A 144,179-nucleotide genomic window follows, 5' to 3' on the forward strand; every position below is an offset into this window, starting at 1 on the left:
GAAGAGGGAGAGAGTGGCAGCTTGGCCCATGTTGCATACCTGACAACAACCTGCACTTGTTGTTATGCATGTGCCAGTGGTTGCATAAAATCCTTTGTGCGTGCACAGATTTTTCTTTTAAGTGTTGACAAATAGTATTGATAAGGGCCAATGTGTCACTCATGCTAGGTCATGTGGCCTTCAACACACCCGACAGGTTCGATGGGTTTGGATTATTTATTTTGAATAAAGAAAGTGTTTGCTGGGGTTATTTTCTCTCTCTCTCTCTCTCTCTCTCTCTCTCTCTCTCTCTCTCTCTCTCTCTCCCCCCCCCCATAAAAAAGCCAGATCTGATACTTGGTAATGGTGTCTTACAACTGCTGTATGAGTGGTCTTTGGGTGCACATAAAAAGGTAAAGGTAAAGGGCCCCTGACCATCAGGTCCAGTCGTGTCCGACTCTGGGGTTGCGGCACTCATCTCGCTCTATAGGCCGAGGGAGCCAGCATTTGTCCGCAGACAGCTTCCGGGTCATGTGGCCAGCATGACAAAGCCGCTTCTGGTGAACCAGAGCAGCACACGGAAACACCGTTTACCTTCCCGCTGGAGCGGTCCCTATTTATCTACTTGCACTTTGACGTGTTTTCGAACTGCTAGGTGGGCAGGAGCTGGGACCGAGCAACGGGAGCTCACCCCGTGGCAGGGATTCGAACCGCCGACCTTCTGATCAGCAAGCCCTAGACTCTGTGGTTTACCCCACAGCGTCACCTGGGTGCACATAGATTGTGCTAAAAACACACATGTAATTAATCCTTATAAATAAGATTCGCAGCATATTCCTTTTCCTGGTGTGCTTTTGCTTGGCTCCCATTCCCTGAAGCATTTTGGCACAATTCAGGTTATGCTGATGTTAGTTACTTAGGCCAGGGTTTCCCAAACTTGGGTCTCCAGCTGTTTTCGGACTACAACTCCCATCACCCCTAGCTAGCAAGAGCAGTGGTCAGAGATTATGGGAACTGTAGTCCCATAACAGCTGTGGGCCCGAGACTGAGACAAGCAGAATGGTAGAATCTGCAACCTGGAGATCAGGGGTGGGGGGGGCCCTCAGAGATGGAGGCTCTGCCCCTCATGCCTCACCCTAGGCCACACAGTCCTCTCTGCAGTACAGCACTTAGCACATACTTTTGTAAATCAAGAAAATCTTTAATAAAAAAACTGAATTAAAAAAAACTAGCTCTGCTCCATGCTCTCTTACTTTGGCCTGTCTGAAATACTTTGGCCTGTCTGATAAGACCTTTTGCACCCTTGGGTGGAGGATGGACATGGGTGAGTGTGGGTATGCCTCTGACTTTGGTGCGGCTGAATGCACCTCACTTTTGCCTACAGACCACAGCTCGGCGGTAGCATCTCAAGGTGCGCCTCAGAGACACTCCCTGTCTCAAACCTTGGAGAGCCCTTGCCAGTTTGTGTAGACAACACCGAGCTAGATGAGCCAACCATTTGACTCAGTATCTAGCTGCTTCCTATGTTGCTATGCTTCCTGTGTTGCTATCACAAATCACAATTGGTTTACCTGCACTGAAGGGGGTTGGCCTACATGACCCTTGAGGTCCCTTCCAGCTCTGCAATTCTACGATTCTGTGACTCACCTACCACCGACATGCAACTCCCAGAAGGTTGCATACAAGGGAATGTGGACCCTAGATTGAAAAAGTCCCCCAGCCCAATTTTAGATTATGGTACATGGGGAAAATTATTGTAAGGTTGGTAGTACAATATTGTACTATCAACCTTCCTGTATGCTTGTGAAACATGGACCACTTATAAACACCATCTTCAACTCCTCGAAAGATTCCATCAACGGTGTCTCCAAAAAATTTTACACATCACTTGGGAAGACAAGCAAACTAATGCCAGTATACTGGAAGAAGCAAAGATCACCAGTGTCGAAGCAATGATTCTTCAACATCAACTTCATTGGACTGGTCATGTTGTGCGGATGCCTGATGATCGTCTTCCAAAGCAACTACTCTTTTCTGAACTTTAAAATGGAAAGTGTAATGCTGGTGGTCAACAAAAGGGGTTCAAAGACTCTCTCTAGGCAAATCTAAAAAAAAATGTAGTATAAACACCAACAGCTGGGAAACACTGGTCTGCGAACGCTCCAATTGGAGAACAGGCATGGGCTTGGAAGACGCTTGAACTCAGGAAAAATGTGCTAAGAGGAAGGCACGCTTGGCAAACCCTCCCCATGATCAACTCCTGGCCCGGGAATCTATGTCTCCACTGTGGAAGGACATGTGGATCCAAAATTGGCCTCCACAGTCACTTATGGACTCACTGTTAAAACCATGGAAGACAACCTTACTTGGCTACGAGTGATCGCCAAAGAGAAGACATGAGGAGGAACATACTTGAAATAATGTTCTGCTGAATCTTTTGGAGATGAGTGAGCATGTGATCCTAGACACATTTACCTGGGAGCAAGCCTCACTGAACACAGCAGCCCTTATATCCCAGAACACATGCATCAAACTGTGCTGACGGGTGTCGCTGGCTGTGTGTCATGGGGCTTGTTCACACATGCATTTTCTTCTCTCACTAGTCACAGTACACATCAGCTTGCACATCACAGTAAGCCATAAACCGTGGTTTCCTGTGCATGAGCAATCATGCCCACTTCACTTCTCCCTGCTCCTTTCCCTTCTTGCGCATAATAATAGAAACCTTGAACGGCAGAGTTGGAAGGGACCCCAAGGGTCATCTAGTCCAACCTCTTGTTTCCAGGAAGAAAACAAACCATGGGTGTAAATATGTACAATTTTTTGGCAAAGGGTGTTTTAAGGAGATAACAGAAATCACTGGGTTAAAGCTGACTGAAAGTCCAGAAGTAGCAATATTATCAATTTACGATGGGTTGGAAGGTTCGCAGGCTAGGAAGGACTTGATCACAAATTTATTGACAGAGGCACAAATTAAGATAGCTAGGAAGTGGAAGGGGCAAGCCGAATATAAAATGGAAGGATGGGATAAAGAGGTGTGGGATATAGCTATGAATGATAAATTAACGTAAGATGGGGAATATGCAGGAGAAATGATTTTGAGGAGATATGGAAGGTGTTTGTAGAACTTGTACTGTACTGATAAAACGGAAAAGGGTCAAACCATTGCAAGAGGTGTTGAAATTTTGGGAGGTTGGATAGTTATAATGGAATGGTCTTGGTGGGGGGGTTAATAAAAATAATAATAATAATAGAAAAGAAAACAAACCATGGTCCTTGGCTAGCATCACATATAAACCAGGATTCATAAACCAGGGTTTAGATGCTCCCAGCAAGCCCCAATCTATAGCCATGGTTTGTTTTTTTGACATACTGATTGTGGGACTTTTTTGGGGGGGGGGGTTCAAAACAACTGATGATGTGTGGTTCAGCTAAGCCAAAGTTCGTGATTTGTTTTCTCTCTGTGTGAGTGGGAAGGGGAGTCACAGCCCAGATATGCACATTCATGGTAAACCACTAACTAATGTTTACTGTAATGTACAAACCAGAGCATTGACTATTGATGTGTGGACCAGGTGGCACAAAGTGATGACTACAAGTAGAACATTCATATCCCCTGCTGTCATTTTGGACACGGTATTTTCCCATGAAAGCAGTCCACACATTTCCCTGGACCATCCAATGTTGAATAATTAAGTGATGTACATGCATGTACGAATCGACCCTTGACTTGCCAAGTCTGGACACTAGATTTGGCAGGTGACGAAGGGCAAACGTCTCCTTTCGGCCACTCAGCGTTTTGTATTCTTGTGACTTGCTTAGGTTGCAAAATGAATCAGCGGCCCACGAAGTCCTTCGGAGCATTCAAAACTACTTTGCATCCCTGCCCTTTGAATTTAGGGGCACTCAAATCATAACAGGGCAAGAGGAAGGTGTGTACGGATGGATAACAGCCAACTATTTGATGGGCAATTTCTTGGAGGTGCGTGGAAAAAGCTGCATGTTTTATTGCATACTATTCTTTGATGAATTGCTAGTGTTTGAATGGATTTACATAACCCCCCAGGCAAGGGAAGATTGTGGTACGATGTATACATATATACAACCACCTAAAACTGTTGTTGTAGTACTAACATTATCTTTATAGCAAAGGTTCCTGCCTTGCATTAGTCTTCTGTTATACCTAGCAAACTGGCATGGCTGTCGACTTTTCCCTTTTTTAAAGGGAAATTCCTTTATTCCGAATAGGATTCCTCGCAAGAAAAGTTGACAGCTATGAACTGGTCTCTCCTGTTAATGGCATAAAACATCATATAAGGGGATGGCACTGAGTCATGTTCTTAAAACAACAACACCCATTTAAAGTAGTAGTAGTAGTAGTAGTAGTAGTAGTAGTTGTTGTTGTTATTATTATTATTATTTGTACCTCGCCCATCTGACTCGGTTGCCCCAGCCACTCTGGGCAGCTTCCAACAAATATAGACAGAAGTACTGTTTTGGGGGGACAGGGGGTGGGCAAGTGTGGGGGACTCCTTGGTCCTGAATGGGGTAACTGTGCCACTGAATGACTCGGTGCGCAGCCTGGGAGTCATTTTGGACTTATAGCTGTCCATGGAGGCACAGGTCAATTTTGTGTAAAAAGTTGTGTAGTTTGACATCTGTTTGACATCTGATGGGAGGGTGTTCCACAAGTGGACTCTTTATTACTGCGTTTGCAATTGCTCAATATAAAACCTATTTTGGAAAGAGAAGAAATGAGTACTGAACCACTGATATATCATAAGTGAGCTCTTCATTTACTGCGTTTGCAATTGTTCAAGATAAAACCTATTTGGAAAGAAACTGCTTTTGCCATTTCTATGGACGTTTATTGTTTGCTTTCATCACCAGTTTCCTTGGTGATATTATCTTGTGTCGATTGCAGTAGTACATTGTATCACCACCCTGTTCATTGTTTTATGGCCAGGTAAGCCTGCCAGGGCCCACAGACTGTGGGGAACACTTTGCCCAATGCCCCCTTCAAACCTGGAACTGGCCCGTCCTGTTAGTTTCAGCATCGTGCTGCTGACTGTGCACTGGCTGAACATCTTGGCCTATGCATTTAGCTCACAATACAGGCCTGGCTGGCATATATTGCTAAAGTGAAACCGGTGGCACCCCAACCGCCCTGATCAAATATACATAGGGTGAACTATACTACTCCACACTCTTGTTGTGACAGCCATCTTGCTACTTCTTTGGCTTCATACTTTGGAAGAACGCTCTGATTTATACGGCTCCCACAGGCGGTCTGGGGAGCGCTTTTCACATCGATCTCAGCGCAGTTTCGTGACGCCCTGTAAGCTCAGAAGGGAAAGTTTAGACAGGAGAGCAGAGCCCCATGGTGGCCTGGGATGTCAACTCTGCCTTCTTCTTTTCCAGAGAAACCTTTGGAGGGCCTGGGTCCATCCCCACGGAGCAGAGACCACAGGTGCCCTCGATTTAGGAGGGGCCTCCACCCAAATATCGTTCATCCCTGATGAGACCGGCGACACGACCAACAGCACGCTGCCAGTGCAGCTGTACGGCTATGAGTACAGCGTCTACACGCACAGCTTCCAGTGTTACGGGAGGGATGAAGCAGAGAAAAAACTGCTGGCATTGATACTACAGGTTTGGCCGAGGGAATGCTCTTCTGCTAGGATGGTCTGCTTCTTGAATGCAGAGAAGGGTACAGAGTTCAGTGGTGGAGCAGTTTTGCATGGCTTGTTTGCTATTTTCTCATAACCAAAAGCCTGGGGCAGTGGAGATTCAATCAGCAGTCCTCTTTCTCCCAGAGAGGTCTATTTCAAAAAGTAAAAAGTGGGATGCCCCGAAAGTTGGTTGAACTTTTTTAAGATGGAAAAAAAAAAAGGCGATTGACAATCTAAGTTATGTCAGTCCAAGTTACTGGCCACAGGGGAAGATGGAGAGACAAGAAAACAGGAAATCCAGAGCTGATGTAACAAAAACCCAATGGTTTTTATTAAGCCAAAGCAACTTCAGGAAGGTGGAATTCAGAGAAGCATTGGGGGAGGTTTTTTTTCTACTGCAAAGCTGCCTCCCTTTATGGATGCATGTTGGTAAGGGAAAAATGCAAAACATACAGCCTGTTTTAGTGACGTTGCCTGTAACAATGACTCCTGTCGAAATTATTCCTCCTCTTTAAAACCTTCTTGTTTGTTTGTTGTTTGTCAACTGCCAGAATTCAGGTGATAAATCCAGGATCTATAATCCATGCTATCCTCGGAATTATAAAACTGTTTTAACCATGAAATACTTGTACGGCAGCCTCTGCACGGCATTTCTAAGGCCGGAGAACTACAACCCAGACCAGCTTGTAAATGTCACTGGAAGTGGAGATCCAGCTCTCTGCAGGGAAGCTGTATCCAAGTTATTTGATTTTGCAAGTTGCAGGGAGAAGGAAGACTGTTCGTTTAATGGAGTCTATCAGCCAAAGGTTAAAGGGAACTTTGTGGTATGTTTTATTTGCCTGGTGCTTGTTGTGCTGTTCGTGTGGGTATGTGTGCATGTATGTGTAGTTTTGTGTAGTCAGCATTTCCTTACAATTAGAACCACAACTGTGATGGAAACTGTTCAAGAAATTACAGGATATCGCTTATCTAAATGCCCCCAAATAATCATGTCATGTATGATTAAGAGATAAGTTGAAAAAGAGATAAGTTGAAAAGTTGATTGCTATTATTGGATAAACAGGGGAGGGAACTTAGATAATAATGATTTCCCAGATAAGAACTAAATAAGGAGTTTTCAAGAAAATAAATGTTCATTGGAAGAGGCGTCTTTTAAAGAAATTTCTGGAATAACATGCAGGATAATAGTCTGATTTGTGTTTCCCATGTGCTGCCCTAAAGGAAATTTGGTGAACTATTGTTTAGAATCATGTATCTATACATACACATGTTTGTGTGTTTACAGTTTTTATTCCATTTTGTTTCTGTCATGCTTTTGTTTTTGTAAAATAGTAAATAAATAAGAAAAAAAATTAAAACCACAGTTGAGATCTAACTTTCACCTGCCTTAATCCTTAGGCCTTTTCTGGATTTTACTACACAGTCAATGCTCTGAATTTAACTGGAGAATTTTCACTGGCTGATTTTAATTCAAGCATGTGGACATTATGTTCAGAGAATTGGAATCAGGTCTGTATCAATCTTCTGAACTCGTAGAAGGGAACTGTTGACAAAAATTTACTATACCTGTGCAAAACTAAACACTCTCATTCATTGAAATGCTTAAGGGGAAAAATGACAAGACAAAATTTATTTAGGCTGCATTCCTATGCACATCTTTCCTGTGAATAATTTCCACTATTTACCATGAGACTTACTTCCAAGTAAATATGTATAGAATTGTACTCTCTTGCTTTTCATAAAATTTAGATTCAGAGTCTGAAACTTGACAACAGAACCAAGTTCCTAATGCTGAGAATTATCTAGCCAAATTATCTAGATGCAAGTGTTTAACTGTTGCTGGATCACGCCTTTTATTTTTATCGTTAGAATGGCAAAACAAAAATCTAATATTCCTGCATTGGAGGGGGTTGGACTAGAATGATACTCACTATCCCTTCCAATTCTATGATTCTATTATTCTCATACTCAGTTCTATACGAATTACCAAAACCAAATTGCTATTCTCTAGCAGACGTCTTAGCAAGCAACCTCTAGAAAGATAATATATATCACTTCAAAACAATTTGGCACGATGCTTCCAGGCAGATCTCCACATTCATATTGTTTCCTTGCTGTATTTCTTTCCCTTACAAACTCATAAAAGGTAAAGGGACCCCTGACCGTTAGTCCAGTCGCGGACGACTCTGGGGTTGCGGCGCTCATCTCGCATTACTGGCCGAGGGAGCTGGTGTACAGCTTCTGGGTCATGTGGCCAGCATGACTAAGCCAATTCTGGCGAACCAGCACGGAAACGCCATTTACCTTCCCACCGGAGCGGTCCCTATTTATCTACTTGCACTTTGACGTGCTTTCGAACTGCTAGGTGGGCAGGAGCTGGGACTGAGCAACGGGAGCTCACCCCGTCGCAGGGATTCAAACCGCCGACCTTCTGATCAGCAAGCCCTAGGCTCTGTGGTTTAACCCACAGCACCACCCGCGTCCCTCATATTCAATACAAACTCATATTCACAGCTAATTACAGCAAGAGTCTTGCCTTGGATTTTCAGAGTACCATTTCTTTACCTGCCCTAATGACCTTGATCACAATGGAAGGCCAGAGTAGAAATTTCCCCAACGAAATAAATAAGTATTAACGTTGATTTGGTTTTGAGTAACTGTTTTTGTTTTTCAGCTTCCGTACATGATACCTAAATTTGATGAAATCTACGCAAAATCTTACTGCTTTTCAGCTAACTACATCTATTACCTGCTTATACATGGGTATAAGTTCAGTGCAAAGACGTGGCCACAGATTCGCTTTCAGAAGGAAGTAAGTTTAACTCCCCACCCCCAAATGGTGGAAGTCTTGAAAGCCTTGAAAGATTCAGACTTTGGAAGTCTTGGTGGAAGTCTTAAGGGTGGAAGTATTGAAACAGGAAAACAAAGTTAGGGACTCAGAGCCGTTGTCAATAGATGTTTATTAACCGTTGCAAAAATGAAAAATAAATTTGGAACACAGTTGGCTTTACTGTGAACAGAATTGCTCCAGCCACTACTACTTTGGTGATCACTCGTAGCCGAGTAAGATTATCTTCCATGAGCACGGTCTTAACAGTGAGTCCGTAAGTGACTGTGGAGGCCAATTCTGGATCCACACATCCTTCCACAGTGGCGACATAGGTTCCTGGGTGGGAGTTGATCACGGTAAGGGTTTGCCAAGCATGCCTTCCTCTTAGCACGTTTCTCCCTTTCGTCCTAAGTTTGAGCGTCTTAAAAGTCCACGACAACTTTGGTAAGGTCCCAATTGTTGGTGTATATACTACATTTTTAAAGATTTGCCTTGAGGCAGTCTTTGAACCTCTTTCGTTGCCCACTGGTATTTCGCTTTCCATTCTTAAGTTGGAATAGAGTAGTTGCTTTGGAAGACGATCATCAGGCATCCGCACAACATGACCAGTCCAACGAAGTTGATGTTGAAGAATCATTGCTTCGACACTGGTGATCTTTGCTTCTTCCAGGATGCTGGCATTAGTTCGCCTGTCTTCCCAAGTAAAACTTTTCCGGCCACTAGGAACATACAGTAGGAAGCTGGCTTACAGAGTCTGAGCATCTGTCTACTTATCTTAGGATTGCTTAGACTGACTGGCAGTGACTCTCCAGGATATGAGTCAGGGGTCTCTCCCAGCCCGATTCAGAGATGCTAGGGACTCTCTGCTCTACCACTGAGCTATTATGCTCCTTCAGGACTTTGTCCAATGGCAGATTGAGGTTTTTTGAAGCAGTGGCTAAGGTTTTTTTTCAAGTAGAGGGATTCTTTGACCCTTGGCCAATCCTCCATGGGTTGCACGTCGAAAGGTGCGGTGTGGCATCAGAGCAGGGGAGCCTTGGGGGTGGTCAGTAAATATATCCCTGTGAGTATATTTATGTGTGTATGTGTGTGTATATTAACGGACAAATGGGGGACACCAAAACTTTTGGCATCACCATAGGGATCAGTACTTTTTTCTGGAAGTACTATAAGGTACACAGTGCTGGCACCTGTGGTGCTTGCCGTAAGGACTTCCTGGCGAGTTCTGGCACCGTCTTTCTATTAAAAAAGAAAAAAGAGGAAGAAAGCACTGGTAGGGATCATATGTGAGTAGTCAGTAAATTAAAATTTAATTTTAAAAATTGTCTTTGTTTTTTTAAATTGGGCGGACGGAACAGTGGAGGAGGCTGCACAAAGCCCATGAACCTGTTGCAAAGGAAAACCATGATTTACCAAAACATTTGAAGCGGCTCAATCTGGACTAAAAAGTCTGTTTTTCTTTCTTTTGGAAAGCATCAAATACGTACTGTATGCCCCTGCTAGCCAAGTAATCCCTGGCTCCCTGCATAGAAGATACTGCACATCCCTCGTGCAGAAATACTGCTACGTGTGAAGATCTGATGAAAGAAGCAACACAGTACACAGGAAAAGCAGATCTCCTGGTCTCTGAGGTTTCTTATCTGGAGAGCCTAATTTGCTGTTCCTTTCCTGTGTTTCAGGTCGATAACAGCAGCATAGCCTGGTCGCTAGGCTACATGCTCAGTCTCACCAACATGATTCCAGCAGAGAGCAATAGGATCTTGTCCCCCATGAGCCCCTCCCTGTTTGCTGGGCTGCTTCTCTTTTTCACAGCCGTGGCGTTGCTCTGCCTCATCTTCCTCGTGTACTCGTGTGTGGTGTCGCGCATGCGAAAGAACGCCTGCCATGTCGACCACGTGTTTCCTGTAGAATAAATACGCTCATAACGGAGAGAACAGAACGGTCTCTTATTTGAAAAAAGCAGCATTTGACGGCATAAGGAAAACGGCGGGTGCTTTCGAATTGAGCTATTTTGGTGCGGCAACAAGACGAAACAATGCTTGTCTTTGGTCTCTAGGAAGTACAGGCTGCAAAAAAAGCCCTGAGCAGTAAAGGGTACCTCTAGGATGCATCTGTTGGATAAATTTAAAAATAAGTTCCTAGACTGGAGGTATCCCTCCCAGAAACCCCAAAGAAAATGGTGCAGGCTCCAAGTGAAAAGACAGTCTTTTATTGAAATAAAAAAAAGCATAGGGACAGCCTCAAAAAGGAGGAGGCTGCCAAGAACCCCATCCAAAGCCCTGTTTTTTTATACAATTCCAGATTACACACATTATTTCATTTCACCAATGAAAGGATCACAGCAATCGTAATAGTTGCAATCCAATGACATCGTCCTAAACCAATCAAATCACTGGGCTTTTCAGATCAGCCCTTATCATAATATGTGATTGCATATAACCATTTTTAAGTGTCTTTATTTATTAAGATTCTGGCCGATTTTCCTGTTTATTACATGCCTTTCAATATCCCCTTTCATCGGTCCACAAAACAATTCAAGATTAATCACAATTGCCATGCCCAGCTGATTCTCTTTTCAGGCATACAACGGCCGCCGAAAATTCTGGCAATTTATTCTTTCCAGTGCTCTGGAACGGTACATTCACTATGTATGGCACCTAAAAGCAACTAGCTCTATACTGCAAAAGGCAGGTCTAGGCCCTTTGGGTTCAGCTAGGGCCCAGAGAAAATGGAATCAGAACAATACAGTGAACGCTCGGGTTGCAAACGTGATCCGTGCGGGAGGCGTGTTCGCAACCTGCTGCATCCATAACCCGCAGTGCCGCGTCTGCGCATGCTCGGGTTGCGATTTGCTGCTTCTGTGCATGCGCAAAGCACCAAACCCAGAAGTAACCTGTTGTGGTACTTCCGGGTTCGGCACATTCGTATCCTGCAGCGAACACAACTCGCACTGAGTGCAACCCGAGGTATGACTGTACAAGGAATGCTAATAGAATGGTACCTCTGGTTACGAACTTACCTTAATTCGTTCTGGAGGTCCGTTCTTAACCTGAAACTGTTCTTAACCTAAGGTACCACTTTAGCTAATGGGGCCTCCCGCTGCTGCCGTGCCACCAGCACGCAATTTCTGTTCTCATCCTGAGGTAAAGTTCTTAACCCGAGGTACTACTTCCAGGTTAGCAGAGTTTGTAACCCGAGGTGTTTGTAACCCAAGGTACCACTGTATAATACACCAGTCACTCAAGAACTGTTGGTGATAGACAAATTCTATTCTCACATTTGTAACAACAACAACTTATTTAGACCCCACCCAATCTGGGCGGCTCCCAACAGAATATTATTATTCTGCGGCCTGCCCAGGCCAAACCCATCTCTTTCTATTCCCGTACGTTGTCGCCCACGGAGCGCAACTATGCTCAAATTGACAAAGAGGCATGTGCCTTTCCCTCTGATGCAGATCTGATGTATATATATTGGGGTGGGGGTGGGGTGGGAATTATCCCTCCGTGTGTGGTGCTGTCAGGAGGGGGTCGTGCAAATGCAGCGCGTTGTGCAGAATGGAAATATTTAGGTGCGATGTTCTACCCATGGATGCAGCTTGCAGAGGGGAAATTCGAGAGGGCGAGGGAGCATGGGTCCACTGTGGGGAGCGGAGCGCATTTCTTGCGCACGGGTGCCTGCCTGCATAAGGGATTTGTGCTGCGGAGATGTTGTGGAAAATGCCTATGTGGTTGTGTTGACAGGTGTGCAAAGGAGGGGTGCAGAAGCTAAAGGTATCCGTCTATATGGCCTTTCCAAAGGCCAGGTTGTGCAGTCAGCTGGGGCCTGTAAAAAGCCAAGCCGGGAGCCACCTTAAGTTGAGGCTGCATAGGCCTTGTGGTGTATGTGAATCAGATTCTATTCAGTTGAACCTCTGGTTACAAAGTTGACATTTTTTTAGCAATGCCCCCCTAGTGAGCCTTCTTTTGTTCACTTCTTTTTATTTCTTTTTATTTTGAGGCAGTGCACACCTATCTGAAGAAGTGTGCATGCACATGAAAGCTCATACCAGGAACAAACTCAGTTGGTCTCTAAGGTGCTACTGGAAAGAATTTTTGATTTTCTTTCCAGTCATGTGTTACTCCAGTCAAATCCCACATATGAATGTGGGGAAAGATGATGGTGTGTAGCCTGCACACGAAAGTGTGCATGCACACGAAAGCTCATACCAGGAACAAACTCAGTTGGTCTCTAAGGTGCTACTGGAAAGAATTTTTGATTTTCTTTCCAGTCATGTGTTACTCAAGTCAAATCCCACATATGAATGTGGGGAAAGATGATGGTGTGTAGCCTGGTGTAAATTAATTTGTAGCCTGGGGGGATTACCACAAAGTGGACTGTCCCTGAGAACCGTAGGCTGTTCCCGGGACAGGTGAGGGTGCTGATCCCTTATTTTCAAATCCGAAACTTGACAGCTATGCTAAATCCAGTTTATCTCCCCGCGGAACACAGAATGCTCAGCGCACATGCGCAGTAGGCTTCTCGAGCAAGCGGTATTCCCCATTCCCAACCTGCGCTCGGAGGACTTTCAGCTACGCTCGCGACGCATGCGCGCTCTTCGAGCGATCTGATTCACCCGGCTCTCTCCGAGTCCGCTGCTGCGCATGCGCCTTAGCGGAGGCTTCTTCGCCACTTCCCCTCCGGCCGACTTAGTAAGGAGCGTGGAGGGCAATAGACGCATGAGGTCCTGGCCCGGGACGCCTGCGCAGTACAGAGCAGCGGAAACGGATACGCGAAGCGACCGGAAGTGGCTCTTTCTTTCTCCCCGCGGCCTTCGGCTCGTGAAGCGGCCATCATGGTGAGTGCAGCCTGCTCCGCGTGGCTTTATCTCGAGGGCGACTGGGGTGGGGGCCGGAATGGCCGTCGAGGGGAGCCGCGCGGACTGCCCTTCACGTGAGGCGGGGAAGGCGCCCGGGAGGGAGGAGCGGGAGGCGGGGGGAGGGCCGGGACGGTCCTTCGCTTGAGAGAGGGGGGAGACCGTAGGGCTTCGGAGGGGGGGAATAGGCCAAGGGGGGGAATAAGGGGGACGGAGGGGGGAAGTGCGGTCTTCGGGGGGGGGAATCTGGGGAGGGAAGTGGTGTCGGGGGGGGGGGTGAGTGCGATCTCAGGGAGAGGGAGCCCCGCCGCCAACCACCTCGTGCCACCCAGCCGCCCGCCCGCATGCGAAGAGCCAGGCCCCGCGGAGCATCAGCAGCAGCTGCCGCCTGAAATCCGCTCCTCCGCGCAGCTTTTACAGACTTTTCTTGCCTGGCCTTCAAATCCTTATGCAGAGGCAGCAAGAGATGCTTCTCTTGGCAAGCCATCCTCTCTCTCTCACTCACTCACCCCCTTCCCCCCCCCCCAAAATCACGATTTTCATTTAAAAGAAAGGAACACCCTTCCGCGTATTTCTGTGTATGAATAGCGTAGATGCCACTTCCCGCTCGCTGCTCCTGCAAGGAGCAGAAATACAGCGTCCCGCGAAATACTTGCTTCTTCGGATCGCGTTTCAGAACTCAAGTTCCTCTCCTCGAAGCCTTTGCTAGCTCATCCCATTTCATTTCCACCCATTTACTCTTGTCTGCCCTCTCCCAGTGTATATTGCAAGCACTAAGGGCCCTTCCTTTTCCTTCTTTGCAAAGGGACTGCAATCTAAACAAGTAAAGGGTAAAAATGCCTACCGTAGAAGTGTGGCGAGGGGAATTGTTTTGAAGGGTGAGGGAGGGGTAATGACTTTGTTTTGTCCAAGTCCTCCAATAATTCCCACAGCCCCTGGCTGTTGGTGATCTTACCCAATGGGAAAGGTGGTTAATGATGGAACTCTTGTTACAGGTAAGGGACTGGATGCAGGGGATGGGGTAAGCTCTTCAAGCAAGGGCTTGATCATGGACAGAGGTTCATGATACCTAGATGTAATGATTTAAATATATTCAAATCAAATTTGGACTGAAAATCCTCAAGGGACAGGATAGATGCTGTACTTAAAAACACACACACACACAATTCATTTCAGAAGACCCTAGTGGCAAGGACGAGGAAACCCTGGCAGGACCCACCTATGAAAGTTCTTGACACGGAGGATGGAAAGGATTTAAATATATTTTGTTCTGTGCACTAGTTTTCTTGAGCACTTCAGGAAATCTTGAGTTTTACTGCTTCTTGGGCGTCTTTTTTGTTTTGTTTTTCTGTTCTGTACTAGTGGTATGTCCACAGTTCAAATTGTTCCTAAGTTACATCATTGTAAGTTGTTAAAATAACATTCTGTCTCTTTAAGGTGTTCAAGCGCTATGTTGAGATTGGCCGAGTTGCCTATATTTCCTTTGGACCACATGCGGGCAAGCTGGTAGCGATTGTGGATGTTATTGATCAGAACAGGGTAAGTTTGAATGCTTCCTTGTGTGTCTCTTGATGACTGAGAAGGAACAGAGTCAGTGCCATTATTTTTTTTAATAAACATAAGTCCTTTCAAATACTGGTACTTGAGTGCTGAAGCGACCCAACAATAATAAAATATCCAACCCAAAATATCTAATTGGTTACTAATTCATCCCTTTAACATAGCACTACAGGGGGGAAAAACCAGTTATGTATAGGCTGCATGAAACAAATAAGTCGTTAGAACCTTTCTAAAAGTCTGGAGCATGGTGATTTTTCAGAGGTTGGTGGACAATAAATTCGAAAATTGTGACGTCAGCAGTCAAAAGTCCCTCTTCCTTCAACCTGACAATTTCACTAATTTAAATGGCAGGTAAATGAGGAGTGTCCTCTGTTGTTTTTAATGTACAAGCGTATGGGTTCGTATGGGTGCAGGTGGTCCTTAGTTTGCCTATAAAAAAGCACCATGTAAGTCTTTGAAGATCTCAGGTTTCAAGTTCCTATGACTGGTCCGTGTGTGCTCTGTGACACTGAGCAATTACCTAAGATTTAGGTGGGGTTGTGCTAAAGGTAGACTTGCAGACATTTAACTTTTTCACAAATTACTCTTGTGTAGTCTGCCGTATTCCAGTTGTCTTGTCCAACATGTGCATCTCAATCCCATCCATGCTTACCCAGAAGTCAGTCCCACTATATTCAGTTGGGCTTATTTCCAGGGAAATTGTGTGTCAAATTGCATTCTAAATGGCTAATTAAGCCATTAAAATGTTGCCATAGATGCTTTTCTTTCTGCCACTTGTGTGCAGGTGAGCTACTGAGGTAGCAAGGGAGCTTCTGGGTTTCAAGAAACAGCTGCTTTGTAATAATGGTTGTCGACTGGTGCTGTTTGCCTTTCCCTGTTGAAGTTTCTGTGCTTAGGTTTAGAATCTAAATCGATTCAGGTTTTCTTTTAGACTGGCAAAACTTTATTGTATTTTTCTCCCTGAATCCAAGGATCCCATTGAAAACCTTCTCTTTTCTCTAGGCACTAGTAGATGGTCCCTGCAGTGGTGTCAGGAGGCAAGCTATGCCCTTCAAGTGCATGCAGCTGACTGACTTTGTTCTCAAGTTTCCTCACAGGTCTGTCTCTCTTTTTTGTAATCCAGCATCACTGCCTCTCTAAACTTGGAAAATTGTGGAAATAGCTTGCATTGTTACTGCTGTAGCAAAGTGCATCATACTCACTTAACTGTTTATCATGTTGAGCATTGGCTGAAATCTTTGCTGAACATGTGTGGTTTCATAGGACTTCCCTTCATTTTGGAGGAAGGCTTCACTTTGTATCAGCTTGAAGGGTATCCTGCTATAGTTGGGCTGAAGGTCCTAGTTTGCTAGCTTGTCCCAACCCACTGCATATGTTAAAAATGGGTATCAGCCCTTACTTCACGAACCTTCCCCTTGCCCCCCCCCCCCAAATGGACTGGCATGATAGGGTCATGTCTACTGAAACGATGAGATGGAAAAAAGAAATAGTACCTACCAGAGAGGAATGGCAAACAAAGTTGATGGGCTACACCAAAATGGTAAAGCTGACTGGAAAGCTCAGGAATCAAGAGGACAAAAACTTTTTAAAAGAATGGGGGAAATCTTATAATTTATTTAGGAGACCACTGTAAGCAGATGAAAACATTTGCAGGATTCTAATTTCACTTGTAACAAATACGATGGATAATAGGGATGGATATAAAATATAGATTATGGAGTGATATGCAGTTGTAAATGTTGACAATAGGACCCATGGAGGGAAGTCTGGAGATTCAGAGAAATCTATATGGATATGCATTTGCTATTGTTATAAATTTATATTTGTAAAATCAAATAAAAATGATTTCAGAATGTCTGCTGAAACTATGACATGACATAATCATAGTTGCTAGGGGCTGCCTATATGAAGAACCTGCTGTTTGTGACCACTGTCCTTACAAAGCGAAAGTCTGTTCCATACAGATAATTTTTCAAGCCATGTTAGGATCTGAACTGTTACTTTTTCTAAGCGGCTCTTATGAGAAGTATTTTTGAAGGGCTAGGTGTATGGTTGCTACAAAGCTTTTACTCCTTCCTATTAGGTCAAGAGGCTATCAGCGAAATACAGTGTAGAATGTTTTTCAGTGCATTGAGATTTGTTTGAAAATGAGACTGAGATTTGTTTGAAAATGAGAGCTGGTGTTTTGTTTCAGTAACAAATATTGGTGCTTTTTTCTTAAATTAGTGCTCGTCAAAAGTATGTGAGAGCTGCTTGGGAGAAGGAAAAAATTAACGAGAAGTGGAAAACCACCAGATGGGCACAAAAAATTGAAGCTAGGAAGAAGGTATGTTTTCAAGATGAAGTCTGCAACATTGGGCTGAAATACTGATGCTAAACTAGCCAAATAAGCTGTTGCTTGGGCAACTGAATGATTAGTAGGACGACTTCAGCAGCAAAAGTCCCAGTAGGTCAACATGGTTGCATCTAAATCGACGGTATTCAGTTAAAAAGCCACCTGTCTTATGTGCCTGGCTGCTGGTATGCTAAGTTCATTTAGGAGAGGACCATTACGTGTTGCAATGGATCACTCTATTTCTCTCCCCCCACCTTAAAACCTTAATTGCTTTTTGCTGTGTTCCTGAAGAGCCCTAGAAGTTTTTTTGAAGGGCCAGTAAAAATAGCTATAATTAACACTAAGCAAATCTGCTCTGCATGCTCTTCGAAGTACTGTACCATTCAGAACAGGCAACTGGCGTACCTTGCAGACCTTGGTGGAGCAATTCCCTCTCGCACCTAATCTACCTCACAGTATTAGAAATTCAGATATACTGTATAAGCTAGGCACCAAACAGCTCCTTAAATCAGGGTTACAGTCACCAAAACGGAATGCATAGTTGCCATTTTTGTGCCAGAAGTGTGTTTTTCCATATGGCTTTTTGGTTCCTGAAATTAATTATCATGGTGCAGATAAAATCCAACAGAATTCTGCAAGGTGTGTTGCTATTGTGTGAAAACAGTCAAGATCCAAGGATCCCCAGGCATGCACCTCCAGATGGTGGAGACGTCCTGGCGCCTGGCAATTTTCAAATGCTGCCTCACAGAAGAGATGCGAGGATAAAAAGGAGAAACGAGCAGAACTAAGTACACTACCCTGACCTTGCTAGAGGAAAGGCAGGATATAAATGCAATTAACAAGATAAATAAGAATGCCCAGAAGCTCAATTGGCAGGCATGAGATACGTATTTCGTTGGGTTGAAAACAAGTTTGGAAGTTTGAACAAAACTCAGCCTTATTTAGCAAGATGGTTATATTTCTAACAATTATTTTTTTGTCTGCCCTGGAAAATCTTCCCACAGAAAGCCAAGATGTCAGATTTTGATCGTTACAAGGTCATGAAGGCCAAGAAAATGGTAGGTAAAGGCAAAACTGCTGGTAATCTAGTTTGATATTCCTTTTCCTTTGTGATTTTAATAACTATTTGAACAGAACTGTCCTGCATATCAGTGTGAGCACCTTGTAGTTTCACGTTCTGGGTTTGATTAGACTGCTGCAATTCATTGTATGCAAGGCTGCATCTGAAGAACCCTTGGAAACTGCCGTGGGTCCAAATACAGCTGCTAGCCATGTGTGGATGGAACACAACTGACTGCCTCTAGGGTTATCCCTGCTCCCTTACACTGGGAAGCAGTGCTTTATTTAGATGGCTGCCTTTTCATTCACCTCCCACTTCCCTCTCCATCTTTCCCCCTCGCACCTGAGCCCTCCATGCTGTGCACTCCAAGGAAGGGGTCATTCGAGGCATTGTGGGTGAGGTAGCCCTACCATTTTTGCTGCGACGGTGGCAAAGTCCGTTTAAAGGCTCACTACAGCAGTGCTCCCTTACAAGAGGCGACCTCCCACTTTGACTGTCTACCACCCCTCCCGATCAGCTGCCTGAAGCAGTTGCCTCATCATAGGGCTGTCCCCGACCAGTTCTGTCACTCGCTGTTCACTTTTGCAGTCCTTTCTGCGCAGTCTCTTCAAGCTTAACTTTTGCGAAATGGAAACGGGAATTGTTGACCGTAGCTCAAGCAAAATAACCCCAGTCTGCATTGCAACTCAAACACTTACGAGTAAAGTCAGTTAGATAGGGTGAAAACGTGAGTCCTGCTTACGACTGTGTATAATTTTGTTTCCTTTACAGAGAAACAGAATCATCAAGCACGAAGTGAAGAAGCTGCAAAAGGCTGCCGCTCCTCCCCCCAAAAAAGCATAAATTGTCAGCAAATAAAATTTCATTTTCATGTGCACCTAGTATAGCTGTATGACTGTTTCTTCAACTGCTTTTACCAGATTTTTGATAAAAACTGAATACTAAGATGTGCATAGAATGGCTACCATTCATCTTAAGTGCAGGCAAATTGATACCTGGTGCAGGTAACAGCTAGGCAATAGCCAGTTAAAACTTATCATGTCTCTTGGGTAACTGTTCAAGTTTGTACTTTACATACACTAGTGGCCAAATTTGTGGAAACCTTTTAGAAAAAGTGTTATTTCTGAGGTCTGATGGCTCTTAACACCACTTTTTTGGGGAGTAATACCAAATAATATATCAAATATGTATCAGTGGAAATATAATTTAGTGAAGAATGTAATGCAATAACTTTTATGAAGGACGATTTATTACAACGGCAGTCATAAAGAAGAAACGTGAAACACATAGAAAAAATGAGATATACAGAAATTCTCACCATGTCAGTTAATACTTACCGGTAGTTGGGTAACTTTTAGCTTTAATTACGGCCTTATAATGCCTTTGGAGTGAACCAAGTTTTTTAGTTCTGAAACTAAGATTGAATTATTGCCTCTGTTAATTGGGTTTTATTGCTTGGTTGCTTCTGACCAACAAGTTTTTTGTAGTCAGCTCCATAGGGTTATTTGTTGTGGTGGTTAAGGTCTGGGCTATTCCCAGGCCTTTCCAGCAGTGCAATATGATCTTGAAACCACCTTTTGCACTCAGCAGCAACATGACATGGAGCTGAATCCTGTTGAAATAGAAAGTACTTAATTATGAGTTTGTGGGCATTTCCACAGATCATAACACTAACTGGGTGTTTCACGGTAGGTGTAATGCAAGTAGGATGTAAATCTGATTCTTCTTACATATGCCATCACTACCAAGCAAGGAGATGTTGGTCTCGTCACTCCAAATAAGCACACTGCTCTTTCTAGAATTCTGCAACTTGCCTTGGTGACACTTGACTATGTGCCTGTTGGTGTTAATGTAACTGAACATTAACTGTGAGCAGAGCTGCATAGAACACAGGTTGTATGCGGAAGGTCTCAGGTTCAATTCCAGATAACACTAGGTAGGGCTGCCAGTCTATTACAAATTTTATTTTAAGCATTTCCTACCCAGAGATCAAACTGCCTACACTGGCTAAGATACATTGGAAGTTTCCTTATACCAGGGGTCCCCAAACTAAGGTCCGGGGGCTGGATGCGGCCCAATCGCCTCCTAAATGAGGCCCGTGGATGGTCCAGGAATCAGCGTGTTTTTACATGAGTAGAATGTGTGCTTTTATTTAAAATGCATCTGGGTTATTCATGGGGCCTGCCTGATGTTTTTACACGAGTAGAATCTGTGCTTTTATTTAAAATGCATCTCTGGGTTATTTGTGGGGCATAGAAATTCGTTCATTATTTTTTTTCAAAATATAGTCCAGCCCCCCCACAAGGTCTGAGGGACAGTGGACCCCGGCCCATGGCTGAAAAAGTTTGCTGACCCCTGTCTTATACCAACCTAGGCATGCCTTTCTTTGAATTGTACCTCTTGGCCATTATCGATTAGAAAGTTGAGTTACATTGAGCCTGGGCTCCTGAATCCTTTCAAAGGGGCTTAACCACTTTTTAGTGCCATATTTTGGCTCAAACTGTATACGTTCGTGTTGATATCTTATTTCGATGTGTGTTCATGAGAATACCTTCACTAAGATAAAGCTTGCAGTGGGTTAGAAGTAGATGCCACCTACTGACCTAATCTGCCCAATTTCTCTTATTTCCATATATTTGCATGTGTTCAGTGTGCGCTCTCAGTAAATGGGTGCATCCTCTTTGAGCCCCTCAGCCAGGATGTGACATGATACCCATGTTGGGGATGTGGATCTGTGTTGGCCGATGGAGAGGGAAGAGATGGAGGCAAAGCGAAGTGCAACTTTCTTCCAGCTGGGTTTCTCTTTCAAAAGGTTTTTCGAGAGAAGGAATCAAGTACTCTGTAAGAAGCTTGACCCAAGTTATTTCTCTGTCTTATCCTCTGTTAACGTGGCACTGTGATGCAGGTGTAGCTTGGCTACTAGAGCACAGCATACTGCTTTATTTTTATTTTCTAAAGTTATTTATTTGGTTTTTCAAATTAAAGTTTCGCAATCACAAATCCAACATACATCATAAAAATAAGATTCCAAAGAATCTGGACTTCCCTCCTCCCCTTTGTGGGTCCTATTGTTAGTCATTTCCTCCTGCATCTTTTATAATAATCCAGATCGTTTACATCTCCATTATATCCAAACTTCACCATTAAACTACAAGTGTTCTTCCAATCCTACTAACGATTTTAACTGTTTACAATGATTTTTAAGACAAATTATAAATTTTCCCCATTCCTTATTAAAATTTTGGTCTTCCTGATTTCTGATTCTTCTGGTCATTTTTGCCATTTCGGCATAATCCATCAACTTAATCTGCCATTCTCCTCTGGTTGGGACTTTTATCTTCTTTCCATCCAAAGACGAGACGCAACATACTGTTTTAAAGGGGGCAGGTTGAAGTGTTTCTAATATTTTGAGAAATTACAGTGTATTTTCTGACTTGGGCAGCAATGAGCTACTGAGGCAGCATTTCAGGGAATCATCTGCTTCATGTATGAAAGAGGTACATAACTAGAAGTGGGTCTTCATGAACTTGCTTTGTGCCTCATTTGGTCTGTTTCAGCTGCTGAAAGCAAAAGCTTTCTAGCATCACAAAACTTGGTATAGAAAAAAAAGGGAACTGTTCTCAAGAATGAGCTTGGTTGATGTCATAATGAGTTTGCCTTGTCAAGATACTTTGCTAGGGGCTGTTAGGTGGTGTTCAGATATGAAGCAAATCCATGAAGGGTTTTTGTTCAACGATTTCTCAAAGGCTGGCTTTCATGCAGAAACGATGTGGGAATAAAACAATATTTTCCATATTAATCACCAAAGCCTTTGCCAAGAATTCTTGTTCATTCCTGACATCCTTTTGTATACCGTACCTTGCCTTTTCATATACCTAATTGTAACCCACGATTGTATCAAACAACTCGGGCGAACAATTCTTTGAAAACATTTTTTGTGCTATTGTGCTACCTCAAAGCACTGTCATGCTGAAGTGCTGCCTAGTCTTTTGAGTACTTCCAAGCAATGGAAAATGTGCAGGCCTTTAATGTCCTGCCATCTAAACTTAAGTGGTGATGTTTGAATTTTTAAGAGCTAATGCATGCCTTTTTCTGTGTTCCAGTTACTGAAATGCATAATACCAAGAGATGCTGTAGTGATGATAAAAGGTGAATCTTGCAGTTTTGAGATCCTGAACGTTGTTCCATATATATATGGATATGCTAAACACCAGAACCATGCATTTAGTGTAATTCTTCCAAGAAGTGTTAGAAAAGACTGAGAGGAAATCAGTAATTAACCACCCTTTACAAAGAACACGGGTGGCACTGTGGTCTAAACCACTGAGCCTAGGGCTTGCAGATCGGAAAGTCAGTGGTTCGAATCCCTGTGACGGGGTAAGCTCCAGTTGCTTGGTCCCAGCTCCTGCCAACCTAGCAGTTTGAAAGCACATCAGAGTGCAAGTAGATAAACAGGTACCGCTCCGGCAGGAAGGTAAACGGCGTTTCCGTGCGCTGCTCTGGTTCGCCAGAAGCGGCTTAGTCATGCTGGCCACATGACCCGGAAAAACTGCGGACAAATATCAGCTCCCTTGGCCAGTAAAGTGAGATGAGCGCCGCAACCCCAGAGTTGTTTGCGACTGGACTTAACTGTCAGGGATCCTTTACCTTTACCTTTTACAAACAACAGGGAGCTGAGTAGATATTTGAAGATGGGTATTGTGCCACCTCTGTTCCAGACTAAACGTACCCATTTCCTTCAAGAGCTCCTCAAAAGGCTTGGTTTTCAGACCCTTGATAATTTTTGTTGCCCTCTGCACACGTTCCAGCTTGTCAACATCCTTCTTAAATTGTGGCGCACAGAACCAGGCACAGGACTGCACGTGCCGTCTGACTGATGCAGAATGGAGCAGATATGTTCAAGGGCACATTTCATTTGGGCAAAAGCACTTGGGGGGTCTAGACCAGGGCTTGGGGCTGAGGAGGCAGGACGGTTTGCAACCCGTGTACTTGGGGTTCTTGTTATATTACGACCGCCCCATTCTCCCCTCATCATCAAGTGATAGATTTACATGATCGAAGATTGATGCCACGCACTTCCTCCCTCCATGCACCTTGCCCTGTTGGACTACCGTGTGGGATTGCAGGATTTTAACAGGAATGGAACGGAAAGACCTGTCTGCCACCTGCCAAATGCCCTCCTTGCCTAAAATGCTCCCCACATTTCATTGGGCAATGGTGTGCCTTCTGTGTCGAGCAAAGGAGAGAGAAAAAGAGCGGTCTCTGAGAAAATATGGCTGTGGTTGACGAAGGAGCCTTTTCTCATTGATGGGGGGCAGGGGGCCGAGCATGAATGAATAAATGACCAGCATCCTCATCATGGCAAGGGAGAGACCACCCCTGGCTCTGTTGATGAACCGGAGAAAGAGCAGCTTGCTTTCCTCTTCCCTTCCCTTCCCTTTTTCCTTTTGTGTCGCGCCTGTTAGATTTTTTAAAGCTGTGGGCAGGGACAGTCTTTTAACAGACGCACATCCTTTAGAAACCTTGAGGAGCTTTATAGGTGTTAGAAGAAGGAGAAACAACCTTCCCGCAGCACCTGCAAACGGTTGTCCGCACAAACACATTACACAACAACTGTAGGCAACTATGTGGTCTGTCGCAAGGTGGTGCTGTTTCTCCCTTTTGAAAAGTTCTCTTGGGGAAAACATGATCATGCATTTCCCTTAAAACTGACAGGCGGACACTGCAAATCTGTACCTGTGGGAAATTGTCATTTATCTCAACTTGCCAGTATTTATCCCAATCAAATTATCTCCAGCTTTATTGATGGACAGAACGGGAATTGAGAGCCCGGTGCAGAAAATGGATGTTGATATTAGAAGCGCCGGTTGTTTTTCAATCTGTTCGCAAATAAATATTAAAATAAGGAAATTTAACCGCAGACATTTGTTGTGCGATAAACCAAAATTGTCAACTCTCAGACATCCTGCAGCAGAGATATAGTGCTTGCTATAAGAAATTCAGCTTACGGATGTCCTATTAATTATCATCATTTTTGTTAGGGGCTGTGCATTCTGAGTAATTAAGAAGAATACGAAAACTGTTTTGGCTACAGGGATAAGCAAGCAACGGTCGCAGTGTGGGACAGTTGTTAAAAACTGGGTTTCCCTCTGGGTGTATATATGCTGTTTTACCAAACTGGAGATGGACCCTTTTGCAAGGGAGGTTTGAAAACATATTTTTAAAATGCCACAGCGTTAATGCAGATGCAGCCCATTATTTCCATATTGTGTGTTCTGTGGCTGAAAGTGAATGGCTCGTGGAAGCCTTACGATGCAGCTCGGCGTTAAATAATATTAGTAAGAGATTTTACGGGGGGGGGGGGGACCCAAACTGAAATCAATGGAAAACTGAAGGAGCCAAGTTACAGATTGCTTGCAATATCACCAGATACACAGCATGTTTTAATTAGATAGAAAGAATGGATTTCTGGACCAAAGCTCACAATTTGAAAAAAAAAAGAACTCTTGCAAAATAAGGATAAACCTCTGTGTAAAATGTATATTTTTTTACTAGAATGGGAGACAAAAGACGAGCTTGCAGAGTATATTGATGTTGATTATGTATTTTGTGGTTTTATATTTTGATTTAGTTCTGTGAACCGCCCTTAGACCCCCCCGGGTACAGAGCAGTATATAAATGCAATAAATAATAATAAAGAAGAAGCTTGTTTCCAAGGAGGATGTCACTTCCAAAGAGAGCTTTGGCAATAGGCGAGAATCTTTTTGCGAAAAAATTAACAAACACCCGTATTCTAGAGATTACAGAAACATCTGTGCTAAGGTTACATTCACACCCCCACCCCGAACTGGAGTATTTTTGCATTTCCCAAATACTCATTTTATTCCCTGGTTATGATTATGACTCAGATAAGCATACGGCGGCAGGAAATATGCAACCATCATGCCTTCCAGAAGTATTCACTCGTTCCGACGGCTTAACCCAACTGTGCATACTGAAAAAGCTTCCCACTGCTTTTCTAACCACAAAGCAGCCTTTGCAGAACTCCTGCTGAGATTATTTAAATAAGCGAGGCTTTTCTGAGCTCCCAATAAACGTGAGATTTCCAAATGTCTCTCTGAGCATCACTGTGGAGTTCTGCTAAGATAAATAACCTTGCAAAAAGCTCTTCGAATTCAGATAGAAACAGTGAATCACACTCGGAGGGGTGCTTAGCCCAGGGATCTGAAATCCTCGGGCAACGGGCGCCGTTTTCTCATTGGCAAAAAGAAGAATCTGTACCAATTGGAAACTTAGCATGGACTCTGCTTACCTTTCAATACGTGTGCCAGAGATTCGACAGATCAGCAGCACAGCTCAGCAGAACATCTGGCAAGCCAGATGTTTTGGACTCCAACTCCTATCCAATCCAGCCAATATGGGAGTTGCAGAGCAGCAACATCTGGAGGGGGCAGAGGTTGCTGATCCTTGTATTAAATCTTTGTAATTTCAGCCCCTGTCTTACCTTTGCTGCTTTCGTTCACTATCAAAAAGGTTCGTTCATCCAGCTGTGCCTTATTTACATTGCTCCAGGGACGCGGGTGGCGCTGTGGTCTAAACCACTGAGCCTCTTGGGCTTGCTGATCAGAAGGTGGGCGGTTCAAATCCCCGCGACAGTGTGAGCTCTCGTTACTCTGTCCCAGATCCTGCCAACCCGGCAGTTCGAAAGCACACCAGTGCAAATAGATAAATAGGTACCACTGTGGCGGGAAGGTAAACAGTGTTTCCATGCGCTCTGGTTTCCGTCACAGTGTTCTGTTGCGCCAGAAGCAGTTTAGTCCTGCTGGTCACATGACCTGGAAACCTGTCTGTGGACAAATGCCGGCTCTCTCGGCCTGAAAGCAAGATGAGCGCTGCAACCCCATAGTCGCCTCTGACTGGACTTGGTTAAGGGGTCCTTTACCTTTACATTGGTCCATTAACTTCCTCATCTGGGCTATAGATTTTGTTTCTCTCTCTATTATTATTATTATTATTTCAAAATAAACATTTTGCAAATTTTAAAATATCAGGTGACTTCCCTTCTTCTCTTTCCAGGGTTCATTTTACATATCATAAATCCCTGCATATTTTGCAAAAACTATACCATTCAGTATTCCGTTATTACACCCATCCAAACTTGTTCACACTGTTGAATTTATGTTAATGCTGCTAGCGTTTAGCTGTACACAACTATTTCCCCTATATCCAATAAACGTTTTCCAAACGTATGTTCTTCTTGTTCTCTTATTCTATATGTTAAGTCTGCGAGTTGTGCATGTTCTGTCAACTTAAGTTGCCATTCTTCTTTAATTGGGACCTTGCTCGTTTTCCATTTTTGGGTAGATTTTGTTTCTTTACTTGTTTCATGCCTATTAATTTGTTTTTTGTCATTGTCTGTATTTATGCCGTGTTATGATTGCCTTTTGTGAAACTGTATGTGAAAAGTCCCATATAAATTTTACAAATAAACCAGGAAAGGAAGGGCGAGACCCGAATCGCTGTCCTGCTTGCCCACTTCTAACAAGCTCCACTGAGAAAATAAAATTGCTCCCTCTGAAAGCCAAACACCATATTTTCCCCAAAGCCAGGGTGGCAGAGAAAAGCGTGCATTGATGTTTGAACATGAATGCTGAAGAATTCAGAAAGGTGAGGTGACATTTCTCCTGCTTCTAGATCTCTCAGAACTGCAAGCAACGGTATAGTAAAAGACTTGCATTTTTTTTAAAAAAGGAAATGCAACAACACAAAAATGGGGATGCAGATCAAACCAACCAACCTCCATCTAATTCAGCCTTCAAAAGTTACCATCTATATGCTTCCTCTTGCTTGGAAGTGCACAAACAAGGCATGATGGGCAGGTGGAGATTTCTACTCCTTCCACTTATCCCTACTGCCTGAAAATTTGAGATATACTGCCTCAGGATCTGGAGGTTCTATTCCCATCTATTCCTAATCTCTCACCAATAGATTTTTTTTTAATTAAAAAAAATGATTTTTATTAAGTTTTCAATTTTACATTTCAAAACAAACATTTTACAAACGTTAAAATATCCGATGACTTCCCTTCTTCTCCTTCCATGGTTCATTTTATGTATCATACATTCGTGCATATTTCACTATAGCCATTCAAGCACATGGCCGGGGTACTGATTCCCTGCGATTATTCTGTCATCGGTGGAGAAAAGCAAAGCACATTAGGCTGAGAGAACAGCTCCTGCATCAGCCTTGTCCCCAATGTGTCCTCACCTGCTCCTTCCTCCCCTTGGACTACAGAATAGAGTCATCCGCTGGCCCGCCCAAAATTTGGTGAGAAACCATTGGTCACCCACCGCTGTCTTCCTACACAAATCTATACTGTGGCCGCACACTTATGAAAGGCATTCTTATGCCATGCAATGGATCCAATGCAGTGGATAGACGACTGAAGTGTGTAGAAAGGAGCTCTGTTCCTTTGCATCGCATTCTAGAATTTTCTGGTTGAGATGGGACCCCCAAGGGACATCTAGTTCAACCCTCTGCCGACAAAGTGACAGCTTTGTGCGATTGTGCTTCCTCCAGTGGAAGGGTGGCTTTGCTTTGCAAAGGTACCGTCTCCCTGGATACAAATACATTTCCTGCCCCCCTTTTCCTGGTTAATTCATACACTAGTGGCCAAAATTGCGGAAACCTTTTGGGAAAAGTGTATTTCTGAGATTGGATGGCTCATAACACCACTTTTTTTTCTTTTTTCTTTTTAGTAATACCATAAAATTATATATCAATGGAAATATAATTTAATGAAGAATGTAATGCAACAAAGTTTGTTCAATTATCTGCAGTGCTTTTTTCTTAAAAAAAAAAGTTTTGACTCAAGAAAACCATCATTTTATAGTTCAAATCGGGGGAAATAAATGTAGTAAATGGACAAAAGCACAAAGATTCACAAAATGTTTAGGGGTATGTGTACCCCCAGAAAAAAAGCACTGATTATCTGTATTCTATCAAAAGTTATAGCCAAATAACCAGAAAAAGGAAGAACAACTTGCTTAGGTTGATATGCAGTAGCTTACCGTCATTTGAATGTAGCCAATGAGCACGAGTGTTTATAGAGAGTCAATCAGGTGCCATATGCCATCAAACCTCGGAAATACAAAAGCTCTCTACAATTTTGGCCACTAGTGTACACTTTGCTCTGGTGGAGGGCAGAAATTCAGGGGGTCATGAACCCACATCAATTTCTCCCCGATTCCTTACTACTGTAAAGCAAAATGAATGAATATATATATATATATATATGTGTGTGTGTGTGTGTGTGTGTGTGTATGTATATTCAGCGTGCCCTCAACTTGCTGCCCCACTGATTACAACTGACCCTCATTGATTAAATGATTAAGGCTTCACTTCATTAAACCGGCTAAAGCTCGCAGTCCGTGGCACAAGCGAGGAGAATAATGGAACGGGCACAGAAACGAAACAGGCAGCTCTGTTTTCTGTCTTTCTTTGGTACACCTGGAAAGGTGGCTGCGGCCTGAGACCTCGGGGAGGTGAGGCGGGCAAAGCCAGCCTGTTTTCTGGGTGTTATGTACTGAGTTGAATAGGATTCAGAATGCAGCAGTCTGATTGGTCCTAGAACAATAGGATCCAGAATGCAGCAGTCTGATTGGTCCGCAGGAGCCACCCAATCCGGCTCCAGGTGGAAGTGAATCCGCAACCTGATTGGCATACAGGAGTATCCCGGAATTAGCCAATCACGTGGGGCCCATTGTGTAAATAGTGTATATAAAGCAGATGTTTTGGGGGAATGTCCATTCCAATGGGAGGAAAGAACAAGAGTGCTTTCAGTTTGACTCGCCCGGCTGCACCTGTTTGTCCATTCTGCCTGAGCATCGAGGGGCTGATGGGATTCGTGGTGGACAGGAGGGAGCCGTTTAGTGTAAGAACAGCCCAACATTTCCTCTTTTAAAAAATTCATTTTCACTTTTAACAATTATCATCATGCATAAATCATAATCATTTTACAAATAGGATTCTCAGTATCCCTTAACTTCCCTTCACCCCTCCATGGTTTCCATAGTTATTCTTTTCACACTGCATCCTATCATATTCTCATAACTCAGTTCTCACCATAGTTCTTGCTTCATTGCAAGTGTTTTTAAAAACCTGCCAATGTTTTCAGTTGTTTACAGTATTCTTTCAAGTAACTTATAAAGTTTCCCCATTCTTTATTAAATTTATTGTCCTCTTGATCTCTGATTTTCACAGTCATTTTCACCAATTTGACATAGTCCATCATTTTTACCAGCCATTCTTCTTTTGTAGGTACAGTGGTACCTCGCAAGACGAATGCCTCGCTAGACGAAAAACTCGCTAGACGAAAGGCATTCGCTAACGAAAGGCTGACTAGCAAGACGAAAAATTTTCGCGATTTTTTTCCCTGTCAAACCACTCTTCCCCCGTCCGTGCTTCGCAAGACGAAATTTTCGCTAGACGACAGCACTTGCAGAATAAATTAATTTCGTCTTGCGAGGCACCACTGTAGTTTGTACTCCTTCCATCTTTGGGCAAATAGCTGTTGTAGCATACATAAACAGTCTCTTCTATCTCTTCTATCCTTCGGTATTTCTGGACCTGAAATTCCTAGTAAGAAAGCTTCAGGTTTTTTCACAAAAGTAGTTCAAAACATTTTTTTCAATTCGTTATAAATCATTTCCCAATATACTTTTGTTTTCTTGCACATCCACCACATGTGGTAAACTGTGCCTTCTTTCTCTTCACACTTCCAACACGTGTCTGTAGCAGTTCTATACATTTTTGCTAATTTAGTAGGAGTTAGGTACCAGCGATACATCATTGTCACATAATTTTCTTTCAACATACAACATGCTGTAAATTTTAGATCTTCCCTCCATAGTTTTTCACATGGTGCCAATTGTATATTATGTCCAATATCCCTTGCCCATTGTATCATTACTGATTTCAAACCGCCCAACATTTCCAGTTCCCAGTTTGCATATCGGTGTGCCTAATTTCTACCTGGGAGGTTGGCATGTTTGCAGCAACAGTTTCCAGGGAACATCAACATTGAAAAATCTGTTGCTGGAAAAGATTTGGGGCATGAGAGCTATCCCGCAGAAGCAATGTTACTTTGTATTTGTGTATACTTTGAGGGATGGGTCCCGCCCCCCCTTAAGACTGTGGGTCGATTTTGTTGTGGATTTTATCAACGAAACCTACCCATAGCCTTAAATAATGTTCTTACAAAGTAATGTTATGTGCCACCCCAATTTCTGTGTTGTGTGAGAGTACAGGGGTCCAAGGCAGGGTTGGAAATGAGGCACAACATAGACTGTGGTGTCTTTATGGTATATGGTTTATTTATACATATACACCACCTGAGCTGGAGGGGCTTCCAACATTACACTCCAAGAGGGTGCTGCTTCTCCCATGGCCACAATCCCGGGTTCAAATTGTCAACCCACACGGTGCTCTGACCCCACTTCCGCAGGCCTGCTGGCCCTTGCAAACTGACCACATCCCTCCCAGCTCAGATCAGAAAAATTGCGACCCTAGACACATCTCACCTAACTAACACAGAACTTGGTTGAATTCGAACCCTTTCCCGGATACCAGAATTTAGGGGAGCCTTGAACCCCCACCCCTCCCAAGCTTATAGCAATAATAGAGATAATAGGATAATTATGTCGATGATGAAAATGAACAGAAGCTCGCTAGCAGCAGCTGTAAGAAATCGTGGGCTTGCGGGTATACGAATATTATATGCTTGCATAGCAACCAGAAATGCTGGGAAGCACAACAGAAATAATGAAGTGGCTATATATTGGACACGGCGACTGGAAAACAAAAACAAACAAACGACACTGCCCATAAGATAACTGCACAATGAGATAACTGTTGATCTCCCTGCTTCTTAGCACCCACCCAGGTGGGTGGCAGCAATGCCACCGACACTGGGAACTGCTGCTTTGACCACTGTGCCATACTGCCTCCCTCCTCGACCCACTTCTTCGAGTCCACCTTCCTGCGTTCTGTCCAACCTAGTATTCATTGGCGAACTGTTTGGCCACAGAAGGACGCAGTGTGCTTCTCTACTCTGCGCAAGAGGAGCGCCTGGCCGGCTTCCCCCCAGGGCTCAGGCTTTTAGTGTTTCAAGAGAAATCCGAGAAGGCTTTTATTGTGAAAAGAGCTTCTGCAATGTGAGCAGGCCTCCCCCCTTCCTCTGATCCCCCTCCCACAAGTCTGCCAGTTCTGGCACACTTTGAACACTCAGCAACTAAGTTGGCTGGCTGTTCAGCCAGCATTTTAGTCCTATAGCTCAGAACCATCTTTCCCCCATTTGCACAGGGATCCCTTGAACACCTCTACAAGCCACAGAAGTACCTGGAAAGTTTAGCAAGAGATTCACAGGCTGTATTTTTTTTTAAATCTAACTCCCTCCTCTCTCTCTCTCTCTCTCTCTCTCTCTCTCTCTCTTGGTTGAAAGATGAGTAAGAGGCTCAGGCTGCAAACCAAACTCTCCCAAGAAAGTCTGGCGGCTGGGAAGGCACCTTGAAGTTGTAGCATCTGGTTGCAAAAACCCCAAGAGACAGCGAGAAATGGAGAGAAACCAGAGATATTGACGGCTGATGTTCCAGGCTCTTGGGAAGTTCGACGTATGGGGTCCTCCAGCTGAGCGATGAGAAATTAATGGGCAAACGAAAGAGGCAGGCGAGCCCGGGGTCTTCTGCCGGAGGTGAAGACAGGAGGTGGGAGGAAAAGGAAGAAAACCGTCCGTCTGAGCATGGTAAGAGTTTTGTTTCTAGTAAGTGCAGTCCTAGGAAGTCCACGGCGTTCAGTGTTGCTTACTCCCAAATACAGTGGAACCTCGGTTTAAGAACAGTCCTGTTTACGAATGATTCGGTTTACGAACTCCGCAAAACCGGAAGGAGTGTCCCGGTTTGCAAACTTCACCTCGGTCTAAGAACGGAAGCCGAACGGTGGAAGGGCACCGGCGGTGGGAGGACTCATTAGGGAAAGCGCGCGTCGGTTCAACAATGGTTTCAGTTTAAGAACGGACTTCTGGAAAGGATTAAGTTCGTAAACCGAGGTACCACTGTACGGGATACAGGGCCAGCTCGAGAAATTTTGCTGCCCGAGGCAAATGAGGCACCTGCCACCTCAGGCCATAGAGAGAATCCCACCATCCTGGGAGAGGGATCTTACTGACAATGGGACAGTATACCTGAGGGCAACAGGGGAATTTGGAGGGATGGAGGGCTGTTGCCATTTGCTCAGTGTCTGCCGCCTGAGGCAGCCCCCCCCCCCGACAGCAGGGCCGGCCCCGATAGAGCTGTAGCTTCAGTCTACAAAACGCCTCCACATGAGAGAAATCCTTGAGGGGGACAAATGGATTTGCAAAGGTCTTGTTCCCACGTTACAGTTCTCCACTCTTCAGGGATCTCCCCCTGTCTGAAAAGCAGACTTCCCCAATGCGCCTTCCCCTGCTTCGGTTCCGGTGATGTGGAGCCGACCGCGTGTCTCACGGCATTAACTCCCACCCTGGGGGAACTGTAAGGAAACAAGTTGTGCCTCATCGAAGGCTGACCGATACAAGACGGATGAGTTTTAGGATTTGTGACAGGTGCCATCCTGGCCCCTCGGCCAGCAACTGAGTGGCAAGTAAGCTGAGGGAAAGCAAATAGGGAGCCTGCACAGCAGGCGTCATGTGGGAATGGGGTCTTATTACCCTGGACGGCAACGGAAGCTGTTGTTCAGCTTGGTCTGGACCTTACTTACTTTGGGGGAACGGTGGACTAAACCAGGATGGCCTGTTGAGAAAAGATGTCAGGCCATGGTTATGAACCGCCCTGAGATCTACAGGTATAGCGCGGTATACTAATTTAATAAATGATAGTAATAATAATAATACTGCATGGAATGCGAAAGGTCGGAAATTCCATCTCTGACTTCTACAAGGAAGGCAGAGAAAGACCGCTGTCTGAAACATCAAGAGCTTGAATCAGAAGAATCCTTATTTGCATCAGCCACTAGCCATAGCAATAAAATAAAATAAAACGTACTGAAGATAGAGGTAAAAACCTAACGATAGAAAATACATTTGGGGGATTTACATCAATAATCAAATAATAGAGGTATCTGAAGAAGTGTGCATGCACACGAGAGCTCATACCAAGAACAAACTCAGTTGGTCTCTAAGGTGCTACTGGAAAGAATTTTTTATTTTGTTTCAAATAATAGATGTTATTCTAATCACCCCTGCTAAAAACCTTGCGGTTTTTGCTGTCACCTGATCATCTTGATCTGCTAAAAGAAAGGACATGGTAAGTAGCAATGGTTGAGTGAACCGGCATGGACAGTAATAGAGGGGTAATAACCTCACTCGTCAAGTCTTTATAAAGAGTGCAAGCCAGAAGCACATGAGCCACTGACTCAATACTACCATCTCCACAGGGACATAACCGTTGACCTAGAGAGCTACTGCCCATCGGTGTAGAGGCAGCACTGAGATAAATGGGCCAATAGACACATAGAAATTAATTGTCCTTTCTATTATTGTTGTTGTTGTTGTTCAGTCGTTCAGTCATGTCCGACTCTTCGTGACCCCATGGACCAGAGCACGCCAGGCATGCCTATCCTTCACTGCCTCCCGCAGTTTGGCCAAACTCATGTTAGTAGCTTCGAGAACACTGTCCAACCACCTCGTCCTCTGTCGTCCCCTTCTCCTTGTGCCCTCCATCTTTCCCAACATCAGGGTCTTTTCCAGGGAGTCTTCTCTTCTCATGAGGTGGCCAAAGTACTGGAGCCTCAGCTTCAGGATCTGTCCTTCTAGTGAGCACTCAGGGTCGATTTCCTTGATAATGGATAGGTTTGATCTTTTTGCAGTCCATGGGACTCTCAAGAGTCTCCTCCAGCACCATAATTCAAAAGCATCAATTCTATTATTAGTAGTATTATTATTATTACCACTGATTTATTAATTGCCTTCTAAGCTATCATTTCAAGACAATTTTGTTGGCATCTGTCTTTCTCGAGAGAGACAATGGAGTGCGCCTCTGGGGCTGAAGTCAAACAGCTGCATTACAGCACCAAAGTGCAATCATGGGCAGTTTGTATGGAGGTCCTGGGCTGCCGAGAAGATGCCCCTCCCTCTCAGCCTCGCTGATGTGGTCTAAAGGAAAGCAAAGCAACCTGTTTGGCACCAGCTTGGCTGCAGGAGTTGCCGGAAGGAGGTGTGCGAGACGCCATCCAACCGTCTTAAGGGACTCCAATTCAGATTTGCTGTTGAGCCCTTTCCTCCTCCCGAAGACATCCCGCGAGGCAGCGGAGCTTTCGGGCGAGAGCTTTCCCCCTCCGAGACGATTTACACGTTAAGAGAATTAAAAGCAGTTAAGAACACCACAATAGCAAATGTGTTTTAAAGCAAAACTAAAACCCTAAGAAGGAGGCACCCATTTATCCAGCTGTGAAAGGAACCTGTCTTGTAACTGTTTCTGAAAAGTTCAGCTAAGTGGTTTCCTGTCGTATCTCGACAGGTATGCTATTTCGCGGAACGGTATTATGAACAGATATGGTGGAGAAATAAGCGTCATTCCCCAGAGCTGGGCACATTTTGCATCTGGTATGGCTGGCGTAAATAATATTCTCATATTTGATAGCACCACAGACTAGTATGGACTCCCTGAGCAGACTTGACTTAACTGTTTCCAGAGAGGTAGTCTTCTGTGAGTCTCCTGCAGAAATAATAACGGAATCTTAAAGGTGAATGAATGAATGGATTAGGGTGTAAGCTTTGTGAACCGATGCACGCTTCATCCGATGCATGACATGAAATCTTAATTGGCAAGGTATGACAGGAACTGAACAACAATGAGATGAAAGCATTACAGCCAGTGATAACTGGAACTTAGAAACCGTTTTTTAATAAACAGAGCAGATACAATAGCACTGGTGAGCTGATTTGTGCAACATAACAAAACTCCACTAAGCGTCTTCGAGGGCTTTTGATGCAATGGCAACGACTTATCCCATGAATGTGCACAGTAGTTCATAGGTAAAGGTAAAGGGACCCCTATCCATTAGGTCCAGTCGCGGATGACTCTGGGATTGCGGTGCTCATCTCGCTTTACTGGCCAAGGGAGCTGGCCTACAGCTTCTGGGTCATGTGGCCAGCATGACTAAGCCGCTTCTGGCGAACCAGAGCAGTGCATGAAAATGCCGTTGACCTTCCCGCCAGAGCGGTCCCTATTTATCTACTTGCACTTTAACGTGCTTTCGAACTGCTAGGTTGGCAGGAGCAGGGACCGAGCAACGGGAGCTCACCCCGTTGCGGGGAATCGAACCGCCGACCTTCTGATCGGCAAGCCCTAGGCTCTGTGGTTTAACCCACAGCGCCACCCGCGTCCCACAGTAGTTCATACCATGAGCCAAAAACGAGCCTGCACGCAGAAATGATTAATGGGGTGGCTCATGCTGTGTCATCACTTATGGCGGAGTTTTGTCAAAATTTCAGATTTAGGAGAAGTGGATTGTTCAGGCCCTGTGGCATATATGCACCCGTTGCAAGTTTGTGCTGGAGTCCCCACTTTCCCCCATCCTTAATGCCTGGAAATCCAACCTCGGCACCCAAGGCAACCATGATAGCTGGTGTCTTTGCAAACAGTGCATGTGCTTCCAAGCACCGTGTGAAATGTGGCATCATACGGCTATCCCTGCTTCTCAGTGAATACTTATACAGTACATTTATCTGCATGTCCTCTTTTACGAGCTCAAGCAGCATTCATGGTATGCCCACTCTTGTTTTTTTCCTCCCAACAACCCTGCGAGGTAGGCTAGTCTGAGAAACGGACTGTCCCAAGGCTGGTCAGCGTGCTGGGTTTTGAACCCGCCCAAAACTTGCTCTCTGCCAACACAGGAGGCGGCCCTGTGCCTTTTCCAAGATTCTGCCCATGCGCAAATATTTCCACCCTCCATGCCTGCAGGATGAGTTGATTTTCAGTGTCGAGTGTTGCAATGAAAGCATCAGTTAACCGTCCTTCTCCCTTCCACAAAAGTTCATAAAGATGATTATTTTTAAAGGAAAGATGGAAGTCTCCTTCGGAGAGTATTTGTGACTATTTCCTTAAGCCAACTGGCATTCTCGGCATTACCATGTGAGCTAGTTCCAGTATAGCTTCTAGGAATCCTTGTCCAGGAAGTCAGTTCTTTCCCTCCACACCTACTGGCCAGGATCTCAACTTTCCAAGTACCGTAATCCTCAGCACAACACAGGGTGGCACTCACAGCAAGGGCCCCTACCGATTCCTTACGCTAGATGTTAGCAAGACAGCGAGAAGGGAATTGTTTTAGCAGTAGAGGCTCTTGGAGGACAATAATGCTGAGCCTGTTTCCTCCCCCCTTTTCTCTGAGAGCGCTGTAGTGGTTTCAAAAATATGTGCAAGGTTGCACATTTGAGCACTGATACAGACATGCTGTCTGCATATTAAAGGGAGCCTGGCACTCTTGGATGGAGCCGGCCCAGAGTTGTCAATTGTGCAATGGATGGTTCTTTCTCCTTTGGTTTGTTTTTATTTAATAATTTTTATTTGATTTAACAAGCGTAGATTTATAACAATACCAAATAAATATCCGCATTTAGAGATTTCTCTGAATCTCCAGACTTCCCCCCATCCCCTCCATGGGTCTTATTGTCAACGTTTTCAACTGCATATTATTTCATAATCCATATTTTGTGCCTATTCATATTGTCCATAGTATTTGTTACCTTACAAGTGTTATTAAAATCCTGCTAATGCTTTCATCTACTTACAGTGGTTTCTTAAATATATTATAAAATTTCCCCATTCTTTCTTGAAGTTTTTGTCCTCTTGGTTCCTGAGCTTTCTGGTCAGTTTTGCCATTTCGGCATACTCCCAACTGCTTGGTTTGTCATTCCTCTCTGGTCGGGACCTTGTCTTCTTTCCATCTCTGGGCTAGTAGCATCCGTGTGGCTGTTGTTGCACACATAAAAAGTATTTTCTGCTCCTTCGGGATGTCGGTACCTACAATTCCTAATAAAAAAGCTTCTGGTTGTTGTTTTTTTTTAACCAAAGTTATTTTAAACATTTTCCCCCAATTCATTATATATCATTTCCCAGAATGCTTTTATTACTTTACACGACCACCACATATGATAAAAGGTACCTTCTTTTTCTCTACATTTCCAGCAGGTAGTTGTACTTGCCTTACACATTTTTGCTAACTTAAGGTAAAGGGACCCCTGACCATAAGGTCCAGTCACGGACGACTCTAGGGTTGTGGCGGTCTTCTTGCTTTATTGGCCGAGGGAGCCAGCGTATGGCATCCGGGTTATGTGGCCAGCATGACTAAGCCACTTCTGGCGAACCAGAGCAGCGCACCTATTTATCTACCGGTACTTACACTTTCACATGCTTTCAAACTGCAAGGTTGGCAGGAGCAGGGTCCAAGCAACGGAGCTGACCCCGTCACAGGGATTTGAACTGCCGACCTTCTGATCAGCAAGCCCTAGGCTCTGTGGTTTAACCCACAGTGCCACCCGCGTCCCTTTTGCTAACTTACTAGGAGTCAAATACGAATGGTACATCATTTTCATATAGTTTTCTTTCAGCATGCAACATGCTGACTTTCTCCGTTGCTTAAGGGAGCGACTAACCTAAGTCTTTTCAGGCAAACCTGCGCAACAGCCCTTTAGGCAGCTGGATGTGGTATTTTGGTGCATCTGATCTTTGTAGTACAGTATATATGAGCAAAGTGCTTCATTCATTCATTCATTCATTCATTCATTCATTCATTCATTCTTTCTTTCATTCATTCGTTCTGTATTTGGGTCAACCACCCACCCATTGGGCCACATGGCTGGCAAGAACCACTGCTGAGTGGGGTAGGACTTACCTTGCTCATTCTCGTGGCATTGTGGGTGTTACCTAGAAAGTGGGGTGCCTCTTCCGTCTCTGTGATATCCTCCTACCCATGAGCCTTTCGTTTCCCATAGGATGGTGCTCGCCTTCACTCATTGTCGTTTGTCAGCAGCAGAAAAAAATTTGGCTGCTCAAAATATTCTGTTATGATTGCGATTGCCCACAGTCTCAAATGATAGGGCTGGTTCAGCTCATACTTTGTGCCTGCGGCCGAAAAACCCTTGCTGATGTCATGCGGAAACGGCGGCGGCAGAGATCCCTTGTCTGCCTGCGCACTTGGGCCTTTCTCTCGTGTTTCCGCAGCGGCAGCGACTCCCAATTCAGGTCACTTTAACAAACTGGCAAACCCACAACCCACTTTTTAACCTCTTGAGTGTCTGAAAGAGTGGCTTGTTGACTCATGGGAGCAAGCCAAGCCAAGCCAGGCCAGGGAAGACCACAGAGGAAACCTGCGTTTGCGCGGACTTTGGGATCGTGGCCAATGTACACAGCTGCATTGGAGAGGTGACTCTCCTTTTCATGAGTGGCGATTTTGGGCATATGTGTGTTGGCTTTTTGCTGTTCTTTTCTCTCGACGGCAGCAGAAATGGGGTCTCAGAACAAGTGGAAATTATTTCGCTTTTTTGTTTTTTAAGGGGGGGAAGTCTCCTTTGAGGAAGATTTATTATAGTTGCTTTTTTTCCCCTTTTCATTTTTGTACAAAAAGTAAACTCCAAGCGACTTGCAGGGATCCCCACTCTTAATTCCACTCCTTTCATCTGGCGTTTCTTGGAATCTAAAGAATGCACGTTATGCATTCCTTGGGGAAAAGAAAATGGAGACCATATCTGCTGAGTTGCATGCCTTCAGCGGAACCTGATGCTGTCCCCTGTGAGGAACAAACTAGCACACTGCAGATCTTGAAGAAACTGAAAATCTGTGTTTTGTGGTTTTGTATGCGGTGTGAAAATAGAGGGTTTTTAAAAAATATGTAAAGCATTTTTTTTCCTTCAGCAAAACAAATGATTAAGAAAGGTTTTTGCAAAATCTTAGGAGGCACACGACAGCTTTTGAAGCCGTTGGGAGTCAGAGCTGGTAATCCCATTGAGAAAGAAACATATAAAACAAGACTGTGGTTCCTTCCGTGTGGGATGCTCAGCCTAAAATTGTTTCCGACTTCATTCAGACTCTGCTGATGGAGAATCCAGACAACATGATTGCCAGCTCATTGCATTCTGACTTCTTTCTCAAGGCCTAATTCATGGCAACACCCCCATCTCAGCAAAGAAGCAACTACATTGTCAGTCTGGGTGCAAATAACTGTGGAGTGTTTTCTGGGCTACAGTGCTTTTAAATAACAGCTTCCTTCTCTGGAAGGAATAGTTTCCTCTGCCTGTCCCACCCTCTTGCACCCCACATTTGCTTTTCTCTTTCCTTAGCTAAGTAATTGCGCCAACATTTGACAAGGGACAACTTGGAGCCAGTGGCATAGCGTGGGTTGCCAATGTCCAGGGCCATGGAAGTGGGGAAAGGGATGGAGTATGCATACACATTCAATTGCCTAGTGGCAGTTCTCCTCCTCCTCCGTGCTGAATTCCTAGAATCTCACCAAAGTCTTTTTTATATCTCCTCGCAAAGGCATGAGCTTTCATTGGTTCTACACACCTCTGTTTTTTTACCTTTATAAGTAAAGGAAATTCCTTCAGGGAATTCCCATCTGATGGGCACCAGATCTCTGAGGCACCGGGTAAGTTCTTTCCCATCGCCTCCCACCCATTGGCGTAGCAAGCCCAGATGGTATCCGGTGTGGAAATTTTTTTGGTCACCCCACAGGACCTGGGGCGGTGCCTGCGCGGCACCCCGTACAGCCTACGCATTGCAGGATCTCGCGCAAGCACACTCCATATGGAATGCTGCACATGCACATGGCGGCGGTATGGGCTTCGGCTTGCACGCATGAGCAGCATCCGATACAGACTGCGCATGTGTGGCATCCCTCTTGCGCACTCAGAACGGGATGCCACACATGCGCAGTCTGTACGAATGCTGTGCCCTCGACCACTGTACACCTGGGGGGAGGCAGGGGCCATCTTGTCACCCCTCCCAGAGTGGCACCCGGGGCGGTCCGTCCCCCGCCCCCCTTCCTACGCCACTGCTCCCACCTCAGGATCACCAACAGATTAGAAGCAGTCCTCATTTAAAGGCAAATTTACACTTTCTGAATCCATACACAAAGCAAAACTTGGCCACTCTTCAAAAACCACACTTCCCTAGGTTTTGCAATGCTGTTTTCTAGACAAGTACCGTTAATGTGTATGTAGCACTTGGGAAGACAGGTGAACTAATGCCAGTGTACTGGAAGAAGCAAAGATCACCAGTGTTGAAGCAATGATTCTTCAACATCAACTTCGTTGGACTGGCCATGTTGTTCAGATCACTGATTATCGTCTGCCAAAGCAACTGGAAAGCGCCATGCTGGTGGTCAACAAAAGAGGTTGAAAGACTCTCTCAAGGCAAATCTTTAAAAATGTAGTATAAACACTGACAACTGGGAAACGCTGGTCTGCAAGCGCTCCAGTTGAAGAACAGCCTTTTCCAAAGGTGTCGTGGGCTTTGAAGACACTCAAACTCAGGACGAAAGGGAGAAACGTGCCAAGAGGAAGGCACGCTTGGCAAATCCACACCGTGATCAACTCCTGCCTGGAAACCTACATCCCCACTGTGGAAGGATGTGTGGATCCAGAATTGGCCTCCACAGTCGCTTATGGACTCACTGTTAAGACCGTGTTTATGAAAGACAATCTTACTTGGCTACAAGTGATTGCCAAAGAAGAAGAATATAGTAGGGTAAAATGGGCATCAGTATGCATAAATTAGTGAAAACAGCATGCAAAACAAAACAAAACACAAAAAAACACTTTCTGTCCAAATTGCGTGCAAACGTGTGTATGAGGGGAAATTTGTGCTAAAGTGCTGAATTTTCACGAGGTCTTAAAAAGAACAACCTGCAAATTGATGTGGAAATTTGTGAAACCGGACCTAAGTCTGGAGGAAACCAACAACCGAGAGAAACTGATATTGATGGATTTGCCCAGTCCAGCCCAGCCCCTGCTTCAACCGGATCCTTTTAACTGGAGATGCCGGGAATTGAATCTGGGACGTTCTGCAGGCAACGCTTGCAGTGCTCTGCTCCCTTTCCAAGGGATGTTCCTAACTTCCAGGGGGCAACATGTTGTCCCACCTCTCCTGTATTCACGCCAGCAATCAAAACTGTATGTATGGGTTTGGCACTGGGCTGAATTTCAGCGTTAAAATAAAAATGCCTCTCTCCTTTGTCAGTGTGGAGCTGACGCAGGCAGGCGTTTTAGTGGGGAAATGTTCAGCATGTGCTTGCAGAAGCAAGACAGTTGTGGGTTGTTTTTTCCCTCACAATCTCCTCGCCATCTTCTTCACAACCGCTGAGCCCCTTTAGGCTTTTGATATTGGGTGCCAGAATCAACACAATGTATTTACTTTTAAGATATAATATTTCATTTCTGAAAGGGGAGAAAGAACAGCAGATTGCATTTTGTTGAGGGTGATCAGCCTAGAGAAGAAAGGATTCAAGCCAAAACTCGCCAAAGCCAGAGGATACAAACCAGAAAGCAATATTTTGTGCTTGGAAACTGCAAACTGTTTCCTTTTTTTATAAAATGTTTTTATTAAAAGATTTTCTTGGTTTACAAAATTACATGCCTTGTGTCTTTTTTTCTGGTTGTACAGTACAGTCGTACATTGGAAGTTGAACAGAATCTGTACTGGAAGTCCGTTCGACTTCCAAAACGTTCAGAAACCAAAGCCTGGCTTCTGATTGGCTGCAGGAAGCTCCTGCAGCCAATCGGAAGACCCGTCAGACGTTCGGCTTCCAAAAATAGTCCGCAAACCGGAACAGTCACTTCCGGGTTTGCGGTGTTTGGGAGCCAAAATGTTCGAGAACTAAGCTGTTCGAAAACCAAGGTACGACTGTATTTCTTACAAATCAGTTACATTTGTTGTGAGACCTTAATGTTGAGTACAGTATAAGGTTGGGGAGCTGGAGTCTGTAGCATAAAACAGCAGGCTGGAAACATTTGCTCCTGGTAGATCTGCTAACTAAAGCATAGCTGTTCCAGTAATTTAGGATGACCATGTGCCTTACTTTACAGAGGACAGACTTCTGTTTGAAGGCATCCTCTGTTGGAAGGGATGTTTGCTCCGAGTCTGATTTAAAGATTAAAAAACCCTGTAAGATAAAATATTTTAAAAAAACTGTAAGAAGGGAGACCAGAAGCCTAGATGTTGCTCACCTACTCTGCATAAATAAGTAAATCTGTACCTTCTTTTAAAATTTATTTAAAGTGATGCATTTCCTACCCCCCCCCGGCAAAGCATTAAGTGGCCACCCTACAGTAATTTCTCTGCTGTTCTTTTCTGCGTTTGCAGCCTATATGCAAACACACACACACAAACACACACAAACCAGGAGTCATATATTTATTCTTTTTTTTATCCAATCATCGTAGCATTTAACCAGGACAGGGAGCGATCTTGTCAATCACTGTCTTTGGAAGAGAGAGAGAGAGAGAGAGAGAGAGAGAGAGAGAGAGAGAGAGAGAGAGGGAGGCTCTGGAATGCATCAAGAAGAGGATGTTCGCTGCCTCTGAAGAGATCAGGGCAGGAGCAGACAAGGAAATTAATAGCAGATTTCTGGCATCTCCTCGCAATTTATGTCGGTTCTGTTTTCCGCGATGCGAGACCAAGCTTGCAGCAAAGGTCCTGGATAGAATGTATTATAATAATAAGGAAGGGACTTCGAGGAGGAAGAGGTACAGCTGGAGAAAAGGCAGGGAGCCTCATTTGGAGTCCGTTCAGGTAGCGTTGCTGGATTCAGAGTCCCCTAATGTGGACACTTTGCTTTAATTTTATTCAGGTTCAATGCAGAGACTTCTGTCGTGTCCCTTTGCTCGGCTATTATATTGCTTGGGGGGGGGGTGGGCAGGAAATTCTATCCAGTCTTTCAGCCAGGAGGCTGGGGAGCCCACAAGAAGCTTTGCGATGCGCAAGGACGAGGCTGGGAGTTCGCTGGCTTGCGAAGGCTCAGTTCCTGGAGGCTTGCCGTGGTGTCTGTTTAAAGGTGTTATAGGAAAATCCTTGGGCTCACTTGGATTGCCAAACAAAGACAGCAGCCAAGAATATAGGAGCAAAACAGCAGCCTGTAGGCCTGATCTTTATTCAAAAGACTGTTGCAACAGGACTTCCACCCACCACATGGAAGAAGCAGGAAGAACAAAAGGATGCTCTTACTTTTAAAAGTTTTCCCTTTTACCCACAACACCCTTAGTGAAGCATCATGGATACATCATAGATATGTCACAAACAGGGAGGGAGTTTTTTCTAGCAGAAACCGGCTAATCAGGTTTGCCCCCCACCTATCCCTTGCCCTCCACCTCACACTCATGGAAGTGTAGGTGGGTTCCCACGAGGCAAGACACAGCGATGACATCAAGAACCTATATTCAACTACATAACTGGAAAACAGGGGCAAAGCAATTGCTTATATACATTCCTGAAAGCCTGGGCCACTCCCACTCCCAACGTGATTGGCTGTCTAAACTTCTAAGCTGCGAATCACGACTCAGAGTCTAAGGGCCAATGGCAGAGGCCCAAATCCTGAAATGTTCTGTGATTGGACACCATGTAACAAATCAGAACACAGGAGCTCAGATTCCTTAGTCCAGACTCAAACTCAGGCAAACACAGACCACTGAATACATTAACACCCATCAAGTGATACAATGGAAATATTTACAAATTCCTGGTTTTCCCGATCAGGTAATCACACTTTTTTGTCCTGACCGAGAGCACAGTCCATTCTTGGATAGTCTGCTATTGTCCATGGCACCCATTTGCCACGATGCCAGTGATTATCTCTTGTGCAAGAGGCTGCTATGCACATTCCGGTAACAAGGTGCACGCTCAAAAGATGAGCTTTAAGGATGGCTGTGACATCACATAAAAATCTGCTTTAATCCGGCTTGCCCCCAGAATGGAAGTGAGCCTGTTTGCAATTATCATTTATTTTAACCTGCCTTTCTAGCATTATGCCCCGACAAACCGGCACACAAAGGAAAGAGAAGCAAGTTACAGTCAAAGAATAGTCACAGTCCGGAACAGATGTGCAGATTAGCCTGAGAAGCTGCTCTGGAGAAACAAGCTGGTATGAATTACAGGTCCCCTCCAAGTGTCCCTATTTTCCATGGACCATCCCAGAATTACAGAAGCTGTCCCGGTTTCTGATTTGATCCCGGAATGTCCCGGTTTCCCTTTTTCCTCCCCTCCGTGTCGTGGAGAGCAATTAAAAGTGGTGCAAAAACTGAATCCTGATTGTGCTGAAAATACAATTCCTGCACCAAACGAAGGAAATGGTGTCCAAAGCCCTTCCTATCATTTTGAAGGAAAAAGTCACCAATCCGCATTAAATTCGTTAGTCGCAATGCTTCGGCAGGCAGCAATTTCTTAGGAAAGTCATGGAGTGTTTATTCCTTTATTGTAAATGGAGCCTCACGCTGTCTTTTGAGAAGTAAGTCCCACTGTATTCAATGGAGCTTATTCCCAGGTAACTGGGTAAAGATTGTGCAGCCTTACACTGTGATCATATGCAATTTTACTCAGAACAAAGTCCCACTGAGTTCAACAGAATTTACTCTCTGGTATGTTCCTGATCCTTCTCACAGTTTCCATTATTATTATTATTATCATTATCATTATTATTGACACGGGTGTCGCTGTAGTTTGAACCACTGAGCCTATTGGGCTTGCCGATCAGAAAGTCAGCGGTTTGAATCACTGTGATGGGGTAAGCTCCCGTTGCTCTGTCCCAGCTCCTGCCAACCTAGCAGTTCGAAAGCACACCAGCGCAAGTAGATAAGTAGGTACCGCTGCGGCGGAAAGGTAAATGGTGATTCCAAGCGCTCTGGTTTCCGTCACAGTGCAACCCCATAGTTGCCTTTGACTGGACTTAACTGTCCATCGGTCCTTTACCTTTTTACCTATTATTATTATTGTTGTTGTTGTTGTTATTATTATTATTATTATTATTATTATTATTATTTTCATCAGAGAAATGTAGGAGGATACATCTCTACACTTGTACAGAAATATGAAGCAGGAATCATTCTCCTTAGATTCCTGCTTCCATCTATTCACCTAAGTAATCACAATGTTACAAGATAACAGTCAGGGCTCAGTGGTTTAGACCACAGTGCCACCTGCATCCTTATGCTCAGCATATACCGTATTTTTCGCTCCATAGGACGCTCCAGACCATAGGGCGCAACTCGTTTTTAGAGGAGGAAACAAGAAAAAAATTTTTTTTCTGGTTTTCCTCCTCTAAAATCCATGTGTTTTTTTTTAGAATCAGCTCAAAGTTTTGCAGCTTTTTTTTGCAAAGGGAAAAGCCCTGCTTTTTTGAGAATCAGTTCAGATTTGTGCAGCTTTTGCAAAGGGGGAAAAGCATTGCTTACAAACCAGTAAGCACCAGTACAAACCAGTACAGACCAGTAAGCACCAGCAGGTAATAGGAAGCAAGAGGAAAGCAAACCAGTACAAACCAGTAAGCACCAGTACAAACCAGTACAGACCAGTAAGCACCAGCAGGTAATAGGAAGCAAGAGGAAAGCAAACCAGTACAAACCAGTAAGCACCAGTACAAACCAGTACGCACCAGCAAGTAATAGGAAGCAAGAGGAAACCCAAACAGTACAAACCATTAAGCACCAGTACAAACCAGTACGCACCAGTAAGCACCAGTAGAAACCAGTATGCACCAGCAAGTAATAGGAAGCAAGAGGAAAGCAAACCAGTACAAACCATTAAGCACCAGTACAAACCAGTACGCACCAGTACGCACCAGTAGAAACCAGTACGCACCAGCAAGTAATAGGAAGCAAGAGGAAAGCGAACCAGTACAAACCAGTAAGCTTACTAACTTACGCAAACTTACTAACTTACGCAAACATACTAACTTACACAAACTTACTAACTTACGCAAACATACTAACTTACGCAAACTTACTTATGCAAACATACTAACTTACGCAAACTTACTAACCTACGCAAACTTACTAACTTACGCAAACTTACTAACTTACGCAAACTTACTAACTTACGCAAACATACTAACAAACGCTAACTTACGCAAACTTACTAACTTACGCAAACTTACTAACTTACGCAAACTTACTAACAAACGCTAACTTACACAAACTTACAAACTTACGCAAACATACTAACAAACGCTAACTTACTCAAACTTACTAACTTACGCAAACATACTAACTTACGCAAACTTACTAACTTACGCAAACATACTAACTTACGCAAACTTACAAACTTACGCAAACATACTAACTTACACAAACTTACTAACTTACGCAAACTTACTAACTTGCGCAAACATACTAACAAATGCTAACTTACGCAAACTTACTAACTTACGCAAACGTACTAACTTACGCAAACTTACTAACTTACGCAAACATACTAACAAACGCTAACTTACACAAACTTACAAACTTACGCAAACATACTAACAAACGCTAACTTACTCAAACTTACTAACTTACGCAAACATACTAACTTACACAAACTTACTAACTTACGCAAACATACTAACAAACGCTAACTTACTCAAACTTACTAACTTACGCAAACATACTAACTTACGCAAACTTACAAACTTACGCAAACATACTAACTTACGCAAACTTACTAACTTACGCAAACTTACTAATTTATGCAAACTTACTAACTTACGCAAACATACTCAAACTTACTAACTTACGCAAACTTACTAACTTACGCAAACATACTAACTTACGCAAACGTACAAACTTAGGCAAACATACTAACTTACACAAACTTACTAACTTACGCAAACTTACTAACTTGCGCAAACATACTAACAAGTGCTAACTTACGCAAACTTACTAACTTACGCAAACATACTAACAAACGCTAACTTACGCAAACTTACTAACTTACGCAAACTTACTAACAAACGCAAACTTACTAACAAACGCTAACTTACACAAACTTACAAACTTACGCAAACATACTAACAAACGCTAACTTACTCAAACTTACTAACTTACGCAAACATACTAACTTACGCAAACTTACAAACTTACGCAAACATACCAACTTACGCAAACTTACTAACTTGCGCAAACATACTAACAAATGCTAACTTACGCAAACTTACTAACTTACGCAAACTTACTAACTTACGCAAACGTACTAACTTACGCAAACTTACTAACTTACGCAAACATACTAACAAACGCTAACTTACACAAACTTACAAACTTACGCAAACATACTAACTTACGCAAACATACTAACAAACGCTAACTTATGCAAACTTACTAACTTACGCAAACTTACTAACTTACGCAAACATACTAACAAACGCTAACTTACGCAAACTTACTAACTTACGCAAACTTACTAACTTACGCAAACATACTCAAACTTACTAACTTACGCAAACATACTAACTTACGCAAACGTACAAACTTACGCAAACATACTAACAAGTGCTAACTTACGCAAACTTACTAACTTACGCAAACTTACTAACTTACGCAAACTTACTAACTTACTCAAACTTACCGTAATAGGAAGCAAGAGGAAAGTGAACCAGTACCAACCAGTAAGCACCAGTACAAACCAGTAAGAACCAGTAGGTAATAGGAAGCAAGAAGAAAGCAAATCAGTAAGCACCAGCAAGTAGTAGAAAGCGAGAGGAAAAGTAACAGAAAGCCCCAAATGGCTGAAAAACTCAATTTCCCAGGCTCCTCAGCGCTCGCAAAGGAACTACTGTGCAAGGGGCCTGGACGGGGCAGGAAGGGAGCTAGCTCCCTTATCTCCCTCCCCGATCTCTTGCAATCAGCTGTTGAGCGGGTTCCTTTCAACACTCTCTTTCCCTCTTGTTAGCCTTTAGCTCTTTCTAAAACAGAAAAAGCAGGATCTGCCTTTAGCCCCTGGGCAATTTGGCTCCAGGGACCATGCATTCGCTCCATAAGACGCACAGACATTTCCCCTTACTTTTTAGGAGGGGAAAAGTGCGTCTTATGGAGCAAAAAATACAGTGTATGACATCACAAGATACTATGCTACAGCATTAACCCTTTGCATAGTATTTTGGATGCACCTATTCCGCAAGAAGAGAGGGGGCAGAAGAAGGAGAGGGGGAAAGCATGATAAAATAGTTGACAAAAATAAGAGAAAATATGAAATTGTGTTATGACTGTATATGTAAAAAATGTTGAAACTTAATAAAATATAGTTGGAAAAAAGATGGTAAGTTGCATTCATCACTCTGCCCACTTTTGCCTTTGTGATAAATCCTTCTTTTTATTTTTTAAATTTTATTTATACTTTTCAGATATATACATTTCATTGATTTTACAGTCATTTTGACATTATAAAACTTGACTTCCTTCCCCCTCTTTCTGCGGTTCCTTAAATTTATTTTTAATATCTTCTGCATATCCAAATTAACTTAACTTATTTATTTATCTCCTTTAAATATATACTCTTATGTAGCTGCAAGTTATTACAGTAATTCTGCCAGTGTTTTTTATCTGCCTACAATTTTTCTGTAAATATTCAATAAACCATTTCCATTATTTTATAAAAAGCTTGTTCTCTTGGTTTCTTATGCGTCCGGTAAGTTTCGCCATTTTTGCATATTCCATAAGCTTTTGTATCCATTCTTCCTTTGCTGGGACTTATTCTTTCCAATTTTGGGCAAGTAACATTCTTGCCACTGTAGTTGCATGCATGAATAAATTTCTATACAATTTAGGTAGTTCTATCCCTATAATTCCCAAGAGAAAGACTTCTGGTTTTTTTTTTTTAATAAACATTATTTTAAACATCCTTTTCATTTCATTATATATCATTTCCCAGTAACCTTATTACAAGACCACCACATATGATAAAAAGAACCTTCTTTCTCTTTACATTTCCAACACTTACTTGATTTAGTTTTATACATTTTTGCCAATTTACTCAGATACCATTGAGATATCATTTTCATATACAGTCGTACCTTGGAAGTCGAACAGAATCCGTTCCGGAAGTCCGTTTGACTTCCAAAACATTCGGAAACCCAAGTGCGGCTTCTGATTGGCTGCAGGAAGCTTCTGCAGCCAATCAGAAGCTGCAGAAGCTGCATCAGATGTCCGGGTTCCAAAGAACATTCACAAACTGGAACACTCACTTCCAGGTTTGCGAAGTTCGGGAGCCAAAACATCCAAATACCAAGGCATTCGTGATCCAAGGCACGACTGTAATTTTCTCTTAGACCATAAGCAAGCTGTAAATTTTATATCCCTCTTCCGCAACCGTTCCCGTGTTTCCATGTCTATATTATGAAAAATCCCTCTTTTTCTTATTCAAATTCCGCAGGCCCACAGAACATGGTATCGAATGAGGCTAAAGAAATCTCCTGTGACTGGTTTCTGCTTCTTGCTCGCCTTGTCTGTGGTGGCTCTTACTAGTTTCTCTTCGACATCCCTGAACAGCTACAAGAAGTCCAGTTTCCAATACCTGCCTGGGAACGAGCCTCAAGGGAAAGCTGCCCATCTCAAGCGTTTGTGGGCATCCTCCACTGCCCCCATTGCCTGGCATCAAATCCGCCGGGAATGGCCCAGCCATCAGGGAAGACAAGCTCTGCCAAACCCCAGCTCAGCCAGCAAACAGAAGAGCCAGGCTGGGCGAAATCTTAGGGGTTTAAAATCAAAGCGGCAGGTTAAGAAACACAACGTCGTCGCAGCAAAAAGCTCTGAATGCAGCAGAGAACTCCAGCGCCAAGCCTATCCCTCCAGGACTGGCCATAAAAACGTGAGAGAGTTTGATGTCCCTTTTGCCAGTGAAGATCTGAGCTCCTCTCTTGGCGCAAAGAAAGTGGTGGGTCGGAAACCGCAGAGGGAGTCGGCCGCGTCCTCTCACCCTTTCCGAGATGCGGAGCTTGGAGCTCTTTTATATCCCAAGAATGCGTCCACAGGCCAGCAGACTTCTCCGCAGGAACAATGTAAGTCAGATGCGCAGACAGCTGGAGCCAGGCATCAACGCTCAGGTGTCGTCAAAACCATCACCTCGGGCAGAAAGTCGTTCCGCAGCATGACAGGCATTGGGGAACCGATGGAAAACTCTCGCTCTCAGAACCCAGAACCACCTCCGTTTTGGGCCAGAGATGCAGAGGAGCTTCAGAAATCACAGTGGTGCAAGGAGCCCCAACCCAACGGCTTTTCTGTAAGACGAGAGGGCAGTCTGAGGTTGGGCGAGAATGCCGTACCGTGGTTTACCCTGGACGATGTGGAGAAGATGAAACTCCTTGCCAATGGCACAGTTGTGAGCAAACACCGAATCCCTGCCCACGGGCAAATACTCCGGGTCGTCCTTTCGCCCACCCAAGACGCCATTTCCCACGATGCCAAAAGACTCTGTTCTGAGGGGCTGTGCGGAGTAATCAAAAGGCCCACCGACCTCTATGAGGTTCTGGCTTTCCACTTGGATAGAGTCTTGGGGCTACACCGGAGCCTGCCTGCAGTGGCCAGGAAGTTCGTCAGTCCCCTGCTACCGTACAAATATACCGAAGGTGCCGCCAGACCCATTGTATGGTGGGCCCCTGACATACAACATCTGAATGATCCCGGAAACGACCAGAACTCTTTTGCTCTAGGGTGGCAGCAGTACCAGGAGCTGCTGAAGCAACGCTGTGGCATGGAAGATTCCAGAACATCTCTTGGGAAGGGACGATGTTTGACTGTCCTGCATTCAGAATGGGCCAAACTGGCCCTCTTTGACTTTCTCCTGCAGGTAAACCTGGTGGTGGAGCAACCTTCCTTCCTTCCTTCCTTCCTTCCTTCCTTCCTTCCTTCTTTCCTTCTTTCCTTTTCTGAACAGTGCAACTGCCAAGTCACAATAAGAGGCCGAATGGTGCTCTTTATGAGTACAGCCGTGAATTCATTCACATGTTTTGTAAACTCTCCTTTAAAATTCATTTTTAAGCCTTGGAATACCACGTGTCAATTCTCTACGAGAACACTTCTTGATGCTTCCATGCCAGCGCTCCAAATCACTTAAAATTTGCGCTGCATGGTCTTTAGAATCAATTTGCGACAAATGAACATCTTTAAGTCCACCCAAATCGGTTGCCTTGGCTTGGCTGTTTTGCTCACAAATTTATTGACAGCTGCACGAATTATGATAGCTAGGAAGTGGAAGAGGCAAGCAGAATATAAAATGGCAGAACGGTATAAAGAGGTGTGGGATATACTGGTAGCTATTAATGATAAATTAACACATGACATTAAGGTAAGATGGGGAATAAGCAGAATAAATAATTTTGAGACAGTATGGAGGGTGTTTGTAGAATTTGTACTGTTAATACAGAAAGGGGTCAAACCATCACAAGAGGTGTTGAAATTTTGGGAGGTTGGTTAGTTACAATGGAGTGGTCTTGGTGGTGGGTTGCACATTTTTATTCTTATTTATTTATGATTATTACTTTGTCAAAGAAGAAGAAGAAGAACCAATGGCCTGGCTTAGTATAAGGCATCTTATGATATTCCTATGCCATGCTGGGCAGAGATTTTGATTTAAGTGCACTGACCTGTAGAGATTTGCTCATGCAGAGAACCAAGCCACATTCTCCTGATGGCTTGTGTTCTTTGCAGAGCCGTTCAGAAATCCCACTAAGATGAGAGTGCTTTTCCATTATTAAATGTGAGCACAAGACTTTCCCATAATCTTATTATTTGCAGCTCTCTTAATATATGGCTCTTTCACATGTTTTCCCCAAAGACCAGCTGTGCTCGTTGGAAATCCATCCTAAACTGCAAAGAGAGAGACTATTACTGTTGGTTGTGGGCTTGAAATTTTTTTGTTTTTTTTTTTGGACTTCCGGCGGCTGGCGCAATCATGGATGGTCGTGGGTTGCTTCGGCTGCGAGGCACCCAGTTCATCCCGGGGGTTAGGAGCTCCGCTACCGCATAGCGGGCTCCAGTTGGGGCACGGGAAGAGCGTCCCGTGCCCTGGGCTCCCCGGCTGTGCCCATTGCGCTCCGAACCCTTCCCCCGCACCCCTGTAAAGGGGGAGTGGGGGTGAAGGGACCACGGAGCCGGGCCTTAGGGGAAATGCCCCAACCGGGATGTTTACATGCGGCGGCAAAGTCCGTGATGAGCGTCTCTGTTCTACCTATCATTAAGGAGTTGCTAAGAAACCAGAAGCTGTGAGTAATTGACTGACTCTTTGTATTCCGGGAAAGCTCTGGGATTAAGAGAAGAAAGGCAGCCCGCCTCTCTCCCTTCGGGTGGTGAAAGAAATTAACTCTTTAAGTGACTGCTGCTACAACAATCAATTGAAAGTACTTGGAATTTGAAAGCTGAGTCTGTTGAGATCTCCTTTTGGGGGTTAACTGAGGAAAAAATATCTCCATCTGAAGTTTTGGTCTTTATACTCCGGCATTGGAAGAAATGGCGACGTTTCGGACTTGCGTAGGAAAAAATTCAGACAAAGGAAGGAAAAGACAGGAAATGCAATCTGATACCCACCTCCCCCCGAAGATGCTGGACTTTGCATTTATGCTGGCACTGAAGGACTGGGAGGAGGAGGAAAAGCTTACTGTCTTTCAACTGGAACTGCTTGATCGAAAACTAAGAGCCTTGAGTGCGATTTTAAATGGAAAGAATTTGTTTTCCACAGAGGAGGCTTTTCGAAAGTTTTATTCAATGGAAACAGACTTTTGCAAAGAGTTGGAAGATGTGCTGCAAGGATGGTTTGAGATGGCTGAGCAAATCCGTCTGGAACAGGGGCCGAGTTCAGGGGGTGGCAGTAACCCTGGAACGGAAAGATTTTTAATATCCAGACTTCGAGGTGGCAGCTCGGGGTCGAGGGACATAGAATTAAGATTTCTACAAGAAGAAGAAGTATGGCACAAAGACACGGAGAAACTCAGATTGGAGAGGGCGAACATCTTGGAGCTCGATGCAGGGTTTGTTGTGGTTGCAATCAGGATCTGTGGACACTCAGAAGAATACAATAGGAGATCCGGTTCTGGTGAAAGACAGGAGAAGATAATGGACAAAAGGGGAGTGGGCTGAATCAATTAAAGTATAACATAGATGGTCTGCCATGGTTTCCGAAATCGGAGTGTGAAGTCTGTTAATTATAAGTTTATTTTAAATAAGTAAGGAGATATTGAATCTAAGTTAAAAGCAGCATGATAAATGATAGAAGAAATAAGTCTAGCTGTAAGAATATTTGGTTAAGTTTTAGGTTATAATGCAAAGATTAAGATAAAGGTGTTTTTTCCTTTTTTTTTAAGTAATGCTAAATTTTTATAGAGAAAAGTTGTTAAGGAAATAGTGTATTGTTTTAAAACCGAAGGTGTACAGGCGGGGGAAGTCAAACGTCAAGATTTGGAACTAGAATTTTTTTTTTTAGTAAGGTATACAGATAAGAAGAAGAATCCTGACATTATGTGTATTTGTATTTGTTTTGATATTTGTAGGTGTGGGGGTTGGGTTTGTGTTATTTTGTGAAAATGTCAATAAATTCTGTTTAAAAAAAAAAAAGAAATTTTTTTGTTTTTCTTTTAACACCTTGAGTCGCTGATATAATTCCGATTGCTCTGTGAACAGCTCTCCACAGGAATAAGGGATCATTGCCATGAAAAATCTTCTGGGGGGAAAGAGAGAGAGAGAGAGAGAGAGAGAGAGAGAGAGAGAGAGAGAGAGAGAGAGAGAGAATCGTGTGCTGTGGATGATTTTTTAAAAACGACAACAAAGCAGATGCTATTTTCAGGACTTGATTTGAAATACCTGGCAGTTCTCACAGCCCCAGTTTCCATATGAGATTGTGCTACAGGTGTGTAGCACAGGCGCACACACTCTCCAACAAACTTATCCTCCAAAAACTGCAGCACAAATTTCGTGCCCCAAATTACCCCTTTCTGCTTTTCTCTGTAGCTTTCTGGCTGGGAAAAAGGGGTGCGAGGTTTCGAGCTGAAAAGCAGGCAGAAGGGAAAGAGTTAAGTATCTCCCCCTGACTTCCCACTGTTCAAACCAGCAGCATAACACCGGGAATGCTCTGAAATGCAACTTCTATGTTAACATCTAGTCTGGACCCCAAACCCCATTGAACCTGTCAGGTTTTGTTGAAGTAAACAGGGATGGCCGGGCTATCTAGGCAATTAATATGCAGCAACTGGGGTTTGGCAGGCTCGTTTTTGGCTCATGGTATGAACTACTGTGGGACGCGGGTGGCGCTGTGGGTTAAACCACAGAGCCTAGGGCTTGCCGATCAGAAGGTTGGCAGTTCGAATCCCCCGTGATGGGGTGAGCTCCCGTTGCTCGATCCCAGCTCCTGCCCACCTAGCAGTTCAAAAGCACGTCAAAGTGCAAGTAGATAAATAGGTACCGCTCCGGTGGGAAGGTAAACGGTGTTTCTGTGTGCTGCTCTGGTTCGCTAGAAGCGGCTTTGTCATGCTGGCCACATGACCTGGAAGCTGTACGCCGGCTCCCTCGGCCAGTAACACAAGATGAGTGCTGCAACCCCAGAGTTGGACACGACTGGACCTAACGGTCAGGGGTCCCTTTACCTTTTAAAGGGTTATAGAGATAAAGAGTTGTGTGAAGTGTAGAATGCAAAGGAGAACAAGGTTTTATTATTTGAAGAAGAAAAACCTTACAGAGGCATTGCAAGAGAGATTGGCCACAAGGGTAGATTTACACTCGTGGTTTTTAATGTTAAGGAATGGTTTTGATATTTTTAATATTCTTAATGTGTTATTAAAATATGACATCAGAGGGCGCTGTTGAGCAACCACCAACAGGGAGACAGTGTTTCGACTGGGGGAAGCCAAGGTAAAAAAATACATAGGGAATTGGAAAAATGTTTTAAAGTACTTTCCCCAAAAACTCCAGAGTCCTTTTTGTTGGGGATAATTCAGGCTGAAATTCCCAGGTGTCAGCTTCCTATGTTCCTGAAAGAGCCATAAAATACACATTACCTTCCCCCTGCTCCCCGTCCTGTCCAAACTTAAGAACAATATACAGATCCATGGAGGAAGGGATGCAAGAGCGTTAATTTCAATGCCACCAACTGTGTAATGGTGGCTCTAGGATAATTTTTGGAAGGTGTCAGTATTTTCCCTGGCAACCCCAGAAGGCGAGAAATCTGAACCACCATTAAACGGCTGCCAACTCTCACACTTTCAGATATTCCGCTAACACGCCATCTGCTGAAATGGCGAGACTTATCGGTACAGTGAAAGAGAGAACCAACGGCGCTTTCTCATGTTACGGAATCGCCCGAGAAACCAACGCCTCACTTAAACTGCACAAGTTGGAGCATGCAGTTCAAACCGTGCTCGAGGTGGCTTGCAACATGAAACAAATGCAGAACTGCCGCATCGCAAAAGGAGTCACAAACAATAAAGGAAGCATTTTTTATAATAATAAAATAATGTAACCAAATGGAACTGTTTCTGCATGAGTCGCAACAAAACCTGAAATAAAAATGGAGAAAACCGAGAGCAACGACAGCAACGACCCCCACCCAAGGGTTCCAACTTGAGTAAAATATTGGGGGGGGGGTGGTAGGACGTGCCTAGCGCTGTGGTCAAAACCACTGAGCCTAGGGATTGCCGATCGGAAGGTCGGCGGTTCAAATCCCCGCAACGGGGTGAGCTCCCGTTGCTCGGTCCCTGCTCCTGCCAACCTAGCAGTTCAAAAGCACGTCAAAGTGCAAGTAGACAAATAGGTACCACTCCTGCGGGAAGGTAAACGGCGTTTCTGTGCGCTGCTCTGGTTCACCAGAAGCGGCTTAGTCATACTGGCCACGTGACCTGGAAGCTGTCTGAGGACAAACGCCGGCTCCCTCGGCCTATAGAGCGAGATGAGTGCCGCAACCGCAGAGTCGTCCGCGACTGGACCTAACAGTCAGGGGTACCTTTACCTTTACCTTTACTAGGAAAGCCCAGCCCAGCCCAATCGCAAGATGTGGTACCCACCCACCCTTTGAATGGCAGTGCCCATCAACTTTAGGGGGGAGGCCCCTCAAATACTTTATTGGGGGGCCAAAGGGACCTCAGCCAGTGTGGTGTAGTGGTTGAGAGCAGTGGACTCGTAATCTGGGGAACCGGGTTCGTGTCTCCGCTCCTCCACATGCAGCTGCTGGGTGACCTTGGGCTAGTCACACTTCTTTGAAGTCTCTCAGCCCCAGTCACCTCACAGAGTTTGTTGTGGGGGAGGAAGGGAAAGGAGAATGTGAGCCTCTTTGAGACTCCTTCGGGTAGTGATAAAGCGGGATATCAAATCCAAACTCCTCCTCCTCCTCCTCCTCCTCCTCCTCCTCCTCCTCCTCCTCTTCTTCTTCCCCTAGGAGTTGGCTCCTGACCCCCACCCCACGTAACCCACAAAACAACACCCCCAGCCCAAGAGTCTTTTCAGCAGCCTCCGCTTTTGTAGCTGGAGTCAGTCAGAGACTCCAGATGAGGTCTTCCAGGACTCACAGCCAAGATGATCTGGCCTGTTCAGCAGCCTCCAACATTACCAGACAATTGCTTTTTCAGAATGGGTGGTGGCCGAGCTGCCTCATTCCTACTGGCATTTCTAAGCTGGGCAACGTTTCTTTTTATTGCGGTCCAGGCTTGAACCCAGCTGGGTTGCAAAGGGGGGGGGGAAGGTCCTTAGTAACCCTGGCATGAATTCAACCCAGGGGGAAAGGAAGAACCAGGAGCTCGCTCCAATGCACTCCTGAGTTTTCATTGGCATCGGAAACTTGGCAACTTTGGAATCTGATGCCTTTTTCTGTTGCTGTGTAGGGTGACTGAAATAAGTGGCCCATCTGACAAAGCACGGGCTTCAGTGTGTGATCCTTGTTCTTTCTGTTAGCCAACGTCTTCCATCATCTGACATCGTATATGACACCAGGCCTGGGAAAGGTGGATGTGCTATGCTCTAAACAGCCTGGTAGGCCAACCTCTCACGGTCTGGCGTGCCTCTAGAGCAGGGGTCGGCAAGGTTTACCTCACCTGAGCCAGTTCGCTCCAGCGGAGATCCCTCCATGGGCCGGATCATGCGCATGCCTCCACAATTTCCGGCACCTGCATCCGTGCAGACACAATTTCTGGCGTCTGACGGAAGTGAGTCCCCGCACTGCGGTGGTTTAGCGCAGCATGCAGGGACTTGCCGAGTGGGTGGCTTGGTTTGGAGGCGGCTCATGGGCCGGTTAAATGACCCCCGTGGCCCGCTTGTGGCCCATGGGCCTTAGGTTGCCGACCCCTGCTCTGGAGGTGCCCATCAGCACAGGGTCGGAGCGTGGGTTGCCGGCTCCGGGCAAGTGTTGTGCTTCCCTGGTGGACTGGACAGTGGCCAGTCCTTTCGCCAGCCAGCATCTAATCAAGGGAGTCTCTCCTTGCAAACTAGCCCCAATCTGGGAGCAGGTGGAGAAAAGCGAAGCCAGGAGTGCCGCTATGTTGCCTTGGCCCCCAGTCCTTGCCGTGAGGCCCTCTGGACAATGCATGTGGCTCCAGCAATCCTTTCTCGCCTTCTTCCTCCCTCCTCGGTGGGCTGCGGCAGTGCCCTCCCTCTCGGCCAGCCCAAAGTTGTGTTGTGTGTGGGCATCCCTTCTCAGGCCACGAGGAGGTGCCCTCGTCCCAGCCCAAAAGGCCCGTCCCATTCACTGCTTGCGGCTCCGGCCTCAATTTGGGATCCTGTCCTGGGGCACCTGGGGCCACGGTCCCCCTATGCTACGCCACTGCCAGTCACTGAAGTAAATCATGTAAAGATCAGGCTGTAAGTGTGGAAAGTGCTTGCATGATAATAATAATAATAATAATAATAATAATAATAATAATAATAATAATAATAATGGTATCGTTTATACCCTGTCCATCTGGCTGGGTTTCTCCTGCCACTCTGGGCAGCTTCCAACAAAGATTAAAAATACATTAAAACATCAGTCATTTAAAAACTTCCCTAAACAGGGCTGCCTTCAGATGTCTTCTAAAAGTAAGATAGAAGTTTATCTTTGACATCTGATGGGAGGGCGTTCCACAGGCCGGGCGCCACTACCGAGAAGGCCCTCTGCCTGGTTCCCATTGGCATTCTTGTTTTATAGTTGGGGCTGAATGAGTGACTAATCTGGGCAGTTACTATCGATGGGGAATTTGGTTCCCGGTCCTAGGTTACTCTGCAGTCCACTAGACCACACACTCCCCAAGTAACAAACGACCTGGAGATTGTCCGCCAACAGCCAGCAAATATTTGTCTTCCGTACAAGGAAAGGTCTCTGTCCGACATTACAGATACAGAATTCTAATGCCTCTGAACTCTCCACATCTCTTGCAGGTCCACGACCGCCTGGATCGATACTGCTGTGGCTTTGAGCCAGATCCTTCTGAGCCCTGCGTTCAGGAAATGCTCCACGAGAAGTGCCAAAACCCTGCCGAGCTGGTCTTGGTTCATATCTTGGTATGCCACTTCACTGTGAATTGGGTTTGTTTCTGTTCTAACACTTTTATATATATAAAAAGATTTTTATTCATTTTTTCACAAATAAATCATAATCATATACACATAGGATTCTCTGAATCCCTGGACTTCCCTTCACCCCTCCATGGTTTCCATAGTTATTCTTTTCCAACTGCATCATATAATGTTCCCCATATTTTCTTAACACTCAATTCTCACCATAGTTCTCGTTACATTGCAAGTGTTTTTCTTTTAAAATCCTGCTAATGTTTTTAATTGTTTACAGTGTTCTTTTAAAATATATTTTTAAAAATTGTCCACTAGCACCTTAGAGGCCAACTAAGTTTGTTCTTGGTATAAGCTTTCATGTGCATGCACACTTCTTCAGATACAAAACCTAGAACAAACTTAGTTGGTCTCTAAAGTGCTACTGGACAATTTTTTCATTTTTTAAATATATTTTGACTGCGTCAGACCAACACGGCTACCTACCTGAATCTAGTGTTCTTTTAAGTAACTTTTAAATTTTCACCATTCTTTATTAAATTTATTATCCTCTTGATCTCTGATCTTCCTGGTCATTTTTGCCATTTTGGCTTAGTCCATCATCTTCATCAGCCATTCTACTCTTGTAGGTATTTTATCTTCCTTCCATCTTTGGGCCAATAGCATCCTCACAGCTGCTGTAGCTTACATAAACAATCTTTTCTGTTCCTTTGGTGTTTTTGGACCTAGAATCCCTAATAGAAAAGCTTCTGTTTTTTTCACAAATTATTTTAAACATTATTTTAAACATTTTTTTCAACTCATTGTAAATCATTTCCCGATATGCTTTTTTAATCTTGCACATCTACCACATGTGGTAGAATGTGCCTTCCTTCTCTTTACACTTCCAACATGTATCTGTAGCAGTTCTATACATTTTTGCTAATTTAGTAGGAGTTAGGTACCAGCGATAACTCATCATTTTCATATAATTTTCTTTCAATGCGCAGCATGCTGTATATTTTAAATCCTCCTTCCATAATTTCTCCCATGATGAAAGTTGTATATTATATCCAATATCCTTTGTCCATTGTATCATTACCGAGTTTCTGTTCTAACACTTGGTGATTTGTGGACTAGCCTGGCGATGCATTCTTGCTTCTTACACAACTTCTCCCCTGGCCCTAAATGGCAAAGTAAACATTTTGGATGAAAGAAAATAGAAATGAAAGAAGATGAAGGATTAAGTCTCTTGGGGGAAGCGAGAGACTTCTGTGGCCAAGGACCACTTAGCATTTAGTAATGTAAGCATAATTGCTTTGTGAAGGGTATCACCATACACATAAAAATGTCCATATGGCACCAAGCTGTAGGGCAAACATGCCAACATTTCCCAAAATGTTCTGTAACATATTGTTCACATTCATGCACCCGTGTCCTCAGTTACTGCCAAGTTTACTCTTTTTTCCAGATCCGGAAGAGCAAGCCTTCACACTTAGTATTTATTGACAACGCAGGCAGACCGCGCCATCCAGACACAAAACTGAACTTCAGGCTGCTGCAAGGCATAGATGGGTAAGATGGGCATTGGCAAGTTACCTGTGGAATGTATGTGCTCAATAACATTTCTTCCCCACGGTGCCCAAAATATTGATGATACAACTAGGACAGCCCTGTTCCTTTTGAGCAGGAGATGGTTTAGCGAGTATCATTTAATAAATAATAATAATCTGGAGGTCAGAAATGAGAATCAAGTTGCTTTAATGTTTATAGATGCAGAAAAGGCCTTTGATAATATTTCATGGGCCTTTATGAAGAAAATGATAGAAATTATGAATTTTAGAGAGGCTTTTGGGAAAGGTATTGAGGCAATTTATTCAGAACAACAAGCTATGCTGATTGTGAACAATGGGATCATGGAAAAATGTAAAATAATGAAGGGGACAAGGCAAGGGTGTCCCTGTCACCATTATTATTTATATTAGTATTCGAGACCCTGGCAAAAAAGATATGAGCAGATGATACAATAAAAGGAATAACGGTAGGAAATAAAGCATATAAATTAAAAGCATTTGCAGATGACCTTGTGATTACGGTAGTAGAAGATCCTAAGAACACTTTACCAAAAGTGTTAGAGAGGATCCAGGAATTTGGACAGATAGCAGGTATCAAATTAAATATAAATAAAACTAAGTTCTTGGTGAAAAATATGACAAAACATAAAAAGGATCTACAACAATTTTCTGATTTATGTATATATAAAAAAGTTAAATAGTTGGGGATATGACTAACAGCTAAGAATATTAACTTATTTAAAGATAATTATATAAATATCTGGAAAGAAATAAAGAGAAATTTAGAGATTTGGGGTAGGATGAAATTAATCCTTCAATAAATATCGGGTGGAAAAGAAATAGATCCCAGGGAGCAGAAGTTGGATTGCTTCGTATGCTGCCTTCATGCACTAATACCTTAGCATATGGGATTCTGTCTATAAAAAACACAAATTTTAATTTATTTTTTGTTGTCAGGTTTCCTGAGACAGCTGTGACTGTGCTCAGGTCAGGATGCTTGCAAAACCTGCTTTTGCAATCTCTGTATGTCGATGAGGAATTCTGGGGAAACCAAGGTGGACGTGAAGGAATGAAGCACTGGCTCCAAACCATCGACAGGAGAGGACAGATTCTGCTTAGGTATATTCAGGAGCACAACTTAACAGTCACAAAAGAATCCTCGCTTTAGTCTTTCTTGACAAGGGTGACACGCTCACCTGCAACGAAAAGGAGCTTTTGAGCTTTGTCTGTGAAAATGCCTCTGTGCCCAGATCTGCCAGCAGACACACAGGCCTTTGACTGGCTATGTAACTTCTGTCATATGTGAATTCTGTAAATAAAGCTAATTTTAAAAAAAGAAATGTGTGACAAAATGGGTCTGTTGTATTTATATTTGAGGAATCATGCCACATCACATTTTCTGTTTTGTAGTGTATGGCTCTTCCACATACCACTGCTAAATTGTTTGTGGAAAGGCATTCTCTGGACCCGAAGCCAACCCAATCGTGCTTTCTGACATGCAACAAGATGAAGATGAATATTGCCATCCCTATGAGATGCATCAAGTAGGGTCAGTGGGTCCCACATGAGCATCAGAGGATGCATTTGCATCCCAATGTGCTTTCAAATCCCTTGAATGTAGACATTTCCCTTGCTAGATGGGTGTGAAGCAGAATTACAGGCAATGGGGCACATTTCGTAGAATCATAGAGTTGGAAGGGATACAATGGTCATCTAGTCCAACCCCCTTCAATGCAGGAATCCGGGCTAAATCATCCATGTCAAATGGCCATCCAAACTCTGTTTAAAAAGCTCCAAAGAAGGAGATTCCACCACCTCTTGTGGGAGACCATTCCACTGCCGAACAGCTCTTACCGTCAGAAAGTTTTTCCGAATGTTTAGTCAGAATCTCCTTTCTTGCAACTTGAAGCCATTGGTTCGAGTCCTACCCTCCAGAACAGGAGAAAACAAGCATGCTCCCTCCTCTATGTGACAGCCCTTAAGATATTTGAAGATGGCTATCATGTCTTTTCTCAGTCTCCTCTTTTCCAGGCTAAACACACCCAGCTCCTTCAAGCGCTCCTCATAAGGCTTCATTTCCAGACCCTTGATCATCTTGGTTTCCCTCCTCTGCAGACATTTGTTCTGAGATGTATTTATATGGAAGTATATTTTACTGAAATGCGACCGACGCCTGAGAATCAGAGAGTCTGCGGATGTTGTTGGACTCCAGCTACCATCATCCGTAACCAATGGCTGTTCGCTGTTTGGGCTTGTTAAGACTTGGAGTCTGACAACATCTGGAGGGTCAAAGCTTTCCAATGCCTGATGTTTAAATTTGAGACCAGCCACCCAGCATCTGGCCTGAAAGCAAACTGGTAACCATTGACACGGATAGAGAATATGGAAAGTGTTTTGCGGTGTGCATACATGTATGTGTAGATAAGTAAAATTCCAGATTGGGTATATGTGTTTCTTACCGTTCTTGTAATGAAGTGGGGTAAAGACGGATGCCTTCTTTTTTAAAATGTAAGTTTAGCTGTATTTTTTGTTGGCATCCGCTTGTCTCGACAGCCAATGGAGCGCGCCTTCAGGGGCAAAGTCAAACTGCTGGAGAATCACGGCGCCTGCTGTGGCTGCAGAGACCGGTAACTCGTAAGTGCTGCCTCCTGCGTTGTTTTTGCTGCGTTGGCAGGACCAAAGAAGAAGAAGAAGAGTTTGGATTTGATATCCCGCTTTTCACTACCCGAAGGAGTCTCAAAGCGGCTAACATTCTCCTTTCCCTTCCTCCCCACAACAAACACTCTGTGAGGTGAGTGGGGCTGAGAGACTTCAGAGAAGTGTGACTAGCCCAAGGTCACCCAGCAGCTGCATGTGGAGGAGTGGAGACGAGAACCCGGTTCACCAGATTACGAGTCTACCACTCTTAACCACTACACCACACTGACTCTCCAGGCCCTGGGCTGCCCAGAAAACAAGACTCTTCCACCTCTCAGCTTTGCTGATGAAGGAAAGCAGAGCAAGACATCTGGCTCCAGGTTGGCTGCAGGAGTTGCCGGAAGGAGGCGTACAAGGCACCAGCCAACTGTCTTAGGGACTCCAATCCGGATTTATGACGTGTTTACTCCTTAGCTTTTTCTTCTTCTGAATATATCCCGCAAAGCAGCGAGTATGGATTATTTGTGGTAGTGGTGGTTGTTGTTTAGTCGTGTCCGACTCTTTGTGACCCACAGGTACACAAACACTGCACTTAAAACATTCAGCACAGAGTAATACAATTCTACATATTCATAACCGATATAAATACAATATAATACAAGTAATATATATTAAAAAGAGCACTAGATACGATTGCAAGGAAGTTAAGAGCACGTGCAATAGAAAGCTAATGCATTCATAAAGCTATTATCCAAATCAATGATACATAACTTACTTTTAATGCATTCTGCTGCTGGATTTCACTTCCTAATATGGAATTTTATTTTTTTGCATTGATCTTCCTAATGCTGTTATTTTCACAATCTCTAGTTGGTCCCAGATGTTTTTTATTAATTCTGTCCGGCTGGTTTTGTTTTGTTTTTCCTCAAGTCTTTGTGAGCGATATGTGGTTGTTACAAAACCGGTTCTAGTTTATCTAGCGGAGAGGCAGTTTTTACGCGCTGCAACCAACGAACGCAAGGTGGGATCCAGTTTAGGATATAATTAACTGATTGTCTCTCTTATCAGTTTCCAAAATGTAGTTGCTTTCTGACACCACCAGCACCACCACGTATAGACAAACTCACCTTTCACGTCACATCGAGTTTAACCAGTGATGTGCCATGGTTAGACTGCTGGATTAGGACCTGGGAGACCCGGGTTCAAATTCTCACTCAGCGGACAAGCTTTCCTTGTGGGGAGCTACTTCTCCCCCACCCTCCTCTCTCAAATATTGTGTAGATAACTGTGTTCAGAATTGGGGCTTCTGGGCTACACTGACGAAAAATCGCTTGTTTCTAGAGACTCAGAACCCGGTGCTCTCTAAAGAACAGGGCCCGGAGCTCCCAGGCTGTACTTCTGTGAATAGCCACCTTAACCCACCCAAAATTGCAGGGAACTGGAAGGGGCAACATGAAAGCCTTGTCCTGGTTTGCTCCTCCTTGGAGTCGGGATGAGGAAAAGGAGCAAGGAGAAAAAAGGAAGGGAAAGAAGTGAGAGGCACATGCATGCCGCAGGAGAGCAGAAATAGGGGAAACTGTGTCCTGTATTGAATCAATAAAAGACATAGCATTTTACACTGAAATAAGGGACAATCCTGTATTATAAAAAAGGTAAAAGGCAAAGGATCCCTGGATGGTTAAGTCCAGTCAAAGGCAACTATGTGGTTGCTCATCTCGCTTTCAGGCCGAGGGAGCCGGCGTTTGTCCACAGACAGCTTTCCAGGTAATGTGTCCAGAATGACTAAACTGCGTCTGGCACAACAGGACACCGTGACGGAAACCAGAGCACACGAAAACGCCGTTTACCTTCCCGCCGCAGTGGTACCTATTTATCTACTTGCGCTGGCGTGCTTTCGAACTGCTAGGTTGGCAGGAGCTGGGACAGAGCAACGGGAGCTCACTCCATCGCAGGAATTCGAACCTGCGGCCTTCTGATCGGCAAGCCCAAGAGGCTTAGTGGTTTAGACACAGCGCTCCCCGCGTCCCTAATCCTGTATTATATAGGACGGGTGGCAACCCTAACATAAACATTACCATAGGCAAACTCGCGCCAGGGGCATGTGCCCATCAAGTACCCATCAATGACTCTGGCCGGCAAGCTTTCGCACAACTGGTAAAATCTTTCTAGAAATTCAATTTCTTTCACAATCACATGGCTAGTGGAGCCTTGTTAAAAAAGGGGGGGCGGGGAAAGGCTGGATTTTAGAGATGCCTGAGTAGCGACAGTAAAAATGGACTTGGCAACTCAAACTGATCTGCTTTGGTCACGCTGTTCTGCACTTGAACCCGCTCTCTTTCCGTGCTCCTGGGTGTACCAAATCACATCGGCATCCGGTCAACTCAAACAGATCTCCTCTCGCATCTCCTCTGTCTGCCATCTCCGGATTGAAAGAGCAGGCGATGACAACTTTGAAAAGCCACAATTTTTTTTTGGATTGCACCTTTTTGTAGTATCATTTTTTTAAAATTGCGTTTTCAAAAACGTGTCCCTGCCTTTTTGCCAGCCGCAGCTGGTTGCCACGGAGATGATTAAGATGACTTATCACTGGAGGGAGGCGGAAGAACCTTCACAAAAATAAATATCCTATTTTCATGTAAATCATCTCTGGTCATGATAATGAGACAGGGGAGAAGGTGAGAAAGGGAAAACTTGACACCTGTCAACACTGTCATTGCTGTGGCAAATGACAGCCCATGTTCTCCATTAAGGTGTTGACATTCCATTAAAAGTCCGAAGGCTATTCGGGTGGTGGGTGAATATTACCCCTCCAGCATCAATACCCTATTAAAGAAAGGATTATTAAAGCTCTGACCAAGGTATGATGGATAACAGCAACAACCTGGGGAAAGAAAGACGGAACATCTTACAAGGACAGGAAGTAACACAGAATAATTGCCACACACAGGAAGAACAATTATATCGTTTTGAGTTCCTCACTTGCAGTTTTATAAATCATTAAATGTGTCAACAAGAATAGAAGCTATTAATATTGCATTTTTTTGTATAAGGGATTATGATGATATGATGATGTAACAGAAATTAATAGGATTTTGGAACGCAGAAATAAAGAAAATCATCAAATCTAGCATGCGCCCCCTCTCACTTTATCTAAATTATATAATTCAGTATTTGAACGACTGGTATTAATATTTGTATTATAAATTGGTACTGTTATAACGAGGCTATTATTGGACTGTAATGGAAAACTAATAAAAATTATTATTTAAAAAAAGGTATTTTTTTATTATTAAAAAAATGCCAAAAAAGGAGGGGGAAAGCCAAACCAATTTACCTAGTCATTCTGAGTTCTTTTAACATTTGCTCAACTGCTTCAATTTCTCTGTGAGGAAATTTGACCCTTTGAGAGCAACATCACATTCAAATGACTTCAGGCAATAGAAATAATAAATTTATTCCGGTTTCCTTTCATGCTAGCCTCCCGAGTGTTCATTCAAGCAGAAAAGAAGCTATACAGCCTGGAAGGAAATATTAGTTATTCATTAAAGGGTACTTTATGAGTCAAATCATTAAAGGGCCTGGGAAGTTAAAAGGGTGATTCATTGACCCCCCATCCAACTATTAGTGTATAAACTTAACTCATATCTACATATGCACTCGAAGAAGGATCTACCCAGAAGTAAGTTCGACACTGAGTTTAATGGGACATACTCCCAGGGAGGGGCCTATAGAATTGAAGCCTTAAATGGCAAGGTACTGGAAATAATGTACTGCATCACAATACTTGAGCATCATATTTCCTAATTCTGGGTGTCAAAAAAAGGTTATTTCTGTATGCCACTATTGCAGCCCGTGTTTCGTTAGCCCAAAATGGAAAACGAGCGAGGCCCCAACTAAAGAAGAATGGCAACTTAAACTAATGGAACATGCGCAGCTTGCATATCTAACATATAGAATAAGAGAAAAAGAAGAGCATATGTTTAGAGAAGATTGGAAAATGTTTATTGAATATATGGGGGGAAATTGTGTACATTTGAAAAGGTTGGCAGCATTCACATAAATTCAAAAGTAAGTTTTGATGGATGTAATAATGGAATACTGAATGGCTTAGTTTATGTAAAATATGCAGGGATTTATGATATGCAAAATCAACCATGGAAAGAGAGGAAGGGAAGTCATTGATATTTTAAGGTTGTTTAAATGAATATTCTAAAATGTAAAACCAAAAATTTAATAATAATCATAATCATAATAATTCCCAATTCTGTAAAGCTAATGCCAACATAACATTGTTCTTCCACAAAGGAATACCCATGAAAACTTATTACATGCAGAGGGAAATAAAATCTTATTTCACGCGGGGGGGGGGGGGATAGAAAAAATAATCAGCTCTAAGCACAGATAATGGCTCTCACATCCCAGCTCGAAACCTGACAAGTAAATTCATGTCTCCAAAATTCATCAAAGGAGGTCATTAAAGAGAGAAAAAAGTAAAGAAAAGTTAGCAGTTCAAATATCTGGGCCATTTCACACATGATGTGCATCACTTGATAGCTCATGGTGTTATATCACTCATTTTCTTCAACACTTGAAAAGTTGAAAATTAAGCCCCATTGACAGAAGTGAGCCAGCAGTAAATCACACTGAGAAAGCTGGAGTTAACTCTTTTATTAGCAGAACAGGATCCGCAAAAGAGAGTGAGGCCAAATGAGTGCAGCAACTCAGGCCTTGCCCGCCATGAAGCAGTTACTAGGAATAAAGGTTCCCGCCTCTTCGCGGCTGCCTAAATTGTCTAAGATGGGGTTTACATCACATTGCTTCCCCCCCACCCCCAAAATGCTGGAACTGTAGTTTATTAACAGTGTTGTTAGGATACCCCATTTCCCTGCACAGAGCTACAATTTCCAGAGTTCCCTGAATTGTTAAGAATTGTAACTCTGTGACGGGAATCAAGATCTACTAACACCTCTCAGCACCCTTAAACTACAGTTCTCAGGATTCTTGTTTAATCATCATTTAAAGTGGTATGATATGGCATTTAGTTTTGGTGTGGATCCCTGTTTTGAGGATCTTTCGTACAGGGGATCATTCTTTTCTTTTGAAATAATTTTCATTTGGTTTTAAAAATATAAATTTATAACAATACCAAATGCACATCCATATATAGATTTCTCTCAATCTCGAGACTTCCCACCATCCCTTCCATGGGTCTTATTGTCAACATTTTCACCTGCCTATTATTTCATAACCTTTATTTTGCATCTGTCCATATTATCCAAAGTGTATGTTACATTATGAGTGATATTAAAATCCTGCTAATGTTTTCATCTGCTTACAGTGGTCTCCTAAATGAATTCTTTCTTAAAAAATTTGTCTTCTTGGTTCCTGAGCTTCCTGGTCAGTTTTGCCATTTCGGTGTAATCTAACAGCTTCATTTGCCATCCGTACAGGGGATCATTCAATTATGTGAGAGCTATACTTTTAAAATAAAAAAAAATATTTTAATAATTTTCAGTTATATACATTACAATTATTGAACCAAGTTTTAACATTTTCAATTCTGACTCCCTTCCCCCTCTTTCTGCAGTTCCTTACATTTATTTTCGTCCTTTCCTGCCCACTCCAAATTGCCAAAACTTATTTTTGCAGTTGTCTATTCTCATATATTATCTCATATGCAGTGGTACCTCGGTTTTCAAACGTAATCTGTTCCGGAAGACCATTCGAGTTCCGAAACGTTTGAAAACCGAAAATTCAAAACAGAAAACTCAATACAGAAGCTGCGTTTCCAATTCGACATCCGAGGCATGTTTGAAAACTGAAGCATTTACTTCCGGGTTTATGGTGTTTGAGTTCCGAAACATTCGTCAATGGAGATGTTCGAAACCCGAAGCATCACTGTATATAATTTTGAAACTCCAGGTTTTTACAATAACCCTGCCAATGTCTGGATCTGTTTACAGTCTGTTTGCAAATACTCAACGAACCACTTCCGTTCCTTTCTAAAAAGTTTGTCATCTTGATTTCTTATTCTTCTGGTAAGTTTCGCCAATGTGAGACCCATCCTGTCCGTCTAAGAGAGAGTCAAAGATCCCGAAACCTGCAACGGAAAGAAGCTACGGCCCACAGGGGTCTAATCTGATTTCATTAATCCCAATATAAATATATGGCTTGAAGCAGTTGACAGATGCTAATGGATAAATGAAAGCCCAAAGGGTGTCATTATTTTCCAGCGAACCTTTTCCTCACGGAGGTTTGCCGATTTGATGGCAACTAAAATCAATTTGCACAGATTCCTCTCCGTCGAGCCGTTACGATGGCTGCAGAGGGGGCAGCCCAATAAACGGTTCAGCATCACATCTGAAAAATGAGGATGTGCACATGAGTGGCCCAGCTAATGCACATTCATGTTTGCATGCTTCCATGATGTTACTTAAAACAGTTTATTGCTGAGGCACAAGGTTTCCTTAGCTGTTCAACAGTAAACCTGGATCTGGGAAGCTGGAAAATGCTGTTTCCACCAAACAGCTGGAGAATGATGAAGGGAAGGTTGCGCCCCACAAAGAGGAAATGTGCACATGCATGCTTAACCCGGGACCTGTGCACCACCTTCCCCAAACCCATTCCCCCTCCAAGACCATAGGACCAGGTGCGCAGCCTGGGAGTCATTCCGGACTCACAGCTGTCCATGGAGGCGCAGGTCAATTCTGTGTCCAGGGCAGCCGTCTACAAGCTCCATCTGGTATGCAGGCTGAGACCCTCCCTGCCCACAGACTGTCACACCAGAGTGCTGCATGCTCTAGTTATCTCCCGCTTGGACTACAGCAATGCGCTCTAAGTGGGGCAACCTTTGAAGGTGACCCGGAAACTACAACTAATCCAGAATGCAGCAGCTAGACTGCTGACTGGGAGCGGCTGCCAAGACCATATACCACCGATCCTGAAAGACCTACATTGGCTCCCAGTACGTTTCCGAGCACAATTCAGAGTGTTGGTGCTGACCTTTAAAGCCCTAAATGGCCCCAGCCCAGTATACCTGAAGGAGCGTCTCCACCCCCATCGTTCTGCCTGGACACTGAGGTCCAGTGCTGAGGGCCTTCTGGCAGTTCCCTCACTGTGAGACGCAAAGCTACAGGGAACCAGGCAGAGGGCCTTCTCGGTGGTGGCGCCCACCCTGTGTATTACTAAATGCACCCTGAATATAATATGCTGAATTCCAAGTCTGCTTGTTGTCCCTTTTGTTTGTCGTCGTATTGGGGGTGGGTGGGTATCAAAAAAGGAAATCAGGTTACTCTCATCCACTCCAACTTACAGCACTGAAATGTTGACTTTGGAACGCTGATGCATGCTTATCCTTTCCACTCAATTTCAAACAATATTTCTCATAATTCAGCAACTATCTGAGCACAAAACGGCATGGCATGTTGCTATCAATTGAACGTAAATCTGATTTTGAGCGCTTTTATAAATCTGCTAGTCAAAACTGGAATGTGGTATGCATCACAATACTTGTGTACATGGGACGCGGGTGGCGCTGTGGTCTAAACCACGGAGCCTCTTGGGCTTGCCGATCAGAAGGTCGGCGATTCGAATACGCGTGACAGGATTTGAATCCTGAGCTCCCGTTGCTCTGTCCCAGCTTCTGCCAACATAGCAGTTCAAAAGCACAACAGCGCTAGTAGATAGTACTGCTGCGATGGGAAGGTAAACAGCATTTCCGTGCGCTCTGGTTTCCATCATGGTGTTCTGTTGCGCCAGAAGCGGTTTAGTCATGCTGGCCACATGACCTGGAAAGCTGTCTGTGGACAAACGCCGGCTCCCTCGGCCTGAAAAGCGAGACGAGCGCTGCACCCCATAGTCACCTTTGACTGGACTTAACCGTCCAGGGGTCCTTTACCTTTACCTACCTTTGAAGAAGAAGAAGAAGAAGAGTTTGGATTTGATATCCCGCTTTATCACTACCCGAAGGAGTCTCAAAGCGGTTAACATTCTCCTTTTCCCTCCTCCCCCACAACAAACACTCTGTGAGGTGAGTGGGGCTGAGAGACTTCAAAGAAGTGTGACTAGCCCAAGGTCACCCAGCAGCTGCATGTGGAGGAGCGGGGACGCGAACCCGGTTCCCCAGATTACGAGTCTACCGCTCTTAACCACTACACCAGTACTGGCTCTTTGCTTGTGTAAATGCTTGTTCTCTGTGATGACTTTCCCCACCTTTTTTAATCTCTGTTTTAACATTTAAACAGCTTTCAATTTCAACAAAAAGGGCAAGCACTGTAAGGTGATATAAGGTGTGAAACAGAATGGTAAACCAATTATAATGCACAGTGCTTTTTTCTGGGGGGACAGGACGGGACACAAGAGTACGCATACCCCTAAACATTTTGTGAATCTATGTTTGGCCTCATTGAAGGGCAGTATTTCAATATGAGTAGGGAAATCGGAGTACCCCTAAACATTTTTTTTGGGGGGGAGCACTGATAATGCAAATCAAAACACACACGAGCTTTATCATATAATAACCCTCCAGAAAATTTCAAACATAAATATCCAAGAAAAGAGAAATTGTCTGGATAGGTTTTCAACCATTTAATGAAGAACTCTGGTACCAAATATTTTGCTCTGGGATACAGATTTTTTTGGGGGGGGGAGCATAAAAATAAAACAGTGGAGAATACAAAATAGATTGCCCAGCCAGAGACGCAATTAAATCCCAGTAGAAAGCTGAGCTTAAAATATTCACTACGCAAAAGAGATTTTGAAAGTTACTATGAAGGTACAATGGCTGCCTTCTGTTCCGATTTCATTTTCGTCACCTTCTTGCCTGTAGGCTTATTTCAAGGACCAAGAGAGCTCAGAGACAGCGACGGAAAATAATGCCACGCAGAGAATACGCACGGAACACCATAAAATGGAGACTGAGGCACTAGCATGGTCTTCAAAGTCCTGGTCAACCCCACGAGAAACTGGAGGTCGACGGGACCAGCCTGCTGTATTCAAAAGCCCCTTGGTGGAATCAAATCCCCCACCCCAAACTGACTGGCGATTTACGTGCTGCACAACAGCACATCCGCAAAGGGTCCGAGGAGATTCTTGTTGAAAATGCAACGGATCCACACCAGGTAGTTTGCGAAGGGCTTGATGTTGTCGGAAAAGGTGTGGTTCTGATGGGACAAGATAAAAGGGATGTACGTGTTCTCCCCTTGCTCCTGTATCCACACTTCGTACTTCACTTCCCTTACCTTCAGGTACTTCAGGTTCCAAGGGATCTGCCAGGAGACGGAGAGTTTCGCTTCGCTGGTGCCCTGGACGGAGGTTTGGCACTTGGCATCTCTGACTTTGCCCGGGTAGAGGCCGCCCGTCCCCTTCTGCCTCTTGGGCCCAGGCTTCGTTTTCACCGTTTGCCTGATCGCCTGGATCAGGGAAGCAACGTTGACTTTCGTGTCCTGGTAGATGCGGAAAAGCCACTCGGGGTTGCGGCAGCAGAGGTGCCGCGGAACTTCGCCGCTTTTCACGATACGGTCTTGCTCCGCTTGGTCCAAGTGGGCGATTCCTCCTTGATCCCAAGGCCGGTCCGGATAAGTCACCGTGTTCTCCTTCTCGGTGTTCGTCCAGGCAATGTACTGGAGGTCCATGCCAGGGAGAGTAGACAGTGTTTTGTAAGGCGTGTAATGCTCAGGGTTTATGGCATAAGGGAAGAGTTCCACAACAGTGGCTCCTCTGGGCAGGAAGAGGGACATCGCGAGCTGTGCTCCGTGCATGCTGACCAGCATGGATGCATTGCTGATCAGGCGCACGATATCTGAAAAAGTGTGGTCTTCTATGGAAACGGTGATGGTTTTCATCTGAAATTCCTGGGCCAGCGCCAGAATAAGTTCTGCCTCGTTGACGATTAGCCTGTTGATGGTCCGGCTGAAAACTACAATATATTCTTCGCCGGGCATCCCTTCCGAACTCACGTTCAGCTTCTCCGTCATGAATTTGGTGAACTGTCGGATCTCGTTCCCAGAGACCAGAATGTTAGCCTTGGGCCCCTGGGGCTGGACGAACCCATACTGGTACCAGGTGGTGATTTTGGACAGGCCCACGTACGACTTGGTAAAGCAAAGGAGGCGGCCCAGAGTCTTCAGCTGCTCTTTCAAAAGCGGTTGCTTGGTGCTCAGCAGCTTGTACAGCTCAAAGTGCAAGCCTTCCCCCCAGCCTTCCATGAAAAACAACCGGGCGTCTGGGTCCAAATCTGGGAACTGCTGCATGGTGTAGAAGATCGGGAGGAGATCGTCGTGGAAAACATGCATCAGGTTATCCGGGTTGAATCGATTCACAATCAGGGCCACGTCGGGGACAAACACCGGCTTGGGCATGTATTTGAGCGAGGCGGAAGGCAGCTCTACAAAGTTGAAATACTGTGTGTTGTGGTCGTCCACCGAGGACAGATCAAGGAGGGCAGGCTGGAATCTTCTGGAGCCCAGGTTGGGGAGCATGACGGAGGAGTTGCTGTGGAAGAAGACAAACTCCTCTGCCTCCGTGGAGTAGCAGAGGGATTCGAAACGGCAGATCCGGTCCGTGTGCATCCTCCCAGTGCACACCATCTTGGTGCCATCTTGGACCAAGGCTTGAAGAGCCGCATGGTAGTCGATGCGGACCTGAGAGAGCTCCTGCGTCTGGCGAGTGAGGACCAGCTCCTCTTCCAACACGAAGGCGTGATCTCGCAGCTTGATGTATTTCCACAGCACGGCTGCGAGGAGAGACACCAGCAAGGCATTCAACACAGCTGCTATGTTCATTCTGGACGCAAACCCTAGCAGGCGGGCAGGTGGCAAAGACAGAGGAAGAGGGAGGCATCCTGAGTCCTCTTTAACATTGTGGAATGCGGTCTAAAAATAAGAAGGAGAGACAAAAACCCGGAGAAAAATTAATTATCATCTTGGTAATGTTCCTGTAAAGTTTCTTTTTTTATAAGAAAAGTAAGTTCAAACATTTTTCAGCTTTCATGCAAAGAGGAAGACATGCCGATAGAATTCAAAAATACTTTTCGGAGCAGCTGCACAAAACAGAATCCTCTCTAATTTTAGCAGTGCAAAAATACATGTCACGCCGCAGACGGAGGCACAGATGCTACCAAATGGCTATCAAACAGAAAATGGTTTGCTCAACTAAGTTCATTGTTGGAGGAGTGTATGGGGAGGAAAATACAGTACAGTCGTACTTTGGATCCTGAACGCCTTGGTACTCGGACATTTTGGCTCCCGAACGCCGCAAATCTGGAACTGACCGGTTTGCGAACGTTCTTTGGAACCCGAATGTCTGATGGCGCTTCCGCGTGTTCTGATTGGCTGCAGGAGCTTCCTGCAGCCAATCAGAAGCCGCGTTTGGTTTCTGAACATGTTGGAAGTCAAACGGACTTCTGGAACGGATTCCGTTCAACTTCCAAGGTACGGCTGTATACAATGTTATTCCTCTGGCTCAGACCGGGCAGGACTTTGGGATGTATTCCTTTCTGGAAGAAAGAATAACTGGTAGAAATGTTCTCATCAGGGAGGAGAACAACAACCTAAAAAAAACAAAAACAAATAGCAGCTTGTCTAGAAAGGCTGGGCAAGGTTGGCAACAAGCGGGAAACGGTCAAGAGCCTTTCCATGACAGTATCTAGGCATTGAATTTATTGACATAAAGCTCCGAGGGCCAAGTTAAGCTCTAGTGTGGGGGGGGGGGAAATCAAAACTTTTAAAAAAGTTATCCCTAAGCCAGTCATGATTACATCATTACATGACATGAACATTATTTCTCAACCTACAAGCTTAGAAGACATTTGAGGGCAGCCCTGCTTAGGGAAGTTTTTAATGTTTATGGAGTTATTAATATTCTGTTGGGAGCTGCCCAGAGTGGCTGGGGAAACCCAGCCAAATGGGCGGGGTTCTGCAGTGTTGGATGGCAGATTGAGAGGAGTTCCTTACCAGGGTAGACTGTGTTCGTGTGCCCAAGACACTGACTCTGTAAAGCATATGTGAAATTCGAGCAAGCCAGGGCTGAACTGATATTACCCCTGTTAAGACTTTTCCCGGGAAAATCAGAGGCTTACTATGTCAGGTTCCTACTGGAAGACCGGATAAATGATAGAACATTAGCAGTGGCGAAGTTTCTATCGGTGGTGCCAAGAACTAATGATCTCTCTTCCTAAGTCTGTACATAATGCTTATATAACCTGAAGGCGGGGTGTCAAAACTGTGTACTGTTTTATAATGAATTGTTGGGTCTCTGGACCGTAATAAAGATTTTATCATTATTATTATTATTATTATTATTAATAGTAATAATAATTAGATGGTGGAGAAAAAGAGAAGTGTTCAGTTAAATACTGCACGGCACACTCTCCCGCCCATCTCTTGACTGAAAGAAGGTAATACAATGAGTCTGAAGGATAGTCTTTTCATAAAAGCAGCATGAGCAACTGAATATCTGTATGCGTAACCAGCAAACCTAATAAAGCATGACTGCAATTAACACTCACCAAGCAAACTTAATAGTTTCGAGAAACTGCTACCTCTTTTTGCTATGCAGAAGTGTCGTCAAGGGCAGATTCAGGGTTCAGGACATGTAGGAATGCACACCTGAGCCCACTTTAGCGAAGAAAAAGTAAGAAAGTGGAAACCCACCCCCCACTAAGAGGGAGGAAGGCATACCCTTCAACATTTCTCCGATGAATATAGGGACACAAATAATAATAATAATAAATAATAATAATAATAATAATAATAATAATAATAATAATAATAATAATAATAATAATGTTATTGTTTATACACCACCCATCTGACTGAGTTGCCTCAGCCACACTGGGCAGCTTCCAACATATATAAAAACATAATAAAACATAAAACATTTAAAAGCTTCCCTTTACAGGGCTGCCTTCAGGTGTCATATAAGCCAAAATTCCCCAAATTCCGACCATGAAAAGTTAAACTGCGGCTTAAATTTGCGACCTTACAAAAATGGGCTTTTACGATATCGCTGCTGAAACAGACGTACAGTAAACCGGAACGGGTGTGAGTGCCTGCAGAATTTTAAGGGAGCTGCTTATATTTGGAAATTGTCTTTTTTTCTTTATAAGGTGCGGCTTCTATTTGGGCCAATACGGTAGTTATCTTCTTGGCTTGGGGGGGGGTGTCACATAACTCCATACCCTCCAACATTTCTCCAATGAAAATAGGGGCGCCCTATTCCAGGGGCCGCCAAACTTACCTGGCCTCGGGCCAGTTCCTCCAGCGCCAATCGCGCGGTGGGCCGGAGGGCGGGGGAGTGCGCACCCACACGCTATTTCCGGCGCACTTTCGGGTCGGCAGAGCACCGGAAATAGCTTGTGCATGTGCGCACGGGGATCCGCAGACCCGGAAGTGCGCTGGAAATGACGCTTGCGCATGTGCACAAGGTATTTCCGGCGCTCCGCTGACCCGAAAGTAGGCAGCTGTGCCGGTAACAGCGGGCGGCGGTAGCGGGCCGGAAAACTGAGTCCCTTGGGCCGCATCCAGCCCACGGGCCTTAGTTTGGGGAAGCCTGCCCTATTCCATACCCTCCAACATTTCTCTGATGAAAGCAGGGACGTCCTAAGGAAAAGCAGGACATTCCGGAATCAAATCAGAACCGGGGCGGTTTCTGTACATCCAAGACTGACCCTGGAAAAGAGCAATACTTGTAAAGCTCTGCACTGAGCTAAGCACTAAGGCTTCCTACAAACAGCACCAACCCTCTTACCGGGAGCTAGACGATACACAGGGACATCAAGTCAGAAACTGGGACGGCTTCTGTAAATCTGGGACCGTCCCTGGAAAATAGGGACACTTGGAGGGTCTGGGTAGGAGGAAACTCCGAAGAAGCTTTCTTGCAAGGAAACAAGCTCTGCAGTTTTCCTGCCCTCTCCCAAAGCTCTGTAACAGCTGCAAGAGCAGGAGTTTTGTGTTTCATTTGCAAACCCAAAGTGCCTCTCTCGACTCCTCCTGCAGAGGCAGTCTGAGCATGCTCCACCTGTCAGGTTTCCTATTGCTGCAGCTGGCTCACCTCACTTTACCAGCCTCCCTGAGGTCAGCCTTCCACTCGGGATTATTTGCTGGCGTTCCTGAAAACCCACAAATCATTGAGATTTTGTAAAGCTCGGGGAGGCAGACAGGAAGCTTGTGGTGCTTTTAAGGCAATTAAACATCCAAAGAAAGAGGGCAAGAATACACACACATGAAGAAGACGGGAGGAGAAAAATAGTTTTCAACCATGGGGGAAAAGAGAAGGCGGCTAAATATATTCCCCCCCCCCGTTCCTACCAAACTAGTCCCTCAGCTCTAAAAGCTCCCCTACTTACCACGGCCGGGGATACGGTTCAGTGCCAACAAACTACCGTACCTTTTCTCCAAGCGTGCTATAATCTAAGCGATAGGCTATTTCTTGGCAGAAAATCCATTTTCCTAGGCTGCAATCTCCCGTACGGCTTAGGAGTGAGCTGCTTTGATCCCACACAAGAGTAGCAGAAGATCGCAGCTTTAGATGTGAGATCAGGAAGAAAACCGAAAAAAACGCAGCTCATGGTTTCATCGGTCTAGTTCGGGGTTTCCCAAACTTGGGTCTCCGGCTGTTTTTTTGTATTTTTTTGGACTACAACTCCCATCATTGCTAGGTACCAGGACCAGTGGCCAGGGATGATGGGAGCTGTAATCCAAAAATAAAAATAAAAAAATCCAGAGCATCACTGGATGTTCAGTTCTTACTGGTGGCAAGTGAACAGGCATGATGGTACCGATGGAAAGGAGTTAAGCAAAACATGCGTGAATGCTTCAGCACAAAATCAAATGCTGATTTTAAGAGGAACCTTCAGATACACAGCGTTTAGAACTCTGAGCGTAGTATCCTGATTGGTGATTCAGTGGAACAGGGAGGGCAGCGATGGAGCACGGTCATACGGGGTGGAGCAAGAGGGCAGGGGCGGGCCGCCCCGGGGACGTGTGTGACACTTGTGGTGGGCCGAGCGCTTAAAAAGCCCTTAAAAAAAAACAACAGAAAAGGAAAGCAGCCGCTTGCTTGCTCGGTCGGTGGCTGCTTTCCTTTCCTGTTTTTGTTTTTTTAAGGGCTTTTTTAGTGCTCGTCTGCTGTGCAGCCGAGGGGCGGGCCAGCGAGGAGGGGTGTTGCGTGACGCCCCTCCTCGCTGGCCCGGCCCTTGCCTCTGCAGTGCCGGCCAGATGCACTACTCATGCCCGGAAATTCTGGACATGCGCAGTACATCCGACGTGTGATGTTGCGGCACATGTGTCGTGACGTCCCGCCCCCAGGGGGGTGCGTCTGCGCCGCCACCCCGGGCGGCAAAGAGGCTTCCTCCGCCGCTGCGGTCACATATTTCACGGCAGCAAACTACACCCAGGGGGCAAGGAATTCTTGAAATGGTGAACTCACACCCCCCCCCAAAAAAAAATGTAGAGGGAATGTTCTTTCCTATGTGGTGGACCTGTAAAAGGGTAAAAGAATACTGGGAAATGATCCATAATTAATTGAAAACAATGTTTAAAAGTAAGCCCCCCCCCCAAGCAAACCAGAGGCCTTTCTGTTGGGGATAATTGAGACTGAAAATCCCAGTCTTTGTAAAAAAAAAAAAAAGGTTATTTATGCATACTACTACTGCGGCCTGTGTTTTGTTAGCCCCCAAATGGAAAACGAGCGAGGTCCCAATTAAAGATGACTGGCAACTTAAGTTGACAGAACATGCCCAACTCTCAGGCTTAACATATAGAATAAGAGAACAAGAAGAGCATACGTTTAGAGAAGATTGGAAAACGTTTACTGAATATATGGGAAATGATGGTGTACAGCTGAAAACGCTATCTGAAGAAGTGTGCGTGCACACGAAAGCTCATACCAAGAACAAACTTAGTTGGTCTCTAAGGTGCCACTGGAAGAAAAAAATATTTTTTATTTTGTTTTTACTATGGCAGACCAACACGGCTACCTACCTGTAGCTGAAAACGTTGGCATCATTAAGATAAATTCAACAGTGTAAGTAAGTTTTGATGGATGCAATAATGGAATACCGAATGGTATAGGTTTTGTAAAATATGCAGGGATTTGTGATACGTAAAATGAACCACGAAAAGAAGGGAAATCATTGATATTTTAAGGTTGTTTAAATGAATATTCTAACATGTAAAACAGAAAATTTAATTAAAATTGTAGGGGGGAAAGAACAAACATGAAAAAAGACATACAGTGGTACCCCGCAAGACGAATGCCTCGCACAACGAAAAACTCGCAAAATGAAAGGGTTTTGCGAGTTTTTAGTTGATTTGCAAGACGAATTCGTCTATGGCTGTTTTTCGCAAGACGAATTCGTCTGGCGAGGTACCACTGTAAGCCGGCACCGGACAGCTCGCTGCAGCCTTAAAACGCGGTGCGGCTCCGGTGCTGGTGCCGGTCGGAAGGGGTGCCGTCCGATCGCGCCTGCCATCTTGGGTGGCGGGCGCGGTCAGACGGCGCCCCTTGCGACCGGCGCCCCCGGACTTTTTTCCGCATAGGAACGCATTAATTAAATTTTAATGCGTTCCTATGGGAAATGGTGTCTCGCAAGACGAAATTTCTGCAAGACGAAAAGTATTGCGGAACGAATTAATTTCGTCTTGCGAGGCACCACAGTAATGGGTTAACCAACCTGAAGAAGCAAGCATGGCTGAACACGGCGGGAGTTACTTCGGGGGGGGGGGAGGGGAACGCGCTTGGAGTATTTAAAATTGTAAAACAGAAAATTTAATAAAAATTATATATAAAAAAACAAAATAAAACCCTCCACTACTCTGAATGACAGAGTCCTAGGAAGTCAGGGCCACATGAATTACTCTGAATGCTTTGGTTGTCTCCAAAAAAAACTTTCCTTCTGTTCTAGGAGCTTCTTATGTATATAAGATCTCCCAGAACAGGAAACCATGCCATGCGATGAAATCCTACACATTCATAGCCAAGAGACTCGAACGTACCTGCCAGCACCTGAAGATTCAAAGCAAGTTGATTTTCCGATTCCTCTTCAGGGCCTGAATATCCAGGCAGGCCTCATACTCCTTGCAGTTTGCAGTCCACCGGCTGGACTGTGCTGAAAACCAAACCAAGGGAGATAAATCAGGCACTCGTAATATCTGCATTTTTCCCAATCACATTGCTATACTGTATGCCAAAAGCCCATGTCAGAAGCATTTTGAAATAACGCTACAGTCCTTTAGCGGCTGCTTTTATTTTATTTTTTGTCAGTAACGCACTCAATGGCAAGTGGGATGTGTAATGAAATGCGTTGCAGCAAAAATTAGTATACAGCGAGGCACATTGGGGCAAAATAGATTCCGTACCGCAGCTTCTGATGGGGACTGAGCCGGCGGTGGCTTAACAGGAAAGAGCTCTTGGGATCATAGTGGATTGCTCCGGAAAATGTCAACCCGGCAGCTGTGAGAAAAGGTGAATTCCATGTTTGGGATAACCAGGAAAGGGACCCAAAATAAAATGGCCACTCTCGTGATGTCTACGGTGAATAATTTTGTCTGGGGAGGAGGTAAGTGACCATAAATTTCTAACAGCTCACATCTGCAGTCTGTGCAGCAAAGCAGCTCCCGTCTTTTAAAAAAGACGCAGTCGCTCTGCAAGAAAGCACCAGGGATGATTTATTTATTAGATGGGCCATTAATGAGCTCGACTCACCATTTCTGGGACAGGCTGCGTTTCAAAGCGCAAAACTTTTCCTCTGTACCTGCTTGCATGTGGCAGTAAGGCTCTCACAACTGCTCACTCACTCAGGGACCCTTTTATCAACAGGGGGGTGATCAGGAAGCAAGGCAAGCATGAGCTAAGCTACCAGGTTGCTGCATAACTCCTACGCTACCATATAAATATGCATTTATTATTTTCCTTTCACCCTTCTCCCCAATGGAGTCCAGGATGGCAAACACAAAAAAGTGACGAAACAATGCAGCTAAAATTAAAACATACTGCATTTAATTTTCTGAAAGCCATCGAGAACACGGCACGGGGCAAAGTTGGCCGGGCTGCGGCAAATCTGCGAAATTGCCTCCTGTCTGCCTTGTTTGACGCCGTTAGGGATGTACGAAGGCCATCACTTCCAATTCCACCCAATATGCATCATATGCTGCGCTGTTTCTGTTCCACTGCAGTCAGTCTTCTGCCAATAGCTATGTTATTTGCCTTGCTGTCCGCTGTTGCTATGACATTCCTCCAGTCCATTCACTTCAACGCAAAGAGAGCACAATACAGATGTGCCGGGAAGCGGGCTCAACTGCATATCGCTTGTTGGACTGAAAGCAACAGCGGCAGCAAATAGCAATCTTGAGCCTCGACTGACTTCCATTCGAGACATGGGATGAATAAGCGAAACAAACAGGCCAGCAACTTCCCCTCCTGTTTTCGTCAGACTTCTCCGGCATCCTCGGATGTCCTAGATATGGAGTGGGAATCGTACGGCCAAAAAGGACGTACACCTATTGCGAATTGCAAGCACTAAGGCACTTCAAGTATCTGTTTACATCGTATCCCTTACAACTCACCAGGAACGCCATGTATTTTTCATAACTGACTGATGCTGTATTTCAAACCAGAGATGTAGGTTGTTTTCACGCCAACAGAAGCAAATCCAGATTAGGTACCAAGACATCCTTTGAAGGAACTGCATTTAGTATCTGCATTCAGGGCAGAGCTGCAGTGCGGTGGATACATACAAAGTTGAATCCACATTTGGGCTGCTCCTTCACATCAGATAGTCACAACGTTAAGTCTCTGGTTAGTATGTTGTGATAAGCTTTGGCTCGGTGTGTTGTCCAAACACAGGTTGGTGGCTTAGCTCTCCTAGACAAACCACAAGCCATAATCCATAGGGCAGACCTTGGTCACAGCTCGTAGTTCGTCTGGGAAGAGCTAAACCATGGGCCCAGGTTCAGAGGAAACACTAAGGCAAACCATGGTTTAGATCAACGCAGAAGCAGAAAGAATGGGGAGGAGCCACATGCTTGCACATTCTCTCCTAAACCATGGCTTGGCTTAGCATGGCATAAAAGCAACTTCAATGGGGAGTACGTGCAATGTATTGTACATTAATTGGAGAAACACAAACACCTGCTTAATTCTCCCACTGAAGACAGAAAAAGAAAAAACTCAGATGTGCTAATGTTCTTCTAAGCAGAATACAGGGTGTGATGATTATGGGTTACTCAAACAGCGCTATGCTGTCAGATTTTGAACATTCGTTTCAAAAACAAAGATAGATGTGCCCAGCCATAAAAGTAACTCCCTATTTTTATTAATAACACATAGCCCTCGGGACTGCAATGTAAACTTCAATATTCAAAGCTGTAGAACTACTATGCATTTTTGCCCGGGTTAAGACGAGATCAGCTGTCACCAACAATCTACTTCCCCGGTGAAATATTATGCAACAGAGAGAGCGAGAGAGAGCGTGCAAAGGGAAAGATGCTTCTAAGGATCTTTTGAAAGGGAGATTCAAAATATTTGAAAGCATGATGAGATTGTGAATGTTAACAGAACAGAGAACGAGAGCACTCTGGGACGGTGGTTTAGTCTCAAAGGATAAACAGAGAGGTCCGTATTTGGTCCCTGGGCATGAGGTTTCTCACTCCTACAGCAGAGGATGGAAGGGGAGAGCTTGGGGATTCTGCAATCTCGTGCTTCCACTCCACCACCCAAAAAAAAAATTTGGCACAAGAAGATTGGTCTTCTTCATTCTGCCTGCATAACAGGAAGCTCTCGACTGAAACAGTTCAGCAGTATCCGAAACTGGCACCCCATCTCCGAATACGCCAAAGAAAATGCCTATCACACAAGCAACCATTTTGACCTGGTCAACCTCTCAGACATCTCTCGTGGTGGCCCAGTTTGCACGGCACACTAAGTCAAACCATGGTTTAGTGTGAATGTGCAGGCAGGCAGGCAGGCTCCAGGAGATCCCTTTGCTCCTCCTTGGTCATTCTGCTGCCACACCATGGTAAGCTAAATCATAAAGCAAGGTTTAGATGACTTGCTAGGACAAACCATGGCTTAGCTCAGCAGCAGAATGATTTCAGGAGGAGCAAAGCAGCCGCAATCTTCTCTCCAGGAGCTCATGTGTTCACACTAAGGTATGGTTTGGCTTCAAACAACATGGAAACCATGTTTCTAGACAACATTTGTGGTTCACAACTTTTCCCCACACGTACAACTGGCAGATCACTTCATGGTTTTTCTGTCTGCTATAGCGATTGTACTCGATGCTGTCTTATAATTTCTACTGCTTCTTTTCTTTCTGTTGCTTTTTCTTCCTGTTGCTTTTTCTTGTAGCACAATTTGAATTCCATAGAACAGAAAAATAACAGGTACATCCGTGGTTCGCAAACTTTCCCACACATGTGCCACTTGAAAATGGCTGGCAGGCCACTTTGTCGTTTTTCTGCCTGCCATAGCAATTGCACTCGATGCTGTCTTATAATTTCTACTGCTTCTTTTCTTCCTTATATTGCTTTTTCTCGTAGCATGATGAAAAATGCCAGATGAAATAATAAAATGAAATGAAAAAATGAAAACAAAAATAATACAATACAATTAAAAACAAGTCTGATATTTAACGCGCTTTGTCTGCTGTTCACAGCCATTGCACTGACTGTTCTTCACAGGTACACGACTGAAATGATGCACAGGGATCAGTGGTGGTTTATGGACCACAATTTGGGGACCCCTGGTCAACTTTAAAGAATCTGGCAGAAGCCCCGATTCTAACAGATCCTTCTAATATGACAGCTTTTGCTTCCAAGCTTATACAGTACCTGAAAGAAAACGAATTGTAGTTCAAAATCAGCGGAAAACCCCAGTTTGGAAACACAGTGCTGTACTGTTGAGATACAACTCTTCCTAAGCAGCCCAAAGTAATACAGGATAAAAAAATACACTTCACAGCAACATTATGAAATATTTTCTTATCTCTCACAAGCTTTTTGTTCCATTTATTGTTCATGGCTTTCTGACCTTGGATGGTGAAGAGAGATCAATAAAATCAATGTTAACATCTGTTGTTTAGGCTACTGCATATGATAGTTAATTCTTCTTTTTTTAAAGCAGTTATTTGTATTGGGGATATCCCGCCCCCAGTTGAGTACTTTACAGTGCATCCTTATGCATGCTTACTCAGAAATAAGTCCCATGGATTTCAGAGGGGCTTACTGTCAGGCAAGTGAGATGGGAGGTCTGCAAAATGTAGAGGAGCAATCCATTGGCCATCAGATAACTTACTGTACCCAGATACCCCAATAAATTAGAAAAGGTGAGTGAGCACTCTGCCTCTCTGTCCTGGTCATGAGACACACAAGAAGAAGCCTGAGAGCCTTGCCCTTAATCACATCTCACAATGTCGTCCAAGGTTGTGTTGTATTCTTTGAAAAGAATAGCTTTATAGAGTACAGTAGCTCTGGCATAACTTACTTCTGAACAAGCGCTTGGAAACAAATGCGAATCTCTGGGCCCTTGCAGACTGGTGTTTTGCTTGTGGGTAGGGCTGGTTTTCAACTTTGTGATATATCACCAGCTAAAAATCGCAATATACTGATATATCACAATGTGCGAAATAAGGTTGGAGCTATGGCTGGCTTCACAGTCATCCCCCCCCCCAAAAAAATTTATGTTTTTTTTGGTAACGCACACACATCATGATTCGCAATATAGTGCCAGGTCAAAAATTCTGAAACCAACATTGTGGTATGGACTTCAAACCAATTTTGGACGGTATATCGATCAAAACACAGAGCGAGCTTTCACAGCATCACAGGCTGCAGAGATGTTGCACAGCAAAGACATTAAGGGCTCAATCCTATGTACACTTAACGCAGTGGGACATACTTCTGCGTAGACGCACAGAAGGATGCGCTTTAAGTGATAAACACCCATGCATACCTTATAAGTCTGAGTTGTATGGCGATGCGCTACTGCACATAGGAACCCCACGATCAGGCATACGGACACAAATACTACACCCACCCAAACAGAGGGGCATGCCCAATCTTTGCCAGGCTACGGGCTTCTGACGTTCAGAGGACGCAATGGGGTTTGTTTGTTTTTAGAGGAGGAAAACCCAAGAAGCAGTGCTCCCCAATGGCTAGCTATAGTGCGTATAACTCTTAAGTAGGTATTCGATATAGTTGAGCTCCTATTTGCTCCTTGTCTCCTCCACCTGTAAAATACTGCAATATAGGTAGTTTTTAAGACGCTATCCCGCCCACGCAGTGGCGTAGCAAGGGAGGGGCGATAGGGGCAGGGTGCCCCGGGTTCCAGGGGAGGGGGGGTGACACTCGGCGGCTCCTCCTGCCACTCCCCAAGCCGAGCCCCACCGCCCGGCACCCTGTCCGTGGACGGCTGGGGCAGCTCCACGACCCGCCGCTCGCTCGGTCACCGCGGGAGCAGCAGCAGCGGCCCGGATGGACTAGGCATGCGCGGCATTTCCGCACATGCGCAGTCCGTCCGACGTGCGTCGTGACGTCACTACGCCCCGCCCCAGGGGGGTGCCTCCGCATGGCGTTTGCCTCCCCGGGCGGCCAAGAGGCTTCCTCTGTGCCTCCTCCCCCCCCCCACTAAAAGGACAGGAGGTTACACTCAAGTCAAATTTCAGATCCAACGAAGTACGGAAGGAACCCTGCGGGGGATAAGAGATCCACACTAATATTCCTTCCCCGGTTCAGAAGCAGCACTGGGCCTGCTAACATTTCCTAAATGTCATAAAGCACCATCAAAAACTATCCATCTATCGTTGGCAGCATTAAGATAAATTCAACGGGGTAAATAAGTTTTGATTAATGTAATAACGGAATACCGAATGGTTTGGTTTCTGTAAAACAGGCAGGGATATATGGTATGCCACATGAACCATGAAAAGAGAAGAATGGAAGTCATTGATATTTTAGGGATGTTTAAATGAGTATTCAAAATTGTGAAACAGAAAATTTTATACAAATTATAAAATATAAAGATTAAATAAATCTACCTACCTACCTATTCAGTGTTTTTTTCCTTAACAAATGTTTAGGGGGTACTCTCATTTTCCTACTCATATTGAAACATGAGGCCAAACTTAAGATTCACAAAATGTTTAGGGGTATGCGTACTCCTGCGTGCCCCCAGAAAAAAAGCACTCTATCTTTATCTATCCAGTGCTTTCCCCCCTTAAAAATGTTTAGGGGTACTCTCATTTTCACTCAAGAAAATTACCATTTTATAATTCGAATTGGGAAAAATAAATACAGTAAATGGACAAAAGTATAATGATTCACAAAATGATCAGGGGTATGTGTACCCCTGCGTCCCCCCAGAAAAAAGCACTGTCTGTCTGTCTGTCTGTCTATCCATCCATCCATGCATCCATCTATCTATCTATCACGGAGAAATAAAGCCCTTATCATCAGCCATCTAAAACTTACCCCGATCTCGCACTTGGCCTGATCAATTGGGCATTTCTCCGCTTCGTATGCATACAACCGCGTTCTCTTTAAGAGCCTGTTCCGGAGCATCTCTAGCACCAAAATCTCGCGCGCACTAACACACACACACAAGCACGCGAAATAAATGAATAAATCGGAATATTCTGCCCTCAAATCAGGATCTTGCAGTCAGAACGCCATCGAAACAACGGAGGGTGTCTAAGAGGAGCGGGGGGAGACGATTTCTCTGCGCGTTCTATGGAACGTCCAGAAATGATCAACGTTCCATTCTGGAACTCCGGCGCGCGGGTGGGCATTGATCATGCAAACCATCCATTTGCAGCCTCTGCCACCCTCTACCCCCCAAAATGCCCTGCAGCCCCCTCTACCGGCCAGGTGCCAAACCTCACCCCCTGCCGACGCTGCTGCTGGCGCTGTTTTTCCTTCCTAGGACACTGCAGCAGTCCTTGCGGCGGCGGCTGCTCCTCCTCTCTCTCCCGATTCGGGAGCGCGATGCCGGCTGAGCAATCCGCCTTGGCACCGAATTAGCATCCCCGCCGCCGAGCAGGAGTTTACGGGACGGTTCGCGCCAAGGAGGGAGGAGCGGAAACTTGGAGAGGGAGAGAAAGAAGGAGGGAAGGGAGGAAGGAAGGAGGGAGGGAAGGGAGGAGAGCAGGAGCCTCTAGCCCCGCCCTTTTCGGTGATGGACAGGCCGCTCCTCCCTTGACCATCGCTGGGGGAGGTGACCTGGGGAGGCGGACCGTGGGCTGCCCTTTTTTCTCTTTAATGGTGGGGTGTGGGGGGGGGAGAGTTCTGCCGCAGGCAGGACGGGAGGGAGGAAGCTGGGAAAAGGCTGGATCATTTAAAGCCAGTCGGTTTCTTCTAAGGAAGGGAGTGCGGGGGGAGGGGGAGGGATCTGTTTGCAAGAGGGAATCCTGTCGAGCGCGTGCAGAAGGCAGAGAGTGGGTCAAACGTTGCATGGGGTCCACACGTCTCTTTCTTCCCGGAGTAATGCATGACGCGAGCAGACTTGAGCCAGAACGTCTGGCTTCAGTCGCAGGTTCTTAATCGCAGGGTCGTGGATTCGAGTTCCGCGTTGGGCGAAAATAATAATAATTCCTGCATTGTTCGACTGGATGACCCTTGGGGTCCCCTCCAAGTCTACAATTCTAGCATTTTGTGAAACCCCCACCTTCACCAGGAAGTTCGGGCTACACACCATCATCTTTCCCCACATTCATATGTAGGATTTGACTGGAGTAACACATGACTGGAAAGGATTGCAGTTCCGCAAACATAGGTGTGCACTGCCTCGAAATAAAAAGAAGTGAACAAAAGAAGGCTCACTAGGGGGGCATTGCTAAAAAAAATGTCAACTTTGTAACCAGAGGTTCAACTGAATAGAATCTGAATCACATGCACCACAAGGCCTATGTAACCTCAACTTAAGGTGGCTCCCGGCCTGGCTTTTTACAGGCCCCAGCTGACTGCACAACCTGGCCTTTGGAAAGGCCATATAGACGGATACCTTTAGCTTCTGCACCCCTCCTTTGCACACCTGTCAGCACAACCACATAGGCATTTTCCACAACAGCTCCGCAGCACAAATACCTTATGCAGGCAGGCCCCCATGCTCAAGAAATGCGCTCCGCTCCCCACAGCGGACCCATGCTCCCTCGCCCTCTCGAATTTCGCCTCTGCTCTGCAAGCTGCATCCATGGATAGAACATCACATCTAAATATTTCCATTCTGCACAACGCGCAGCATTTGCACGACCCCCTCCTGACAGCACCACACAAGCAGGGATAATTCCCACACACAGCTTGATGGGCACTTGTGCAACCCTCACCCCAATATATATATATCAGATCTGCATCAGAGGGAATGGCACATGCCTCTTTGTCAATTTGAGCATAGTTGCGCTCCGTGGGCGACAACGTACGGGAATAGAAAGAGATGGGCTTGGCCTGGGCAGGCCGGGTCGTCCTCTTATATACCTGCTGGGATTGACAAGTCATCTGACCCTCACCCTCACCTGATCGGGATTGACAAATCATCTGACCCTCACCCTCACCTGAATCTCATAGCTCTCTGGTAGCTGCCTCTGATCAGTTATCATTTAACTCTTGGGGGAAATAATTAGCATCACACATCATGTGCCTGGAAGTTCCCAAACCAATTAACCAACCAGAAGGATTACTGTTAATAGCACCAGTTTTCCTATAACTTGATATTGAAAATGCAAAAGCATTTTCAGTTTGCTTTCTGTTGCCACACTGGAATGTTTCTTTATTAGTGCTACTTTGTTTTGTATGATTCCTTGCAAATGAAGGAAAACAACTTTTCTGCTTGTATACGTTGATAATATAATTTTGTTACTGAGGACAAACAAGATTGTACAAAAACAACATTGGGTGCAGGCCATGCTGTAGTGTAGTGCTTATGCGACTGTGAATAAAAGGTGGCTGGGCTCATTGTCTCAGGGTTTGGGGAGAAGAGGTGACAAAACTGATTTCCCTTTATTTCCATAACAAGTCCTTGAGTCTGTACTCTGAATGGTGACATCAGGGACCCAGTAGGTGCAGGGCTTGTCAGTCCAACCCCTACACAGTCTCATCAGGGCTGACCTTAAGGCAATTGGAGCAAGTGGGCCAACTTGGGCCCCGCGGGATGCTCCTAAGGGGGCCCCTGCATCAAGGCAATCTAGATGGATTTTATTTATATCTATATGATTTTGCAGACTTTGGGTGTGAACTGGGGCCCTACCAAAAAAAACAACAACCCCAAGTTGCACCCCACTGCTTCAAATTGGGCCCCACTGGGTAGCCCTGAGTCTAATAGTTGCTTGGCCTGAGTTGCCCTGCCCTTGCATGAAGTCTTGGGTTTACAATTTTGCGAGAGGGGAGACTGTGGCACTAGAGAGCGGGCAGGCTGGCAAGGCCCCCCAGATTTAGAGGCCCAGGTTGTCCTGCCCTCACATGAAGTCTTGGGGAGCAGGAGGGCTGGCGAGGCCCCCTAGATATAGAGGCCATAGGCTTCAGCCTACTTAGCCTATACATAAATCTGGCACTGATTAAATCCCAGCCTGTAGTTTCAAGGAATGGCCGGCAGGTGGCAATACAATAAAAAGTAAAGCAAATATTTATTCTTGATCTGCTATTTGTGGACAAACGGATGGATGGATTTCGCTCCTCTCTTTCTGCATGTGCCATTCCCAAAAGGTTCTCTCTTATGGGATAAGGGACCTCTACACCTATAAAGCAGGAGGGGGGGGACACCATAATTTGCAACCGGCTTCTCACCTCTCTCCTCTTGTCAGAACCATCCCAATTCCTTCGGCCCTGACTGGTTTGGCAACACACACTGTTCCCCCTTTTAGGAAAACCCGATTTACGAGTGAGAATGTGTGAGATAGGGGCTAAGTGGGGAAGGGCATCATGAAGGCATTGCTAAATAAACAGAGACATAAGCAACCTTAAATTCCCATTAAACTCCAGTGTGGACAACCCCTCAGAGAAGAACATTGAGTTGCAACCACTCTGGGACAACAAAGTCCCTCACCACTCCTTTTAAGGCAGGCCTCTGGTCTTGTGCCTACTACATAGACCAAACAATATGATGCTTAATGTCCTCCCAGTGCTATTTTTCTAGAGAAAGAGGTGCCAGAACTCACCAGGAACAAATCTAGGGGTGGGTGTGGGGGTTAGAGACCCACCGGAGGAAGGAGAGAAAGCTCTCTACGTCACCCCCATAAAAAAGCCTCCCTTGCCGTCTCCTCCTGTCTCTGCCTGCTTTGCCCCCCCTCCTTCCCCGGACGAGCCATGCGGCTCTTGCTGTCCCTGCGAAGATGATGGGGGCTATTTATTTTGCATTTTTGTTTTTGCAGCTCTTTCTTTTGTTTTTGTGACTGCATAGAACACAGTTCAGCTACTGATGGATTGTGTGACTACAGTACATTGTTTATTGCTTTCATTTTATAGATCAATGGTCTTGTTAGTAAAATTCATGTTAAATTGCTGTTTTAGGGGTTGTTTTTAAAAGTCTGGAATGGATTAATCCATTTTGCATTACTTTCTATGGGAAAGCGCACCTTGGTTTTGGAACGCTTTGGTTTTGGAACGGACTTCCGGAACGGGTTAAGTTTGAGAACCAAGTTACCACTGTATATATAATAGAAAGATGACCAAAGTTTGCCCCTGGTCACGCCAGGGAGGTTCTCTCTCAAGCCGCAGGCTCTCTTGGTCTGTATCCGACCTGACTGAGTGCTGGGAACAGGCCCCATTCGGACCATCCCCAAATCCCTCTGTCCTGATGTTCAAATTTCACCTGGCGAATCTTGTGGGTCAACGTCAGCCTCATAGCAAGGAGGAATTTTGCACATCATTGTTTAATCGAAGAGAACTCCGCCTGCTGTCCCATAACAGTATAAGAATAACTATCAGAGGGGGCTTGCGACATTGTCTCATATTAGCTGATGTTTGTCTGCATAATGAGATCGTCCAAAGGTGATACAATTGTTAAGCATCCTTCCAGCAAATTAATGTCAGGCTTTAACTGCTGAAGTCTTTGGCCCTGATCAGTTGATGCGCATCTGGGGGAAACTAAGTTTTTAATAGCTGTGCATTCCTCCTCCCTGACCTGACTGCACATCCCAGGTTCTTTGATATAATATATTCATGTCGGGATGTAGGCTGCTAATACAGAATAAGGTTGGAAGCAGGGGCGGAGCAAGGGGGCGGGGTGGCGGTCCGCCCCGGGTACTGCCCTGGGGAGGGTGACACTCTGGGGGCGGGCCCCACCCCCGTGATCGACACCGTCCACACATGCGCAGTCCAACCAGGAGGCTGCGCACGTGTCGTGACATCAGGGCGCATGCGTCGTGACGTCAGGGCGTGCGCGCTGGGGAGCGGCGCTCCGCCCCCTGGGGAGGGGTGCCTTGAAGTTTGCTGCCCCGGGCGGCAGAGCGGCTCACTATGCCCCTGGTTGGAAGCCCCCCAAGTGAAATTGCCCTCCTGCATTGACAGGCTATTGCTGGGTGGATTTTTGTGAAAGGTCTGATAATTAGCAAAGCCCATTATTCTAACCATTTCCGGGGAGGGGGGGGGGCTGTGTCTCTATGTTAGCATGTTGCATCAAAACCCCAGTCTTTTCCGTGTTAGTCTTTGAAGTGCAACAAGACATTTTCTCTCCTGCAATTTTTCTAAGAAATGATCAAACAGCTCTAGGTTTCATCAGACAATCGCTTTTAATGATTTCTCACGAGCAGTAAACTGACAGCAGTCCTTCACCCTTACATAACCCTAGAGAAATAGAGGGGGGTATATCCGTGTTGCCCCCCCAGATTGGCACTGACAAGGTACCTAGGCCAGAGACAAGGAATGTGTGGCTCTTAGACTCCAGTTCCTATCATCGGCCAGCATGCCCTATGGTCAGAGATGACGGGGGTTACAGTCCATCAACGTGTTGCTGCATTTTGAAATTCAGATCTTAAAAGTGAGCATTAAGTCACTTCTGAAACAACAGCACTCTTCAAATATCTCAAGGGCTGTCCCATGAAAGATGGAGCAAGCTTGTTTTCTCCTGCTCTGGAAGGCAGGAAGACTCGAACGAATGGCTTCAAGTTGCAAGAAAGGGGATTCCGACTAAACATCAGGAAGAGCTTTCTGGCAGTAAGGTAAAGGTAAAGGACCACTGGACGGTTAAGTCCAGCCAAAGGCGACTATGGGGTGTGGCGCTCATCTCGCTTTCAGGCTGAGGGAGCCAGCGTTTGTCCACAGACAGCTTTCCAGGTCATGGGGCCAGCAGGACTAAACAGCTTCTGGCGCAACGGAACACTGTTTACCTTCCCGCCACAGTGGTACCTATTTATCTACTTGCACTGGCGTGCTTTCTAACTGCTAGGTTGGCAGGAGCTGGGACAGAGCAACGGGAGCTCACCCCATCGTGGGGATTCGAGCTGCCCACCTTCCGATCGGCAAGCCCAAGAGGCTCAGTGGTTTAGACCACAGCATCACCCACGTCCCTGACAGTAAGATCTGTTGGACAGTGGTATAGACTCCCTTGGGAGTCGGGAGGTGGTAGATTCCTTCCTCGGTGGGTTTTAAGCAGAGGTAGGGTGGCCATCTGCCATGGATGCTTTACTTGAGATTCCTTCATTTCACAGGGTTGGACTAGATGACCCTTGGGTCCCTTCCAAATCTAAGGTACTATTATTCTATGATCTGAAGGGTCTTTGGTTCTGGTCTTGTCCTATCCCATGGCTGTGCTTCCTGGCTGCTGTAAAACTTGGTTTTACTCTCTTTTGCTACATCCGTTTTCCTGGCAGGATGGCTGTTTATTCTTGCCCATCCTGCTTAACAGAATCAAGTTCTTAGATTTCCCAGGAGTGTGTTTGGGGTTGTTGAGCTCCAGTATTCTTTTTTTTGCCCTATGTTTTTTTTTTAAAAAATATATATATATATTATTTGGTTTTACAAATTATTATTTCCATTCATAATCAAAAATAAAAACAAATAGACAAACATTTGCCTGAATCTTTTTTGACTTCCCTCCACCACTCCATGGGTTCCATTGCTAATCCCTTTCCCATGCATATTTTAAGTCTCTCCAATTTTTCTTTCCCCAAAGTATCCATAGTTCTTGTTACATTACAAGTGTTATTAAAGAGAAAGGGACCCCTGACTGTTAGCTCTATTCGCAGACGACTCGGGTTGCACCGCTCATCTCGCTTTACTGGCCAAGGGAGCCGGCGTACAGCTTCCAGGTCCTGTAGCCAGCATGACTAAGCCGCTTCTGGCGAACCAGAGCAGCGCACGGAAACAACGTTTACCTTCCCGCTGGAGCGGTACCTATTTATCTACTTGCACTTTGACGTGCTTTCGAACTGCAAGGTTGGCAGGAGCTGGGACCGAGCAACGGGAGCTCACCCCGTCGCGGGGATTCAAACCACCGACCTTCTGATCAGCAAGCCCTAGGCTCTGTGGTTTAACCCACAGTGCCACCCGCGTCCACAAGTGTTATTACAGTCCTGCTAATGAGTTCAATTGTTTACAGTGGTCTCCCAAATACACTATAAATTCCCCCCATTCTTTATTAAAATTTTGATCTCCCTGGTTTCTGATTTTCCCGGTCATTTTCACCATCTCTGCAAACTCCATCAGTTTGGTCTGCCATTCTTCTCTGGTAGGGACTTTGTCGTCCTTCCATCTCTGAAGCATCCTCGCGGCTGTCGCTGAGCTCCAGTATTCAGTGGGACACTCGAATGGTGTGCAGAGTCAGGCCATCCCTATTTGTGGGTTGATTTCAGGACTGTCTAAAAGGGCAGGTGAGGCATCGGCCCAAGGAGAAGCTGGAAGAGTTCAAGTACGGCACTCACCTCGAGCTCATTTTGCGAAGGGGACAGATGGCAGAAGTCGCACAAAAATCCAAACAAAGCCATATATCCATCACCATTTGAGGACTTCAAGATCTGGGAGCGATGACAATGAAGAATCTCCTCTTGTTGACACTAATTCCCCCTCAGCTAGACCAGAGATGATGGATTTGAATATGCACACGATGCTAATGTAGCCTCCTTGTCAGGATTATTCCCTGTCTCCTCCTTACAGCACAGTCTGTAATTGACACAAACGCTGCCGATAATTTATGTAGCGACCAGATTTTCACACTTTCCTGATTCCACACAGTTGCTCATGTTTCAAAAGCCACTCTAGCAAGCTAGCTACTCTGCTTAGCTCATCTGTTACTATCTATCGCAGGATTATGAGCATTTTAGGAGCAGTCTGTTAGTCTCTTTAGCACCTTCCTAGATGATTGACATTAGCAACAACCTCATTTTCCTCCCCCCCTTTGTTACGAAAAACAACAGTGATTAAATAAAATTTAATGCAGTCACCCGAGAAAAAGAATGGATAAACATAGCATTGAAATCATTGCATTGTTTTGCATGATCTTAAGACATGAACGGTCAGTTTAAGGCTCTCCGCAGACATGTTTGCAAAATTGGAGGGAGAAATTTGCTACCTACATCCCTTGCATATAAAAAAAACCACAAGGTTTCATCAAAGGTGTCTCTCCTTATAACACCTTCTGCGAGCCTTCAAAGTCCAGTTAGTTGCTCTGAAATAGCCACGTCCCCGATATTGTTGAACCATGTCTCAAGGGGTAGCTCAGCCTGGGATTTCCAAAATCCTTATTCTTTTGGGTTACAGAATTATCCTTTTTTATAATAATAAAAAGGTGGAATTACATCAGTTTACATCTGTATCTGCTCAAGATATGTATACTGTGATCTTTGTGATCTCTTCTGTGAACCGCCCTGAGACCTCTGGGTATAGGGCAGTATATATATTCTATAAATAAAATAAAATAAAATAAAATAAAAAAGAGTAGCAGATAGTGGAACTATCTTCTGAGCAGGCATGCATAGGCTCACACTGTAAATGTATTATTTTGGCTGTCCTCCGGCTGCATGCACACCCTACATTCGAAGCACATTTAAAGTGCCCAAACCCACAACAAGAATCATGGGAAATGTAGTGTACCCGCTGCACACAGCTACAATTCCCAGCACCTTTAACAAACTACAATTCCCAGGAATCTTGGACAGGTTTGTACTTTAAATAAATGGTATGTTTGGAGTCTCCTTTTCAGGTCCTTTCAGCTTCTGTCCAATATTATTCCAGTGACCAATAACCTACAAACAAGAGGATTAAGAGTTTTATTAATACAGTTGTACCTTGGATCCTGAATGCCTTGCAAGTCGAACGTTTTGGCTCCCAAATGCCACAAAGCCGGAAGTGACTGTTCTGGTTTGCAAACGTTCTTTGGAACTTGGATGTCCAATGTGGCTTATGCGACTTCCAATTGGCTGCAGGAGCTTTCTGCAGCCAATCAGAAGCCATGCCTTGGTTTCCGAACATTTTGAAAGTCGAACGGACTACTGGAACAGATTCCATTTGACTTCCGAGGTACGACTGTACATATATAGGTGCTCAAATTAAAAAGAAAATGTATTGTCTCCCTTGGTTTCCATGAAAGAGCTGTACTGCTTAGCATTTTTTTTTATTCCTTAACCGTGTTTTCCTTTAAAAAAAAAAATTAGGAAGACATACCTATGATATTGTCATAATGAGGAAGGTAGATGGTGTGAAACACTCTTTAAAGTACCAGCTGAGATGCTTTTTATTTTTCAAGAGAACACCTGCAGATTGGGACAGGAGTTAGTGCATGCATATGGAAATCCACTAGGAAAACAACAATTTCTCTTTGATTTCTACATGCACAATAAATAAGCCACTTTAAAAGGGCATACCTCAAGCAGAATCCAACAAAACCTGTACAGGTACTTCCCTAGACATATGGATCTATGAAGAGAAGATGTATCTTTCCCCTGCTAATTTCTTCCAGATGCAAGTATGAAAAGGAGCATTCAAAGCAGATCCACTTTGAAGAGGAACGACCACATAATCCCCACTTGCTTTTGGCTTTCTTATAACTGATCGATAAAAGCTCCTTGCAGCTTGGAGATCCTATGTGGAATCATATCCCATTGACGACAGAAGGGCTGAAACATCAAGCTTTGTGTCAAAATTAAAAAGGCTGTCTCCTCAAAGGATATAAAAGATAAAGGTAAAGGACCCCTGGACAGTTAAGTCCAGTCAAAGGCGACTAGGGGGGTTGCGGTGCTCATCTCGCTTTTCAGGCCGAGGGAGCCGGCGTTTGTCCACAGACAGCTTTTTCCAGGTCATGTGGCCAGCAGGACTAAACTGCTTCTGGCACAACAGAACACCGTGATGGAAACCAGAGTGCACAGAAACGCTGTTTCTCTTCCCGCAGTGGTACCTATTTCTCTACTTGCACTTTGACGTGCTTTCTAACTGCTAGGTTGGCAGGAGCTGGGACAGAGCAATGGGAGCTCACCCCATCGCGGCAATTCGAACTGCCCACCTTCCGATCGGCAAGCCCAAGAGGCTCGGTGGTTTAGACCACAGCGCCACCTGCATCCCAACTCATTGGATATATGAATTGTGAGCTGGTGGGGCACTTTCCACAATTAGAGAGTTACCCTAGTGTAAGTACCCTAGACTGAGTTGTAAAAGATGTACGATGTTAAAAAAGAAAAAGGGGAAAGGATATTACAGTCAAACCTCGGATCCCGAACACCTCCGTTTTGGAACATTTCGGCTCCTGAACGACGAAAACCTGGAAGAAGAAGAAGAAGAAGAAGAAGAAGAAGAAGAAGAAGAAGAAGAAGAAGGGAAAGAGTTTGGATTTGATATCCCGCTTTATCACTACCTGAAGGAGTCTCAAAGCGGCTAACATTCTCCTTTCCCTTCCTCCCCCACAACAAACACTCTGTGAGGTGAGTGGGGCTGAGAGACTTCAAAAGAAGTGTGACTAGCCCAAGGTCACCCAGCAGCTGCATGTGGAGGAGCGGAGATGCGAACCCGGTTCACCAGATTACGAGTCTACCACTGTTAACCACTACCCCACACTGGCTCTCCAGTGTTCAAACGTTTTGCCGAAGCCAAACGTCCAACGCAGCTTCTGCTTGAGTGCGGGAAGCTCTTGCAACCAATCAGAAGCCATGCTTCAGTTGTCGAAAATTTCAGAAGCCGAAATGGCTTCCAGAACAGATTACATTCGGCAACCAAGGTTTGACTGTATTATTATTATTATTATTATTATTATTATTATTATTATTATTCTGTCCATGCACATGGCCCTTGACCAAGAAGGAAAACAGAGGACACTGCTTGAAGGAGATTATAGTCTAGATGTGGAAACAAGAGATACAAGAGGAGAAGAAAATGGGGACAATGACTTTATTCCAGCTTTATTTGGGATCAAGGATTGTTTTCTTTTTCAAAGGATGCAGGTAAGCCAGACCTTAAACACCCCTCATTTTTGTAAATCCTTCTTCATGTCAATGAGCGCTATTTCATTTACCACACCTGCCTGATTATGCTTATAGGGATTAGAGGACTGGGCTCCAAAACTGCCACGCGAGTATCTCTCATGTCCTTGCATTAATGGCAGAAATCACAATGCAATGGATAGGGAAATTATTGTGGGCAATGATGCCCCCTACTGATATCTGAGGAGCTCGAATGTAAATCAGGGATTTAAATGTTGCTCACAAGAAGCTGAAGAACATTAGCACACATTGTTGTTGTTGTTGTTTGTTTTATGGAGAGAATGCTGCTAAGAAGCATTATCCCAAGAAATGCAAGGATATGTTACAGGGCGGGGTGGGGGGGCTGCTATTTTTCCCTTATGGGGTATCCAGGGGCCCATATAGAGTCCTTAAGTGGGTTCCCTATTGGTAGGGGAAAATAACAGAGGCCAACCAGAGTATATTGAGAAGCAAAGCAGCTAGTAAGCCTGATCTTTATTAACTGTTGCAACACGGTCCCCATTCACCACACGCAGGAGGGAGGAGAACCCTGAACAATGGTGTGCAAGCCCTTATACAGACTTTTGAAATTGCCCACCCTTTAGCTCAAGACCAACCCCCAAAACACAATACATACATCACAGAAGGAGGCGGTCTACAGCAGAAATACATCACAGGAGGCAGTCTACAGCAGAAATCCTGTCTGCTAGGATATGTGACAATGGTCACTGATTGCTTTACCTGGGCAGCCTGACCATTCTTTTGTGATGGTAAATACTTTTAGTCAGCGGCGTAGCGAGCCGCTTTGCCGACCGGGGCGGCAAACGTGAAGGCACCCCCCCCTAGCGCGCGCGTGCCCTGACGTCATGACGCGTGCGCAGCCTCCTGGGCGGACTGCGCATGTGTGGACATGCGCAGTCCACTCAAGATGGCGGGCACGATCGGCCAACACCCCTTCCGTGCGGTGCTGCAGCCGTTTAAAAGTTGCCGCGCCGCTGGCGTCGATCGTGGGGTGGGGCCCGCCCCCAGAGTGTCACCCCCCAGGGCGGTACCCAGAATGGACCACCCCCTCACCCCCTTGCTCCGCCCCTGCTTTTACTTCCTGAATCCTGGTCACAGGCTCACCCTATTCATACACAAATACACCCTTAAGACAGGATTTGCAAGCAAAAAGACAAAGGGAGGGCTTTCCCCAATTCCTCCCTCCTTGCAGAGAAATATATTGAGGTCAATTTGGGAGAGTCAAAATGGCTTCAGGATTGTTCTCCTGTACTATTTCAGACACATGGTTTATATACTTATGTATGTGTTTCCCTTGCACATTTATGAACGTTTATTTTATATTTGGGACCTTAGAATTCTTAGAATAGATATATGATTGAGGCTGTGCCTGGGACTTACCTGGGAGTAAGTCCCATTGAACTCAAGGTGGTTTACTACTGTGTGGGATTTTTTAATATAATAATTTTATTAATTTTTCAATTATAATCCAACAATAGCCTCATTATAACAATGCAAATTTAAAATACAATTACTAATACCAATCGTTCAAATACCAAATTATATAGTTTAGATAAAGGGGAAATCTCAGTGCGTCTTATGGTGCGAAGGCTCCCTGTCAAGCAAGTTGCACGCTGCCCCTTCCCTGCTCCGTGAAGCATCTCCTCCGCCTCCCCCCGCCTCCGCTGCATTCAGCGAGAAGCGGAGGGCGGCAGAGGGATGCTGCTGGTTCTTCCTTGCCAACCCTGTTCGCAAAAAACCCGGCTTTCGCGAACGGGGTTGGCAGGGAGCGTGCTGGCGGCGGCGGGGGGGGGGGAGATCAGCCCAGTAGTGATGCTGTAGCGGTGCTACCAGGCTCCCCCTGCATCCCCCATCCCCTTCGCCGGACTGGTCCCTCCACCGCTGCTGCCTCCTCCGCACCCCCTCTAGCGCCCCCCCAGCCTTTTAGAGGAGGAAAACCAGAAAAAAACCATTTTTCCCTTGTTTCCCTCCTCTAAAAACAAGGGGCGCCCTATGGTTCGGTGCGCCCTATGGAGTGAAAAATACGGGTATTTTCGTGCAAATCTCTCCTAATGTGTACATGTATGCGTGCAATTTCCAGAAATAGAATGCATTTCTATATATTACTTTTCACTAATATGTCCCTTTATATGCCCATTTCACTCCAGCATATTCCTTTCTCCCCTGCAAATTAAAAATGCAGAAGTGCATTGCAAGATTTGGAGAAGTGTGAATTTCGAAGGGCGGTTATGCTTTGGTTCCTGTAGCATTTTGGAAATTGCAAATTGAGGAATTTCACCTTTAAATGCGAGCTGAATTTCTCCTCTCCGCCCCCCCACCCTCCACCTGCCCCTGTCTGCACAACTGAGATTAGGGATAGACTAGAGGCTTTCAGAGCAGAGGTCACCGATGCCTTGTGCTTGAGACATTAGCACAAGTTGTTTTAGAAATGAAGAAACATCTACATAACTTTAAAACAATGCGTTTTTCCAATACACATATTTTTGTATGTAAACAAAACATTTTAGGCTCTTTCCAATACAAATTTCGCTAAACCATTATACTCAGAGCGCCACAAGGTCACTGTGCAATGAGACTCATCACAGCTTTTCTTGTTCCCTGCATCTGTAACCATGGCAACACTGGAGATGCCATTTACTTGGAATCGGGAATAGGGGGGGAAAACCAGCACAACGCCTGGTGGGGGTGTCACGTATCGGATATCTTGGGAAACATTTTTAATTACTGTGCTCACTTAATTACGGCTGCCGGTTTTCTCTGGCGATTTGCTTTTCTGTAATTGGAGTGGCTCGTTGGACATTGAAATAAATCAGATACTTCTTTAGCCACGTTTATTCCTAATGGCAGAAATTAAACTCGTTTGAGGATTCATGTGTCCCTTTCAGCACCATTTGCTCTGCAATCATATCCTGAAAGTAAAACCACTAAAGGTTTGGGTTGTTGTTTTTTTACTGTGTCCCTGGAGTGGTTCCATATTCAACAGACCAGTCTTAGTCCCTGTTCCCTTGACCTCAAAGCTGCTTTGCAAGATCCATGTGAAAAGTCACTTTACCCTTCTCATAGATCAGCCTTCACCAACCTGCTCCCATACAAATGTTTTGGGCGACGACTGCCATCTTTCTCTCCTACTTCTTTTGCAGAGCACAGTATCCTCACCAGGGAGAGAGAGGGGGTGTTAACCAGTATGGAGGAGGAGGCATCAGAGCTGGAGTCAAAATAGCAGGAGACAGTCTTGTCTCCACAAACCAGGTACTGCCTTTGTAGATAGGATCAGATGCACCCATCACAGCGGAACATGTGTCTGAGTGCACAGCAGACTCGTAGGGCAAAAGAGTTCCATGGGTGAACCTCCCCCACCTCATCTTTAAATGCTTGGTGGGAAGGGGTATGCCAACTTGTTGGGACAGTTTCCTAGCTTCCATTCAGTTATGGATAGAACTTTGACATTTCAACTTTGGGCTTTCTGTCGAGTAACTTCCATCATAGAGCTTCAGTAGGCTGATGACAACATAGTGTGTGCTTTAAAGGTTAGCACCAATACTTTGAATTGTGCTTGGAAACGTACTGGGAGCTAATGTAGGTCTTTCAGGACCGGTGTTATGTGGTCTCGGCAGCCACTCCCAGTCACCAGTCTAGCTGCCTCATTCTGGATTAATTGTAATTTCTGGGTCACCTTCAAAGGTAGCCCCACGTAGAGCACATTGCAGTAGTCCAAGTGGGAGATAACTAGAGCATGCACCACTCTGGAGAAACAGTCTGCGGCAGGTAGAGTCTCAGCTGGCGTACCAGATGGAGCTGGTAGACAGCTGCCCTGGACACAGAAGTGAAGGTGGGAGGAAGAAGAGAGAGAGATCTGGCCAAAACCTGGGATAGTGCCTGATCCAGACTGGGCCAAGATCCGGTCCAGGAGACCAGGCCACCCTGCATAGTGACACCATTTTCTGTGTTTAGTGTAATGTGTAGCTTGGCCTTGAGTCTGCCTAGCTGGCTGAGGCAGAAAAACCAGGACTAGGGGGCTGGTGGTGTGAGTGGTAAACTGCAAAGAATCCTGGGAACTGTAGTTTGTTAAGGGTGCAGAGAATAGCTCTGTGAAGGGAATAGGAGGTTCTACATTATGGGGTGCTGCAGGGGTCAATCTTATTTCTGGTGCTATTTAATATCTACCTGAAGCCATTGGGAGCGGCAGGGCTTTTTTCAGCCAGAAGTGTTCCGAAATAAACATTATATAAACATTATATATATGTTTAGGGAAGTTTTTAATGTTTTATGTTTTATCGTGTTTTTAATATTCTGTTGGGAACTGCTCAGGTTTCCCCAGCCAGATGGGTGGGATGATAATAATAATAATAATAATAATAATAATAATAATAATAATAATAATAATAATAATAATAATAATAGAACAAGGGAGATGTTCATGGTGAGTTCCAGCACCTCTTTTTTCCTAGAAAAATAGCACTGCGCTCCGTAATGTTGCAAAAGAGATTGGTTGACTTGGCAACTGTATCATCTGAACATGCCCTTGACCCAAAAGAATGGGTGACAACATTTGTCTGAAATTTAAGAGACTTAAATTTGTGCAAAAACATTTCCTTTTGCGTTTGAGAACGATAATCAAAGATTATTGCCTTACAATGGTTTGCTTTCTGTGCTGAGATCAGATCAATGTCCATTAAAATCCTTGTGGATGAAAGAGTGGAAAAAATATTACTCACCAACCGGCTTTGAAGGCCTTGTTATAAATTTAAGGGGAAATAGTCACCTGAACAGTTCCACTCAGATTCTGACAGAGGGCAGTATTTAGTTTATTTTCACCACAAAAAAATTAATATTCCCGAGCTCTTTGACTTAATAGTGCTATTTAGGAACAGAGCGAGAGAGCGAGAGTAACTGAAGCAAAGTTGTTAATCAGGATCAGCGCTTATGAATGTGAGTCATTAATTAAATCGTTATCCACCATGGCCAAAATGTCCTAGGTATTCCAAGGAACAGAGAGCTGCCTTTCCTATTTATTCATTTTTTATAAACAAATAAAAAACCACACACGCAAAAAGAACCAGGAGGTAATTTTAAGGAAAGCTTTGCTTGTACAAAGAACCCATTACTCAGCTGTAAAAAAAAAAATCATTTGTATTAAATGGCAACCTCTAAAGAGCTCGACCCGGTTACAATTTAGTCAATGAGGTTTGGCTTTAAAAGGGCACGGGATAAAACCCAAACCTTCAATCTGCTAGGCAGGCTTACGCCGAGGAAGCAGGAGCAGGAGCTGAGCCCTGGTCTGACGTGGTGGTGGGAGCGTTTGCCAGGGAGATTTTGTCCTTTCCGTTAGTCCAAGAAATGGTCCACACCCGCTAATCCAAGCCCTCCTCTGCGCTATGCACCTAAAGCGGTATTGTAGCACTTTAAAAAGTCGTGGCTTGCCCCAAAGAATCCTGGGAATTCTGCCCCACCCAGAGCTACCCAGAGTTCCCAGAGTCCTCTGGAGAAGAGGGATTTAAATAAATAAATTATATTCTATTAAGGTGATTTCAGTTAAAAGAAATGAAGTGACACAGAAAAGAAGAAGAAGGAAAAGCGAGAGGGAGAAAACCAACTACAACCAAGATACATATAAAAGCGAAAATAGACACACACACACACACACACACACACACACACACACCCAAAAAAGCAATATAAAATATTGGGGAAGAGGGATTGACTGTTAAACCACTCCAGGAATTCTGAGGGGAACAGGGGGTCATAACAGCTCTTAGAGCCCTTAACCAACTACAGTTCCCAGGATCCTTTGCTACAACTGTTTAAACCGATAGTGCTTTCAATGTATTGTGTAGATGGGGCCTTAATGCATGTCCACAAGATGCTCCACAACTGAACCTGCCACCAGTTTTCCCACCTATGGCAGTGCAAAAGAAACCTGGGTTAGACCCAGCCATTGTTAACCTGGGAAACATTTATTCGTTCATCCAATTAACGGTTGTTAATTAGACCCATCACACAAGTGGAAGATCTTCTGCTGAGGAGAACTCATTGGTAGAATCCCCAGCCACTGGGTCCCTGGGAGCAGCTCAGGAGTTGGGCCACAGGGGACGGGATGGAGAAAAAGAACAGCAACACACCTCCAGATTGACAGTTGCAAAACCAATTCCGTAATTATAGGATTAGTGTTGTTTAGTTGGCATCATCTTGGAGACAAAAGGAGGACTGAGTCTTATGGGGGCAGCAGGAAGGAAGGAAGGAAGGAAGAAGGAATTCCCCATGTCCTCAATTAAAGGAAGGAAGGAAGGAAGGAATTAGTTCCCCATGCCTCAATTTAAAGGAAGGAAGGAAGGAGTTTCCCCATCCCTCAATTTAAGGAATGAATTCCCATCCCTCCATTTAAAGGCAGCAGGCAGGCAGGCAGGCAGGCATGTAAGGAAGGAAGGAAGGAAGTTCCCCATCTCTCAATGAAGGAAGGAAGGAAGGAAGGAAGGAAGGAAGGAAGGAAGGAAGGAAGGAAGGAAGGAAGAAGGAAGTTCCCCATTCCACAATTTAAAGAGGAAGGAAGGAAGGAAGGAAGGAAGGAAGGAAGGAAGTTCCCCATTCCACAATTTAAAGGAAGGAAGGAAGGAAGGAAGGAAGGAAGGAAGGAAGGAAGGAAGGAAGTTCCCCATTCCACAATTTAAAGGAAGGAAGGAAGTTCCCCATCCCTCAATTTAAAGGAAGGAAAGAAGGAAGTTCCCCATCCCTGAACAGGAAGGAAGGAAGGAAGGAAGGAAGGAAGGAAGGAAAAGGAAGGTCCACTCTTGGTCAGGCTCTCCTAAGAGTAGATCTGCACTGGAAAACATAACGCAATATTTTCACACCAAACGAGGGTTAAATGACCCGTTCTTGGGTGAGCCGCACTGCCCATCGCTGGGGAATAAATAGCTAAGAATGCTTAAAAGCTGTTTTTTTATACTGATCTTGTTTGGTCAGCTGTTGATCTGCAGTCTGAAATTGACGTTAGAACCAAATCCTTTATTCCCCAGCTGTGAGATGCCACTGAGTGGGGATGAGGTTGCTGCCTGGGGGGGTGGGGGTGAGCGGAGGGGCAGAGAGCTCTTTGCATCATCCGGAAAGTGATATGCCCCCTGGCCATTTCGGAAACATAACTGATGGCCTCCAGAGATTACGTGATCCAGCATTACATAATCAGAGCAATGGAAAAATTGATGCACCATAAAGATCTGAAGGGACAAAGCCAGGAATAAAAGCTTCAGGTGGGGGGTGGCGTGGAAACAGTGTGTGTGTAAGGAAAGTGGCATTGTGGGAGAGAGAGATTGGACAAGGGATGCTAAGAGGAATAGGCACTCTCCCAATCTCTCATTAAGCACCAAGCTAGACCATTAGCATGGGCCCAAACTGCATCCGATTTGTCATCATTGATCATGTTTGCATGATGTCTTCCCATATTTCAGTGGTCAGTGTGGATATATTTTAAACTCTCTCTCTCTCTCTCTCTCTCTCTCTCTCTCTCTCTCTCACACACACACACACACACACACACACACGCACACACGCACACACGCACACAACAGATGGCTGTTCAATATCTAAGCTCCAGCAAAAGTCAATGGAAAAATCGGTGCGCATATGACGGACAGTCGCACTTCCTAAAAAAGGAACCTCTCTCTGATTTCCCATCGTACTTAAAATCCCAAGAGGATTCAGCCTCGCAAGGAAAAGTGACGGAACTGTAAAAGGGGCCGTGCGCGTGGTGATAAGCAAAATATCTCCTCTTCTTTTTCACCCAGGCCCCAAAGCACACAGGAGCCCACTCCGATCCAGAAACTTGCCACTTGGCCTTCATCTCATTGTTTTCAATAGGGACTCTACTTCCAAGTCAGTGCATGTAGGATTCTCACCATAGTCCCTTAATAGAGACTATTCTGCCAAGTTCTTAGGCAGATTATTTCACCCCGTTTTCTGAACGGCTTCAATTTTAATCCAATGCTTTTCACTCTCGAGAGCTTTGCCCCTTGACTTTTACCTGCTCAACGGTGCAGTTCTGTGCATGAATATTCAGAAGTGAGCTCCGCTGAGTTCAATGGGTGCTTCTTCACGCAGTTAAACTACGGAACTCACTGCCACAGGAGACAACTTGGATGGCTTTAAAAGATGAGACAAATTCATGGAGGAGAGAGCTTTCAATGGCTACTAGCCGGGAGAACAGAATTCTGGACGTGATGGGTCAATGGCCTGATCCAGCAGCCTTTTCTTATGTTCTTTTGTGTGGTCAGTGTTTGAGGCTACAATCCTATGCCTGCTTACCTGAGAGCAAGTCCCACTGAACATAATGAGGCTTACCACTGGGTAGATGTGCATGGAAACACACTTTTTATTTGCTGTTTTTTAAGGATTGGAGACCACCTTGAATATTCCTTGAATGAAAGAGAAATCTATGAGCGTTTGCATTTGTCATTATTGCAACATCTCAATTTGTTCTGTAGTCTGCTTGAACGGACTATGTAGCAGCAGACAGAATAATAGCAGGTAAAGGATAGCAATTACTTTTTATTTTGGTGTGTGTGTGTGTGTGTGTGTGTGTGTGTGTGTGTTGAAGGTAAACGTTTGCTCAGCTAGTCATTGATAAGAACAATTTGCTCTTCCTCTCGCAGGTTAACTGGATGGAAGAATTCTGAAAATATCCCTACAAATCCTGACACCACTGTGCCCCTTTAAGCATCTTAAGGTATGGGGGGGCAGAGAGTCCTGCCAAAACTTCAGACAGATTGAGAGAAATCTGACAGCATCACAGCAAATAGTACTCTCAGACTGATCACTGACATGACGCTGGCATCTCTGACAGGCAATGATTATGTTTTTCCTATCCTGCATTCAAAAGAGCCCTTTACAGTACAAAGTACGTCCTTCAGAGCAACAGGCTTTAAAAAAAAACCTGGACGAAGGTTCCTATCCAGCAAGACGGGGAACCTGAGGTCCCCCATATGTTGTTGGACTGCAATTCGTATCAGGACCAGGCGGCTGCACTTCCAATGGTCAGTGTGATGCTAGCTGGAGTCCAACCACATTTGGAGAGTCAGATATTTCCCATCACTGCGACCCTTTCCTTATGAAAAGAGCACACAGGTCTTCTAGCATCACGCAGCAAGAAGGAAGACTCATCTGTAGTGCTAAACTACTTTATTTACAGTCTATATAAAGAGACTCCATCATCACGTCTGTGTTCTCCAAACAAGAGTACAGAACTGCGACACGGCAGAAGTGAAACTAAATTACAATAACAACACTTCAGCGGAAGAGATAAGACAAACTTCCGTTCCCACGCTCCCTCTCAGACACTCATGACACTCATGTGATTTACACTAAACATAACAGTCCAGCTGAAGCAGCAGAGGATAAATAAAAATCCCAACAATAGCCACCTCAGAGATCTCAGAGAACTGTATTTCGTGGATATTTCGCAAACCAGTGTTTAGATTGGCTTGGAATTTTCACAGTACGCTGAGATCCGCACACCCTTTGTCTTGACCAAGAAAATAATAATAATAATAATAATAATAATAATAATAATAATAATAATAATAAGCGACAGATCAAAAACAGGGACGGTCTGTAGTTGGGACCTCTCTTGTCCCAACCAAAGAAGAATGGCAAGTTGACAAAATATGCACAACTCGCAGACTTAACATATAGAATAAGAGAACAAAGAAGAACATACATTTAGAGAAGATTGGAAAACGTTTATTGAATATACGGGAAATATATGGCTGAAAACGCTTGCGACATTCAGATAAATTCAGCAGCGTAAATAAGTTTTGATGGATGCAATAATGGAAAACTGAATGGTTTAGTTTTTGTAAAATATGCAGGGATTTATGATATGCAAAATGAACCAGGGAAAGAGAAGAAGGGACGTCATTGATATCTTTAAGGATGCAAAATGAGTATTTGAAATTGTAAAACTGAATATATATATGAATGAAAGAAAATAGGGGCAGTCGGGAAGTGCCCTGAGTCACATTTGTCAAGAAATGAAGAAAAGATGAAGAGAAGCACTTTCAGCCCACCTCCATGGGTCCCTACACTAGTGGCAAGGCCATCTTAAGCATATCCGGCACCGTGGTGCAAATATCTCTCCGACGCCTGCCCGCCCCCCGTTTCCCAGAGTTGTCAACCTTTTTTGGGGGGAGGGACTTTGGTCCGGCTCATTTACATCGCATGATCCGACGCGCGCTCGGTGCTGCACGCAAGTAAGAAGCGCCCGGATCGCAGCCCAGATGGCCTCCCATGAAACCTCCCTCTAAGCACCCGGTGCCCCTTACCTGCTCCCATTCAGGGAAGTCTGCACCACAGGAGAGCCAGCGAGCAGATCAGGTGGCTTGCCGGCTGTGCCATCCTCGCTCGGCACCGGGATTGCACAGGGCGCTTCCCTGCTCCGCTTGCAGATTCCACAGGGAGGCGCTCAGACAGCGACGCAGCTAGAGAGGGGCGCCCTGTGCCCACCCCTGATTGCGCCCATCAGGCACCCAGGCAGCCCCAGTGGGAGGGGACACGAAGGGGCTTCCCTGAGCCGGATGCAGCATGCTCTGATGGGTGGCTGAGAGGAGAGGAGTGGGCTGCCCCAGAGCGGGGAATGGAGCATGCCCTGATTCTCCTTCCCAGACACTCAACCTATGGCGCCCTCCAAAATCTGGCACCCTGCGCCACTAACGTCCATGGGTAAGAGGCCCCTGACTAGTGGTGTGATCCCTGAAAGTTGAACACTGCTTCAGCTATTGTAAGTATCAAATACACACACACACATTTCTAGAATTATTTTTAAAACCGATTAGCAATAAAAAGTGGATGAGGAAAGGTGTGTTGGCGATACATCATGGGCACCAGCCCATTGGTGTTCTCCACAGCCATCTTTGCTCTGATTCAAGCTGGAATTTTTGCAGAACTGTTTCTTGCAAGTTCACCTCGGGACAGTAAAATTTACGGAACGGGATCAAAGCTCTTTTTGCCAGTCCTTTTTCTCTTCAAATGTTACCTCCTCCCCGATTCTTGCTGGAGTTTGTACTGTTCATCACCCCACCTTGGCCAACCAGTTGGTTAACCATTCAGGGCGAGCCATTGCAAAGGTTCACAAGAAAACTAACACCAATAAAACTCTTTGTTTATGTTATCTAACCCCTGGGCCTGTCATGGGTGGTGTTCTCTGATAAATTGTGTGCACTGCATAAAAGGAATCTCTTTAAAGTTAGCAAATATTTTAATCCCCTGTTGCTAGCGTCCCCCTCTGTCCTTTCCTGACCTAGTGAATTCCAATGTGAGAGCTGTCAGATTCCAGGTTGACTCATTTCAATAACCTGCTCTTACGAGTGCTTGGCTAAGACAAATAGCAGAGATGTTGTGTCACAGTGCAAATAAAAGCCAGGACAAAACAACGAGGTTGTTCAGCTTGAAGCATCACATTCGGAGAAGTTGTTCATAGGTTAAATATTCAGTAGACGCAACAACCAAGACCCAGAGTGTTTTTCTCCCCTCCTTCTTTTTACAAAAAGTCTTCCTCCAAGATGACCTCTCTGGCTGCCAGAGGCCTGCATGATCCAAGCTACCAATCAGTTGGGCATCAGCCACCGTCTTAACAGACCAGATTCCACTCGCTTTAAGTCGTAACTAATGACACAGGAAAAGAACAAAGCGATTCGGTCATAGGCTATGATTCAAAAAGGGGAGGATGTTGAGACTGCAGGCATTGCGAAATGTACTGGGCTGGGAAGAAGAGAGCTGAATTGTTGTAACAACCCACCCGGAGTTATAGTGGTACCTCAGGTTAAGAACTTAATTCGTTCTGGAGGTCTGTTCTTAACCTGAAACTGTTCTTAAGCTGAAGCACCACTTTAGCTAATGGGGCCTCCTGCATCTGCCATGCCGCCACCGCGCAATTTATGTTCTCATCCTGAAGCAAAGTTTTTAACCCGAGGTACTATTTCTGGGTTAGCGTAGTTTGTAACCTGAAGCGTCTGTAACCTGAAGCATCTGTAACCCGGGGTACCACTGTATTTGCTACTTTCCATCCACAGCAGGTAAAGGTACAAAAGGTAAAGGACCCCTGGGCCAGTGTGGTGTAGTGGTTAAGAGCGGCAGACTCGTAATCTGGGGAACCGGGTTCGTGTCTCCGCTCCTCCACATGCAGCTGTTGGATGACCTTGGGCTAGTCACACTTCTCTGAAGTCTTTCAGCCCCACTCACCTCACAGAGTGTTTGTTGTGGGGGAGGAAGGGAAAGGAGAATGTTAGCCGCTTTGAGACTCCTTCAGGTAGTGAAAAGCGGGATATCAAATCCAAACTCTTCTTCTTCTTAAGTCCAGTCGAAGGCGACTATGGGATGCGGCACTCAGTGGCGGAGCGACCTGCTCTGGCACCGGGAGTGGCGGGCATCCAGGGGCATGGTTGGCGCACATCAAAGGGGGTGTGGTGCGTCGCCCGCAGGGTGTGGCAAGTGCTGGGGGTGAGCAGCGCATGTTCCAGAGGTGTGTGGCAAGCAGCGAGCATCCCAGGGGGCAGTGGCGGCCGTGATGTCACCCCCCTGGGATGGCACCTGGGGCGGCCCTCCCCCTGCCCCCACCTTCGTCCACCAGTGGCGGCACTCATCTCGCTTTCAGGCTGAGGGAGCCAGCGTTTGTCCACAGACATCTTTCCAGGTCATGTGGCCAGCATGACTAAACCGCTTCTGGCACAATGGGACAGTGTGATGGAAACCAGAGTGCATGGAAATGCCGTTTACTTTCCTGCCGGAGTGGTACCTATTTATCTACTTGTGCAGGTATGCTTTCAAACTGCTAGGTTGGCAGGAGCTGAGACTGAGCAACGGGAGCTCGCCCTGTTGCAGGGATTCAAACCGCCAACCTTCTGATCGGCAAGCCCAAGAGGCTCGGTGGTTTAGTTCCTGCAGCCAATTGAAAGCCATGGAACCCCTGTCGGACGTTCGGCTTCCAAAAATAGTTCACAAACCGGAACAGTCACTTCCAGATTTGCAGCGTTCGGGAACCAAAACGTTCGAGAACTAAGCTGTTTGAAAACCTAGGTACGTCTGTATTTCCGTTGGAGAAATGTTGGAGGGTATGGAATCGGATGTCCCTATTTTCATCGGAGGCATGTTGGAGGGGACGTAAATTAAAGAAGCAATGAGAAAGGAAGGAAGGCAGTCTACATAAACAGCAAGAGGGGTGGAATAATGGTTATCACCAAGGATTTTATTTATTTTTTAAATGGCTACGTTGGCATTTTTCTAATTATTAAGATGGTGCACTTGGCACATGACACCGAAGGGATTGACTTGGTAATCATCTATAAAGTGCTCGAGTAGCCAGAGCGGACTCCCATGCAGTCATTTTCTCCCTGGACAGAGGGAGAAATAAACTCTCCCTGTATTTATTAGTATTATGAGCTGTCAGGTTAGGAAGATTTATTCCAGAGTCACTGCTAGGCATTGCTTTATCATTTTGCTGCCTCCGCTGGAACAGCACTACAGGCGGAAATATCGAGCCCAGCCAGGCCTGTGAAGCATTTTTAAATTCTAAGTAATGGCAAGCTGGCGCTGTTAAGCTACGTCAGCCTCAGTATTAAGAAAGGGGCGCTCGTGCCTCGCCAAACAAGAGGAGCTGCATCACGGGGGCAAAATAGGAGAGCGATTTGCATGAAATCTACATGCGCTAATCTATGTTTATCAGTCGGAAAAATGTAATTTAGAATTACCGATGACTGAAGAATGGCAGATGAAGTTAATGGACTATGCAGAATTGGACAAGATGACAGGAAGGATTCGAAACTGGCGGGACCAGGAATTCCTGAAGGATTGGACTAAATTTGAGAAATATTTGAAAGACAATTGTAAACAACAAATCACGCTAGTAGGTTTACAAGAGGTTTTGTAAGGTTAATTTTAGGAAATATTACGGAGGTAATTTTGGAGGGAATAATTAATTGTCGTGATAAAAAGTAATCGTGAAGTTGGAAATAACGAGAAGAAATTGGGAAATTTGAAAATCTTGAGAAGTGGTTGATGGGAGTCAAAAATATGTGTAAGAGATGAATATTTAATGGATGTTTAAAAGAATGTATGGAAAATTTAATAAAAATTATTATAAAAAAGAAAAAAGAAAAAAATGTAATTTAAATAGAAATGCCATACATCTCAACTTAGTGGAGAAGACTGTGGTCACATGACTTTTGCGCCCTCTCAGTCTTCTGTCCCAGTGGTAACTGTGGATGGAAAAAATTCCAGCTTCCTCCTGCTTGTCCTTCTTGAACTTTAATTTATTTATTGCGTTTCTATCCTGCCTTTTCTTCTCCAGGGAGTTCAAGGTGGTGTATATAGTTTTATTGTGTTTCAATATATGTTGGAAGCTGCCCAGAGTGGCTGGGGCAACCCAGTGAGATGAGTGAGGTACAAATAATACAGTTGTTGTTGTTGTTGTTGTTGTTGTTGTTGTTGTTGTTGTTGTTAAATAGGACGTCCCTAATTTCACTGGAGAAATGTTGGAGGGTATGTGAGGGCAGCTGTAGTTTGCCCATCACAGAGCTACATTTCCCAGTACCTTAAAAAACTACAGTTCCCATGATTCTTTGAAAAACACCACGTGAGCCCCCAAATGGAAAGAAGCGGAAGTCCCAGCAAGAGAAGAATGGGGGGGGGGGAAACTTATGGAATATGCAGAAATGGCGAAACTTACTGGAAGAATAAGAAATCAAGATAACAAACGTATCCATAAAAGAATAGAAATGGTTTGTTGAATATTTGCAGATAAATTGCAAACAGATAAAACATTGGCAGGATTGTTGTAATAACCTGCAGTTTCAAAAAAAAAATAACAATTAAATGAGCAAATTAAATGAATTTGGATATGCAGAAGGTATTAAAAAATAAATTTAAGGCACTTCAGGAAGAGGGGGAAGGAAGTCAGACTTTGAAATGTTAAAATGATTGTAAAATTAATGAAATGTATAGATTTGAAAAGTTTTGAAAAGTATAAAGAAAAACTTTAAAAAGGAAAAAGTGTAGTGGGTGTGACTTGCCTCTCAGTAAACAGGCATGTGATTTTGTTGCATATCTGGGCTGTGGGTGATCATTTGTCAGCAGCTCCTTCGCTTAAGAATACAAATCTCCTAGTCCCACAGATATCCTTTTAGAACCACAGCAGCAACAAAACACTGCCACAAATCATTTGCACCCCTCTAAAAGGGTAACTGGGAAGCAATCCTGTGATCCTGGGAAGGAATCCTGTGATCTGGTCTTTAGCAGGATTTCTTCCTCGGCTATTTCCCTTGTGAATGTGATCTCCCTCCTGCAGGTGCGATCAGCAAGTTGCTCAGAATAGCTCCACCAGGCAAAGTTCAGAACGTCTCGCATCTGCTGCTGACCAGTGATAGATTGCCGAGTGGAAAAAGAACAGTATTAGAACCGTTGCCAAAGAAAGTTCCGGAGGTAAGGGCTCCGTTTTTCAGTGGATTACAGGGGTCAGCAAACTTTTTCAGCAGGGGGCTGGTCCACTGTCCCTCAGACCTTGTGGGGAGCCGGACTATATTTGAAGGACACATTCTACTCATGTAAAAACATGCTGATTCCCAGAACATCTGCGGGCTGGATTTAGAAGGCGATTGGGCCGGATCCGGCACCCGGACCTTAGTTTGCCTACCCATGGATTATAAGAAGAAGAAGAATCCAGCCCCACTGCCACTGTCTCCTAATGATCAATCAATCAATCAATCAATCAATCGTCTTTTCACAGAAGGTGAACTCAGATAGCATACCCTCCAACATTTCTCCTATGAAAGCAGGGACGTCCTAAGGAAAAGCGGGACATTCCAGGATCAAATCAGAAACTGGGATGGCTTCTGTAAATCCAAGACTGTCCCTGGAAAATAGGGACACTTGGAGGGCCTGCCCTCAGCAGCTGCCCGAGGATTCCACCTTGTGACCCCGTCTCTTGCTTAACTAGACTTGCCATACGTCAGGAAAATTCCCGACACGTCCTGGTTTTCGGGTATAAAATTGGTGTTGGGGGGGAATTTGGCTGAATCGGCAGAATGTCAGAGGAAATGCAATGGCAAAAGCTCAAAAAACTGTTTTTGGGTTATGTTTTCCCCAAAAAACGTCAACAAGGCTCAACAATTTGGGGGTCTTCCTAAAAAAAAAGCTCAACAGCGTTGCAGGTGTCAGGAATTGAAAGGTGGCAACCTTAGCTTGGACTATATTAATTGGAAGAAAGCAGAACCTAAAAAGTGTGTTATACCTGTTCAGTTTGTTCAACAACCTCAGCTATGCTGATACAACTTTGATGGCAGAAAGTGAGGAGGAATTAAAGAACCTTTTAATGAGGGTGAAAGAGGAGGGCGCAAAATATGGTCTGAAGCTCAACATCAAAAAAACTAAGATCATGGCCACTGGTCCCATCACCTCCTGGCAAATAGAAGGGTAAGAAATGGAGGCAGTGAGAGATTTCACTTTCTTGGGTTCCATGATCACTGCAGATGGTGACAGCAGTCACGAAATTAGAAGACGCCTGCTTCTTGGGAGAAAAGCAATGACAAACCTAGACAGCATCTTAAAAAGCAAAGACATCACCTTGCCGACAAAGGTCCGTATAGTTAAAGCTATGGTTTCCCCAGTAGTAATGTACGGAAGTGAGAGCTGGACCATCAAGAAGGCTGATCGCCGAAGAATTGATGCTTTTGAATTATGGTGCTGGAGGAGACTCTTGAGAGTCCCATGGACTGCAAGAAGATCAAACCTATCCATTCTCAAGGAAATTGGCCCTGAGTGCTCACTAGAAGGACAGATCCTGAAGTTGAGGCTCCAGTACTTTGGCCCCCTCATGAGAAGAGAAGACTCCCTGGAAAAGACCCTGATGTTGGGAAAGATGGAGGGCACAAGGAGAAGAGGACGAGATGGTTGGACAGTGTTGTCGAAGCTACTAACATGAGTTTGGCCATACTGCGGGAGGCAGTGAAGGATAGGCGTGCCTGGCGTGCTCTGGTCCATGGGGTCACGAAGAGTCGGACACGACTGAACGACTGAACAACAACAACATGTTCAGACCATTGGTTAATCTACATGAGCATTGTTTATAGTGACCTTGAGGTCTTTCCACCTCACTGCTATGAGGGCAAATTGCAACCACTACCAGGCTGGAGAACCATGACATTAAACAAGCTGGCAGAGAACTCTTCTCTGGCTCTAGTGTTTCCATGGCACGCTTCATGGAAAATATGAGCCCGCAGAGAAAATAAATGTTATGGGGATGTGATCCAGAGCTACAGAAGCATTCGAGGAACTCTTGATAGGGAAGTATGCTCGATATGGGGGAAAGGTATGCAAGCAATGGGCTGGGTGTCTAAGGAGAAACACGCCGGGAATAGCTTCTGCAGCTCTATCAGGTCGACTGGTCACATTGGAAGTAGAAGACAAAGACCTTGACCCTCTGCTGCAGCAGGATTCAGTGCCACAAAAGCATTCCTAAATAGATAGATTTTCCTTAATTCTGCTAAAGCAAAAGAAGCCGAGGTCGCACCGAGAGGCTGTCTGAGCAGCTGTTTCAAAATAATACGTCCCCTTGGTATCTTACTCCTAGTAAGTTAGCAAAAAGGTATAAGGCGAGTACAAATATCTGTTGGAAATGTAAAGAAAAAGAAGGCAAACAACATATAGAATAAGAATAATCTTTGTTCTTCTAGCCATAGCAATGAAATAAAATGTACTGAAGATAAAGGTAAAAACTTAACTAGAGAAAATACAATTTGGGAGCTTGCATCAATAATCGAATGATAGATCTTATTGTAATTGCCCCCTGCTAAAAACCTTGCAGTTTTTGCTGTCACCTGATCATCTTGATCTGCTAAAAGAAAGGACACAGTGGCAATGGTTGAGCGACCCGGCATGGACAATAATAGAGGGGTAATAACCTCACTCTTCAAGTCTTTATAAAGAGTGCAAGCCAGAAGCACATGAGCCATATATGTATCACATGCATGAAATCAAATTCAAGAGAGATACCATCCAGATACCACCCGGGAGAAGGCTTGTTGAGAATTTAGCCCCTCCATGCAGCAGCAACAAGGTAGTATTGGGGAAGCATCTCAGAACAATGAATAAAGTGGAATAAATCCACCGCTAATCATAGAATGATAAATTGCAGAGTTAGTAGGGACCCTGAGTATCATCTAGTCCAGGCATTCCCAAACTCGGCTCTCCAGATGTTTGGGGACTACAACTCCCATCATCCCTAGCTAACAGGACCAGCTGTCAGGGATGATTGGAATTGTAGTCCCAAAACATCTGGAGGGCCAAGTTTGGGGGTGCCTGATCTAGTCCAACCCTCTGCAATGCAGGAATATGCAGCTGTCCCATATGGGGATCGGACCAGCAACTTGACCTTATCAGCACCACACTCCAATGCAGGCACAGGCAAACTCGGCCCTCCAGATGTTTTGGGACTACAACTCCCATCATCCCTGACCACTGGTCCTGTTAGCTAGGGATGGGGAGTTGTAGGACAAAAACATCTGGAGGGCCGAGTTTGCCTATGCCTGCTCTAATGCACTATTACTGTGTCAAGAACATGTTGCAGAATGCACCCACGACAAAACACCTCTTCCAAAAACCTGGCACCAGCCCCCGGAAGGTGTTCCATTTGCACAAGACAAAGTTGGAAAGATTGCTGTTGTTGCCCTTTAGCTAATTCGTATTTATAATGAGCCATGGGTATTTTGCAAATGAAGAGCAGCCTACAAAAGAGTAGTTAAAATGATCTTACTATTATAGGTGCTAAAATTGTTTCTTACGGTTGGCTTTAGGTATGTTTTAGCTGAGGTTACTTAAGAAGCCATATCCGTTCCATGAACGTGGCAAAGAATTAACTACGATAACTCTTCAGTTCTCTCTCTCTCTATTTACTTCTGAACCGTCATCCCTGACAGATGATAAACTAATTGCAGGATCAAAGCAGAACAAACGAACAAATCAAAAGTGAAACCAGCCAACAGGGCTGCTTCACATTACTTCCTGCAGCTTAACAAAACTACAGGGAATGATTTAAAGGATTACCCTCAATTTTATTTTATTTTATTTTAAAAATCTTTCTTACAGAGAGAAGCTCTATAAAAGGAAGGAGGGGGGGGGGAAACCAGTTTCCTTTGATTGGCTGATGGCATCTTAGGACAGCATTCATTCTGTTTTTTGCCGACCTCAGGTCTGAAATTATCTCCGTATGGTTGATTGAACCATGAACTCTCTGTCTGTACGTGGAATTTGGGGTTTGATTACGATGTCATGGCTTCTCTCTCAAAACTCTGAGAATGTTAATGTTGTCGCTGTGAATTCTCCGTTAGAGATCTTTAATCCCTCTGAGAATAATTCCCATAGTTTCTCGCTTGGAAACGACATGGTGGTTAAATGGTATGGAGCGGATTGAAATTTATATTGTAGGCATGCGTGACGTGGAGACAGGGCTGTGTTCCCTTTAAGCCACACTGAGTTTTTAACATCTTGTAGCTGGCTGAACTGATATCTTAACCCTAAGGAAAAAACCAAGGCTTGGGTTTTAACTCGGCAAAGGCAAAGGCTTCGAAAGAAAGAAAGAAAGAGAAAGCCATCATTCTGGGAACAACATCTCATCGGTTTTCCGAAGACTATTTTGACCACTTAAGTTGATTATCATTGTTATTCCCATTTGGTCAAATGCACAGGTGATTTTTTTTTTTTTTAAGGCTATCTTCCGAAAGGCTGTTTTCACCAGTGAAGACGATGACGACAATTTGGCCTTTCCCCGAATCTGCTGTTTGGTAGAATGCGCAGGTGATTTTTAAAAAGGCAACATTCAAGTGATACATTCAGTGCGTGGAAATGACAGCAATTTCTCTCCTGGCTGCAAGTCTCGTTTTTCTCCCAAAAGCAGAAAAGTTAAATCACGCAGCCCTGATTCAGGCCATCTTCATGGCGGGAAGCTATTGTGGGGGATCTGAATGCTCTTCTGTTTTTCGTTATTCGCAGAGGAAAGCTTTTTTTTTTCTAAAGCAAACATCCTTTTCCATCTCTCAGCATTCCCTCTAAAATATTTTTTTTTGTTCTAAAGCAAACATCCTCCTTCTTGCTGGCATGTGGTAGCTAAGGCCCAGAAGGCATAACTCGCAAGTAGCTAAGGACTTAATCTCGGCTGATGATAAATATAGTGCTGGAGACTGAGCAGAGACTAATTTGACAGATCACATTGGTGCTGGAAAAAAACACAGGCAGCAAAAGCTTCCCCAACTTGCCATTTCCCATCTTTCATTTCATATATATCACAACAAGCTTGATGCCTGCTCATTCAAATCTTTAGCTAGGTTTCATCCTCTGCAGGAAAGGCAATTATAAAATATAGAAGTATGTAAGTTTAAAGTGAATGTCCTGTGTGAATTTCCGGAGGCGGTTGGAGGATGGATGGCAGCCAACAGATTGAGGATGAATCCTGACAAGACAAAAGTACTGTTTTGGGGGTACAGGGGGCAGGCAGGTGTGGAGGACACCCCTGGTCGGATAACTCCATACCCTCCAACATTTCTCCAATGAAAATAGGGACAGCGTACCATACTCTCCAATATTTGGACGTCCGAAGAAAAAGCGGGACATTTCAGGATCCAATCAGAAACCAGGATAGTTTCTGTACTTCTGGGACTGTCCCTGGAAAAGAGGGACACTTGGGGGGGGGCGACTGTCTTGGAATCTAAATGACACAACACAAAAAGAAAAGGGGCTGCAAGGGTGAATGGGGGGGGGGTAAGTTCAGGCACTTATTTCCAATATATTGAACTCAAACTTATTACACTCATTTTTAGTTACTGAGATCTTGTAGCCAACAGCAGAAATGGGTGGGGGGTGGAGAGGAGAGGGCAAAAGTTACTGATCTCAGTAAAAAAAGGTGGAAGAAGTCCTCTGCCCCATCCTGATGGGATGGTCTCTCTCCGTGTTGGGTAATGCGGCTGGCTTATTTGGGCTAAAACTGGAAGGCTGTGCCTCTTTCTCTCTTCCTTGTGTTGTAAACAAAACCTGCCCTTATTCCCTTATGGGGTACACAAGAGCCCTTGTAGAGTCCTTTGCAGGTTCTCCATCGGTAGGAGTAAAAAACAGAGGCCAACCAGAGAATATTTAGAACCAAAGCAGCTAGTAAGCTTGATCTTTATTAAAGCTGTTGCAACAGGGTGTTTTCCCCACACACAGGAAAGCAGGGAAAAGACCCAGAACAAAGGAGCGCCTGCCCTTATAAAGAAATTTGAAATTGCCAACGCTGCCATTCAAGACCACCCCCAGAAACATCACACTACATCACAGAAGGGGTGTGACCCAAGACCACCACCCCCAGATACATCATACCTACATCACAAAAAAGGCGGTCTCCAACAAATTTAACAGAAATCTGAGAAGTTTGTTTTCCCCTACCTGCCAGTTTATATGATAATGCCTTATCTGATTGCCTTTCCTGGGTAGCCCGGCCATTCCTTTAAGATGGTAAATGCTTAGTTCCTGAATCTCTTATGCATATTGATAGTGTGCTCAGCTTAACAGATACTTGCCAGACTGTATTTACAGGGAGGTGTAAGTCCCAAACAGAATTGGGAAGGTTTTCTTATTGGCTTCTCTCCTTGCAGAGAAATACTTGGGTCAGCTGTGAGTCAAAATAGTGCTGCTTCAGACATATGGCCCATACCTTCATGTACATGTTTGCTTGGTACACTTATGAACAATTATTATATATATATATATAAGAGATTAATATTCTTACTACACTTGTGTTATAAGAAAACACTGCTCCTTTATCCCTTATGGTTATCCAAGAGCCCATATAGAGTCCGTATGTAGCTTTTCTATTCACAGGAGAAAATAACAGAGCCCAAACAGAATATTGAGAAGCAAAGCAGCTAGTAAGCCTGAGCTTTATTAAACTGTTGCAACAGGGTCCCCCCACACAGGGAGGGAGGAGAGAACCCAGAACATTGGTGTGCAAGCTCTTATATAGACTTTTGAAATTGCCTACCCTGTAACTCAAGACCACCCCCAAAAAACATCATACATACATCACAGAAAGAGGTGGTCCCCAGCAGAAATTTGAGTGTGTTGCTACTTTCCTGTCTGCCAGGATAATTGATAATGCCTTATCTGATTGCCTTTTCTGGTTAGCTGGGCCATTCCTTTGAGATGGTGAATACTTAGTTCCTGAATCTTTTACGCATATTGATAGTGTGCTCCGCTTAACAGATACTTGCCAGACTGTATTTACAGGGAGGTGTAAGCCCCTACAGTCCAAAGACAATTGCAAAGCTTTTCCTTCCTGCTTGCAGAGAAATATTTGAGGTCAATTTGGGAGAGTCAAAATGGCTTCAGGGTTTTTCTCCTGTATTTTCAGACACATGGTTTATATACTTATGTATGTGTTTGCCTTGTACATATATATATATATATATATATTATATATATATATATATATATATATATGACCTTAGAATTCCTATAACACTTGTGATTTGGAATATGTCCTTAGCTCTAGTCTGCACAGAAAGTTTACACATTCTGTCCCTTCCTGGTGCTCCAAAAGCAACCGGAAAAGTTCTACGTAGAGTGAAAGTGCACCTCATCCTTATCATTTTATTTCCGCCACTCAGGCTCTGAATGTTGTTGCTTTTGTACCCAAAATAGTGCCACCCCATGCACAAGAGGGCGGCATTCACTAGGAATGGGCGATTGCATCCCTTTCAGTTTCATTCAGTTCCTTGTTTTTCCCCTGGTCTTTCTTAAGTTCCTTTCCCCCACCATTTTGCGAGTTTTCTTTTTCAAATCATGAAAATTCATCTGCATTAGAGTGTGAATTTCTCCTTCTGCTTGTATGCAATTTACCTAGTAAAAAAAAGGTAAAGGTAAAGGACCCCTGGATGGTTAAGTCCAGTCAAAGGCGACTGGGGTTGCGGCGCTCATCTCGCTTTCAGGCCAAGGGAGCAAGCTTGTATTCCTCCCTTCAAATCCCAAATAATCAAAATCCCACCATTTATTAAATTCTGCAAATCTATGGCAGTATGCTAAGTGGGAAGGGTGGTCGTGTGTCCTACTTGTGCAAAGATTTGTGCAATTTATCAGGAAGGGTGTCAAAAAGGGCATCTAATGTCTCCTGTGCCTGGCAAAAGGCCGACTCAGAAGTGCTGCCCCCAGCATCTAGTGTGAATTGCCAAAGGTCTTGTGCCCTTTCAAGAGCGATCAGCAGTTCAAAGATCGCAAGTGACAAATGAAATTGGACACCCGGGAATTCTTGAAACGGTCCCAGCTTTACTCAGCAGCGCCGGATTAGATATAAGCTTTACCAGGACAAAAACAACAACACCCTACGAGACACTGGCTCTCTCTGTTTAGTGCCCATCCGGGGTGCCAAGTTCAGCCTCTTATCCGTCTCAGCTCTTTCTGCAATCAGCACAAACCTGGAACAAATGCCGGCGAGGAATGCGGCACCAAAAGCACAACGCAGACCTAATCCAGGACCTGTTTCGCATTGCCAAAAACAGCACATGGTATGAAGCCACGTTGCCCCAGCCTCCTGAAACAGGTTGACATCTCCCCTGAGTTAAAGCTGTTGGGGGAAAAAAATTCTAGAGTTTTCACAGCTGAAAGTGTTTTTTTCCCCTCGTTTTTTTAGTTATACATCTCAAATTTATACATTTCATTAGCTTTACAATCCATTTCACGTTTCAAAATTTGACTTCCTTCCCCCTCTTTCCGCGGTTCCTTATTTTTTCATATCTTCTGCATATCCAAATTCATTTGACTTGCTCATTTAATTATCTACTTTAAATATATACTCTTAAATATAATGCAGGTTATTACAATAATCCTGCCAGTGTTTTTATCTGTTTGCAATTTATCTGTAAATATTCAATAAATCATTTCTATTCTTTTATAAAAAAGTTTGTTATCTTGATTTCTTATTCTTCCGGTAAGTTTCGCCATTTCTGCATATTCCATAAGTTTTTGTATCCACTCTTCCTTTGCTGGGACTTCTGCTTCTTTCCACTTTTGGGCAAGTAGCATTCTTGCTGCTGTAGTCGCATACATAAATAAATTTCTATAAAATTTAGGTACTTCTGTCCCAATAATTCCCAAAAGAAAAGCTTCTGGTTTTTTTTTTTAAAAAGTAAAAGTTATTTTGAACTTCCTTTTCAATTCATTATATATCAAGTGTTTTTCAGCAGTCGTACAGTGGTGCCCCGCTAGACGAATGCCTCGCTAGACGAAAAACTCGCTAGACGAAGGCATTCGTCTAGCGGAAGGCTGCCCCGCTAGACGAAAAAGTCTATGGGGCTGCCTCGCAAGCCGAAAAATTTTCGTCTTTTTTTTTCCGTTTTGCGGAGCGCGGCTGTCATTGCCGCTCCGCAAGACGAAAAACCCGCTAGACGAAAATTTTCGCAGAACGAATTATTTTCGTCTAGCGGGGCACCACTGTATTTGGGTAGCTGCAGACTGTAAGCTTTAGTCATCAGGAAACTTTCAGAAAGGGGATTCCGTTTCCAATTCTGTCTTCTCAGCCCCAAGAAGGACAACTCTTTAGGAATTCCTCAAGAAGGGTTAGGACCTAGTGGCAGAGCCTGCAAAAGATCCTGGGTTCAATCACTGTTTATCACGGTTTCCTTGGAGAGAGACCCTGTTCAAATCCTGGAGAGTTGCTCCCAGTCAGTTTAGGCAACAAATCGCACAGAGTAGGTGAAGCTAACTCTTTATTAGAAGGACAGGATCTGCTCAGGCATGCCGGACCTAATGAGCATAATAATAATAATAATAATAATAATAATATAATACAGTAGTAACCTCTGGTTACGTACTTAATTCATTCCAGAGGTCCCTTCTAACCTGAAACTGTTCTTAACCTGAAGCACCACTTTAGCTAATGGGACCTCCCGCTGCTGCTGCGTCGCCAGAAGCACAGCGATTTCTGTTTTTATCCGAAGCAAAGTTCTTAACCTGAAGCGTTCTTTATGGGTTAGCGTGTTTGTACCTGAAGCGTATGTACCCGAGGTACCACTGTAATGATAATATTTATATACCCTGTCCATCTGGCTGGGTTCCCAGCAGAATGTTAAAACACACGATAAAACATTAAACACTAAAACTCCCCTAAACAGGGCTGCCTTCAGATGTCGTCTAAAAGTCAACAGTTGTTTATTTCCTTGACATCTTGTGGGAGGTGTACCACAGGGCGGGTGCCACTTACCAAGAACGCCCTCTGCCTGGTTCCCTGTAACCTCACAGTGAGGGAACCGCCAGAAGGCCCTCGGAGCTGGACCCTCAGCGTCCGGTCTGAACGATGGGGGTGGAGACACTCCTTCAGGTATACTGGGCCAAGGCCATTAGGGCTTTAAAGATCAGCACCAACACTTTGAATTGTGCTCGGAAATGTACTGGGAGCCAATGTTGGGCTTTCAGGAACAGTGTTATATGGTCTCGGCAGCCACTCCCAGTCACCAGTCTAGCTGCCGCATTCTGGATTAGTTGTAGTTTCCAGGTCACCTTCAAAGGTTGCCCCACTTAGAGCGCATTGCAGTAGTCCAAGCGGGAGATAGCTAGAGCATGCACCACATCTGGCAAAAACAGTCTGCGGGCAGGTAGGGTCTCAGCCTGCATACCATATGGAGCTGGTAGACAGCTGCCCTGGACACAGAATTGACCTGGCCTCCATGGACAGTGGTGAGTCCAAAAGGACTCTTCAGTCGTTTTTGCCCGCATTCTCGCCCATGTGAAGCAGTTGTGGAGACTGAAGGTCCCACCCTCCCACAGCTGCCTGTCACCTCCTCTCCTGGGCCTTTCCCAAGCAATCTGAGACTATGCCTGTGTCCCTGCCTTTTCTCCTCCCACTTCATACCACTCCTAGTCCTGGAAAACCAGGGAGAGGGAAGCTGTCATAGTAGGAGAGGAAGACCCCCTGGCTTCTTCACCAGCCTGACTCATCTCTGACTCTTGGGCTCCCTCCTCTCCTGCTTCCACAGGCCCCAAACACAAGAGCTATAATAGCTAGAAGTTTCATCTTCCATCATTGGCTCCTGCAGGAACGAGTTCCATAGTTTAACTATGCACTGTGTGAAAACTTACTTTCTTTTGTCTGTCCCGAATCTTCCGAGATTTGGCTTCATTGAATGCCTCTGAGCTCTAGCATTATGAGAGAAGTAGCAAAAAACTTTTCTTTATCTACTTCCTCCTTGCGTAATTTTTAAGCTTCTATCCTTTGTCTATACACTCGGTTTGCACAGAGACGAATGACGGAACAGAGCTAATAGTTCCTCATGCGCAACGTGTTAAATATAGACTGGACTTCTGAATAAGACATAGGGATCATTCTTCATAGTCTTTTTAATTTCCAGCTTTCCGCAGACGATGTCTCATTTCTTCCAAAGTTCGTCTTTTTAATTATCGGGATGCTAAATCTAGCTTCATTATTAAGTAGGGGCAGCAGAAGAGACGTCATCCAAATCTCTTCCAACGTTCTCTTCTTAAATTAGGTTTCCTCAGAGTTTCTGAGCTGGAATAAGGTGCTTTGTTGAGCAATTGTCAGGGAATGGGCAGAGGAGGAATGGGGGAGACCACCTCCTCAGCCTGACCCTTCCAGAGAAGAAAAAGAACAATTTACCGGTAGATTTAAAACAGGGGTTGAGGGAGTCAAAGCTCAAGGCAGATGAGGGGGAAAGTTGGGAAATATTGGGAGAGGAGGAGGAAGCACTGGGGGGGGGGTGACAGCTGATGGACACAGTGTCTTTAGAAATCATTCCAGACCCTCCCTCTCCCAAAACCCGGCAAGCCTTGAAAGTAGGAGAGGCAAAGAGCTCAGAGGGCACCCATAGGAGTGGACATGAGACTGACGAATGAGATCCCAACTAAAGAAGAATGGCAACTTAAACTGTTGGAATATGCACAGCCTGTGGACCTAACATATAGAACAGGCATAGGCAAACTCGGCCCTCCAGATGTTTTGGGACTACAACTCCCATCATCGCTAGCTAACAGGACCAGTCGTCAGGGATGATGGGAACTGTAGTCTCAAACATCTGGAGGGCTGAGTTTGCCTATGCCTGCCTTTGACTGGTGCACATTACCAGTTTGGTTTCCGCATGCCAACAACCCCCCTCCCCTTCCTCCTGTCCATGAAACTGTCACCTGTATCTCCAGCAAGGGTAAGGGACATTTCCCCTACAAAGGTTTGTTTAGCGCAGCAGGCAGAATTTGCTATCTGCGCCATCCACCCATTCTCTTTTGCATGTGTGCAAACACACGTGGCTGAGGAAGCAATTCCCAGAGAGACTCAAGTGTGGTCCAGTGTATCCAGAGAGCCAGATGACATTGAGGGCCGCATAAAATTGGGACAAGGGCCACATGCAACCACAGGTCCTCATCCCAACCATTCAGCCAAATCTGTCCCTAGTACAACAATTCCTTATTTTTGATTACAGTGGTACCTCGGAAGTCGAATGGAATCCATTCCGGAAGTCCGTTAGACTTCCGAAAGGTTCGGAAACCAAGGCACGGCTTCTGATTGGCTGCAGGAAGCTCCTGCAGCCAATCGGAAGCCGTGGAAGCCCTGTGAGACGTCCGGGTTCCAAAGAACGTTCACAAACCAGAACACTCATTTCCGGGTTTGCGGTGTCCGGGAGCCAAAACGTTCGACTCGCAAGGCGTTTCGGAATCCAAGGTACGATTGTACTGCCCAAACCGAGTCAAATGGACACAGCTATTTTCTACAGTTTGCTTGCACTGGACTATGGAGAAAAGACATCCCAGTCCCGTAGGTTTAGAATAGCTGGTGTAGTGGCTGCAAATATTAAGAGAACAGAAGAAACATAAGTTTAAAGAAGATTGGAAAATGTTTATTGAATATGTGGGAGGAAATTGTGTACACTTGAAAACGTTGGCAGCATTAAGATAAATTCAATAGTGTAAACGAGTTTGATGGATGTAATAATGGAATGCTGAATGGTTTGGTTTATGTAAAATATGCAGGGATTTGTGATATGCAAATTGAACCATGGAAAGAGAAGAGGGAAGTCATTGACATTTTAAGGTTGTTTAAATGAATGTTCTAAATGGCAAACAGAAGATTTTCCCAGAGCATTTTCAGAGCGTTTTTCATAGCTGTGTAGAATCCAGCCTTGGTTGTGAAGCTCGCTGGGCGACCTTGGGCTAGTCCCTCTCGCTCTCTCAGTTTGACTTACCTCCCAGGGTTGTGATGAAGACAAACAGAGGAGGGAGACTCCGTGTTTGCCGCCTCGAGGTCCTCGGAGGAAAAGCGGGATAAATAATGAATAAACAGATAATTCAAATGCTGGTTCTGAAAGACCTCTATGTCTTGAGAGCAGGGTACCGAGGAATCGCCTGTTTCCACATGGCCCTTTCCTGGGGAAGATGATCTGCAGACACTGCCCCCAAAAGGCCATCTCCATGGTCTCATCACTGAGGATGTGGCATATTAGAGGTTTGGATTGCCACAACTCCACGGGATTTCATTTTATGGCGAAGAACCACTTGTTCATAGGACCACTCGGAAGCCGTCCTTGTTTACTGTCTGCCTTAATCTCAGTTCAAACTGTTGTGTTCCTTTTTAAAATGCTGCCATTTTAAACTTTAGTTCATATATGTTATTCGTACTGTTTGGTTTGCTGTATGGAAACTGCTTGGGGCCGTTTACAACGGAAAGCAGCAAATATAAATAAATTAAGTAAAGGAATAGCTGTAAAAACTGATGCTGAGTGCTCTTTATTCCGCACTCATCCACCAGCTGAAACTATTGCGCTGCCAGGCGAAGTCCCCCGTACCCCGGGGCAGCCCCTGAGGGAAATAAAGACTCATGACAACGTTCTATGGGATTAAATTGGCCACAACTTTATTAATATTTCAGATGTAGGAAGACCGTGGCTCAGGCATTGGGCATTCATCCTTCCCACCCCCAGCCAGGGTTCTGGTACCTTCAGGGTTATCCAGCATGATTGGGAAGTGGGCTAGTCTGGAGAACATATGTTCAAGCAGATAGCCCACCCCCGTATGTTCGCTGCCGCTGGAGGGGAGGGCAGTGACGACCCTGGGCGTATGGTCAATACCTCCCCCTGAGACCCTTTAACAGGAACCCTGTTATCGCCACCGCAATGGGGGCAGGGGTTACCGCCCCACGCCCCCCCCAATCCTGTAAATGACTAAAGGATTCCGCCCAAGGCCTTGCAACCGCCAAAGTTGTGACGAATTGCTATGGGAAAGGCGAAACCTGCCAATGCAGGGAAATTCCTTTCCGTCCCTTCAACAGCGACCTTGTCATAGCAGCGCCTGCGTGGCTGTGTGGCTGTGGGAAAAGGGTGGTTAAACCTGCAAAGTAAGCATCAATTGAGGGAGTGGAGGGTGGGGAAGCTCTGACTCCAACGGCCGCTTCCCAGGTATGACTCAAATTCTATTGTGTGTACTGCATAATCCCTCCCTCTACCTGGCCAATCCCCTTGGCAACACCTCCCCAGCCAGGATTGGGTGGCTGCTAGAGTAGGTGGAGTCCACAGGTATCCCAACCTGGGAAGGTGAAGCCAGACCAACTGCCAGGAGCTGCCACCGTGATTCAATGGGCCTCCTCGCAACCTCGCAACATGCGCCCCCCGTTTGATGTGGGGAACGCTCATTGTGCTGATTTAATTGTTTTAGGAGGCCTCAAACCATAATATACCACAGCAAAAGTAAAATAAAATAGGAGTGTGGCAGTCTGTCCTTTTTCTCAAAGTGTAACAAACTGGCATCAAAGCCTTATATCGGTGCCCCCAGATGCTACCACTTTTAACCCAAGTTTAATTAATTTAATTTAATTTAATTATTTATAAGTATTTTTTATTTGATTTTACAAAACAAAAAATTATAACAATACCGAATACATAACCATATTTTGAGATTTATCTGAATCTTGCGACTTCCCCCCACCCCATCAGTGGGTCCTAATGTCAACGTTTTCAACTGCATATTCTATATCATAGTCTATATATTATATCTATCCATATCATCTATCATATTTGTTACATTACAAGTGCGATTAAAATCCTGCTAAAGTTTTCATCTGCTTACAGTGGTTTCCTAAATAAATTATAATCCCTCCCCCATTCATTCTTGAAGTTTTTATCTTCTTGGTTCCTGAGCTTTCCGGTCAGCTTTGCCAATTCGGCGTAGTCCATCAGCTTAGCCAAGTTTTGATTTTAAAGGTGGAGGCTGGGGCGGGGGGAGAGAGTTGGAGAGAGAAATAGTTCCTTGCGATCTAAAGCCCCAGATCAAGATATTTTTATCTTGGAATGCTCAAGGCCCTGTGCAGATTGAATAAATTCTCCACTGCCTTCTTGGCACAGTTAGAGAGTCAACATTCTCAGAAAAGCACCAGCTTTGAATTTTGCCAACCAGCGAAAAGAACGCAGCAAGCCCAGTTGTTCCAGCCCAGCTCTCTTTACAAAATGAGCCACATTAATTCCACGGGGCCACTTGCCAAAGCACCACCAGCTTCAAAGGGTCCCCCCTTTTCACCTTTTTTTTTTTAATGTTAACATCTCTTATTCCTCAAAAGCTGCAGCTGCTCCTCCATTCAGACACCTCTCTGTAGCTCTGACACTTTCCCATCACCCCGGCCATGCAAAGTCCTCCTGAAACCTTCAAGGAGCAGCAGCTGACCAAAGCAAGACTGAACTGGACCGCCTTCTCCTGCACTTTGTCCTCCTTGTGGAATAAATAGGGACGGCCAATGGCCCAATGTTTGATTTAGAGTCAGCTTGATAGGATACGACCAGCCGGAGGAAAAACGTTATATTGTTTTCTTTCTTTTTTATATATAATATTTTTATTAATTTTCACAAAAAAAAACAAAATCATTGCATTAAAGAAAAAATAATATATATATAAAACACACTTAATATTAAATCCACATTATGGAATTACTTGAATCCCTCGACTTCCCTCTACTCCCTCCCGTGGTTCCTTTGTATTATCTTCCTTTATGCATGTCAATAAAGTCTTTATCTCTGTTGTTGTTGTTGTTGTTGTTGTTGTTGTTCAGTCGTTCAGTCGTGTCCGACTCTTCGTGACCCCATAGACCAGAGCACGCCAGGCACGCCTATCCTTCACTGCCTATCTTTCTGCGGTTCCTTACATTTATTTTAATACCTTCTGCATATCCAAATTAACTTAATTTGCTCATTTATTCATCTTCTTTAAATATATACCGGTATACTCTTATAAAACTACAGGTTGTTTTACAGTAATCCTGCCAATGTTTTTACCTGTTTATAATTTATCTGTAAATATTCAATAAACCATTTCCATTCTTTCATTTAAAAAAGTTGTTATCTTGATTTCTTAATCTTCCGGTAAGTTTCGCCATTTCCGCATATTCCATAAGTTTTTGTATCCATTCATCCTTTACTGGGACTTCTGCCTCTTTCCATTATAGGCGAACTTCTAATTCTGTTTTCTTTTAAAGAAGGAAGGAAATGGGTTGACTTTGAATTAAATTGGGAAACAATTTATATTGAGGGCAAAATCCCGCCTCCTTCAGTGCAACTGGATTTTCCATGTCTGCGGCAGACTTGGTTTTTCTACAGCAGCTCAGCACACCCTATTAATCACAGTCTGATCCAGCTAAAAGACACGACTGCATGTCTAGTCAGAATGACTTAGTGTCAGCACCACAAAAAAAATGAGAAAATCTAGCTTTATGGCATGCAAAACTCATACTGACATTTCAATAATAATTCCATGAGGGAGGCCTCCAAAGCTTCCTTAATTCTGCAAAGTTCACGTACGGCCTCCGTTCTTAAACTTGTTTGTGCATTTGCCATATCATCGTTTGAATATTTGCGTGTGTGTGTGTGTATCTTAGAAGATGTGCAGCTTTTCAAGGTGAATTTGCAGGAAGGAGCTGATGATAAAGAATGCCAAAAGTGATCTTTCCCTGACGGAACATCTCAAACATTTTGCATCCGACTTCTCCGAATAGAAGGATCCGCCGGCAGATGTCTGCGCAATTTCTTTGTTTTGTTTGCTGCGGTCTGTTGTTTTTGTCAGTTTCATACATCTCCCTGTCAACGGAATGTAAAGAATGACACTCAGCTGACAGTTAAGGGAGAAGAAGATTGGAAGGAACTGAAATGGATGCAGAATGTTGTGGGAAGATTGAGGGGTGGCATACAAAAGAAAGAGGGGGGCTTATTGGTTCTAACTTACGGTATTCTATTCACACCAACAATGGTTTAATAGCAGCAAACAAACTTTACACATGCTGCACACAATCCCCTGCCCAAAGCCCCTTTACCTTTACAATGGATCCATCTGAACAGGCCAGTTTGCTTCGGAGAAAGGACAGTGAGGCAGGGAATGCTGAACTGTCATGGGCTGGTTGGATACAGAGGAAAAGTGGGAGGAACCAGCTAGGGTACCACCAAAGGAAGAAGGCTCAGAGCGTGGGAAGTGTTGGTGGGAGGATGAAGAGAGAGAAGAGGGAGAAGACTGGGAGGATGAGGTGTTGGAAGCTGAACAGCTAACAGGGCTTAGTGAGCTGGCCGAGTCTGTGGTAGAGAGAAGTCCAGAATCAGAGGCAGAAGCTGAAGCAGGGGAGGTGGGAGGACGAGAGATTAGTCCGACTGGTGAAGAGTCATGGGTGTCTCCCACTCCTGCTGTGACAAGCTCCCCTCCCCACTTGCCTCTCAGAACCAGAACAGGCATGGAAATGGCGGAGAGATTGGCAATGCACAGGTGCAGTCTCTTGATTGCTTAGGAAAAAACCTTGAAGAGGAGCGGACTTAGGCAGCTGTGGGGAGGCGGGGACCTTCAGTCTCAGCAATTGCTTCCTGGGGATGCGGGTGGCGCTGTGCTCTAAACCACGAAGCCTCTTGGGCTTGCCGATCGGAAGGTTGGCAGTTTGAATCCCCGCAACGGGGTGAGCTCCCATTGCTCTGTCCCAGCTTCTGCCAACCTAGTAGCAAGTGCAAGTAGATAAATAGGTACCGCTCCGGCGGAAGGTAACGGCGTTTCCGTGCGCTCTGGTTTCTGTCACGGTGTTCCATTGCACCAGAAGCGGTTTAGTCATGCTGGCCACATGACCCGGAAACCTGTCTGTGGACAAACGCCGGCTCCTTTGGCCTGAAAGCGAGATGAGCGCCACAACCCCATAGTGGCCTTTGACTGGACTTAACACTCCAGGGGTTCTTTACCTTTTTTACTGTAGAGTTGCCATATTATGAAGAGAGAGAAAAGGACACATTTGCCGACTTCTACTTTTAACTACTGTAACAGAGAGTCCTTGGAGCACCCACAATCGCCTAACCTTGACTCCCATAGGCAAGGACTCCCTGTTACACTATGACTCAACCCATGGAAAAGAGGACATGTCTGGAAAAAGAGGACATATGGAAACCCTAGAACACTGTCTATATGGTCCTAGCAGTTCTCTGTGTGTATGTTTGTGTGGCCTGGCATTCTCTGTGGCAGCCCCGAAGTTGTGAGCTCCTTCCCCACAAACAGGGCTGGCCCACCGACAAGGTAAGGTGTGACTGCCTCAGGAGGCAGGATCCACAGGGACAGCAGATCCCAATGTAGATCTTCATCCCCCCACAACCTTGTTCCTGATGTAGATCTCCTTTCACCCTTTCTAACCAGGCGGGAAGGGAGACACCGTTCTGTGGTTTGCCTCAGAAGCCAAAATGTCTTGGGCCAGCTCTGCCCACAGAGGTGTGTCTAGCAGCTTCCAGTTGAATATGTACCTCTTCACCATGGCCTTTAACACTTGAGGTCCGTGCTATTTCTCTAGAAAAAGAGGTGCAGGAACTTCCTCGTCTCTTAGAATGGCAATGGTGCCCACCTGAGAGGTGCCCAAACTGAGTTCTGGCTGAAAAAAAAGAGCCCTGCTTGAGGTGAATATTCGTCGGGTAAGGGGGAACCCTTATTTCTGTGATTACAAGTTGTTTTAAACTGTTATTAATGTCGTGTTTTAATGTTGTAACCTGCCCTGGGACCTTCAGGTGAAGGATGAGCAATTACCATCAACAACTCTCCCCAGTGTGTGGGTATACCCTTGGCAATGGGCTTTTCCCCCAACAAAGCTTCTTACATTCCTCCTGTTCCTATTGACTGGGAGGATGAGAGATCAGTCCGGCTGGTGAAGAGTCACGGGTTGTCTCCCGCTCCTGCTGTGACAAGCTCCCCTCCCTACTTGTCTCCCAGAACAAGAAGAGGCATGCAAAGGGCGAAGGAGAGGTTGACAATGCACAGATACAGTCTCAGATTGCTTACAAAAACAAAAAACACCCCTGGAGAGGAAGGACCTTGGGCAGCTGTGGGGAGGCAGAGAACTTCAGTCTCATAGGCATATAGCTGGCTGTTGCAAGAAGAAGAGACCATTGCTCTGATCCAGCACGTTCTTCTTGCATTCTTAAGAATGCCTTCCATTCATATCCCACAATTTTGGATATGAACTTCTCTATAGCCATGCAGCATTTTGCTAATTGCTAATTTTTTGGGGGGGAAACCTGAGTGAGCTACAGGTACATTTTCAAGCCAGCAACTAGGGAATTGGATAATAAACTCACAACGAGATAATAGGAGATATTCCTGCTTCATAATGGCTGCTTTTGGGAGAGTGCATGCCACTTGAATAACCTATTAAGCAAAGAGATCTACTATAGAACACATTTTCTGAGCACCAAACCAAAACACACATTCCACACAAAATCCATTAAGTCCTTTTCTGGTAGCTGACGGACAAATTAATTTCTTGATTGGCCAGCTGCTGTCTCCAAATAGCACAGGAATAAGAATGTTTCTAAAATAATTCAGTTTGGCCTGTGCTGTTTTTCACGGCGGACAGCTAGATGCTTCTGGAAGGTCACAAGCATGGCCAGAAGTGGGTGACCGTGTGTCTGTCTCTTTGTGTAAGTCCTTGGGATTTCAGACTCCAGGAGCTGGTTCCTCCTACAAGCTACCCTCCCATGTGAACACCTTAAGAGCATGGGATGTTGCTAGACATTTTGATGCCTATGGTGGAGGACTAGGGGGGGGGGGGGGCTGCTTCCCATATCTGCACTCAGTATCCTCTTTACCAGGCTAAACATACCCAACTCCCTCAACCATTCCTCATAAGACTTGGTTTCCAGATGTCCACCACCAGTTATGAGAGTTGGCTCCACCGTTGAACAGCTCATGCTGTCAGAAAGTTCTTCCTGGTGTTTAGTTGGGATCTCCTTTTGTGTAAATTGAATCCATTGGTTTGGGTCAGTGGTGTCCAAACCTTTTCAAAGAGGGCCAGATTGGATGAAGTGAAGGGCCGTGAGGGCCGACCAAAGGGCCAACCAAAGTTGTTGACCTTTTCTTTAGGACTGAAGCTGTTGAGGGTTTTTTAGGATTATACCGCAGGAAATAAACTGCCACAGGGGCCAGATTAAACTGACTGGCGGGTTAGATTAGGCCCCCACAACAGACTTTGGACATGCCTGGTTTGGGTCCTAGTCCAATTGGTTAGGGAAGTTTTTAAGAACTGATGTTTTAATGTATTTTTAATCTCTGTTGGAAGCTGCCCAGAGTGGCTGGGGAAACCGAGCCAGATGGGCAGGGTACAAATTTGTTGTTGTTGTTGTTACTATTATTGCCTCTGGAGCAGGAGAAAACAAGCTCGCACCTTCCTCCATGTGACAACCATTTATATATTTGAAGATAGCATTCTTGCCTCTGTATTAGCATACATGAATAAGTTTCTATACATTTTAGGTAGTTCTGTTACTTGCCCCAAAGTGGAAAGAAGCAGAAGTCCCAGCAAAGGAAGAATGGATAATACAAAACTGATGGAATATGCAGAAATGGTGACATTTACCGGAAGATTAAGCAATCAAGATAACAGTTTTTTTAAATAAAAAAATGGAAATGGTTTATTGAATATTTAGAGATAAATTAAAAACAGGTAAAACCATTGGCAGGATTAATGTAACAACCTACAGTTTTTTAAGAGTATACCGGTATATATTTAAAGAAGATGTATAAATGAGCAAATTAAGTTAATTTGGATATGCAGAAGGTATTAAAATAAATGGAAGGAACATGGGAGTGTTCCTACCTGTGAACATGGAGACATTATTTTTAGCTATTATTTTTATCCTAGCAGGACTGCTTCTGATGATGAGTAATTGTGAAGTCAGAACCACTGAGCATATACAGGGCTGCGTTGTCTGACATTTCCCAGACCTTCCTTATTAACCAAGCTGTTGTCTTACTGATACTCTTCTGTTTGAAGAATGTTGCCACCGGCGGGAGGGAGGAGACGAACCTACCAAAGAAGCATCTTTCTAGCTCCTTGTTAATGTCAACGCGCATTTCGGTGTCACCGATGGAGGAAAAGCTTTCAATCATTCCCATTTCACCTAGAACAGTTTTTATTTAGCAAGTCACCACACACTAATATTTCAGATGTTATATGCAGATAAATTTGGACATGCACCAATAAAGAGGTTTTGATATCGGCTGGCAGGCATTTTTTTAAAAAAAGTTTGCAATGATTGAAGACTTGAACACAAAGGAAGAACAGGAAATGGCTGCAGAGGAAGAGTAGGGATTCAGATGTTGCTGGACTCTGATTCCCATCATGCATGGTCAATGGTCAGGGATGATGTGAACTGTAGTGCAGCAATATTTGGAGGGCCACACAGCCCTCTAAATCCAGATACATCTTTCAAAATGTTGTGTCTTAAAATGAATGGAAATGGAAAGGGGGAAAGTGTGGTCTTCAGTTACCCAGAAGATTTGTTGCCGCCCAGAGTGGCTGGGGAAACTCAGCCAGATGGGCGGGGTATAAATAATAAATTATTATTATAAATTATTATTGCTTTACAAAGCTGGCACTGACGTTCGGATGATATAACTTCAAACTCAGCTTTCTCCTTCTTTGATTTTTCTATATTATATGTCAAGACATCGACAATGGGCATCGACAATAAACCACCACCAACCCAGAGAAAAGAGGAGGAGCCAAACAACAACTCATGTCCTCTCCAGTTACACATAGTAAACATTGAGCAGAACAAAACCAAAGTATTAACTCTTATTAAAGTGCTCACCCAAGACTGTCACTGGGCAAGGACCAGGTTCAAATAAAGAAGCATTTAAGAGCCCAGGAAAATGGGAGGCATGGTGACTGTTGTAACGTGGGGATCGTGATTCAGCAAGTGATTTCAGCTCTTACATAGCAGGCAGGCGACAGCTTCTTCATGTAACACTCCTTATTCAGACAAACAAGACTGGGGAACTGAGGAGAGGGATGCTACATTTATAGGGACAGAAAGACTGGCTAGAAAGGATACATTTTGGAGGGAACAATCTCAAGCAATCACAAAGCTGCCTTTTGGTGGAAACCAATAAGACTGAGGCTCCAAATGCAGCAACTTGAATGAACCAATAGTAGCTGTTCTTCTGGAACAGGAAGGCAGTTACTTTCCCCTAATGTGAATACAGACAATGGTAATACAGATATTATAACCCTTGAATCAATACACAACAGTGACACAGTCCACTTCCCAAAGGAATGAAGAGCTCCAGTCCTAAATATTGGTATGGCGATGGCAGGTTAAGGCAGTGGCATAGCGTGAGTTGCCAGCACCCGGGGCCATGGGTGGGAGGAAAGGAAACAGATGGCGTATTGATGCACATTCAACTGCCTAACAGCATCCGCATCACCCAGGAGATTGCAGCTGCAGAGATAAGAAAAGAGAGTTGTTTGGTTGTCTGGGGAGGTCACTTCCTGGTTGGCATAGAGAAGTCGTTTTCAACGGAGCCCAGCAATGGAAGCACACAGCTGTATGGAGGCAGCACCGGTGTTGAAAATTTTGCACCCCTAACAATTTTGTGCCCAGAGAAATCGCCTCTGTGCTTCCCCCCATGCTACACCACTGCGTTAAGGGATGTAAAAATTTACCCATTTCGGTTCCTCTTGGTTTCAAATTCAGTTCTCCATATTTCTGCACCAGTTTGTGGTGTTTTTTGTTTTTTTAAAAAAAAGTTCTCCAGAAAATATGTCAGCATTTTAGGACACATGCCTCTAGACACATTTCTGCAAAGCTTTCCCCCCTAATGCTATGCATTTGTATGTTGTTTGGCTAATATATGCATTTTATTATTATTTAAGAATTTATTTGGTTTTTCAGATTAATGTCTTGCAATCCCATATCCAAAATGCAAAATAAAAACAAGATTCCAAAGAACCTCCTGGACTTCCCTCCTCCCCTTTGTGGGTCCTATTGTTAATCATTTATTCCTGCATCTTTTATGATAATCCAAAACTTTTACATCTCCATTATATCCAAGATTCAACTTCCAATCCTACTATTGATTTTAACTGTTTACAATGGTTTTTAAGATAAGTTATAAAATTTCCCCATTCCTTATTAACCTTTTGGTCTTCCTGATTTCTGATTCTTCCGGTCATTTTGGCGATTTCGGCATTATCCGTCAACTTAATCTGCCTTTTTTCTCTCCTAGGGACTTTATCTTCTTTCCATCTCTGGGCCAATATTTATTTTTTTTCATACACGTTATCTGGCCGGAGAACTGCATCACAAAATTCGGGAAAATGTGGATTGTGGCCGGCTGACACCCGCACTTCGAAATCAAGCACTTATGTCAGCGAAATGTTTTGGGTTGTGTTCAACTGACTTGGAGGAAATCCACTGAAATCGATGGCCATGGCAAACTTAGCTCCATTGCTTTTGAGGGTTCGATGCTGAGTAAATGTTAGCAGACAGCAACCCTTCTCTCCTGCGTGAACGTGCAGCTCCCACAATCCCAGACCGTTTTCGGAAAGAGCTCATGCCCTCACTTTACAGGAAGAGTTCAACCTCAGGTTAATAGGCTGCTGAGAAGACAGGCCTCTTTAAATTAAATGTATCAAAATAAATTAGACCAAGCCAAGGCACCCAATTGATCCGTTAACATCTAACGGTTTGCTGGGAGATTTACGATCGGGCAAGAATGCCCTTATCCTGCAAAGGCTTGCTCTGGTAAGTAGCTTCCCTCACATGTGTGCCCTGAAATGCAACTCAAAGACACATTGGTTCGATTACTCAGGGATTGGTTTGCAGTCCCTATAAATTGTAAAACCCCTCACGACGGAAGACCTGGCTTCTTGAGGTCATCTCCACACCGATGCAGGAAAACAATGGACGGTATAAAATAGACGTTCATTAAGACGGATATATCGGCTACAATAACTCTTCAAAGAACCAGACGGATTTTCCTCGGCCCCATGTAAATTATTCATCCTTATGGTGCACAGATCAGAGAGGATTTCCAAATATTACAAGGTGGAGTGTGTTTTTAGCATCTGGAATTCGAAGTGTGTGTGAGAGAGTGTTTAATACTCCACATCTTGTCCTATTTGTTACTGAAGAATTTCAAGCAACACCAAGTAAAAGGTACAAAGGGTCAAAAAAAATTACGTAATGCAAACATCCTTTATTTTTCCTCGCCTTCTCTTTTTGGTCTGAATGTCATCTGTGTGTGTGTGTGTGTGTGTGTGTGTGTGGTAGATTCTTCCTTGACCCTTTCAATAGAAATGAAAAGCAGTATTGGAACGACACACACAAAAGAACTGTTGTGGCCCGCCCATAATTCTTTATTGATTTTCATACAATTAAACAAATTCTATTCAGCTTCCATGCTTAACATTTTGATTTCCCATCCTTACTTCCATGATGTTCTGTTCAAGTCCTTTATCTACTGCCTTAAATGTAATACTTATTTCTATAGCATATATCCCACATTGCATTCCCTTCTCATTCTCATTGCTTATATTCCCAGTCCTGCCTGCGATTTCATTGTATAATATTTTCTCAGATAGTCCGAAAAGGGTCTCCACTCTTCTACAAACATTTCGTCTTCTTGCTCTCTTATTTTTGCCGTCAGTTTTGCCATCTGCGTATAGTCCAATAGTTCTAAAGTCCAATAAGCTCTGGTGTTTAAAATATTTCAGATTCAACATCAACCAACCAACCTTTTTTAGCATACAGATTCAGCATCATTAAAAGTAAACTGTACATTTTAAGAAATTAGAGCCATATCGAGTGGTTGTAGTTTTTCAAGATACACCTTTGGAAACTAAAAGAGAAGCCTGTGGAGTTTTGGTCACACACACCCAGCTTTCTAGTAACATGCAATAAATAGTCTGCAGTCCTGAGCACCTACTTACCTGGGAGTAAAACCCTTTGAACTCAGTCGAGCTCACTTCTTGGGTTTATAAAAGGGTGCTGTCAGTTACCGAGGTGAGATGCTAATGCGTACATTTGGGTGCATTAATCTCTGCCTAGATGTGCTGATGTAGATAAGACTGAATATACATCTGTCATATCTTATTGTTTAATTAAGTCGCCCACAGCTGAAAGAAAATAGCTTTCTTTAATTGCAGCATTTTTCATCCAGCAGGGGTACATTTCCAAAGTGAGACGCAGAAGGGCCTCCCTCTGTAATGTACCACTCTGCAAACATAAATCATGTTCATTTATGCCCATTACCATCAGCACTAATGCACACTGGGTTTGTTTTGCATTTTTAGTATTGTGTAACCTGGACCATATACTGCCCCTACCTAGCTGTCCTTTGCAAATGTGACTTTCAGGGGCAGACAGATTTCAAGAGTTTTCTGCTTATATTTAAATATGTAGCGGCTGAGGGTTTGTCTCCCACACCCATCCCTCAGCAACAAAACCGTCTTGTTGCCATTTCAGATTGTGGGTTGTTTTCAGCAACCCGGCTGTGCTCCTGGGACAGAATGCCCAAAGGAACATGGCTACATACTGACCAACCACCCTGAGTTAAGTGTGGCACCCCAGAATTACAGAAGCCGTCCTGGCTTCTGATTGGATCCTGGGATGTCCCGCCTTTTGGTGCGAGTCAGCTGGCTCATGCCAGATCAGCTGACCCAAAACCACGTGTCTCAATTTGGGTCCCTTGGATGTTGGAGCTGGGCATGTTGTCGTGTCGCGATACGGCTTTATCCCAGGGCTGCATTCTTGAGGAGAAAGTATGGCTGCCCCGTTTTGACAAGGACTAGTTTGAATCAGGCCTGCAATTTCGAATAGTCTTAACTATATATGAAATAAATGTCAGCAAAAAGGATTCCGAGTCGAATCCGGGACTCTTTCTTCTTTCCATCTCTAGGCTAGTAGCATCCTTGCTGCTGTTGTCGCATACAGAAAAAGTATTTTCTGGACACACACACACACCTTGGATCCCAAATGCCTGCAAGTCAAACGTTTTGGCTCCTGAATGCCGCAAACCCAGAAGTGAGTGTCTGGTTTGCAAACGTTCTTGGAACCCAAACATCCGACGCGGCTTCCGATTGGCTACAGGAGCTTCTTGCAGCCAATTGAAAGCCTTGCCTTGGTTTCTGAATGTTTTGGAAGTCAAACGGACTTCCGGAATGGATTCCGTTCAACTTCCAAGATACCACTGTACACACACACACACAAACAACAAGCAAACAAACAACAACAACAACAACAACAACCAGCTCCAATGAACATTTGGGAAGAGAAAGCTTCAAACGCACTATGAAACAGCCTGTTCAGCCCCTGGCAGTGGAGAACCTTTCACATTGCTCTCTAATGAGCCCCTTTGGCTGATGAGAAGCATAACACTGACAGGCTCCAGATGTTCTTCCTCTGCCTGAAGTTAAAGGGAGCTCTGCTGTTGTCATGGACAGAGGTGGGATCGAGACCTCTGAGAGCTCCTGATGAAGCTGGAGGACCTTGGTGAGTTGACAGAGTCACCGAAATACCTCCAAGTCTAACACCCCACACCCCACCCTGTGTGGAAGGTGGTGGGTAGAGTGTGATGAAGATAAGGAAAGTATGATGAAGTGTTTGGTTTTTAAGATGTTGAAAAATGTCTGTAGGTTGTGTATGTTTTGTCGGAAATATGTGTATGTATTATAATTTGAAACATTAAAATAAAGCATTTTTATTTAAAAAAAGAAAAAGAAAGAAATACCTCCAAGTCTTCCTCTCCTCTGTGGCTCAGATAATGGAGACAGATATGGGACCAGGGCTTTCCCCCCCTTTCAACCTGGATCTCGAAGGAGCTCAGTTCTGGCCCCTCTCAGGCGGGCGCCATTGCCATTCTAAGAGAACAAGGGAGAAGTTCATGGTGAGCTCCGGCACCTCTTTGTCTAAAAAAAAAAAGAAAGTTCTGTATGGGACTAAAGACTAGTAGCTTGCCATGCCTTGGGAAGTCCTGGGTGCCACAATTTAAGAAGAATATTGGCAAGCTGGGACGTGGGCAGAGGAGGGTGACCGAGATGATCAAGGGTCTGGAAACCAAGGCCTGATATGACATGGGACGTAGCATGCAGCATCATGTGAGTGACTCCCCCCCCATATCCCTCACAAGTTGGCGCCTCTGTTGGGCAGCACCATTGAAGCTCCCTGCCTTTAATGCCCATGGCAAAGTCAGAGATTTGAGGCAGATGGGACAGAAATGGTGATTTCGTCTGTAAAGAATACATTACTTCACCATTCGTTTTAGGGGTAACCTGCTCTTGTGAAGATCACCCGTATCTGTAGTGATTAGATCCTGTAGTAGTAGTAGTAATAATAATAATAATAATAATAATAATAATAATAATAATAATAATAATAATATATTTATACCCCGCCCACCTGGCTGGGTTTCCCCAGGCACTCTGGGTGGCTCCCAACAGAATATTAAAAACACAATAAAACACCAAACATTAAAACTTCCCTAAACAGGGCTGCCTTCAGATGCCTTCTCAAAGTCAGATAGTTGTTTGTTTCCTTGACATCTGATGGGAGGGTGTTACACAGGGCGGGTGCCACTACCATGAAGGCTCTCTGTCTGGTTCCCTGTAGCTTCACTTCTTGCAGTGAGGGAATTGCCAGAAGGCCCTTGGAGCAGGACCTCAGTGTCCGGACTGAACAACTGGGGTGGAGACGCTCCTTCAGGTATACTGCGTCTTATTGTTTCCTTTCCCTCAATACCATCCATGGTGTGAAACGGCGTACATATTGTTTTGACCAGAATCCATTATTCGGTCCATTCATTTCTCGCTGGAGATTTGTAACTGGGGGAAAGAGTTGAGGAATTGGTGGCAAGGGATGGGTGGGGAGATACCACTGGTGAGGAGCATCGCCAGCATGAATGGTCACCGCTGTTGTCCCACCGATACCGCAAAATTATGGGATAATATAACTGGGCATGGGCTGGGAAGAGATTGAGAAAAGCAGGTGGCATTTAGAGAGATCTGGAGATATGGTCAAGTTTAAAGTCATCATTGTTGGGCCGAATTTCTGCTGTGAAAGCGAATGTATGCCAAAGATGTTGTTCTTGTTTCAAGTACTGCCTATCATTGATAATGTGAATTGTTTTAAAGAATGGCAAAAAGGTATTGTCCAAGTTTACCCTGGCAGGGGAAAAACCCGAGAATCAAGTTTTAATTATTGACAGATGCTAAAGAAAGAGGTGCCTTCTCCCTGCCAGATTTTAATATATATTTTGAAGCAGCAGCATTCTGCTGGCTCAAAGAATGGTTGTGTTGGAAAATGCCGATTTGCTAGACTTGGAAGGTTTTGACAATATTTTCTGATGCATGCTTATATATGGTATGATAAGATAAAGGCCCACAGAGGATTTAAGAATCATTTAATTAGAAAATCATTGTTCAATGTTTGGATAAGATATAAGGATATGTTAGAAAGGAAAACACCTAGGTGGATTTCACCATTGGAAGCTAAGGCTTATAGAAAGCTACATATGGAAACTAAGTGGCTGAAATACAGTGATTTGCTGTTGGAAGATGATAATAAATTAAAATTAAAATCATATGAACAACTTAAAGGTAAGTTAAATGATTGGTTACAGTATCATCAGATTAATGAAATGTTTTAAAGCTGATAATAAAAATGCAGGTATGCAAATAGACAAATCCAGATTGGAAACGGAATTGTGGAGCCTAAGTGTAAAAATCTTTCCAGAATGTATAATTTATTACTGGAGTGGCATACAAAAGATGAACAAGTGGAGTCGGTAATGATTGATTGGGCTAGGGATGTGGGGCACAATATTATGCTTAAAGGGAGAGGTTGTGGGGGAAAAGGTTACAAGTTTACTGCATGTACAGCGTTGAGGGAAAACATGATGAAAATGATGTATAGATGGTATTTAACTGCTGTAAAACTTGCAAAAATGTATCATACATCAGATAACAAATGTTGGAAATGTAAAGAGAAAGAAGGACCTTTATCACATGTGGTGGACGTGCCCCAAGATTAAGGACTTCTGGGAAAGGATTTATAATGAAATGAAAAAAAGTGTTGAAAGACACCTTTATTAAGAAACCAGAAGCCTTTCTATCGGGAATTATAGGGGAAGAAATCCCCAAAAAGGATATTACTTTCTTTTTGTATGCCACGACAGCAGCAAGAATATTAATAGCTAAGAACTGGAAGAGTCAAGAGATGCCTACTGTAGACAATTGGCAAATGAAGATGATAGACTTTATGGAACTTGCCGAGCTGACAGCGAGATTACGCGACCAAGAAGAGGAGACGGTGCAGGAAGATGGGAAGAAATTTAAAATTTATTTGAAAAAATATTGTAATGCTTAAATTTTATATTCACTAGGGAAGTTGCTATAGGTTTTCGGTAATAAGTAGGGTGTAGGTGAAATATAATTAAAATGTTTTAAGTAAATAATAATGGATGATTGGTTAATGTATGAAATTGCCAACAAAGAATGGAATGAAATTCAGAAGGAGGGATTGGGGGAAGTCACTTAAGATGTTAGCGGGGAAACTGTTAAGATTGTATAAGATTTATTTGTGTGTTGTTTGTTTTTGTATTTGTTTTGTTTGTTTTTCTTATAAAATGAATTTTGAAAAATTTGAAAAAAGAAAAGCAGATGGCTCGCTTCAGATTCACTGTAAACACGGTACACTGACACCACACAAAAGAGGGATACGTCATTGTTCAGCACACATGGCTCTCATCCTACTTTTGTGCATACAGAAGGGGGTTCCAATTTTTAAAAGAAACATGACCAAAAGCTTAGCTGTTAGCCCAGAGCACAGCTCCTAACAACTGAAAGCTGAATAATTAAATTAAAAGAGGATTATATCCTGCAGGCAAACAAAATAATGCCGCCTGCTGTTATTGGCAAGGCAGCACGGGGTTAGGAAAATACCACTCCCCCACTCCCCCTCTTAATAGTTATTTTTAAAATATTCATAGGCAAGGGTAAAATGGTTGGCAATAATACTCCTTGCCTTCATTATAAATAACACTTATTTCTAGTGCAAGGAGAGTAATAACAAGTAGGACGGGCTGCAACAAAATGTGGCAGTCTTGTGTATTCCTCTTTAGGATGCTCGCTAGCCAGCCCGCCAAGTCCATTCCGTTACCGCTTCCCTGTGGTTTTCTTGCCTCAACATGACATCAACCTTCCATAGCCACAGAGCATGCTCAGTCCCCTCCACGGGGATGTTTTTGTAGAGTCCCCCCCCCCACTAGGGTTCCTTCCCACCCCTAAATATATTTTGGTTTACTTTGCAGTTTCCCCACAACCTTTTCTTTCCCCCTCTCATGTGCAGATAATGTCGTGTTTGTCCCTCGGAAAATGTGTTTGTTGTTGTTGTTTAGTAGTTTAGTTGTGTCCGACTCTTCGTGACCAGAGCACACCAAGCACTCCTGTCTTCCACTGCCTCCCGCAGTTTGGTCAGACTTATGTTGGTAGCTGTCGGGGTTTGGGTGCTGGAGCTCCTCGTGCACGGCCTTGGATTGGTTATGCACGAGGTACCAGTTGCGGGGAAAGCGGCCAGCGTTCCGCGTGCTTTTGAGCACGGTCGCCGGCCAAGCCTCACAGTCTGAAGGATGATGAGTAAGCCAATTGAAGACTCTGATGAAGTGTGAGTTCCTAATTGCCTTCTTTAATGAACAGTTGCCTCGTGAAATAAAATATATACCCTGACTCTGAATAGACGGACCAGTTTAAAGAAATAAAAATTTTACTTTACTCCCCCCTTTAACCCCAAAGGAAGACAGACACCGGTTGTATCTTTAGTGGCTTCGGCAGAACCCGCGTAGGCTCGTCCCCTAAGCTAAGTTCTCCTAAGCTTAAAGACCCTGCGCGCCCAATCTTCCGCGAGGCTAACTAAATAAACTAAAACCGAAATATCTTCCGCAATTCTAGCCCTAGGCTAAACCTAAAGAAAACCTAACTAAGGCTAAACCGAATGATCTTCCGCGATCTAACTCTAACTAAAAGAAAACCCATCCAACCCGTCCAGCCCGCTCCTAGCCCCTTAAACTAAACTTGACTTCAACTAAAACCAACTAAAAGAACATAAGAAGAACGTGCCTAAACCCAAACTGAACGTGCGGTCTCTTGCCTAAGCGGGGTGCCTCTGCCTTTTATTAGGGAACAAACGTGACATCATCATTAGTACTTTAACCAATAAATCACTGTTGCTGCCCTCCAAAAAGGCGGGAAGCAAGTTTAACGCTCATTAACAACTTTGAACATGACCGGATCTACAAAATAAAGGCGGATTAATCTTGTAAGTGAATCACACTATTCTTCATGCTTTCACTTTCACTTTTGCGCGCAATTATACCAAAAGTAGACCTTGAAAAACCCATAAAATAACCAATTAATTATGAATCCATGGCGGATCCGTGAAACGTATTCCGACATATCATCTTTCTTTTTTTGTGTTTAAATTAAATTAATTTTGTTTTA

At 44.5% G+C, this 144,179-nt stretch overlaps 4 protein-coding genes and 1 long non-coding RNA gene across 7 annotated transcripts in view; 3 read left to right on the top strand and 2 right to left on the bottom strand.

Annotated features, from left to right (window-relative positions):
* ENTPD3 (ectonucleoside triphosphate diphosphohydrolase 3) overlaps positions 1-10,420 on the top strand; it is a 26,721-nt gene extending 16,301 nt beyond the window's left edge. For 2 of the 3 annotated variants that reach the window (XM_033165819.1, XM_033165820.1), the window contains 6 exons: positions 3,802-3,961; positions 5,401-5,631; positions 6,203-6,475; positions 7,050-7,160; positions 8,326-8,463; positions 10,161-10,420. In XM_033165819.1, coding sequence (XP_033021710.1) covers positions 3,802-3,961; positions 5,401-5,631; positions 6,203-6,475; positions 7,050-7,160; positions 8,326-8,463; positions 10,161-10,394 — 1,147 coding nt within the window. In that variant the 3' untranslated portion in view covers positions 10,395-10,420. The remainder of the gene's footprint in view (positions 1-3,801; positions 3,962-5,400; positions 5,632-6,202; positions 6,476-7,049; positions 7,161-8,325; positions 8,464-10,160) is intronic. The other variant, XM_033165821.1, reaches the window with a different exon arrangement.
* Positions 10,421-13,200: 2,780 nt separating this feature from the next.
* Positions 13,201-19,175, top strand: RPL14 (ribosomal protein L14). Its single transcript, XM_033165826.1, has 6 exons — positions 13,201-13,318; positions 14,774-14,875; positions 15,899-15,993; positions 17,123-17,222; positions 18,236-18,289; positions 19,063-19,175. Exons 1-6 carry the CDS (start codon positions 13,316-13,318, stop codon positions 19,132-19,134), a joined length of 426 nt encoding a protein of 141 aa, XP_033021717.1. The 5' UTR covers positions 13,201-13,315; the 3' UTR covers positions 19,135-19,175.
* Positions 19,176-31,836: 12,661 nt separating this feature from the next.
* Positions 31,837-61,677, top strand: GASK1A (golgi associated kinase 1A). Its single transcript, XM_033166055.1, has 5 exons — positions 31,837-32,092; positions 49,716-51,128; positions 58,667-58,789; positions 60,246-60,349; positions 61,306-61,677. The coding sequence occupies exons 1-5, from the start codon at positions 32,090-32,092 to the stop codon at positions 61,514-61,516; spliced, it is 1,854 nt and encodes a 617-aa protein (XP_033021946.1). The 5' UTR covers positions 31,837-32,089; the 3' UTR covers positions 61,517-61,677.
* A 9,949-nt stretch (positions 61,678-71,626) lies between these two features.
* Positions 71,627-73,856, bottom strand: POMGNT2 (protein O-linked mannose N-acetylglucosaminyltransferase 2 (beta 1,4-)). Its single transcript, XM_033165597.1, has one exon. The coding sequence runs from the start codon at positions 73,764-73,766 to the stop codon at positions 72,030-72,032; it is 1,737 nt and encodes a 578-aa protein (XP_033021488.1). The 5' UTR covers positions 73,767-73,856; the 3' UTR covers positions 71,627-72,029.
* Positions 73,857-77,030: 3,174 nt separating this feature from the next.
* LOC117055744 lies at positions 77,031-87,098 on the bottom strand. The gene is made up of 3 exons (XR_004427671.1): positions 86,861-87,098; positions 79,980-80,092; positions 77,031-77,092 (listed from the first exon to the last, which is right to left on the bottom strand). It is a non-coding gene; the product is annotated as an uncharacterized LOC117055744 (long non-coding RNA).
* Positions 87,099-144,179: the final 57,081 nt, after the last annotated feature.

This window comes from Lacerta agilis, chromosome 12 (assembly GCF_009819535.1).
Source record: "Lacerta agilis isolate rLacAgi1 chromosome 12, rLacAgi1.pri, whole genome shotgun sequence".
Classification (NCBI taxonomy): domain Eukaryota; kingdom Metazoa; phylum Chordata; class Lepidosauria; order Squamata; family Lacertidae; genus Lacerta; species Lacerta agilis.

What these genes read in the sequence shown, in the direction of transcription:
- GASK1A (XM_033166055.1), top strand. An exon ending in TGGTCTTGGTTCATATCTTG is followed by an intron (nt 58,790 to 60,245) that starts GTATGCCACTTC and finishes TCTTTTTTCCAG; the next exon opens with ATCCGGAAGAGCAAGCCTTC. An exon ending in CTGCTGCAAGGCATAGATGG is followed by an intron (nt 60,350 to 61,305) that starts GTAAGATGGGCA and finishes TTTTGTTGTCAG; the next exon opens with GTTTCCTGAGACAGCTGTGA.
- RPL14 (XM_033165826.1), top strand. An exon ending in AAATTGAAGCTAGGAAGAAG is followed by an intron (nt 17,223 to 18,235) that starts GTATGTTTTCAA and finishes ATCTTCCCACAG; the next exon opens with AAAGCCAAGATGTCAGATTT. An exon ending in TCATGAAGGCCAAGAAAATG is followed by an intron (nt 18,290 to 19,062) that starts GTAGGTAAAGGC and finishes TTTCCTTTACAG; the next exon opens with AGAAACAGAATCATCAAGCA.
- POMGNT2 (XM_033165597.1), bottom strand. Translation starts at nt 73,766, where the DNA reads ATGAACATAGCAGCTGTGTTGAATGCCTTGCTGGTGTCTCTCCTCGCA.